The 124,228-nt window shown below is 38.0% G+C and overlaps 9 protein-coding genes, 1 long non-coding RNA gene and 2 other non-coding genes across 14 annotated transcripts; 4 read left to right on the forward strand and 8 right to left on the reverse strand.

Annotated features, from left to right (window-relative positions):
* The first annotated feature begins 1,114 nt into the window (after nt 1–1,114).
* On the forward strand, nt 1,115–13,764 carry LOC149019549 (AMSH-like ubiquitin thioesterase 3). 2 transcript variants are annotated; one of them, XM_089153541.1, is made up of 14 exons: nt 1,115–1,477; nt 3,661–3,725; nt 3,859–3,934; nt 4,031–4,222; nt 4,509–4,612; nt 5,371–5,476; nt 5,597–5,643; nt 5,835–6,162; nt 6,283–6,372; nt 6,459–6,521; nt 7,797–7,871; nt 8,336–8,398; nt 11,659–11,711; nt 12,864–13,764. In XM_089153541.1, exons 1-14 carry the CDS (start codon nt 1,364–1,366, stop codon nt 13,036–13,038), a joined length of 1,551 nt encoding a protein of 516 aa, XP_089009667.1. In that variant the 5' UTR covers nt 1,115–1,363; the 3' UTR covers nt 13,039–13,764. The 2 variants fall into 2 exon arrangements, with proteins under 2 accessions (XP_089009667.1, XP_089009666.1); XM_089153540.1 differs by having other exon boundaries at nt 4,497–4,612; nt 12,864–13,762.
* A 1,585-nt stretch (nt 13,765–15,349) lies between these two features.
* On the forward strand, nt 15,350–17,145 carry LOC149019550 (uncharacterized). The gene is made up of 3 exons (XM_089151053.1): nt 15,350–15,626; nt 15,744–15,873; nt 15,985–17,145. The coding sequence occupies exons 1-3, from the start codon at nt 15,494–15,496 to the stop codon at nt 16,907–16,909; spliced, it is 1,188 nt and encodes a 395-aa protein (XP_089007179.1). The 5' UTR covers nt 15,350–15,493; the 3' UTR covers nt 16,910–17,145.
* Nucleotides 17,146–17,594: 449 nt separating this feature from the next.
* Nucleotides 17,595–17,808, reverse strand: LOC149019551 (RNase MRP). Its single transcript, XR_016173310.1, has one exon.
* A 6,482-nt stretch (nt 17,809–24,290) lies between these two features.
* Nucleotides 24,291–32,953, forward strand: UNE5 (thioredoxin family protein). The gene is made up of 11 exons (XM_089153542.1): nt 24,291–24,537; nt 25,407–25,491; nt 25,670–25,767; nt 25,863–25,918; nt 26,716–26,833; nt 26,999–27,026; nt 27,186–27,277; nt 31,888–32,044; nt 32,133–32,257; nt 32,424–32,523; nt 32,875–32,953. Exons 1-11 carry the CDS (start codon nt 24,386–24,388, stop codon nt 32,938–32,940), a joined length of 1,077 nt encoding a protein of 358 aa, XP_089009668.1. The 5' UTR covers nt 24,291–24,385; the 3' UTR covers nt 32,941–32,953.
* A 3,093-nt stretch (nt 32,954–36,046) lies between these two features.
* On the reverse strand, nt 36,047–36,120 carry TRNAR-UCG (transfer RNA arginine (anticodon UCG)). The gene has a single exon. It is a non-coding gene; the product is annotated as a tRNA-Arg (tRNA).
* An 898-nt stretch (nt 36,121–37,018) lies between these two features.
* LOC149019554 (uncharacterized) lies at nt 37,019–39,373 on the reverse strand. Its single transcript, XM_089151054.1, has one exon. It carries the CDS (start codon nt 39,236–39,238, stop codon nt 38,087–38,089), a length of 1,152 nt encoding a protein of 383 aa, XP_089007180.1. The 5' UTR covers nt 39,239–39,373; the 3' UTR covers nt 37,019–38,086.
* Nucleotides 39,374–47,197: 7,824 nt separating this feature from the next.
* Nucleotides 47,198–56,707, reverse strand: LOC149019555 (uncharacterized). Its single transcript, XM_089154105.1, is given in 7 exon segments — nt 47,198–48,203; nt 48,468–48,655; nt 48,765–48,820; nt 54,049–55,836; nt 55,936–55,994; nt 56,142–56,416; nt 56,516–56,707. Coding segments are annotated over 6 exon segments (3,066 nt in total). The 5' UTR covers nt 56,263–56,416; nt 56,516–56,707; the 3' UTR covers nt 47,198–47,349.
* A 3,881-nt stretch (nt 56,708–60,588) lies between these two features.
* On the reverse strand, nt 60,589–61,131 carry LOC149019556 (uncharacterized). The gene has a single exon (XM_089154106.1). The coding sequence runs from the start codon at nt 61,129–61,131 to the stop codon at nt 60,589–60,591; it is 543 nt and encodes a 180-aa protein (XP_089010232.1).
* Nucleotides 61,132–72,753: 11,622 nt separating this feature from the next.
* Nucleotides 72,754–73,098, reverse strand: LOC149019557 (uncharacterized). Its single transcript, XM_089154107.1, has one exon. The coding sequence runs from the start codon at nt 73,096–73,098 to the stop codon at nt 72,754–72,756; it is 345 nt and encodes a 114-aa protein (XP_089010233.1).
* A 2,684-nt stretch (nt 73,099–75,782) lies between these two features.
* Nucleotides 75,783–78,394, reverse strand: LOC149019558 (zinc finger protein GIS3-like). Its single transcript, XM_089151055.1, has 2 exons — nt 77,608–78,394; nt 75,783–75,864 (listed from the first exon to the last, which is right to left on the reverse strand). Exon 1 carries the CDS (start codon nt 78,318–78,320, stop codon nt 77,667–77,669), a length of 654 nt encoding a protein of 217 aa, XP_089007181.1. The 5' UTR covers nt 78,321–78,394; the 3' UTR covers nt 75,783–75,864; nt 77,608–77,666.
* A 10,758-nt stretch (nt 78,395–89,152) lies between these two features.
* LOC149019559 (uncharacterized) lies at nt 89,153–93,657 on the forward strand. Its single transcript, XR_016173094.1, has 3 exons — nt 89,153–89,343; nt 89,445–89,552; nt 92,345–93,657. It is a non-coding gene; the product is annotated as an uncharacterized LOC149019559 (long non-coding RNA).
* Nucleotides 93,658–94,414: 757 nt separating this feature from the next.
* LOC149019560 (uncharacterized) lies at nt 94,415–119,845 on the reverse strand. Of its 2 annotated transcripts, XR_016173095.1 has the most exons (14): nt 119,462–119,845; nt 114,020–114,157; nt 112,111–112,192; nt 111,329–111,405; nt 108,973–109,079; nt 104,655–104,781; nt 103,058–103,174; nt 102,869–102,960; nt 101,521–101,587; nt 101,308–101,386; nt 101,112–101,203; nt 98,700–98,843; nt 95,150–95,364; nt 94,416–95,013 (listed from the first exon to the last, which is right to left on the reverse strand). XR_016173095.1 is itself a non-coding variant. In XM_089153543.1 (13 exons), the coding sequence occupies exons 1-13, from the start codon at nt 119,621–119,623 to the stop codon at nt 95,224–95,226; spliced, it is 1,425 nt and encodes a 474-aa protein (XP_089009669.1). In that variant the 5' UTR covers nt 119,624–119,845; the 3' UTR covers nt 94,415–95,223. The 2 variants fall into 2 exon arrangements, 1 of the variants encoding a protein (XP_089009669.1); XM_089153543.1 differs by having other exon boundaries at nt 94,415–95,364.
* Nucleotides 119,846–124,228: the final 4,383 nt, after the last annotated feature.

Raw genomic sequence — 124,228 nt, forward strand, 5'->3', positions numbered from 1 at the left:
GCCTAGACCCCCCCTCCCCAATGGTAATGTTATTAAAATTTTATTAGAATAAAGAAAATTGAGAACAAATGACACTTGCCATTTCATATTCTCACCTATATATTTTGATGATATTTTTTTAATTAATTAATTAATTTTTAAGTGACAACTTAATTTATACTATGGATTGGGGGTTATTACATATACTACTAGTGAAAACCCATGACTTTTTTTTTGTCTCCAAAATACCATTGCATATTAAATTCATTATATATTTAAGTCATTTAAGAAAGATGTCCAAGATTGTAATTATGGTTCATAAAGACAATATTAATAAATAAAATAATATAACAATTATCATCAATTAAGCATAAACCCAAAGAACATGATTATATTTCTCTTTTCCAAAATACCTTTGTATGTTCAATTCATTATATCTTTAAATTGTAAGTATAATTCATAAAAATGACGTCAGATCATTTGTTTTCTTTCACCTCACTTATTCTTCATTAATGATGATGTCGAATTGTTCATTATATATCACAACATATGATAGATCAAAGTTGCATCCTATTACATGCCCTATATCCAAAATAGAGAGTTTGATACAAGGTATTCTTAGGAAATGGATCATCAATTTCTTTGTTAGAAATGGACCATTCATTTCTATGACATGTGTTTCAACACTACATCAAATGGTTGAAATCCATTTATAAGTCACATCAAACAATTTGACGTCATTATTTCATTGTAGATGTATTACATATGTCACACATTTATTTGTTAGAAATGGACTGTCCATATTAGTCTGGTATTCTTACCTTTGTTTTCAGGTCAACTAAGTATGACAACATTGCATGTATATCATGTGGACATCTTCTAGAATTTCAATAATTATTTATCATCATGACCTATAAAATTTTTGTTTATATGAGTACCATTAGTGAATATTGTTACCAATTAGATGCAAAATAATAATAAGTCATAAATAATAAATAAATAAAAATTAGTATAATATATATTTTTTTAATCTTAAAAAATGAATTAAAAAAAAAAAAAGAAAGAAAAGAAAAGAAAAAACCAACCCACTGAATTAACCAACTGAGAACCAGAGCTTAAAGAGAAAAAACCCAATCCCAACTCAACCACGAGGTTACCTTAATGCCGAAGGCTTGAAAGTTTGAAACAGACGATTTTCTGCGTCCACCTGGCGAATCTTCTCCCTCGAGGCTTCAAATCAAATTTGTTTAACTGCACAGACACGCCTAGATAAGAGTCTTTTGGGTCGAGAATTGAATTTGCTTCGAGTTAGCCGGGGAAAAAAGAGGTTTATAATCGGATAAGCGCACGGATTTGTCAGAATTGTTGATCGTCGCCGGAAAGGATGAAGCCTCTAAACAGGCCGATCAACGTCAACGACATGGCTCGAAAAATCGATGTCGACAATCGGATCCCCCTTCGTCATTATTACCGAATTGCAGATAATCTTCTCAGACAGGTCAGTTTTTCATGTATTATCGCATACGGTATTCAAAATTCATACTCTTCGATTATCTTAAACGATGTAAATAGCTAACTTTCATGATTCCAGTTCGTTTCCGTGATGTTCAAGAACCATTAGTATTAGTAAACATAATCCAGTCAAAATACTGTTTGTGCTTCGTTTTGATCACAAGCTCAGTGGGAGAAGTTAAAATAAAATAAAAAAAAATCGTTGAATATCTAGGTTACTTTGATTGGGAATATATTCGAAATTTGAATTGTCGGGTCTTAGGATCACTGGAAGCTATTATGTACTTGAATGTCATAACTATCATTTGAAGTTCTGATTTTCAAATGTTTTTTTTCTTGCTCTTAGGTAATCCCATTTGATTTTCTTCTTGTTTTTAGCTTCCAACTGTCTTGTTTGAGAATTGAGTTCCGAATGTGGATGGTATTTATTTTTCCTCTAAGACTAGAAGTGATTTCTGATGCATGAATCGGCACAACTTTTATCAAGGAAATTCTTGTGATGATACTATGTTAACAATGCAATTATCTATCTGCTACCGTGAGTGGGATTATCATGTGAGAGCTGTTGATCATGACTGCCAAGTGGCAACTATATGTGAGTTCAGTTCCTACAGATGTCTGTAAGACCTATAGTAAACCCCCCCTCCCATACTCTTTATCTTTTTTTTTTTTTTTTTTTGGGGGGGGGGGGGGGTGTTGGGGGGTTGTTTCTTTTAGTGGAGTTGGATAGAAAAGTTCATCTCAAGTTTTCTATGGAGCTGCTGTGGAGATATTGTGAACCTGGCTTTGTCCTTTTAGGCACATTTGCAAGACGCTACAGAGAATCTAGTGTTGTTTGGACTTTTGAAGTTTCATACCTTCATTTCACTCATTTTGTCTTTCATGGTGTCAATAATTAGTGGTTGGGAAAAGTCTGATGGAACTAGACAATAAATGTGTCATAGCTGTTGGGATGTGTAAAAACTGTCATTTTTATCATGAAATTTGCATGGTCTATAATATCAATCAGGTCCTCATTATTGAGCAAGGAAGGTTTGAGGAAATGTCGAGCTTCTAGGAATATTGCCAGCTCTTCTGAGCTTTTATAATAAGTTTTTGTATCTCTTATTATTTAATATTAGAGTCTTTTACATGGACCTCCCTAGTATTGGACCGTGTTCCTTGGCAAAATTGGCTAAATAACATTTAGGTCCGGAAATCAACACAGTTAATTTAGTGTTAGTTTATTGGACGGAAAGACACTTTTAACCTGCTGTGTAATGACTAATATTAGTGGGTAAGTGAAATACTGCTAATGCCTTTATCATCTTCCTTCCACCGATTTTCCCCAAATCCAAGATTGCAGACCTAGGACTGCACCTGAGCCATCAGCAGTGTAATTGAATGTGCCCATATTGCATTATGGTAATTCATTTTCCTTTGATGCAGGAACTTTATTTTACTCCCTTCTCCCTTTTCTTTATGACCTAGGACTTGTTCTAAGTTGTTGGTGCTTCCATTACGCAATCTTTTTAGCAGGTTCTTTCTTACTTTCCTTTATAGCTTGAAAAGAGGAAGGAAGCATAGGGAAGGAAGGAAGGAAAGAGAGGGAGATGCAAGAGAATTATATAGCATAAGGGTTAAAGGGCAAACACACATTATGGTCTGGGTTTTGTAACACAAGGGTAAAAAGGTAAACTAAATCATAAAATGGCCATATTACCCAATTGAAGGTTAATATAGTCATTTTGAAGATCAAAACTTTAGTAGTCTGTTTTTTTTTTGGGCTGGGGAGCGGATGATGCACAGAAAGAACTCATAATATTATAGTTACCTTGTTATAGAAAAACAAAATGGTATAGAACTGTAGAAAATTGGTTGTTTCCCTCAATTTTTGGGTCATACCTGAGGCACACTTTAGTTAAGCCAAGAAGAATGCTAGAAATAGAATCTTTGTATCAGACACTCATTGCTCTCTCTGGGTAGCTTATTATTTGATTTTCAGAACATTTTTTTTTTTGGAATTTGGATTGTTTTATGTTTAAATCATTGTTTAACATTAAGTGATTCTAAAAGTACATTATAAAAAATAATATTCAAAAGGTCAGATTAATGGCCAACATGTGCATTAAAGAATTTGTTTCTTGGTATTCTTTCTGTTAGGTGCTAATTCATGTTTGCCATGTTCAGGCTAATATCTACCGAGACGAAAAGAATGTCATAGATTTGTATATTATACTTCTCAGATTTTGCAGGTATGCAAGCTCCAGTTCTGCTGTCCAAACCATCTTTTTTTGGTTGGGTTTGGGGGGGGGGGGGGTTCCTGAACAGATTCTGCTATTTGTGTATTTAGCAACTTGAATACCTAACCAATTCTTCATTTTCCAGTTTGCTTTCTGAAACGATACCGCGTCACCGTGATTACCAGTTATTGCTTCCAAAAGAAAGGGTCTATTATAGGCGGGTGAGTATAACTACACTTGATGTTTGATCTGTCCCATGTGCTTATCTTTCTATCAGTTTCCTGAAATCTTTCATTCTGTCTTTCTGTGCATTTAAGAAACTGCTGGATGTCATAGAGGAGCTGGAAGCGATGAAGGCAGATTTTAATCGCCGGTTGGATGAACTGAACAAAGCACGTACCAGAGCCCAATTTAATTTCCTAGAGAATAGTTCAAATGTCTCTACTGTCTCATCTACAGAATATCCTGCCATTAAAAAGTCAAGTTCATCAAGCTTGGATATAAAACAGGTACATTTCTCACCTGATGCTCCCTCCTTTGCAGTATGTGATTGAACTGATCAGATGCTGGACCAACTAAGAATTGGAAGCACCCTGGTTCTTAAAAATGACGACAGTTCATTTTATTTGACTGTTAAGCTATTTGCTATGGATACTTTGTTTTATCACTATATCATTCACTTCTGGTGTGCAACTTTTTTAGTTGCATGTTTATCTATAATTTGTTCTTCTATTTTTGTTTATGTTTATTTATTTATTTTTGCTTTCTGACGTTCTCTTTCAGGTGCTGCTGCAGCCAGCTAGCAGAAATGCATTGCACTCGTCATGGAAGCATCACAATATGGCTACTCAAGTTGCATCACCAAAAACCATGCAAATTGAGAAGCAATTCCAGAAGATGTAAGTACTTTGTTTAATTTTCACCAGCTGATTTGGTTTTACCATACTATAACTTTGTTTGCTTAACTTTATTGGAGCTGTAAGAAACTGCTAACTAGAAGCACAAACCATGTGCAAATATAAGAATTTGGCAAGCAAAGTTATTAATTTGGAACATCTAAAGTTGTTCTGTGTTGGGGTGGTTCATTTAGTGATGTAGAATTTAGATAATATAAGCTAGAAACACAATACAAAGTGGAGACATTGTGGCCTCAACCCTAAGGCTAATGATTTCACTTGTCACCATTTAGTAATGGCAGGGATCCTGTCCAGCTGTGGTTCTATTTGATTGCTTTTAGTCTACCACAAGGACATGGGGCTATTCTTGTGTGAGGGGGAGAGTTTCATGTGCAACCTCTCTCCCCTCTTCTTCTTCCTCACTTTTCCCTTCTCTTCTTCCTGTGATTCTGGATAATTGGATAAGAGCTCAATTGGTCTAAAATTCATGTATGTATCCAGCTTGATGGGACCCTATGGAAATCCAGAACCAAATTATATGTGACCCATTGACAGGCTGACAGCCCCAACAGGTTGCATGTTATGGTCATTGATGATTACACACTAAGCTTTGTTTTGTTTATTTTTCCATTGCTCCCTAAAATAATTCATTTGGGTTCCAGTTTTTTCCCCTTACCAGTTATGGGCCTAATGGCACTGGATTCTTATCTTCTGCAAGTCCCTTTTTTTAATACATAGTGTCATCCCTTTTGAATATGTAGGTCTCTTAGCCTGCCTCTTCCTAAGGAGGAAACATTGTCCAGACACTCGTTGTTAGGTCCAAATGGTCTCCATGGTCAGTGGCAAGGACCTATTGCAGGGACTAAGGTAACTATTCACATGATACATTCCTTTTGCTTATTCATGAGAAAAAAGGGGAAAATCAATTTCTGGTGGGGGCTCTAAAACTGCAGTGCTGTAAAGTACTCATTTTGTTATGTTGTACAGGTGCAGTATCCCAGCAGTGCTGACATACCTTCAACTGAAGATTTGGGGTTAGTATGTTAAATAGACCTATTGCTGCTTGCATAACTCGTTACCTTTTGAGCTTGTAAACTTAACCGTTTTTCATTTTTATTGCAATCTAATGACTTAAAGTGTTTTGGTTCATGCATTTAATATGTGTGCTTATTTCTTCTCAAAAGACTGCCTGTAACATTTTTTTTTTCTTGTGGTATTTTAATAGCTTGAATCAGAGTGGAAATGATGGTCCTACAGCAAAAATTGGTGATCTTGCAGAGGTTAGATCTACAATGGAATCAGTGCTTTCCTTAGATGATGGTAGATGGTCACAACCTGCTGAGGATTCGTGTTCCTTGTCAAATGCGGAGAAGAGGGAAGATCGTTTTGAGTTGAATAACATCTGGCAACCTTCGCCACCGCCTGTTCTTGCACAAGTACACCAGGAGTTGGTTCCGATTCATCCATCAAAAGTTGCTGATCCAAGACCTGGGCCAGCAAAATCTGTACCAGAAGGGATGTCTGACTCTAGCTCTTATCAGGATTTACACATTGTAAGAGCTTCCATTTCTTATTTGCTTTACCTAGATCTTGCACAACGATTCAGACCTGCTTAAGACTTTCTTCCTTGTGTTTTATGAGCATGATCCTAACTTCATTGATGTATATTGCAGCCAGTCAAAATGATGGAGGACTTTCTGAGATTGGCACAGGCTAATACAGTTAAAAATCTGGAAACTTGTGGAGTTCTTGCGGGCTCTCTTGTAAGTGTCACTAAATTTTTAGAAATGTTAAGAACTGAATGGAAGTTTATCCTGAGTTGTCATATTTCCCTTTTGACTTACTGCAGAAAAACAAGGTTTTTTATATTACTACACTTATAATTCCAAAGCAGGAGTCAACCTCAGATTCTGTAAGTACACTGCCAGACATACCAATCAATTTAGTCCTGTTTGCAGTTTTCCAAATCAGGTTCACTTGGTTTCTTTGTGTTTATGTAGTATTCTCATTAGTCAAACTTCCGATATGTTGGGTTCATGCAGGATGTAGGATTAGTTTTGCATAAACCATGATTCAAGATCTCGATCTCAAGGCCCATCTTGCCAACTCAAAAAGAAAGCTTGAGATCGTGGTGAGATCTAATTAAGTCAGTGGAATTTTTTACCCAACTCGAGGTGTATGGGGGGTGAAACTTGCTGTCCAGTGTATTCCAGCCTTTCTGAAAAATGACTGATCTTAGCTTTATGAAAAATATAGTGTCCATGTGAGTCCCACTTTGGACCTCAAGTGGGAAACTATAAAGATTTATGAAAAAAATAGTGTCAATGTGAGTCCCACTTTGGACCTCAAGTGGGAAACTATTAAAGAAGTGAAACCTTAAAATGCCCTATTGTACACATCTTATACTCATACATGAATGCCCAAATTTCAAACCTTAAAATGCCCTATTATACACATCTTATACTCATACATGAATGCCCAAATTTCAAAATTCGAATGACTCTAATACATTACACATGTTCATAGTTCAAAATACAAAGTTCAAATGATAATCCAATTATTGAAAGTAACAACTTGAGAGACCCTATGTACTATAAGCACGTGTTGGTTCGCTAATTGGAAAAAGCGAGATATTTTGCGAGATCTCAAGAGTTCTTTGACCATGGGGTTAACAAGGTTGTGACGTTCTGTTTGAACTGAACTTGATCCAAACTAGGAATGCAGCCCGAATCATGATTCAAATGTATATAGGAAAAAATATGCAGTGGTTGGATGCTCCAATGCCCCATTTGTGTGTAATATTGGTACTCCTTGACAACAGGAATCTATGCCTTTTTTCTAGCAGAAAAAGAATTTAACTCCCTCAACACTAAAGTTTAAGCCCATGTTTCCTTGTCCATGAGCAGTACCCATCTATTACCCAATATGGTTATTTTTTGGCCTTTCATCCTAAGTCCGGACAGTCATCCTTTTCCTTCTAGGATTTTAAATACCCATCAAGTGTGACTTAGTGCTTTTACTATAGCTTGTTATGCGGCTTATGCCTAATTTATGAATGGAGGCTCACTCCATAGTCCATACTGATTGTCACTGCTGTGCTTTCATAAGAGATTCTTTTTCCCTAATTGCTACCAATATGCATATGCAGTTGAAGTATTAACATTTTGAAGCTATCTTTTATTTTCAGTGCCAGACAATGAATGAGGAAGAAATTTTTGATGTTCAGGACAAACTTTCCCTTTTCCCTCTTGGGTGGATTCATGTAAGTTACTAACCCTTTTTCTACCTTATATTCACTTCTTTATTGCTTAATTTAATTATGGGGTAAAGCTTTATCAAGTTATGGCACAGTTGAGGGATAAAAGGGTTAAAAAAAAAAAAAAAAAAAAAAAAAAAAAGAAAAAAAAGGGAGAAGACTCGAACTACATCATCAACCAAAAGAATTTCTCTGTGCCAGTTATTGCTTGCATGCTTTTTGTTATGTTTTCCCCTCCTTACATTGGGTATAGGAAACCAACTAACATTGACAAGTGATAAAAATGTGAAAAGGGAAAAGCTTGAAGTTTTCTGACCTTCTGAGTTTGAAGAGGAGGGAAAAAAAAGAAACAGAGAACAAGTTTGTTTTATTTACTACATGTTTGATGGTAGTTATGCTTTCTTTAATTTCTCTTTGACCTATTGTAAAAGCTTAATGATGGTTCTGATTAAACTGTTTTGGTTTTTCAGACACACCCATCGCAGACTTGCTTCATGTCATCGGTTGATCTTCACACACATTATTCATATCAGGTGATTCTCATGTTATTTTATTTAGTGATTTCTACTTCTATTTATTGTGTTTCACTTCTTTTATTTGTGTTTTATCAATCAATCTATCTCTCTAATTAAGGGGACCCTGCAATTAGTTTGCCAATAGTTTTAAAGTTTTTCAACTGTCGATTCAGAAACTCAGTCTGTAGCAAGAAAACTGTATTAGGATTTTCGTCTTCCAAAAGAATTATCTGTTTTTTCCCACTTAGTTTAATTCTTGGATGATTGATGCTTTGATGTTGTCAGTCATTATTCTATTTTTTCGGTCTACTAGAAGACAAGGATAAAATTATTATAGCAAAGCACACCTTTGCAGATATCCTTATTGTAATTATTTCATTATTCATTGTGTTTAGGCTTTATTGAGTTTCTTATTTTATGAGTCATGTATTATTCTTGAGATTAGATTTCATGTGTAAGTGGGGCATTCATTCTTTACGTTCACAGGTTCCCTATTAGGGTCCTCTAGGATCTTCCTTCCTATAATTACTGTGTGCTACATCTATCACAGGCTAAGGGTCTTTTAGTCTCATATTTTCTGTTAATAGGCTTAAGTGTATTATACCCCCTTTAATTTGTTCTTTATTGTAATTGCAAAAATCTTCCCTTTTAGGATCCTCCAGTACCTCCCTTCTGCAATTAATTACTCTCTGTTTGCTACCTATGAGTAAGGTTCACCACAGGTTAATGGTGTTTTAGTCTCATACTTACTGTTAATAGGCTTATGTGTAGTTATGCCTAATTGGATTTGTCTTTAATTGTAATTGCACAAAAACTTGAAAGTGGGATTAGGGAGTCATGATGTTTATATTCCGATTCCTAACATGGATTCCTTTTTTCCCTTAATTTCTTTTCTTCCAATTTTTATCTCCTCCTTCACACGTGTAGGTGCTGATAACCTGTTCCTATACTATTATATTGCATCTTATTAGATCACCAAGTAGTTAATACTATGATCTTTGTCTATTTTTGAGACTCATCTAGGATTTCCCTCTTCTTGTGGTTCACGACAACCAATTATTGATGTATAAATTTGTGTTGCCCTTAACAGTTCAAGGTTTTAAGGCTAAGAGGTAGCACACTTTATATCAGAGAAGGAGGTTGACCTATGAAGTGCAACAGGGTATCCTGACTCTTCTTCCCTCTTGGTACTACGTGAGTATGTATCACGTGCAAGGACCATGAGATTATAGGCTTGCTCCTTTCCCCTCGGGGGGGAGGGGGAGGAGTTTGTTGGAAGAGGAGGTGTGTTGATGTATACAATTAAATTGCCTTCAACAAGTAGAGCTTTTAGGCTAAGTGGTAACAGAAACCATGCAACAATGCTGTCTGATGTAGTGCTGAAGACATATGTTTGAATGAAGTAGTCCATAGGATTTGGGCAATCTACAGCTTAGGATATTGATTCAAATCAACCCATGACTATTCAGGTAGGCTAGAATCAGCTCACATTTTATGGTTTCCATGGCTGTGCCTTAGCCCAAGTCTAGTCCATGTGTGGAAGGGAATTTGGGAAATGTCTCAATGACAATAAAAGGAGCTGTTGTGTGAAAATGGTGATTCCATTGTGAAAAGGAGCTTTTCTTTGTCAAGGGTTGGGAGGGAGTCACGTCAATGTTAGGTAAGAGTTTATACTTATGTTGGTGGCTGTTAGTTGATGTATTTAACTTCATATAAAGGAACTTATATGAGAGAGTTCGACTCAATTTTCTATATGGAGAAACCTTGTGTTTGATCGAAGAAACCCTTTTGTGTGATGTTAGATTGGCTTTTGGTTCAATCAATCCATCTTGCTGCGTGTAGCCTGGGTGTTATTTTTGGTTTGGTTTATTAGTCAAATCTGTCCAACTGGTTGATAGTTTTCAGCATATCTTCTTTCTAATTGGTGTACTCAGTTTCAGTTTGGGTAATTTTGAACTAGTGTCTTCATGCGTTTAACATTTTGTCCCATTTATTGTTTTTATGAGGTCACAGTCAACATATCAATTTCAGTCTAGTCCTATTTTATCATCTGATTTTGTTTTGTTGATACTCTTCCCAAATCTGAATTTATTTTTTGTGAAAAGATAGGCTATTGTTTCAATCACTTAAATAGCAGACTACCTTACTGTGAAATTTTGCTGTCATAGTTTATATCTTGTTGGAGTGCTTTAAATTTCACTCAGCAGCTATTGCTCATTGCAATTTCAAGGGAGATTCTTCTCTGTGGATTGACTGTTCGCATTGCTGTTTGCAATTTCTGTGTCTTGATATTCTGCTTTTTATTCATAAGGTAACGGTGCTGGTTTCACTGAAATTTCTGTCACCACTTCGATCTAATAATCTACTGTAGAGTCTGGTGCTTAATTTTCCCCTTTGATAGGTATGATCTGTATCTGGCCTACAGTTGTCAGCAACAAGCATCGTTTTGCTTTACCATCTTTGAGCCTTTTAATCTCATAGTTTTCATTACGGCCACCTTTTTCTTGGTCATCCAATACTACTAAGTTCATCTTTCGGTGTCTGCTGATGCTTGCAATTTCATATCTTTGCTTTGGATCTTATGCCGAAGGTTTAAGTGTTAGTCTTACTCTTTTCTTCTCCCACATTATGATTATAATTGTTTCAGGCTAGGTTTCCCCTTGGGCGAAAGCACCCTGTATTTTGCTTACTTTATGTTGTGGTCCAACCTTGTCAAACTTATTGTTCAGAAGTTTCCTTTATTCATTTTTTATCATCGTTGGAGGTTCAACATTTGTTGTTAAATCTCACACAAGTTGTAAATCCAATTACAATATTAATCTAATTCTGAAGTCCTAGGTAGATCTGGGGGCAACTATTTTAACTCTCATTCATGGATGTGTCTTGTTTTGGAGGGAAATTCAACATATTGGTTTTGTACTAACAATCTGGGGTCTACGGATTCCTTGAGATTGGCACTGGCAAAGGTCCTGCAGCAAGGATAACATCTTGTTCTGTTGGGGACCTCGGACAGCAATCTCCTTGGCTGGTTCTCTAGCCTAGAAGGGTATGTCAAGACTTTGTATATAGGCTGTTTCGAATTGTATGATTGCAGATAGGGTTTGTTTTCGATATCAGTACATTGCCCATCAAAAGAAAAGAGGAATACTGAAGCTGATTTCTTTCCAAGAAATATTTATTTTTGACTGTTTGTTTTTAGTATTATCTCTGTTTTTCTTTTCCTGATCATGTTAATGGACCCTTAAAGCATAGTCTGAACTTGTATATTTTATTATCAGGTCATGTTACCAGAAGCAATTGCAATTGTCATGGCCCCAAAAGATACATCCAGGTAAATCTAATTTTTCATCATCCATCTGCCTTGGACATATTTGGGCATGTGGCGAAAAATATGGCAATGAATGATTTTGACCTGGCTATAAGAGAAAAGGACTCGGATGTGTTTTTCTTGTGCATCATTGACCAATTAATTTTTGGGCGCTTACCTAAAAAATGGAAATTATAAACCCAGTAAACTAATGACTTTGAGTAAGGTTTTGGGTCCTGGTTTTGCGGCTGGTATTGCAAAGCCACGAAAACTGAGTTCAGTGATGATCTTGGCAAATCGATATATCTTTTCTCATCTTGATTTGGTGGTGGGTTTGGTGGCTAGTTTGGCCAAGATAGGTCCTGAAGCTAGACATCCACTCTATTTGAAGCCTTCCACCTCTTATGGAACATTAGCTTTTACAAATTCAAATAAAATATGGTGCTTGACTTTGGACCTAGGTTGGTGGTATACAGTGTGGATGAACTCTACCTAGATTAGTCTACACTATTGAGAACTCTTATAATTGAAGACATAAAACCACTTGATTTAGCATCGGAAATTAAAAAACATCTAGCATGAGCCTAAGTAGATATCATATTCACACATTATGATGGTCAGTTAATAATCATAAACTTGGCATAAGTCATGGACTAAACAAATACTATTTTTAGTGTCATAGACTCATAGGTTATTTTTATCTTTTTCCTAATACTGTCATATGTCCTACCATTTGAGGTCTGCTAGTCCTGAAATGGGCACCGTTCTGTATCACATTGTTGACTGGAGCTTTCACACACGCATCTTTCCCGAATCCTTTTATTCAGGGCTTCATGGAAAGGATTGTATAGCTGGAATCTTACATGTGGCAGCAGCACAGGGGTCAAAAGGGATTAAATTATTATTTCATTATTCATCCCAATCACGTGTTGCAAACTTTAGCCCAAAAGCTGCTGCCAATGGAGATTTGTCAGCACTTGGGTTGGGGTGATCTAACTGTATATAGCATATTGCTCCATCTAGAGGGCGGAGGGATCTTGATTAAGCATGAGTAACATGACAGTCTCTGAATCTTTTTCTGGAACATTTGATAAAATCCATTGTATTCATACCATCATATTCTTAATTGTGAATACTGAATACTAATGTATTGGCATCTTCTGAACACTATTGCAGGCAGCATGGTATCTTTCATCTTTCGGATCCAAGTGGCATATCCGTGATTCGAAACTGTCAAGAGCGTGGATTCCATCCTCATGAAGAGCCTGAAGATGGAAACCCAATCTATGAGCATTGCTCCCATGTTTATATGAACACTAAGATGAAGTGTGATATTGTTGATCTTCGGTAATATTGTGATTACTAGCTCTGAGCTGGGTGTAAAATATATTAGTGGCCAGAAACAAACAGTAAATATTTGTGGACTAACCCTGTAGCCCTGATGGTATCTCACATTGGTGTGATACCAGAAAGTATGTCTCCTTCTTCTCCCTTTTGTGGGATTGTTAGAATTATTCATTACAAATTCAGGTCTCAAAGAAGCCATACTTGATTACCAAAGAGGTGACACTGGCATCTGGTTCTACTCTCCTTGGTGGTCTGCAGATCATTTACTAGATGGTGAGGGAGGCAATAACTCCTTGTCAGTTGCCACATGATGGTTGCTAATGCTATATGGATTTCACATTTTAGAACCGGATCGCACAACCTATGTATGATGAAATTGTTTCATTCCTCCCAGATGGATGGAAACAGAGGTAAATAAATCTTAAACCCCCGTACTCATAAGGTTGGACCACTGGGTACACTGTCTCTCTCTCTGCCACTCTCTTCACACAGTAAAGACAAGTAGGCCTTTGCTGCATTAAAAATATTGGTGCTGCCCAGGAGTATTCCCATCACTCTTCCTTCTCAAATGATACAAGTCCTTCATGGTGACTTGACTTAACAAACCCTGCAGGCCTGCACCATTATTGATCCTGTGTAAGGTAGATTTATGGGAAAATTTGTTACCTGTAATAAGAAACAAAAAAAAATCTTGGATTCCATTAAATTTCCACCTAACCATAACAAGGGATTAATTTTTCTTGGACCACCACAGTTGTCATCGCTTAGGTATGGTTGAAAATTTTGAAGTGGGGTGAGAAAAAATAGATGAAAAAGAGTAAATTTGTTTCATAAAAATTTTAATTTTAGATTGTTTGGTTCCAAGAGGTGGAAAAGTGAGCAAATAAACTTCGTCACTTGTTTTTAGAAAAATCATCTGTTGATTGGATATTCTACTTTTCTCACTTCATTTCTTTAATTTTAGAAATCTTATATTTTCCTTTTTTTTTTTTTGTTTACCCCCAATGGAAACCTCATCAAATAACCTCTAGTTTGCTTTTGTCATGAATATGGAAGTGGAACTCCATCGTCATGGGGAGAGAGAGAAAAGGGAAGTGTCACTAGATTTCCTTACAAATCGAAGGACAACGCTTACCAAAAAATGAAAAAAAACAAGTGAGGACAGTGTTTCATTTTTGTGCCATTAATTCAGGATAGCCCACATTTGTTTTCACATTAGAAGCACAAGCCATTTATGGGGACTTTTATTTGCTACAGCGATTGCAATCAATAGCAAGCCAGCAAGCCATTATGATCTTGTCGGTGTACGAAATTTGTGAACGAAAAAAGGGAAAATTACGTGATTATCTACTTTTAGGTTTTCTTTTACAAAAACAACTACTCAATATTTCACTTAGTAAAATGAACTAAAACTAAGTTTGCATTTACAAAACTAACAAAAATAGTGATTTTTCATCTCTTTGAACATTTTAATTAAAAAAATTTCTTAGTAAATCAATTAGATCTAATTACTAGATAATTGATTCTTTCTAAATGCTTCTTAATGAGGTGGATATTCTACTGATTAAACAGATCGCTTATGCCACAATGTCTATGATAAGAGAATTGTTTTTGGAATCTCTCTAGTTTGTCCTTTTTGAAATGTTTTCTTAATTAATATGTCAATTTCTTGTCACTTTTTAGCTTTTAATTGATGGGTTTGGCCTCTTTACTTCATTAGAAATGTAAGGATCTGGTATACAATCATACCCAAGTTTTGAATTACAACGAAATATCAGTTGATAGTACTAATTGATGAGAATTTGAGAGATTCGAACTTGAAACACAGGGCTATCAAACCAATTGGGAGTAAGCTTGAGATGAATAGACCACCAACCTCTAGTGGTACCCAACGTATTTTCTATTTAGCTCTTTATACCTCTCTTTCATATAAGACTATAATCTCGCAGGGGACCCCATGCACTGTCTTTTTTCAGTTCCCGTTGGCAACGGCGCAACCTAGCCTTGCAGCAAATGGTTAATTTTTCGTACCGAGAAGTGGAGTAGATGAAACAATAAAGACAGTGATTGGAGTGGGAAATTAATGTTTGAAGAATTGCCACAGAGAGGGAGGGACATAGCGTTCGTTGGGTGGGCTAGCGATGGTTTGTTTCTGTATTCACACGCCTTCAACGTAGGTCAGCAACTTCTACGGCGTCCTTCCTTTGGTTGTCGTGGCTACTCTCACCACCGTGAGTCCTGCATCACCAGCCCCACCCTTCTCTCTACACTGTGTGTGTGTAGAGGGACACAGAGAGATCTTGTGCATATGTATGTGCACCTACGTAGCATTTTCAAGCCCACAATTTTACTCTTCTCAAGTGCTGAACAGGCACACTTTTAGAGGCCTGATCACCCATCTATATGTATGCATCTCTCTGTTTCTCCGCTCTAACTGTTTGTGGGTGGGTTTCTTAGAAATGGGAAGAGCTCCGTGTTGCGATAAAGTAGGTTTGAAGAAAGGGAGATGGACAGCCCAAGAGGATAAGATTCTGATGAAGTACATTGAAACCCATGGTGAAGGTTCGTGGAGATCATTACCCAAGAATGCAGGTGAGATAACAAATCCAAAATGAGGAATGTGTTCGTTTTTCTGTAGTTTTGACTTACGAGTTCTTTCTTAGGTTTTTGATGGGATATAAGAAGTACTCTTTCATTGTTTTCTTGAAGGTTTATTGAGATGTGGAAAGAGTTGCAGACTGAGATGGATTAACTACTTGAGAGCTGACCTGAAGAGAGGGAATTTCACAGCTGAAGAAGAAGATACCATCATTAAGTTACATAGCTCCTTGGGAAACAGGTAGTATAAACTGTGCATGTACTATTCATTATTCAATACAGGGGGGAAATAATACTATTTAACGAGTGAATTATGAAAATGCGAATCTCATTTGGGAATTTTGTCGAACAGGTGGGCGCTGATCGCTGGACGCTTGCCGGGAAGAACAGACAATGAGATAAAGAACTACTGGAACTCTCACTTGAGTAAGAGAATCGACAGCTTCAGGAGACCCAGCAATGAAGCCCTACCATTAATCCTTGTTGACACAACCAAGCTGAGGAACGGAAGCAAACGAAAAGGTCGAACGGCCAGAGCCGCCATGAAGAAGAACAGAATCAATACCATAAGCGCCAAGGCCTCAAATGCAGCAGCAGTGGCTTCTGCAGTGAAGGGAGCTGGGAATTCAGTTACTGACCATGGAAGTAACAGTGGAATGCTCATTGCATCTAACCCATATCAGCAGCAAAACATGGGTATGTACAACCCATCATATGAATCTGTTGGTGGTGGTCAAGAGCTAGACACTGCAGCTGTGAATGTGAGCACCAGTGGTGACCCAATGAGCGAGATTAAGGTACTGGAAACAGATGACATCTTGATCACTTTTGATGAGATGATTGATGAAATGGATCAAGAAAAAGAAGGTTGGACTGAATCATTTGCCTGGGCTTGGGACAAAGAGATCAACCCTGTTGCCACCACCACCATGAGAGAGGATACAGAGAGTGGGGTTGCGAACTCAAACGGGGAGAGTGAGGACTTCAACTCTTCCTCTTCCAATAATATGAGCTTCAATCTCGACTATCCTGACTGGGATTGGAGCAATGCAATTGTTAGCAGTGCAGTTGGTGTAGATGATATTGATATTCACAGTAGCAACTTTACTGCTATTTCAGCTGTTGATGTGAGTAGCGGAATGTGGGCTGATGAGGGAGAGGAGATCCTCTCTTGGCTCATGGAGGATGTTGATGGTCATGAAAGGTCAGGACCAGGGTTTACTAGTATGGAGTGTGAGCAGCAGCAAGAGGCTTTGGCTGCTTGGCTTCTTTCTTGACTGGAATCTTTGGGAGGGAGAAATATCTCTTTGTAACTAATTCATGCTATGTGGTTACCAAAAATAGAAATAAAAAATGATTCATGCTACGTCAGTAAATTCTGAGTCTTGATTTCATCCGCAACACTGAACTGCCTATGGTCTAGATGTAAAATGGTGATCGAGATTCAATTTGACCACCCATTTTGTTCTCTTTTTGTTTTTTTTTTTTTGGGATTTACTGTTGTAGTTCAAAAGTTCAACAAAGAAAAAAACCAAAGGGTGTCGACCATCCGGGTTGATCTGGACCACAGGCAGCTCAGTGTTGCCTATTTACCTGAAGCTCCAACTCCTTGAATCCTTAACATCTTTTAACCAAAAAAGATTCCTTAACATCTTCTATCACCCATCCTAAATTTTAATTCGTAGCACCTTAAGTGCTGCGCATTTACTCAAGCTCAACTCCTTGATTCCTTAACATCTTTTTACCCAAAAAAATTCCTTAACATATTCTACCACCCACTTGAGTTTTTATTGGTAAAAGAAAACTTAAAAGCAACTAATCATATAATTTCCCCTTTTTTCTTTCACAATTTTTGCACACGGGGCACGTGACAAGATCATAATGGCTTGCTACCATTTTAACATTTTTCAACTATTGTTAGGCTACCTCTTTGTTGGATGGGCCCCTGCTAAAAATGGAAGGCACTGGTTTGTAAGCCCCGTTCAGTTGATCCAAGGGATCGAGTGAATAACTGTATAACAATCGGCCAACTACTTCGCAGTATAGTTTCAGGCTCAACCACTAGCCAACCGTCGAAGTTCCTCGTTTCGAGGCCACATCTCTGTGCAAATGGCCCGGGGACTTTCCTGGGCCATGGTTTGATATAAGCCGAAACCCACTCACTCCAAACCAGTGCTTGAGGTAGTAACGTAATGGGTGAACTCCGATAATAAAGTTTACAAAACCTTCTGCCCTTACCAATGTGGGACTAAAGAGCTGGAAGCAAGGATACCTGATCAATTATCAATGTATGCAAAGGTATTCGCTGCATCTTACTCTATAACATGGCTTGAAAAACCCGAGAAAAAACAGAAAGGTCTTTGACTGTTTTTCTATCTACAACAGAATTATACTCCCTTAAGCTTTGAGTTACAGTTGATAAGATTGTGCTGTGCTGTAGAGAGAAACTTGGGTTCCTTCAGGTCAGAATCTGTGTGAATTTGTGGATGATGCATGGAAGGAACTGATAACAACTTTTTAAGGTACGATCCTCAATCACCTTGATGAATTTAATCATTACTTCACAAGAAACTAGAAGATTATTGAGTATTTCATATAATTTATATATGAACTGTTTATCTTAATGAAACTTACAGTAGCCATGACCCTTTAATCTGAGGGTTCAGATAAGCAAGCCTGCGAGTCATAAAACGTATTAAAATGGGTACATGCGTGTAGTAGTTTCTCCAGCAGTGAGTCCTAATGATCTCATAGCTTTTCTGCTAATCAAGGGAGACAATATGGCACAGATCATAGCAAGAGAAAGGAACCCTTATTGGCTAATATTTGGAATTTCAAAGCCTTCCCCTTCCTTAAACTAAACTTGGTTTTCAGAAGGAGAATGTAACGCCTACAGTAGTTTAGCACGGGAGTAAGAGGCATGCTTATTAGGTTATGTTTAGCTTCCAACAGTGTTTATATAAAATTAATCCATTTTTGGTCCTTCTCCTGGGTATCTCTTACTTCAAAGCAAAGCATGCTTTCGACTGCCCCTGAGAAAATTGGGGTCTCGTTCATAATTTAATACGTTTAATTTTCCTTTTTTTTTCTTTTTTTTTTTTTTTTTTTTCTGGTAGGAGATCGAAACCATCCTGTTCATATACATAATTCATTGGGCGGAGCAGGAATAGAAGAAGAACCTCAAACAATTATTTATATAATAACCTTCGCTACGTGCTCCTGGTTTGTTCATATGATCCAATCAAGTCATTGTCCCAACTTGATTGTGCATTCTATATTGCAGACGGACGTTCAGACCGTATGACCAGATGAATATCCTTCTGTTTCCCAACTTAGCCTAATGGCTAAATTTGAGACGAACATCCATCTGGACTAATAAATTTTCTATCCATTGGGAGGTTGGGCTAAACAATTGAATGTCTTTTTATAAGTCCAACCACCCCTATTTGAGAGACTCTACTTTGTCTATTGAACATTTACTACTTCACAACTTTCAAAGCTCTCAAATTGGTGAACAAATATTGATCACTTGATATCCAACTTCACTCAACTTACTTTGATGGACATTTCAAAGTTGTCAAGCAAGCTCATTAGATTCAAGTTTGGAGTTATTGAAGGCTATTGGAACTTCATTAATGATGCATCTCATCTCTTGAACTTTCTTTTCTGATTGCATCACATTTACACAAGGGATAAAATGTCACACTCCTTATTAGGTAATATCTTCAAATTCTTCAAATTGTATTGATTGTTCAATTCAAGTCTAGGTTGATTAGAATTGGTAAATGATGCTCTTGCCATATTTAGAACAAAAATTGTAAAATGTGCTCTTGCCCTACTTAGAACAAAGATTGTAAATGGTGCTCTTGCTCTATTAAACATAGATTGTAAATTGTTTGATCTTTACCTATTGTCAGGGGCGGAACCAGGATTGAATATTGGGGGTGAATATACCTGAGCCAATGCGGGACCCACCGTTGGGTCCCATCTCATAAAATTATATTATATTTTGACATGTGGGGCCTACATTAAAAATGTAGGTAAATTAAGTTGAAATTCTAAGCGAGATTTGAATTTCCATTAATAGGAATGAAATTTTAGAAAAAAGTTTAAGGATTAAAAAAAAATATCAATGATTATGATTAGATCTGATAAAATCTACGGTTGAATTCTAACGAGATCCAAATTGCTATTAGTAGAACCAACTTTTAGGAGAAAGAAAGAACAACTAAATAAAAAAAATAAAATTATACTTTATTAAATGAATATTAGAAAAATCGTTGTGAATGTGAGAGAGAGAGATGAATAATTTGAGAAAGAGAGTGAATATTGATAACTATGGAGAAGATTTGAAAAAATTCCAATGTCTGCTAACTACTCCAACATTTTGTGAGACGTGTGAGAAAAAAAAGAGAGAAGAAATAGGAATAAAATAGCAGATTCATTAGAGAATAAATAGGAATGAAAATATGAGAGAGAACATAGCGAGAAATTTATGGATCGTGAGTTAGTTTTTAATTAGAATTTAACCCTTTATTCCTTAAAACTAGGGGTTTAATGATAACCATTTAATTATGATTAAGAATGACATTTGTACCTATCATCTATATCTTAGATTTTTATTTTTTAATTTTTGGAGGGGGCTAAATAGTGATATTTCACACGTAAAGTGAGAAAAATTAGGAAAATATGTAAGTATTTTTAAAATTTCAAAAAATCCGGGGGCCATGGCCCCCTCTGGTTCCTATGTGGCTCCGCCACTGCCTATTGTATTGAATACTCTTTTAAAGCCAAGATAGGAGTTGATATAGACTTGTAAAGTCGAACCACTATAAAATAATTGTCTTGTGGATTGATTGCATTACTTAATTATCATTGAAATCTATAATTTACTTTGTATTTGCAATTAAACAAAAAAATTAGGTAAATCGATTAGTTGCAACCTATTCACCCTCTTCTAGGTTGTATTAACAATTTGCGATTAGAACTTAGTTTTTAGTTTGGGATAATTACTATTGCCCCCTTGTACTTTGGTTTTATTACTAATCAAACCTCTTTCTTTATGAAATTACTATTGCCCCCCTCACTTCTAACGGTGTTAAGTGGTTGTTAATATCAAATATGTAATATCTATTTTGCCCTTCATTAAAATTAAGAATTTAAAAAATATGACATTACCCTCATTTTTAGAAACTATATTGAATGTTAATTATATCCTTAAAATCTTATATTTTACAATAAATTCTGGCTTTGGTGGGACGACACACTTTGTACAATGGTTAGCATATATTAAGAGATTTTCAATTTCCAACTTTGAATTGCATTTGATATTTCCTAATATTTTAGTTTCTATTTTAAGTTTTATTTAATCACATATTTCCTTTATTTGGCAATTTCTTTTTAAAGAAGAAAAATCAAGTAATTTCTTTATTCAGTAGTTTTTTTTAGGAAATAAGGAAAAAAAAAGAATATTTACAATTTAAAAAATCCGGGGAGGCCATGGCCCCCCGGTCCCACGTGGCTCCGCCCGTTCGACCACAACATCCACCAATGGGCTCTTTTGTTTTGCATCCTTGGTGTGTGTCCGGCCCGTCGTGCATCTCCGGTGGTAATACCTTGTGGTAGCTTTGTTTCTTTTCTTCCTCAACTCTCGGTCGGTTGGCTGTTTTTTTGGGGTTGTTCTCGGCCGACCCTCATCTGTTCTAGATGTCCGTGTATGAATGTGTATAGTAGGCGCCCACTGGTGGTTATCTCTTCGAGCGAATTGGAAGGTTAGACCTTTTTCTCCATAGTTGATAGTTGCCCAAGGATACATATTATAACTTCCAAAAGAGTAAATAAGTAAATGGATAATTGTAGGGTTATTTTTGGGTTTTTGAAAAAAATATATAGATGCCCCATCATCAGTAAACTAACTGAACTTAACGGAAGGGGGCATTAGTAATTTTAGACAAAGTTAAAGGTTGAATTAGCAATTTTAAAAAGTAGAGGAAATAAAGTAATAATAAAATCAGAGTACAAGAAGGCAACAGTAATTATCCCTTTTAGTTTTCATGTTTTTCACTATTTATTTTGAGGTATTCCAAAAAAGCCATTGCATGGTGAGTATACCTATGAAATAATTCCTTATCCATCAAGGTGTCAGTATCATGCATGGCTTGGATTAAAGATGTACCATGAATTTTTTGTTCAAATTATTTTGGAAAAGGGAGGAAGAGACATATTGGCTTGATGCGCAGGGGAGAAGAGAAGTATAACATGTTAGAATTTAGGGTGCAAGTTTGCCTTTGTGGCCTTCAACCACTCTAATATGTCTTAAGTCTAAGATTTTGACCTTTATGATGGATCAGGATAAAAATATTTTGACCTTGAATCAGAGCCAAGGGTCGGTGGGCCTAGGATTAATGTTTGTCACCCACAACCTCGCCTGATTTTTGGCCTAATTTATCCCTGATCTTAGCCTTAGATTTAATCTTGATCTCGACTTAAATTTTGCCCATAAATTCAATCCTATCTTAAACCTAATGTTAGCCCTAATCCTAACTTCACTTTTAACCTTAGATGTAACCTAGGCTCTCATATTAATCTTGGTTCAAGTCCAATTGTTTCAACCGCAAAACTCTACTTATTCTTTTTCTTCTAAATATCAGATGATTCAAATGAATGTGGAATATTTTTTTTTGTTAATTAATTTTGCATCTTATTAAGATGTTTTTAATATAATATATTGGAAGTTATGTTGTTATTTTTAATGTAGGGTTGATAGAGATCCATGCTTCTCAGTGGAGAGATCGTGAATCAGGATGAACCTCAATTCAAAAAAAAAAAGAAAAGAAATCATGTTGTTATTTTTTTTAGAATACTTTTCTATCACTTTCATGTATTTACTCACAATTTATCATTACTCATTTTTCAAAAGTTTTACTTCTGTTATTTCTCAAAAATAACTCTTATCACTCGTTTTTTGGTATTTTAAAATAATTAAATTATTTTAAGGGTTTGGTTGATAAATTAAATAAGGGTAAATATCACTTGACTCCCCTCTTAGCTGGACAAATAGCACTTACACCCTCTCTTAGCTGGATAATATTACTTACCTCCCCTCGTACCTAGCAAATATATCAAACACTTCCCATCTGTTAACTTTTTCAGTTAAATTTAACTTTTACCGTTAAATTTTTTTTAAATCTCAAACTACCATTGGCTATAATATTTAAATTTTTTTTAAAAAAAAAAAAAAGGTATGTTGGGCTTTAAATAATTAAAGATAATTTGAGTTTTTACATGGAGTCTGACTCTTCACAAACAATCGATTGTTTGAAAATGAGTGCTCAACATCAAGGAAGGATGACAAGGATTATTGTGACGATTCGAAAGTTGGTAGATTTGCATGGAAATATCATCATTACTCATACTAATAGAAAAGCAAATCTGGTTGCCGATTGGATGGCACAAAATGGTATTTTTATAAAATTAAACACATATTACTATTTTGGGTTTTTTTTAATTGTTTGATAATTATTATTTAAAAAAAAAAAGGCATGTTGGGCTTTTAATAACTAAAGATAATTTGGAAACAACATGCCCTCTTTTTTTTCTTTAATTTTTATCAAACAATTAAAAAAACACGTATTACTATCAAATAAAATTAAAAATGTAAATTAAAAAGAAATGGTATTTTTATAAAATTAAACACGTATTACTATTTTGGGTTTTTTTAATTGTTTGATAATTATTATTTAAAAAAAAAAGGTATGTTGGGCTTTTAATAACTAAAGGGTATTTCCCTTTTTTTTCTTTAATTTTTCAATAACAATTAAAAACATGTATTACGGTATAAAAAAAAAAAAAAATGAAAAAAAAAAAAGGGTTTTATAAAATAACAGGGCCATTTTGGTTTTAATTGTTTGATAATTATTATAAAAAAAAGGTATGTTGGCCTTTTAATAACTAAAGATAATTTGGATTTTAGTTTTGATTTTTAATAATTATTTTAATTGAGGGTAATTTAGTATTTTAATTGTTAGGGTGATTATGACAATTTAGGGTTTAAAATAAAAAAAATATTTTAGCCAAGAATAGTTTGGGGTTTTAGAAAAATATTAATGATCAAAATTAAATTTAACTAAAAAAGTTAACAGAGGGAGGGAAGGTGTTTGATATATTTACTAGGTAGGAAGGGGAGGTAAGTGATATTATCCAACTAAGAGGGGATATAAATGCCATTTGTTCAGCTAAGAGGGGAGGTAAGTGATATTTACCCATTAATTTTTTAAGAAAACTCATTAACTCAAGAGGTGGAATTACAAATTTTCCCCAAATACAAAGAAAGGAAAAGGAATTAACTTGAATTTTGACGGCCTTACCAATAAACTAAGAATGAGAATGAGAAGGAAAAGACGTGAAAACTCGTCTTGATTAGTTTTATAAAGTAAAATATTGAATGGTTATTTTTTGTTGAAAAATTTAAAAGCAATTAATCACATAATTTTCTTCCAATAGAGGGAATTATAGATTTTTTTAGTTTGGTGAAAAAAAAAATAATAATAAAAGTGAAACGCGACCGGTAAATTTTATTTTTTTTCGAAGCAGAAACCCGTGACGAGTAAATGGTGCGAGTATCCCAACGAATCACGTTGAAGCATGTACGTGGCTTCTACTCCGAGACCCAATAAAAAGTTCGCTGTTGTTCGTCAAACAGAGGGTTTTCTTATGTTTGTCTTCGTGGAATAGAACCAGTAAAGAAGAAAAAAATGGCGATCTCTCAGATCTGGTTTGCTGTTGGAACACTTGCTTTTCTTTTGGTATCAGCTCTTGCAGACGATGTAGTTGTTCTCACTGAAGAGAACTTCGAGAAGGAAGTCGGCCAGGATCGAAGCGCTCTCGTCGAATTCTACGCTCCATGGTATGGATTTTAGTTCCTGAGCTCACTCAATTGGTTTTTCCCTTGTTTGGTTTTGCTGATGTAATTGTAGAATTATTTAGCTACGAGCTGTTGATTTGATTAGTTGAAGCAATGGATTTCCGATCACGCACATTCCAGATCTGTAATTGTTAGGGCTTTGTGCTATTATGTAGATCATGATTGTCCGTCTATTGATTTAGGATTGGATCAGTAAAGTTTGATCGAACTAGATGTTCAGAGCAATTCCTGGCGAATTTGTTTTACAACTTAAAATGCTCTGTGAGTCAATTGATGGGAACACTTAGTTCTGAAGAGTTTGAAATATTGTATGGAATGTAGAATTATATCCACCCATTTCTTTTCAATTTACTATCCTACCTCTTTATTTGTATGTTTGGATCTCTCATAGCTGTTTCAGGTTTTGAATCTGAGTATATGTCAATTATTCCCCTGCCGATCATATCAACATGTTAGGTTGGCTTTTTCGTTTCTTTTTTCTTTATTATTTTGTCACATTGCTTTGATGTACATAGATTTATTGTGGTGAAGCTTAAGTGTCTTCATCCGTATCAATCTATCTTGCTTTCTGGGATTTGTTTGAACTCTTAAATGTTCTCTATGTTGATTCAGTCCGATGATGGCCGCTGTCTTTGTCTTAATAAATGATAGGTTTTGACCACAGCATAATTGTAATATTATATAATCCTAATCCCCAAGATGTTGAATGTGTTTTTCTGTTTTTATTCCATGTCATTGTGAGCAGATCAGCTGAAGATTGTACAAAGAAATGACGATTGAAACCTATGATAGTGCCTTTCTTATATTTCTCTGGTTTATTCATTGGCATTGATAGCCTTCAATTGTGACAGGTGTGGGCACTGTAAAAAGCTTGCTCCAGAGTATGAAAAACTAGGTTCAAGCTTTAAGAAGGCCAAAACCATCCTGATTGGGAAGGTCAGCATTAGTGCATATCCTTACTGTTCGAATTTTCATCCATCATGTTGTATTCACTAAGTTCTGTGAGAGCATTAATAACCAGTACTACCATCTAGGTTTGATGATGTTTGCGTTCTTTTATTGAAAAAAATTGTGTGCTTGTTCTAAAAATTGATTTTTTTTTCTCTTGGTGCAGGTGGACTGTGATGAGCACAAGAGTGTTTGCAGCAAATATGGAGTTACTGGATACCCTACAATTCAGTGGTTTCCCAAAGGGTCCTTGGAGCCAAAAAAGTGAGGAAAATACTTTTGGAATTTATTCTGACTTTTAAACCTGAGACTTAGTTATGACTCTGGATACATTATAGTTGAGTGTGTGACTTGTGTAGGTATGAAGGACCACGCACTTCTGAATCTCTTGCTGAGTTCGTGAATAATGAGGGAGGTAATATATCAATCTTGAATTCTGACTCAATATGCATGCAGTAAGGATCCTCTAATTATTGAGGCATGATTTTGTGGTTGGTAATTTTTATCTAAGCATCCCACAAATTACCCCCTTTTTTCGGTTGAGGATGTAATGGTAATTTTGGATACAACCAGGATGTTGAATGCCAAATTCTGACGTCTTTTGATTCAATTTTGATGTTTTCAGGATGCTTATATTTTGATAGATTCAAGCCTCATAGATTCTCCATTGTGTTGATGATGAAAGTAGAAACTTTTTCTAGCATTCAGTTTTAGTTTTGATTATACACAAACTTAGGCTAATAACTAATGCAGAATGTTTATTCTAAAGGTTATACTTATTTAGGATGACAATTTTAGCAATTAATAATGTTACTCTTAGTGTACTTTTGCTAGTGCTAGTGGTTGAATCTACAGCTTGCAGCATGGTTTCTGAGATGTAAAACTACCTTTCAGTTCTCCTTATGTACTTCATGTGACATCTCTGTTATTCTGTTTCATTCTTTCAAATTCATATTGCGGAGCCTTGAGAGAAAATTTAACATTTGATGTATAATTTGTGAGTTTTTGTAGACTCGTAACCACTTGTCCCGTTTCTTGTGTCCACAGATGAACCTTTTTGTGTAATTTGTATCTTGTCATACATTTTTCTTGTCATAGTACAGACTATCTTCCGGCTTTATGGCCAGCATAGTTTGAACTGGTGGTCAAATCCTTGTGAGTTCACAGATTATAATATTGCAAAACTGTTGATAAGCTTCCATTTTTTGGCAGGAACCAACGTGAAGATAGCTGCAGCCCCATCACATGTATTGGTGCTAACAGAAGATAATTTTAATGAGATTGTCTTGGACCAAAGCAGGGATGTATTGGTTGAGTTTTATGCTCCATGGTAAGAGTTTTCATGCTCCATGATAATTCATGTTCGTATCTCTATTTTTATTTTTCATTGACTTAAATTTTCAGGTAAGACTTTTTTCAATTACCATATCCTGGAGCTAGAATAATTTATGTTTGTATGCTGTGGTGTAATGTTCCATCTTTTTTGGTTTTGCAGGTGTGGCCACTGCAAAAGTCTTGCTCCTGTAAGTCCAGAACATCAACACTTCTTCAAATATTCTCTAGAAGCTGTTTTACTGTAACCAGAGTTTTTAATTAGCAATCCCTTTCCCTCCAAACCTGAAAAAATGAGTATACTAACATTTTTGGGATTCTTCTTCTTTTTTTTTGGAAAATGTTTATAGGTATATGAAAAGGTGGCCGCGGCATTTAAACTAGAAGATGACGTAGTAATTGCAAATTTGGATGCTGATAAATACAAAGATCTAGGTGAAAAGTGAGTCCACCAATACTTGGGTTTTCCTTTTTTTGAGTAGAAAGATTTCATGATGATGATTCAAGTTAGGAAGAAAATATTTTGAGAAAGTTGAGAAACTGCATAGAGAAAAACAAGTAAATTAGCTATGTAAATTTTATGTATATAAAAATATGCAATAATGTGATATTTGGAGTAGATCTTATTTCTTTATCTATTTTAGATGTAATATTAGGGATCATAAGGTTATTACATAAAGCTGGGAGTCGTTATTTTGCCCTGATGGTCCGAAATGCTCTTTAAGGCCGAATACGGTCTCGGCCCAAAATTTTAGCCTGAAGGTGGGTAAGTGTCGGAAAGTTCTGGTCCTAAATTAGGGTCAGGGTCAAGGGTTTGAAGGGCCTAGTCTTTCTAGCCTATAGGATATTTTTGGTAATCCACTCTAACCCTGAACAAGGTTTGGGCCTAGTATTTTGGTCTTGAAGGTGGGTTAGGGTTGGAATTTGTTGGCCCTAAATTAGGATTAGGCTCGAGTATTTAATGGCCTAGATGATGAAGACATCAGTTGACAAGTCCGAGTCTACCAACAACACTGGCGTAGATATCATCCCACGACAACATCTGTGTGGATGGACAATGAGTTTGAAGGCTCTCCGATTGCAAGGGTCCCTATGGTTCGATGAGAAGCACTACCCACAGGCAATTTGTTATTTTATTTCTTAAGTCTTGGTGGGTTGGGTATTAGTTTTCTATTGATTTTTTTTATTTTGTTATGTTTGAGTCCTTGTGGGCTGGGCCTAGAGTATTTTTAGCCCAATTTTGGATTATTTTGGGTTTGGGTTAGAATTTGCTATTTTATTTGGGGTTCAAATGTTTTGTCCTTTAAACTTTGGTATACTGGGGCTAAAACAAAAAAATGGAGTAGGTATAATAGTGGATAAAGATTTTAAGAATAATGTGGTGGATGTTAGAAGAGTGAGTGATAGGATTATTTTGCTATCAAGCTTGTAATGGAGAAAGAGATTGTAAATATAATTTGTGCATATGCACTTCAGGTAGGATTGGATGAAGTCTAAAGATAGAATTTTGGGAAAATATGGATGGATTAATGCGAAGAAATCGTTAAGGAGAAAAGATTATCATAAGAGGTGATCTAAATGAACATGTTGGAAAAGATCAAAGAGGCTATGAGAGTGCACATGGAGGATATGGTTTTGGAGAGAGGAATGAGGAAGGGATTTTAATTTTAGCTTTTGCTTTTGTTTTTAATCTATCTATTGTAAGTACTTACTTTAAAAAGAGAGATGAGCATTTAATTACCTTCAAAAGTGGATATCATAGAAGCCAAATAGATTTCTTCCTAACTAGAAGGACTGATAGATTGTTGTGCAAGGATTGTAAGGTGATACCAGGGGAAAGCTTAACTACACAACATAGACTTGTGGTATTAGATATGTGCCTAACCCGAAAAACTCTTAAAAGTTGCAAGGTTAACCATCCCAAGATAAGATGGTGGACTTGAAAGGAGAGTTCTTGAAATCCTTTGCTAATGAAGTAGTCAAACAAGGAAAGAATGCGATGTGGAATTAGATGGTTACGTGTATCAAGAAGGTGACTAAAGATGTCCTAGGTGAATCAAAAGGAAAACTCCATTCTTATGGAAAGACTTGGTGCTTAGATTACCTACTGGGAGATGGTTTCCTTTTTAATGGAACTAAACTTTGCATACTAAGGACCTCACTTTGAGATTTCCTGATCTGGGAATTGCATGTTGAGGGAGTTGATGATTGCTTTGGTTGAAATAAGACTATTAGCCTTGTAGAGGACCGATTTTACTGGCCAAGGCTCAAAAGAGATGTTGCTAGGGTAGTGAGTCAGTATAAGACGTGTCAGACCGCTAAGCAACAAAAATAGAATGCCTGTGCCACATGCTTCATGACAAGACCTTAGTATGTACTTTGTGCTTGCCCTTCCTAGGACATCCAGAGGACATGATTCTGTATTTGTGGTAGTAGACTACTTCTCGAAGATGGCTCATTTCATTCCCTATTTAAAGACCTATGATGCGTTAGTTGTTGCTAAACTCTTCTTCCACGAGGTTGTCAAGTACCATGGGTGCGTAATACCATAGTGTCCAATAAGGATGTTAAGTTCACTAGTCACTTTTGGCTCACTTTATGGAGGATGATGGGAACCAAACTCCGTTTCTCTTCTGCATTTCACCCCCAGACTGATAGTTAGACCGAGGTTGTTAATAGGAGTCTGGGGAATTTGTTGTGTTGCCTTATAAGAGAGTACCTCACCAGTTGGGACTGGGTCCTTACCTTAGCTGAGTTTGCCTATAATAGTTCCATGCAACGAAGCACTGGTTTGTCACCTTTTGAGGTTTGACTAGGATACCAGCCCATGGCTCCCATAGACCTTATTCCAGTTGTGTCCAGCTCTAGGACTTCCCCATCAGCCAAGTCTTTTGCGCAGCACATATCTAATTTACATGCAAGTGTAAAATAACAAATAACACTGAGTAATAATCAATGCAAGTCCAAAGCTGATGTGCATCAACAACTACAAGAGTTTCAAGAAGGAAATATAGCGATGGTTAGGATCAGACCGAAGCGTTTCAATAAAGGGAAAGTGAGCAAGCTACATGCTTTGAGTCCTCAAGGGCTGGGCCAAGTGTATTTTTGGCCCAATTTTTGGATTATTTTGGGTTTGGGTTAGAATTTGCTATTTTATTTTGGGGTTCCAGTTTTGTCCTTAAATGTTATTGTTGGGTTGAGGGTTATTTGGGGTTATTTTGGGAATTCAGCATGTAGGGTTGGGAGGGACTAGTTTCTATTATTTAAGCTTGTATGAGAATCGATTTACACAACTGAATAGAATAAAAAAAAACCAGAAACTACTTCTCTTCTGGCACAAAGTTCTCTTGTGTGTGAACTCCTCTCTCACCTGGTAAGTTTCTCTTTCTCTTCTCTCTCTTGTGGAACGAGCTCTTTCTCCCTTCTTCTGTCCTTTCTTCTTTCTTTCTACCGCCTCTCAGTTCTTTATTTCTTTTTCTTTCTTCCTCTTCAATTCTGTCCAGCAGATATTTCTGCTGTTCTGTCTTTGTTTCTTTTATTGTTTTTTTCTTCTTCTTCTCTTCACACTTACGGCTGAGCATAGGCAGTAAACCGGGATCCCGGATCCACTAACTCAGCGCGGAGAAGCCGAGACCTAACAAAAGAAGTAAACCTGAAGTGTCACGGAAGAGGCGTTGTCTTGAGGAAGGCCCCCCCCGGGGCGCCCTCGCTCTCTTGGCCGCTTCGAAGAAGAACGTCTCGCCATTTCGAGGAACGCCCGCCCCCTTTCTTTGCCCGCCGGCCGCCTAGCCTTGCTGTACTTCTCCTCTTTTAGTCCTGCTGTCCATTCTTGTGTTTCATCGCTACCCAGAAATTCCTTCTTTTTTCCGGTTCCTTGGTCTTTCTAACCCTGTATTGCAGCCAGAGCCAGCAGGTAAATTTATTGAAACTCTCATTAAGTAGTTCTTAGTTTATATTTCATGCTTTTGCAGTAGTTTCGCTAAAACAAAAATCCCAAGGTTTTCTTTGCATTTTTTTTGGGCTGATCTTATTGTTAGAAGTCTGATATTGACTGGGCCAGCACTACTTTCTTTAGGTTTCTTGGTATTCTTGCATTCAATTTAGTTAAGTGTCTTTAGTGAGGGCATATTGTTCTTCCTTTGCATTAATTGTTTTATCTGCATGTTAATCAGATTTCAGTTGCTGCCAGTACTTTTTTTTTTTAACTAGTTGCCAAGAATCAGTCTCTCCTAAGAGTCTAGTAACCAACCTTGTAGGTTCCCTAGTCTCAAGGGTTTCCCCTGCATCACTAGGCCTACCACCTTACATGATATTTTTGGTAAAGTTAGGGCAACAGTATGTAAGTATGGAATGTTATATTATTTTGTGGTTGGGGTGGTCAGGGTGAGGGTCAATTGAGTGTTTGACGTGGACGGCTTTTAGGGTCAGGGTCAACCTAGGGTATTCATGGTCAAGGTTAGAATCGTGAAAAGCCCAGGCCAACCTGACCCTGTTACAGCCCTACTTAGAGCAATAATAAATGGCTACTAGGGCAAATGCTCAGCTCAAATCTTGAGGGTGCCACCGTGCATATTGTAAGACTTAGGACTGACTCCAAACTCTCCCCTCCCGAGAGAACTACATCAGCAGGACCAACACATGATTTCGTAGTATTCCTGCATTTTATTCCCCTCGTTCTTAAGTTGTGCGTGTACTGTTATACCAGTATCCTCACTTATTTCAAAAAGCTACTCTTTATGGATGGGTAGTTTGCTATGACTTACAATGACATAATGATGACTGAATAGAATGGTGTTGGTTATATGGCATCGTCCCATTCTCCAATACTCTCATCAGGGAACCTTTTGCTGTTTTGAACAGTGAATTTAAAATTGGAAGATCTCGCAGCATTCTGAGTACAGTTGACTTCCCCTTCTAGCTATTTGTATTTTTTGTCAATTGGATGATTATCTTGGGTAGTATACTGTGGATGCGTTGTAAGTTACATTCTCAACTATTTTTATATGGCCGAGCATCATGAGATATTAATGTACAATTACTATCCTCCTTCAGGTATGGTGTTAGTGGCTTTCCTACATTGAAGTTCTTCCCTAAGAGCAACAAAGCTGGCGAGGACTATGATGGTGGGCGAGATTTAGATGACTTTGTGACTTTCATCAATGAGAAGTGTGGCACAAGCCGAGATGGGAAAGGACAGCTTACTTCCAAAGTTAGTAACTAGTGGATCCAGAAGCTGAATAATGTTAAATGTTGATTTTATTATACCTAAAGGTTTGAAACCTTTCTTGTTCTTTCAGGCTGGCATTGTCACACATCTTGATGCCTTGGTGAAGGATTTTTTGAGTGCCAGCAATGATGAGAAGAAAGCAGTCTTCTCTAAGATAGAAGAAGAGGTTGGGCAGCTCAAGGGTTCCACTGCGAGGTAATAAAAATTCAAGAGTATGTAATATATGAACAGGTTTTATGTTGGAAACTGGGTATAATTGATGGAACAAACTTTGTTGGTACTAAAGTGAATTAAAATTTCTGTCTTGGGTTTATGAAGTACATGTGGATTTCAAGGGTACTAATCAGCTGTGTTTTCACAGGTATGGAAAGATTTACTTGAAAGCAGCCAAGAGCTGTATGGAAAAAGGATCTGATTACGCAAAAAATGAGATGGATCGGCTACATCGTATTCTTGAAAAGGTGAAGTTTTTATGTCACCATATTTCCCCAGTTGGTTGGTTTGGATGGGGAGTGTGCGTTGGTTTGAATGTTTGGAAGTTTCAACTTTAAAGTAGGAATTTAATGGAGCTGGGTAAACTTGGGCCACCCAGCCTGTCTTTTGACGGTTGGGATTTGGTACTAGCTTAACATATATGGGTTGGGGTTTTGATATGCAAATAGAGTGAGAGAGAGGCAATTGCTTGGATATGATCTGTCACAACCATAGTTGCTTTCCTACTTAATTTGATGGTATAGAGGCAATTGCTTGGATATTGCACTACTTTCAGGATTTTTGTAGCTTAAATAATCTTTTGGTTTTTGGGTGTGCAGTCTATCAGCCCAGCCAAGGCAGACGAGTTCACGCTAAAGAAGAACATCTTATCTACATTTATTTAGACAAGCTCCACGGTGGCCTGTGAGCCTCACCTCGTTGGGTGTTCTCCGTTTCTCTGAGGTTGCTTCTTTAGGGTTTTTTTTTTTAATGTATCGCTGATGCCATGCTGATGTTCACAAGCTCTTTGCTGCATGAAGCCTGGATTCAAAAGACTAGCTCCTCCGAGATGTTGAAAAGAGAACAGTTTTGGGGAACATCTCTATAATTTTTCTGATTTACAATTGTGCGAGATGGGTCCAAGATTTTGAATTATACTTTAGTTAATGCTTCTGATTCTTCCTTCCTTTCATGACTCAAGGTTAAGGAGTAAACAGGATATTGCATTTTGCCTATCATAGTACTCTGGAATTTGGGGGGGGGGGGGTGTTGACTACTGTCCTTCCCTGATGTACTTCACAGTTCTTCCCAAGTTAGATCTGTGGGTGACAAATTGCAAGTAAAACTAAGGTGCTGATTTTTAACTCTCTTGTCTCTTTAGATTACTCATATGGTGAAGGCAATACCAGGTGCATGAGGCTTTTGCTACTGTAGTCCTTGCGGGCATACCAGGGTATTAGCCTTAAATCCATGTTTCTGCATATGGCTTGTTTTCTAATTTGAATCTGTGATCACTTGGTCACAAATCACAATGGAAGAAATTTACAGTTGACTTTGGCCGATTCTTAGGTTACCCATGGACTGTTTCCAACAGATGATGAGAGAGTTTACCTGTAGCATACTCAGTTGTTGCCGAATATTTACTAGTAGATGCAGAGTTTATGTTTGAATCTGAGTTATCATCGGATAGTGATTGCTGAGTGGAGAAAATTTAGTGTTCGATGGAGAAAACACTGTTGAACATGCAAACCGAGTTCATGATTACACCAATATTTTGCCCCGTGCATTGGTTTTAGCAAAAGTGAATACCCTTCGGATTCTTCCATTCTACATTTTACTACATCACTCGTCCTTACCTTGACACTGACCTTGGCTTTGACCCTATCGGCTAGGCTGCACCAAGCTGAACTGAGCCAATTGCGCACTTATCCTTGAGTGTCCAAGAGTGCTGAGAAATTGTGAAGGTATTACATGAAAGTTTTCTCAATGGAGAGGTCATGGGTTTGACTCTTGTGGACGACAAAGCTCCCTCTGTGAATGTAATAAAAAAAAAAATTGAAAATGAAGAAATTGTGACCATGTAAATATTTTAATCCAAAGTATTCACTGAATGTTTTGATTAAAGTATTTTATATAGTTAAATTCTATAACTCATTGGATGCACTAGGAGAGTCCTTACAACGAGAGGAGCTGAACCCTGGTCCTAATCAGTGAAGATAACCACAAAATGATGATACAATGCATAATTTCATGTTATTGTCCTATTTTTACCAAAATAACCAAAGGGTTACCCTAATCAAAGATTCAACCCTAATTCCACCTTGACACTAATCAAGGCCACCAGGGCCTAAATTTGGCCCACTCATCAGGGAAGGAATTTTGAGCCGTATTCAGGCTCAGGACTAGTTTTGGCCTTCGGGGTCAAATGTGTACCTTCAATCAGCATTAATGTATCCTATCCAACATAATACAATGTATCAGGTAACCACAAAATAGCAATTTATCAAAAAGGATCAACTATGCCAAGTTAGATGATGTCACACAAGTTTAACTATGTCAAATGGTATGATGTCACTAATTTAGTACAATACCAAAAATTAATGTCCAAAATAGCAATCCAAGAGCCACACAACTACAATATTTGGGCTCGGAATGCAACAATTACACAATTCAAAAGCTCAAATCAACTAAGGGAGTATTCTCTTACCCACAATCAACCTCACCTCATCTTCTTTATATCTCTCCACCTTAAATCAAGAAATGACTCCTGGCTTTCTCTCTTCTCCTGTAATGGGTACTTTTCTACCATATTGACAGTAAAGGAGCTAACAAAACAATGAATCTCTAGACATAATGGCCCTCTTTGTCCCTGGTTGAAATTCTTTTGGAAATTGTCCTTGCACCCTAAATTTAAATGCTTCTTTTGGAGGGTACTATATGAAGGTCTTACAACCAGGTCGGTCCTCGCCCAATGGACCTCATCCCAACCAAATTGTGTTCTCTGTGAAAAAGAGGCAGAGACACCTTGGCACCTTTTCATTTCCTGTGAATAGATTAAACGAATTTGGATTGCTTGGATTACATTTAGATGAATTCTCACAGCGACCTTTTTTACAATTATGGATCACATTCCTCTCTATCCCTACCCTTGAGAAATGCTCCCAAAAGTAGTTTTTATCGGGGTTTATAATCACTTTCTATTTTGTAGGGAAGGAAATGAACTAAAAATCTTTAAAAATCAATCCCCCAAACCCACAAAAAATCATTAATAATATCTCTTCTTGGACTGCAACCCTTCAATTGCCTTTAAGAACCCCTGCTCTACCCTTAGATTCTCAATTGCCTCTTGTACTATGTGCAGAGGTACTTAACCCACAGCTGAACTCAGCTGGATGGAGCATAGATATTTTGTGGGAAAGACAGCTCATATATGTTAGCACAAAAAATACAGACAGAGGTGACATTCTTGAGGCTACAACCATTGGACTTCATATAGGAATTGATTGAGCCCACTCTTCATTTGTAAAGATTGCAAACATCTTGTGCAACTTACAACAAACAATGGACCTTTTCTACCTAAGAAGTACAAACAATGACTGATTGCTTTTGTCCCTATTTTGGCACGTTAACTTCTTGTACAAAAAATATAAATAGGCATAAATATGGTTGAATGGCTGTTTAAATAAATCCTACCATTAAATTTGATGGAATTAAATCTGAACCGTTTATGATAGACGATTAAGATTTAATCCCATCAAATTTAATGGTAGGATTTCTAGAACTGTTCAACCAAACAATTTACATGGCCATTCAACCACCACCTTCCCATATAAATACTAGTACATTTCAGAACCCCACCCTTGAGATATGGTTTACTACCTTAGCCTATAGGTCATCAATAGCCTTAAAAAACACTTGGACTACCATGGATGTAACTAAACTCTGTAATTGTCATTCTAAGTAATTTATTATCTTTATTTCTATAAAGAAAAAAAAAATGTAAAAAAATTTCGACCACAGTGGGAGTCGAACCCACGACCTTTTGATCCGAAGTCAAACGCGCTAATCCACTGCGCTATGCGGTCTTTGGATGTTTATTTGTAATTTTTTTAATATATAAAGAAAGTGGATAGAAAATCTATTGTGTTAAATGCTAACTCCAACCCTGACTAGGACGTCCGGATCCTCACCCCGACAGCTTCCCAACCACACAAATACATGGGGCCCACAGGTAAAAAATACTATTTGAAAAAAGTTAAAAAAATTTAAAATTTTCACCTGTGGGACCCACGTGTTTGTGTGGTTGGGAAGCTCCCCCGACCGGACTCCTAGGACACAACTATACCATAACGCAATAGAGACTGTTTTTGGAAAGGCTCAAGACAATATGATTTCACATAAGCAGTTTCAATACCAAATTTGACACCCTTCCACACGTTTTTCAGCTTATCTTGTTCTAAAATTATATTAAACCGAAGAAGGCATAAATCATAATCTGATGTGTATTGGTCATCTTTATAATCATGTAGCACATACGATCCAACAATCTGACACTGATATAAAAATACTGATAGAGATTTGAACAATGGCCGGAACCCACCAATAGAAGCAAACGCAAAATGAGGATAACACAGTAAGGCATCAGTCCTAGTATCACAGGAGATGAAATGACTACATTATTCAAGAATTTTTGGATATGACATCTTGGTTTCAAACCAGAGTTCAGACATTGCAGAAGCCAAGAATGAGACAGACAAACCTTGGTTCCTTTGCTGTAGAAAAATCAGACGGTTATTTACTGTATACCCTTCTGAGGTAGGCTCTCCTCGTCTTAAATATTTGATGTGAACAACTGATGTGAGAAGTAATATATTTTTTCGTTCAACTCTTACATCCAACCAATAGAGGGTTAATGAAATGGTTGAGAACTCACATCTCTGTGTTAAATATACTTTTATGGAAGTGCTTCTCTAATGATATGGAACTAGTTCAATCTATCAATGGATTAAAAATTGGGATGTAATTTTTTTTTAATGACAAAAAAATTTGCAGCTGCCACTTTCATTATCTGGTATATTTGGAGGGTGAGAAATGAGTTGGTCTTTAATAATACTACTATGTGGTGCCTGAAGAAGTTCTGAGATTAGCAAACCAGGCTTTTGAGGAATTTATGGTCGAGACTATTTTTTCAGAATAGTATTCTTCTTCTATCCATACCAAAGGGATTCAGAAAGCAACAGAAGTGTTTGGTGCGCGCCTCAGAGAGATTTTGTGAAGCTAAACTGCAGCGGGGCTTGGGTGCAAGATGGCAAGAGTGGTGGTTAGAAATGAAGTAGGCAGGGGGTCAGAAGCCCTTTCAAGTAGAATCCTTTGCAATTCACCATTAATGGCTGAAGCTCTAGCTCTTAGAAAGGTTTGCATAATTTGGAAGTAGAGACGAACTGTTTGGAGTTGTTGAAGATGCACTTTCCCCTTTATTTTTCTGGAAGATATTGAAGCTCAATGCGCTTTTTTCTTTGTTTCAAGATTTGCTAATTCAGTGGCAGATGTTATGGCTGGCCCTCTCGGTTCTGTCTGAATGGCCATTGTCCAATCCATTGCTTATACAATTGTGTAATGCAGACCCCAATGCTGTATAAGAAAAAAAAAATGAAGAAGAAAGCCTTTTCACAACTTTTTCTTTCATAGCACATTAAAAATGAGACCAATGGGATATCTGCTGATTCTGCAAATAAGTATTAATTAACTCACAAAACAATATCTGGGAAGAAAATGGAGATCACGCAAAAACGAACGGACAGAATCTCTCAGTTGCATCGAGAACGTACTCCCGAGTCCCAACAGAAGAAGAAAAGCTTCCAGCCGTTTCACTGGGGAGATACTAGTAGTAGTAGTAGTGTTCTCTTCAAAAAATCCAATACCGATTCTGAGCCCCTCTCTCTTTCAAGCAGGTGGGAAATCTGCCAAGAATTTAAATCCAATTGAACAAACAAAAAAACGAGATGAAAACTATACAGATTTCTCATCGTCCCTTCCAATATTTTCAATGAATCATCTGGAAGATACTGGGGTTCGAGCAAAACCGTTCACGGCTCCATAACTCTTAGAATTAAACCCCAGGAATCCCAGTAGTCCTTGCCTGTATGGCAAGAATGTTTTCCTCTTCAGTTCCTCCGTCTGCGCTCTGTTTGTTGTGTAATGAAGCTCGTGAGCTGACGGAGGGATTCTCCGCTTACTAACGCCGTTTGCTGGTGTTCGTTTTGGTTTCTGGGTTTCCGTCGTCGGTACAGATGGAAGAGGAGGTTTCCTCTCTTTCGAGTTCGAGGAAGAGAGAGGGAGAGACGTCGATGGAGGTTTCTTATCTTTGATTGCAGGAGAGAAGGAAAGGGAATACCTGAATTTCCCCTTAACGGTTCCTCTGCCTTCGCTTTTGCTTCGATAGAGCAAATCCTTCAAGAAGATCCATCTCTTAGGGTTCTTCCCTGAAGATGAAGCAGACATTGAAGGCGTCGTCGTTCCCATCGATGGGGTTTCATCTTGCTTGCCATCCGGATCTTCCAAATGCAGAACACAATCGCTAGTTTCTCGCTCTTCTTCATCCTCGCGCCATTCAAACAGGAGATTTCTCATGGGAGAGACAGATCTTACCCTCCTATGCGGAGATTTGTTTGGTAGCCTCGATTCTCTCTCTCTCGTCTGCGAATCCTCGCAATTTTCGTCACTTTCTAGATCCAGCAATGGAGCTGGGATTTGAGGTCTACGCGAGTGAGACGACAGTTTCATCGGAAGGATTTGGCCGTTATGAAACAATTCGTCGGCAGAAATCATGGAAGCAGTAGAAGCCGAGGAGTTGGAGGGAAACCTTGCGGAAAATTCAAACTCTAAGGAACCAGAAACAGAAGGATCGTCAGAAGAAGAGGCGAAATCCGAAGCAGACGCAGAAGAAGAAGAAGAAGAAGTTGATGCAGAGACCATGAAGTGTAACGGACTCGTAGGAGCACTGAAATAATAGCCATTGGGAACGCGACCCGGACTAGAAGGAGCACTAACATAAGGAGTAGAAGAAGAACTGTCGATCTCTTCGCTTCGACGAAGGTGAGTTTGGCCGGAACCGAAGGTTTCGCCACCATTAGGGCTTCCAGTGTCTGGTTTCGCGGCGTCGCTTTGGCTTTGCTTGCCACCGCTAGAGATTCCGACCACCATTTTGATTTTCTCTCTCGTGCTCCTCTGGTTCTGAAAGATGACAACTGCGTAAGCTAGGAAGACAAGAAGGATAAATTAGGAGGAGACTTCTATAGTATTGCCCTTAAATGACGCTACATATTTCATGAATGCCACTCTAATATTTTCTTTAACTCGTGTCTCGATAAATTGCTTCTACCAAAAACAAGTGTCTCGATAAATTGTATGTCTCTTTTTGTCTGACATGGAACTTTTTTTTTTTTTTTTTAAAGAAATTACATGGAATTTACTTTTTATTATAATACCCTTTGACATTTTAAGTTTTACCCATTCGCTAAACTACAGAAGGAATACAGAAAGTGAGAATTCTGTGTCATTCACTACAAAATTTTCGGACTTTTGAGTTCGATTTATGCAAGCATTATCCTTTATGGACTATAATGTAACCAAGGTCCGACATGTCACTTGGTGTCATCGTGTCGATGCCTGGCGACACCGGCGACATTTCGGGCGACTTTAAACGAGACTCCTCTATGGTTTTGGTGATACCGATGTTCCACCTTCTCAGTTCTCACACCAATTATACCGCCTTTCACATCGTTGGCGACCTAATCACACTCTTGGATCTTCTCGGCCAAAATCAGGTAACGTCGGAGAGGCAGAGCATGCGGGTGTGGGTGTGCTGGGGTTTAAAACTGAAAGCCAATTTAGAGATTTGATCGTGAAACCAGAAGAAACAAGTTCCTTTTAGATTTTTTGGGTCTATAGGAGATCTGCATCGCTCGCCATTTGGAGTTATGAATTAGTCGCTTAGGGTTTAAGTCTGTGTTATATGCTTTTCTATCTCAATCGAAATTTCATTTTTTTTCATTTCTTGATCGATTTCATCTCTTAACAAGAGGAACTGTTTGTCGTCGCCGGTGGTGGTGGTGGTTTCAGGTGTTTCATAAAACCCTAAAAGTGTAGCGAGTCTCCGATTCGAAGTGCTTGGAATCGATTAACTAGTCACGATGACGCCATCAACTCCGTCGTTGTAGGTTTTGACGGTTTGGTCTTCACAAGCTCCGCGGACGGCACCGTCAAAGTGTGGCGGAGAGAACTACATGGCAAAGGAACAATTAGGACACCTCAGTAGCCATGGGAGCTTTATTCCTCGACTGTTCGATCGTGGCGATATATCGTCGATAAAGTGTATATGTCGTGTCGCTGGGGGTTTCGTGTCACCCCTCAACGACACCTCGATTTATCGCCGTGTGTCGGCGATTTATCGCTAACACGGTACAGTGAGTGTAACATTGATCCTGTCATCATACCTCCATTGAGGTCTAATATAGTCCACAAAAGTCGATAGTGGTCTCATGCCTGAGTGTAACATTAATCCTATCATCATAGCTCCATTGAGGTCTAGTATAGTCCACAAAAGTCGATAGTGGTCTCATGCCTAGGTCAAAGAGCACACAACCATACAATACCAAAAAACATAGCCTTTTATTTTGAAACTATCTTTTCATTGCATAAAAGTTTTTTCTTTTGTGTATTCATGCATGATTATTAGCACCGAAAAATTATGAGAAATAATGAAAATGCTTAGAAACAAGAAAAATGTGAAGCAAATAGAAACATTGCCATACAACCCTTTATTCTTCTTTGTATCTTAATAAACCGAAAACGTGTGAGAAACAATGAAAATGCATAGAAACAACAAAAAAAAAATTTTACCTAAAAATGTTAAAGCAAATAGAAACATTTTTTTTTTTTTTTAAGACAAAGGGACTTTATTAAGCCAGGGATTGAATATTAATATGCCTCGAGCAAGAGTCAAACCCACAACCTGTTAATAAAGAGGTGTTGATTTCACCACTAGAACAGCTCTGCGTTGACAGCAAATAGAAACATTACCATACAACCACTTACTCTTTGTATTTTAATAGATAAATTTTTCATTAAAAATTTTTTTTTTATTTATTATTGTTTTTTTGGTAATCAAAAACTGAAAAGAAAGTCAAGGAGTTCCATAAGTAGTTGTAAAATCTCAATTATTTGGTCATTCTGTCTAACTCTAATGGGAGAATCGGAAAGAAAGTCAAGATGTTTCACAAAAGCATAGGCGCCTTTTGACATTCGAGGGACGGCAACACTGACAGGTCTTCCTTGCGCATTCTAATTCCTAACGGTAAGTTTTTATGTATTCAAAATGGTTCAACATAAGTTCTCTAATAAATTTATTAAAAATAAAAAAAAATTCTACAATGGAAATATGGATCTAATTATTTGTTGAAAGAAGAAAACTAATACAGATATGGTGTAGTCAAGGAGAGGTTTCCGGGGTGGTCCACCATCTACTACTCTAATAGCCAACTAATAATATAAATCATCAGCTAAAGAAGTTTTGAAAAAAAAAAATCTAAAATTATTCATTAAGAAAAAATGATCATACTCTATGGGGTTAGAAGTTTGAATATTCTTAACGTCAGATCAAAATCCAACCTTGTATTTAAATTATATATGGAATTATATCCTAATGATCTAGTCGAGGTGCACATAAATTGATCTAGTATGTCAATTCTTGAATATGCTAAAGAATGTATATGGATAACCGAGATTTGTTTTCGAATGGGCATCAACGTTTTTATCAGTTATGTCAATTCTTGAATATGCTAAGGAATGTAAATGGATAACCGATATTCGTTTTCGAATGTGCATCAACGTTCTTATTAATTTAGGAGAATCCAAGCCCTTCATGTCCCAAGTGATGTTGATACCTAATAGAAACCTAATAGAATGTAGATATGGTGATGCCTCTTATGGCGATTATTATATGACCAATTATTATGTCAAGTTATCTCTTAGGACCACCGGGGGCGGTGTCTACTGGTCCTAAGCTCACTCCCCTCATGTCCCAAGTTCCAATCCCCTCTATTCCTTTGTTTATTGCATTGGGCAGTTGCCTTTGGCCTGGTCATGAGATCATTATCGACTTTTGTGGACTATAGTAGGTCTCTAGTAGGGTTACAACGACGGAGCCAGTGTTTGCCTATAAGGTTAATACTCTCGAAATTATGAACATTACATAGCGGCGAATGCAAGATCGCCACTACTGCATCCCTCTTTGTTTACAAAAAAAAATCCCTTTTAGATATTGATTGAGTACTTTAGTGTAGCATATGTGCGATTTTCATTCCGAAATAGGAAAAACAACATTTTCCTTGGAAAATTAATAATTTGTTACTAAAAGGCCTAAGTCCACTTGGGCTATATAAAACTTTTTTTTTTTTTGTTTGGAGGGGGAAGTGAAATTGCTCAAGTAATGCGTATTATCGTTAAATCGAGATTTTGGACCGTCAGATCTCAAATTTTGAGCCAAATTGAATATCTATCGTTGAACTTTAATGGTTGAGATTGAAACTTTGATCCGACGGCTCATAAATGTGCATGACCAACCAAAGTGGGGTGAGGGAGCGAGGCTCATGTAGACCAGCTTGTAGTATCGATTATAATTTATTAATTTTGTATAATTATTTAAACGAGACAAGACGAGATATCCGAGACTAAACGAGATGCAACGAGACGAGATGATCCGAGACGAAACAAGTTGAAAAAGGACCAAATGAGAAGAGATCGTTCGATATGAGAAACATGACAAAACGAGACGAGATAATTCGAGACGAAACGAGACTAGACGAGATGAGTCGAAACGACATGAGATAAGGGCAAAAAATGCAGAGTTTCAGATATTTGAGAGGAAGATCAAAGATGATGTCATTTCTCTGAAAACACACGTCAGCAAAATTCATAATTTAGACCTTTCAGACGATGAAGACGTGACGGCACGTGTCTCTACCCTTGCGCTCTGGACTTTCCCATTTAAATTATATAAGGGATTTTTTTTTAATTTTTTTTTTTTTTTAACAAATAAGAACTTATAAAGGATTAACTAACTCCGCCGCTACCCCTTACTTAATTAAGACATGAAAAGATCAAATTACCATTAATGTATGGTTTGTTTTTCTTTTCGGTAGCTAAAATGTGTGATTCACTAGTTTGTTACATATCTAGGGAAGATTTTTTTTTACCCAAAAAAATAATAAAGAAGATTTTTTTCTTATTCTTTTCTAAATAAGCAATTTTATTTAGAACAAATGATTTTTTTTTCCATTTTATATATTGGGATTAAGATATTATATAACATAAGGAGAGTTTCGCCTTAGCCTCAAGGAAATTCAAACTTTGACTTCTTACTTGAAGGTGTTGATATTTTATCAACTGAGCCATCTCTTGAAATTATTCAAAAAATGTTATTAGTTTTATTCCTAAAGAGTTTATTGAAAACACAACTCTGTGGAAATGTCAATTACGCAAGCATAGGGATGCAATGAAATTAATTTGAAAGATAAATTTTCAAAGCCACCTTCTGAGTTACCCCTTCAAATTATCTAATTCACCAATTAGGAAGAGGAAAACAAAGAGGAGTCAAGTATGGCTGTATAGGGTTTTGTTCAAGGATATTCTTGTGTTTTTAAAAAATTTAACTTGTTTGCATTAGTACTTAACTTTGATTTTCTAACGGTAGAGGGGTGATTGATATATTTTTTATATAAAAAATTCAACTAATAAATTAAATAACTCAGGGGGTGGCATTAATTTTTTGGGTAATGCAGTGGGTGGCGCTGAAAATTTCCCAATTTGAAAGGTGTAACCGTGTAATTAAGCATAATTGATTCAACATCTACTTGCCACCAACCTGACACCAGCCCACCCCAGCCCATACAGCCCAGCTCAATCACGTAATTATGTTTTTCACTGGGTTTGTTTGTCAGAATTTTATCAAGTTCATTTCGACAAGGAAATGAACCATCCATTTTCCTCGAGATGAGTGACAAGTGTCTTTGAGTTACATCAAAAGATTAAGGTTAAATTAAAAAAAAAAATCTCTATTTAAATCTAAGCTCAACCTTTTAATGTTAGTGATAGACATATATCCTTCCTCCACAATAAAATAGATGGTCCACAATAAATGGATTTGACAAAATTGATTCGTTTGACTACTATAGGGAATTTTAATGGAAATGAAATTTCAGTGCAACATGATGGAAAAATAATAAAAATAAAAAAATCCAACCAAATTAGTAATTATTTAGATTTTTTTTAATTATAGATTAACAAAACCAAAACATTTCAACAAATTCGAAGGCACCACTAGAACGTGGAAGCATGATGAATGTTGTTTGAATTCAAAGCTTCTTTATAGATTTTTTTTTTTGAGCAAATTATATAACACCCACTATATTTGGGGTGAAACTAATGATGACTCACTGTTGTCTCACAAATTACATGATACCCACATGCATAATTTCTAGTAACCCACAGTTAAAATTGGTTATGAAATTACCCAATCTTCTCCGACCACCCCTCCGCTACTCTCCACCGCACAACCCGTCTTCCCCGGCAAGTCGGCAACAACGCTACTCACGAAAGTCGAAGTGATTCCAGCGACTCCATTAACGCAGCCTCTACAACTCACCTCAACCTCAACTCTATTAACGTCTTTGCAACTCGCCTCAACAACTCATCTCAGTGAAGGAATCGTGTTCACCGATTAGGTTTTTTTTTTCTTCTTACACTCACCTCAACTTTGCAACACTCACCACCACCACTACATCGAAGTGTAAGGTAAGATTAGAGTTTTGTTCTTCTTACACCAAATCACGCACACATATGATTCTCAGTGTTCACCACACCTGATGTGAGCTTCTGCGACCACGACTGTTGGTTACATTGGGTCATTATCAGGTAACCTAGCGCCCCACACCTGGTGCATGTATGGTGCTCGACAAATGCTTTGTGAGCACCATGCGATGCACCCACCCAACGCACTTACGCAGGCCATAGCCACCACTGCCCCTATTTATCTACCTCAATTAGTCAACTGTTAGTGATCAACAATATTATAAAGATATGAAGGCAACAAAATCCATGCTCAACCAACATTCTTCAAAAGTGTAGGATCATATTGCAATGCTTCTTAAAAAATATCAAGATCTTCAAGCATATCTTTTAATACCACTCATGTTTACCAACACTTTTATAATAACATTTCTTTCTCAATATATCACCACAACATTTGAACACACTAACTATAGTCCCCACATTAAACTTATATAATGTTGACTCAGTCAGTTTGTCACAAAATATTATAATACATCAGTGTTATATATAAAGATTTATATTTATTCAAACAGAACGACCATCACATAACCAACAAATACCACACCAATTATCATTCCTCATAATATCAGTTACATTCATCATCTAATAAGTCAAATTATCAAGACAACAATTCATCCATCAAGCACAGGTACTACAGTGAGGGATTTGTCGTTCCAAATAGGAAAATCAACTAATGGCGAAGTCTGTATTTCAATAGGAAACTCAATCAAAAGTATACATCATTGAAGTAAGGTGAGAGATATACATTCACAATGGGGTGGGGGCGGGGGTGATGGTGGCGGCTGTGGCCCTGAGTCTATGCATTGGGTGGGTGCATTGCATGGTGCTCATAGAGGCATTTCTTCGAGCACCATGCATGCACCAGGTGTGGGCACTAGGTTGCTTGATAATGGCCCAACGTGACCAACAACGGTGGTTGCAAAAGCTCACGTTAAGCGTGGAGAACATTGTGAATTTATGTGCGTGTGATTTGGTGTAAGAAGAAAAATCATAATCTTACCTTGCACTTTGGTGGTGAGTGTTGCAAAGTTGAGGTGAGGTGTAAGAAGAAAATAATACTTATTGGTGGATGTGATTCCTTCACTGAGTTGCTTTAATGGAGTCGACGGAATCAAGGTCAGAGCGAGTTGTAGAGGCTGCATTAATGGAGTCAATGAGTTGCAGAGGCTGCGTTGATGGAGTCGATGAGTTGCAAAGGCTGCGTTAATGGAATCGATGGAATCACCCCGACTAAGGTGACTCTTGTGAGACTTGCAGTGCTCAGTGTGTGTGTGTGAAAGAGAGAGAACAATATGAGGGCCATGTTGAGTTAGCTTGGGGTATTTTGGTAATTTCGCTTAAGGGAGGGCATTTACGTAATTCGACTTCAGATTCTGAATCAGTATTTGGTGGATCAAAATGGAGGCATTATTGTCATTTCCTTGCCCAGAGGACAGTTAGGTAATTTGAAATTCAAATTTTAAATGCTTTCAATAAAATAAGGGCATTTGGGTAATTTCATAACTATTTTAACAACAAAATTAACTGTGGGTAACTTGTAATTTTGCATGTGGGTGCTATATAATTTGTGCAACAATAGTGGGTGGTCATTTAGTTTCATCCCAAATATAGTGGGTGCCGTATAATTTGCTCTTTTAGTTTTATTTTGGACTCAAATTGCAACCTTACATCTTGTTCCTAAGTCTTTGGAAATAGATATAAAAGAAATCCCTAAAATAGACCACTAAAATGGAAAGTATTCCTGAAATTGCAAGTCCTAGTGCTCCAGGTAAAACTGAGAAGGCTGAAACATGTAAATCAAGCAACACTTTTTATAGAAAAAACTGAAAAAGCGAAGAAATATGAAGTCCATTGCTGCTGTTTTGTCTCTCAATCCCCAGAGTAAATTTGGGGAAATTACCAACTACTGATACAGCAAATTGTATGTGTATGATGTATTACCTCATCAACGCAATTGCGAGGTCAGTATCCGTGTGAATAGCAAGGTCAAAAGCCTGAAAAAACCCTTGTTAACAGAGAAAAACAGTACATATGTATTACTACAGAGCAGATGTATTAGTCTAAGGGAAAGAAACCAGATGCTCAATCGCTTTTCATTGGTTCACTCTCCTACAATATCTGCAAACCACTCCAGATACGGGTTAGAATTTTCAACAGGACCTTGTATGTTAACATCACCCTGTATCTATCTCTCCCCCTCACAACACTAAAAAGCAATTGGACATGGAACATCAAACCCTCAAGGCCTCAAGTACATAGAAAAGGCTGCAGGTATAGGAAGAGACCTTCCAAATCATGATAGTTTTCCTCATTGGGCACATTGAAGAAACCTGATGTAGAGGATACAGGAAAGTATGTACCAAAAAAAGAGACAGGAAAGTGTAACAAAGCAAAAGCCATCACCACTAAAGCTTTCTGGATCTTGATTTAAAATAAGCCCATTTAAAGGCATTGTTGCCCTTGTGAATCCAAAACATTACAAAATTAACACAGGAAACTGTGATCGAAGAATCAATGAGTGGTAAACTGGGCATTGCATGAAGAACAAACTTACGTTGTTGGAGTTGAAGGATAATGGACTTCTTAAATAGCTATCCCAATATTATGTCTCTAACAATTTCATCAACCAATGAACTTAACAACTCCCTCTCTAGCTCTTTTCCCACTTCAAATATCTCAATTTCAAAGTCAAGCCATTTTCCATACTGACTGCTCATGTCCTTATCTACAAGTTCATCGACCATCCAATCTCCCATGCTTCTCCACCCTGAAATCTCCTTGCATACTTGCTCTGCTAACCAACCCTTCCTCTGCATCATTGCCAGCCCCTTCCCCCATGTTTTGCAGCCAGCACCTGCATACCGCCTACATCTTAAATCTAAGCATTCACTAACACAATCAAATACCATCTTCCGCTTCGCTGCACAACCTTTCTCTCCCTCACTTGTCAGCCCATGATTCCGATTCTCCAACTGGTAAAATAGATGCGGATTTATGATCTCACGAGTCCGTCCTAATGTGAAATCTCTGAACATTAACTCTACATTGCATAATATCTCCCTTGCATATTCCAATTCCCAATTCTCTGGTTGGGCACTCCCTGAAGCACTGAATGGGGCTTCAAGTTTCACACCTCTCATCCCAGTAGAAGTGGAACAAGCAGAATCAGATAACTCTGTTTCAGCTTCCACTGGTTGAAATTTTACTGGATGATCACAAATAATAACTTCATGAACTTGAACAGAAGACTGCTTGCTGACTGCAAAAGGAAGAAAGATGTTTGTGTTACTTGGCAGTATAAATATTGAGTTGATTGCAAGCAGGTAACTAAAATTAATACTAAGAGTAACAATAACAGCTGAGGAGTGATCCAAAACGCACGTCTACCAATGAGTAGAAACCAACCTCACACCAGTATACTCCTAGGACTCATTTACATGGTTATTAGAAATACATTGTTCAGACTCAAACATATGCATTCTGAAAATCAATTTCCAAAATGATTTTTTTCTTTCTTTCTTACCGGTGCTACTTTCACTCTCCCCGCTATCTGAGTAACTGTAACATTCATTTGAGAAAGATGGTTCAAGAACAGAAGCTGGGCTGGGATGTAGACCATCACTTTCTGTCGCAGGTTCACTGTTGCCACTGCTGCATTTGTTAATGGCTTTCTCTCCTGAAAAAAAGCAACAATTTGACCAGAATGCACCAAGTTATGCTCCTGCTTATGTACATTTTCAGGAGGATAGGGAATACAGTACAACAAAATAAACATGTAAGCACTGAGCTCATTAGCCATTAGATTGATGGTTGAAATTACAGCACACCACCATTGAGCTCAGTATCCATAAGATTTAATATTCCAACATCACCAAGCTATCAGATGAAAGAACTGGATTAGCACTTGGCCTCTTCAATCCATGGTGTGGATCATCAATACATAAGTTGGGGAGGCGGAGGGGGGGAGGGATGAACAAACAGCAGATTTTTCCTAATGATCCTAGCTGCTACACACTATCCAGGAGTAGTCATTGAAAGTCAATTTACCACCGGTCTTCTCGTATTTGTGCAGCTAAGTGGGGCCCATGTTACCATGAAAGCTGGGCTCTGAAGGCTCTTATTAAAAAAGCTGGGGTAGATACGAATTGGGCCAATAGGTCATAGTATTAAGGGTGACTTGTTACCTTTGTTTGAGTCTGCTATTTTGTCCTCCTCTTAAATTTATGGTGTGGATCTTCAACATGTAAGGTGGGGGTTGGGGGGTGGGAGGGAAAAAAACAGCAGAATTTTCCTAATGACCCTTGTTAAAATCCCATGGGAACAATAAGAGCAAAATTGTCCTTACTGTCATAGGTTACAGTAGTGGTATTTAGGTCTGGTTTCCTACTTGTAGTTCTGCTGCCAGATTGCTAGGGGCAGTAGTGTCCTAATTTGAGTTGGAGTGTAACAATAGTTCTATTAAGGTTTTAATTCCCTAATTATAAATAAAAGGGACTGCAATTAGATAAAATAGCCTATGAATCCTCGGTTTCTGGAAAAACCTGTGACACTTCTTTCCTTCTTCTTCTTCTTCTCTCCTTGCTCTCTCTTCTTCGATCTTCCTGCTGTTGGCTGATTGTAGTGTCCTGGATTGCAACAATCCTGGCTAATACGCTATCCAGGAGAAATCATTGAAAGTCGATTTACCACTGCTCTTGTAGTATTTGGGCAGCTAAGTGGGGCTATGAAGGCTTTTATTAAAGAAGCTACGGCAGATAGGGATTGGGTCGATTGGCATGGCATCAAGTAATAATTCAGAGTGAATTGAATTCATCCCCCCCCCATCCCCCAAAAAAAAAAATCATAGTGAGTTGTTACCTGGGGTATGAGTCTGTCTGTTTTGTCCTCTTAGACCTTCTGGCGCCTCCCCCACCCAACACCCCCCTCCTTTTTTCCGTTGTTATTGGATTGTTTATTCACAAAAAAATTCAGAGTGAGTTAGCCAAGCACACACTACTGATTGAAGAAGGTGGCTCTAAAGTTTTGACAAACTTTTCAACTGAAAATATCTATTAATGATCACTAGAAGTGGAAGCTAATATTATTTTGCAAGATACGTTTGAATATACACATACACACTGTGGGACCTAGAAGGTTCCAATTATACTTCCAAGTATTTTGGATATGAAAACCAGTCCAAGATATGTGTATGGGTGTACTAATAAGAGTGCTAATGTGCTAAGAGATTGATAGTTTTCTATTACTTGAAAAGTCAAGGATCTAAAGCAACCTCAAGTTGAAAGAGTCCTTCAAGGATAAAATTCAGATTTTATTATTGGTGTATATTTGAAACCTTAATGTACTTGATAAATAAGATGTAAAAACCCTAAGATAGTGATACAGAAAAGGAAATAAAAGGAAAAGACAAATAACTAGGTGAACTGACTATTGAGATTTGTCTTAAGTCTGCTGCATGCTGCTCATTGTCTTCCTTGAAAAAAGCTTAAATGGCAGACCAAACTATTAGTCATAACACTTGGACAACTGATGTTTAAAGCTCTGTATCAGCAATAAAATAATAGTGCTCAAGTTGGGACCCAAACCAGCTAAAAATTTGGACACAAGAAACTCATGCTGCTGAGCCTTGAGTTTCTCAATAGTTATAGCAAGTGGCTGGAAAACATTCAACTCTTGAACCATACTTTATTTTAATAATTCTGTAAGGACTTGTTAGACTACTGAAACTGAAAAAGCTTCTCATATAAATCGTAAGTCAATTTTTTTTTCTTCATGGGAATACACGTCTTGTTCAAGTCATCTCAAACAAACCCAAGCAGTTGTTAGGATCCATGCTGTATCACTTGTAGCTGAAGGACCAAAAAAGTAATATTGAGCTTGAGACCCAAACAAGGTTCAAGATCTCATTTTTTAGGCCTCAGCCAACCAGAAACCGAGATCTAGCTGAAATCTCACCAAGATGGCCAAAACCAGGGAAGTTTTCTTGGAAGTTTCGACACCTGGTTTCGACCCTAATTTGAGTGTTTCTTCAGCTGATTTTTGGCTTACATTGTATTCAAAGGGTTCTAAACACAATGAGTGAACTATTTTCCATAAAAATCATTGAAAAGATAGAAATCATATCCTACTAATTTAGAGACATATAATCACTTACCGACAAACACAAAGAGTTTAATTTTACGTACTTTAAATGCTTGATACAGCCAACACCCATGAGGCCATGACAAATAAAATAATGTTAACTATAAACTCAAGAAGCAAAAGAAATGATTGCCAAGATCTCCACTTCATTCCATGAGCCTTAATTCCATGATGACTTCCTTGTGGATCTATCCCACAAGCTGCATGCTATTGCATGTGTCTCCTCCTCTAAGTGTGCAACATACACATCCCATGACATGGTGTGGGCCCATCTGTTTTGATAGTCCATAACTTCCCATCTTTAGGTCCCATAATCTACATGAGATATCTCAAACTAGGTAATGGGTCGCTGAAACTGTATAGAGGATGATGGATGAACTGAGTGTGATGGATACCCAAAGATAAAGATGATCTTGATCCATCTTCATACCTTTCTTGTTTGGATCTTCAAATCATCTTCAGTCCACCATCAACCAGCAAATGGGAGGATGTATGATGAACGGATCCAAAGATTTGAAAGAAAAAAAATCAGATTTTTAGGCAAAAAATGGGGCAGGGAGTCGAAGCTTCGAAACAGAGGAGATGAGTTCTGCAAAACATCTCGCTGAAACATGGAATAAAAGGTATTGGGGTGGGTCAGTTCAACTATGGTTGGTTTCGGTCCAACTGAAACCTGAGCATTTTATTTTTCCACCCGAATTTCGTCCCGGATTTGTGAGATACCGTAGGTATCGGCAAAACTTGAGCCATGGCCCCAAATGTGATCTAGATATTCACAGTGTTAGCTGTAGGGGTAATAGAGCCAAAATGAGAACTGAACTTAGGTCAATAACACTAACCTTAGAAACAAAGGCAAGAGAAAGAAGAGGCCACCAAAAAATAAAAAGATTTTATGAGATGAGGGCGAACGGTAAAAGACCAACAGAGACCTAATATGGAGTGGATTTAAGGATCAATAGTAGCAGTCTTTCCATAACAAAAAGACTACAGCAGTCCTTGTAAGCAAGAATTGATGAATCATGGCTTTGGAGCCAGAAATATTAGATATCTAAAAAAAGCAAAAGAAGGGATGAGGATTTTATAATGGATGTGTAAAAAATGAGGGTAAAGTACGAAATGATCATATTAGAGTGGACTCAGAAGTCACCCCGATCGCTGACAAGCTTCGAGAGAGTCATTTTAGGTGGTATGGTCATATTCATCAGAGGTATATGTACGCTTGAGTAAGGAAGGGTGATATAATCTAATTGAAGGAGCAAAAAAGAGTGATGGGCACACCTCAAATGACCACAAGAGAAGTGGTGAGGAAAAGCATTTATAGTCTGGGTCATGTGCCCAAGTATGAATTCAAATAGAGCCTATTGAAGGGCAAGGATCCATGTAGCAGACACTATTTAGCTGAGATTCTCCTGACATACCAGGTTGTGCCTCTTTCCTCTACTATTCTTTCATATTTCATTTGGCCTTTTGCATTCTCCATTACCCTTCTCTTTCCCTTTTTTGAACAGAATTCAGTCCTCCTACGCAACCCCTCCCCCCCTCCATTAAGTTGGAACAAGGATGAGTTTGTTGCTGTAATAAATAACAGCAGCAACTATGCACGAATTTCCCATAAGCCAAGCAATTAATAACCAGAACAAGAAACTGATTCTTGCTCCAAAAGTCTTTAGATTAGCAATCATAGGTCACCTTAATAAAAGTCACTCCATTGATTAGAGGAGTGTTTATGTTATAGTGGATGCAGCAGTAGGTAACTCCTCACCATAGGGCAGACGTTGTAGTAGATACAACAATAGGGCTCAGCGAAGGGTTTGGAGACACAAAGAAACCAGCAAAAACTAGATGAAGAAACCATTAGAAGAGCTCTGATGCAATGTTTGAAACACAAGGATCCTACGAACAGATCAAGGAATTTTACACAACAGGTATATGGTGGACCAAATTCATTGCTAATGATTATTGGGTGCAGCCATCAGGTGAGCGCAATGGTGAGGTTGCCCCATTCTAACCAAGTAGTCACAGGTTCGCATCCGAGAACGTCTTCCAGAAAGCAGGGGTAAGGCTCTGCACATGTGACCCTCCTCAAATGCCACAGTGGCGGGAGTCTTGCACACAGGATACACAGCTTTTACACCATTCAGTGGGTGTATACAGTATTGTATGTCATACACTACTGTGCACGTTGCTGCTATTGTCATTGTTTTAGTCCAAAAATCACTTTTGAAGGTTCTAAGTGTAATACCAAGAAGGAAAAAATATATACAAGTTAGAACATTACCTACAAAAATATGAGTTAATCACTAGCAATGAACGCTCCAAGAAAAGATCAATTGCTAATTAGGCCCACATTGTGTAGATTGCATTTGGCCAACATAATTTTGATTTCATAGAAATTTTCTTTGGCATCTTGTTGCGAAATTACTACTGTCTAAAGGTAGTTTCTTCGCTGTCCCTAACTGCATGTATCTATGTAAATGCAGGTAGAATTCTAAAATTTTCAGATCAGATTGTAAGTAATTTTATGGTTGTAAACAACACTTAATTAGTTAGCCATTAGTTGATTAAAATAATCAGCTCAAGGCAGCTACATGGATTACAAATGGGAATACAAAAGGCAGAGCTGTTACAGATCCAACTCAATCAAATCTGGAGACAACAAATCCTAGATTTTTTACCATCATCCAAAAAGTGAGCGTGGCCTATACATCTTGCACCCTAAACTTCTTAGTCTATTTGAGAAATTGGGAGACACAGCTATAGCACTGTTGCAGAACCAAACACTACTAGAATTGTTCTTGAACCTAGCATTACAATATGTACTTGCAATCTTAATCTCTAATTTATACATCTCTTAATCATATAAAAGTAAAATAAAATAATAACTAGCTCAAAACAGGTAAATCAAATTTAGAAAGGAAAGTACAAAAAGGAAACTAAGGCCAGTAGCAAAATATAACAAGTCATACCAGCACTTTATGGTTCATTTTAAGCTCTGGTTTGTCTGTTGAAGAGCAGGTGGTATCACGACTGCTGCCAAATTTGGTGGTGCATGACCCAATTTGAGAACAATTGTAAGATTCCCTCGGGGATGTGCTTACTGCATTGAGAGCCGGCACCAAATCTTCCAGAATTGATGCAGAAGTAGCAGCTTTCCCTCTTTTGACCGAGTTATGGTAAGAAGAGCCAATTTCGTATGTGAGTTCTTTCAGCTTTTGTTTTAAAAGAACACTCAAAGCATCACCCCCTATCATGTTTAGTCCAAAGGAAGATAGTTTTGCATTTTCTACGTCAGCAGGAGTTTTATCACCAGAGGAATCCAAAGAAAATACACTACTACTCTCCACTGTACTAGAAGACTGTGAGACAGGAAGACCTTTTATCATTGGAGAAGAGAATGTAAAAGAAACAACATCCATTCCATTTCTTTTGCTATCATCTGCCCATGTTGACTGCCCAAGCTTATCAGTATTCAACAAGATAGGCTGATGATCCTTAGTAGCAGAAACAGTATCAACAATCCCAGGTTTCTCAAAGTGGAAATCTCTATCAATTGATCGTTTCTTTCGAGGGGCATTATTGGTTGAAGATGATGGGATCTTTTCAACACTTGTAGCCTCTAGGCTACTCCTTCTGGTTCCAACTTTGGAGTTCCCTGCAGCTTTCTTTAAAGTTCTATTCCGTCCAATGGCTGTATCCCCAGACAGAGGTTTTCTTCCTTGTTGGCGAGAAACTGAAGGCTTTGATGATGTCTTGTCTTTGTTCGCTAGACAATTCTGTTTTAGGTTATTCTGCCTGAGCACACTTGAAGGACCCTGAATGGAAGCCTTTTTCTGCATATTCTTTTGGGCATTCGGCTGGTTCTTGAATGGTTGCTTTCCCTTAACATCAGACTTCTGGCTGACCAGATCCCCCTCACCAGTTAACTCCATTCCACCTCTTCTCTGAACATTGACCTTTGCTTGGATTGCAAGAGAAATGGATTTAGCATTATTTTTTGAACCAACTGAGCTGCGGTCTTCTGAATCTGGAGAAACCCTTAACTGGGATGTACCTTCTGAACCATTCCAACTTTTGGTTAATGATTGTCCCTTTATATACTTAGCAGAACTGGACTCGCCTAGCCTTCGGGATGCTTCAGGAAGCCTGGGTGGTCTCTGTGCAGATTCAATCTTCTCTTTAAAATCCCTAACTTTCAAAGGGATTGAAGGAGAACTGACTGATGGCAGTTTCCCCTTGGTTGTAGTTTGGGGTCCTGGTTCAATTATCTTTGCAGCTGCCTCCATAATGTGAGCTGCATCCTTGGATGGGATGAACCCGGAGCTCTTAATTGGAGACAAAAGTTTATGATGAGCGAATGGGATGGATTTAGCTGATTTAGGAGGCAATGCTTCAGTCTGGAACCTATCGATTGGTCGGTTCTGCATCTTCTGAGGTCTAAATTCTGCATGATTTCTAGAGAAACCCTCAAATTTAGGGAGATGGTTGCTAGAATGCACAATTTTCTGTTCATTGTGAAGCTCAGGGATTCTACTGTGGTAGTTTGCATCTCGAAGGGAGCAGGAATCCCATAAGGGGGTAGAATAGGACTCTACATTGCCGGAAGTTGGCAAAGAATCTAACCCCATAAGCCTTGCTACCACCCCAGGAGCCTTACTTACCCTGTTTCCATATCCGTCTTCATCAGTAACTGATGATGCGCAGCTGTAATCACTGCTTCCTTTTATACTGAAGGTCCCATTGTCATCCTCCTCCATCTGTGAACATTTTACAGTAGAAAGGGGAAAACATACAAATGAGTGATCAACGTATGATATAAATAAATCAAAATCCACAACAGTAAACCAAATATCCACCGGTTGAAGTCGTGTCATTGGCAATTTCCCATCACTTTTCTTCCGTTGTTTAGATCCCTCTACATGAAAACGCAGGACGGAAATCAGGAACCAAAAGAGGAGAAATAAAACCAATATAAAGAGAATTTATGTACACTTTTAACCTTTTTCTTCGGGAAAAAGGGTGATCTTTATAGTCAAACAGTAGAGATTGGAGAAAAAGATACCTAGAAAATCAGATTTGTTGGAGAATAGTTTCTTACGCGACTTGCCATTCCAGTCGAACAGTTGGAGGAAGCCACCAACGTAACCTCCCCCACTCTTTGAACTTTGTTTATCAATCCCCATTTGTCCTGCACAGAAATCCTCAGCTTGTATACAGCATTAAACCAACGACAAAGAGAACTTCCTCAACGATCAGTCACTACAAAATGCCAACCTAAGCATTGAATAAATCCCAAAAACTAAGGATATATGTTATTCTTGAATGATCTCATTCCACCTGACAGAAGAACATTACCATAAGCCCTAATTTGGAAGCGAAGACATACTGGTTAAAGAAAAAAGAGAAGAGAGATGCAGAAGATCTCCAAAATCTCACCTGATCAACGAAGCAAACCACTTGAAATGCCGCGAAGTCTTTCAATAAAAACTTGGAACTTCAGAGAGAAAGAAAAGCACAAGCAGGAGAAAGAGAGATGATTAAAGAGGAAGTAAGAGGAAGAGTTGCAGAGATTTAGATGAGAGGAGAGGAGAGAGAGGTGCGTGGTTCGAGCAATAAATGTAGCCAGTAAGAGAGACAGCACTTGCCACAAAAAGTTAAAATTAGGAAAATATGAACTAAATAATTTTGAATTGCATAAAAGGTGGTAACGTCTCTTTGGCGAGGAACGAGAACGACTCCGAGAGTCCGAGGTTCAGATTTCAAATTACAAACTCACGCACCAAGCCACCGAGGCGAGGGCTCCAATGAGAAAGAGAAGAGAGAGAGAGGGGTCAACCGGTAATAAGTCCAAGTTCGCAACTAACCAATGCATTGTCGAGTTAGAGCATCTGGTTTCCTCAAGAGTCCGGATCCTCATCCCGTCGAGGGAGCACAGACTGCTCCCTGACTCTGTGCTCCCCCGGCTTTCCAACCACACAAACACGTGGGGCCCACAGGTGAAAATTTGAAGTTTTTTTAATTAAAGTATTTTTCACCTGTGGGCCCCACCCACGTGTTTGTGTGGTTGGGAAGTCGTCGGGGAGCCGTCTATGCTCCCCCGACGGGATGAGGATCCGGATTCTTTCCTCAAGCCTTCTATTTTGGAAATAGGTTGGTCGGGTTTACACGTATTTTGATTACATCCTTAAGAAAGTAGTTTTCAGATGTATAATTTAAATATAAAGCGAGTTTTCAGGATTTGAAATCTTGACCCTCATGGTTATGAGGTGTTGGTTCCACCAGTTGAGCAACTCTTTCGAGTTGAAAGCCCGATGATATCTCCTATGTGGCTTTTGGACGATGATATGTGTACATATATAGATTCAGTGGTTGTAACGGTTGGATCAACATGAATCTATATATCACCTTTCAAGGGTCGCACAAGTCTCTCTCCTTGATAGCAAACAAAAACTCAGACAAACTAACAATGGTGAGATCTCCCAACAAAGGTCATGGCAATAATTATGCACGAGGCTTTTCCCGTTGAGTATAGATCCTCTACCCCTACACGTTAGGATAGAAGTTTATACTCCTCTCACGCCTTTTCTGCTACACATTAAGGATGGGGCTCACCTTGCAGGTAAAATAAATCGGAGGTAGAATCCCAATGGAATCCATGTGAAAGCCCCATCTATATATAGTGGAAAGGTGTGAAAGAAGAATAGACTTATACCTTGATGGGTAGATGATTTCGAATTTTTTTTGTTACTCTTAAGAAAAAAAAAAACCTAAATAATCCTTAATTTAAATCTAAATTTTCAATTACCTTTTACGTTCATTACTTAGGTGATCACGTGATACCTAAAAAGAAAAATTCTAAATCAAAGTTGAACATTTGAACATCTATTTAAATTTAATCTATGGTTCCATTGCTAAAGGAAGGATGGTTTTGAATAGGGGTGTCAACGATGTGGTTTGGGGCGGTTTTGGACTGAAAAACACCTAGTCTAAACACAGCCCATTAGCAAAATAACAATTTCGGGCCGGTTTCAATTTGGGTACGGGCTAACTAACGGTTTGGCCTAATTGTTTAGACTCGGGCTAATTAAAGGTTTATGGTGTGCAATAAAAAGAACTATAAGAAATAATTGAGCATCCTACAACAAAAGCCAAAATTCTATGAAAAGCAAAATTGCTATTGGTCAATTCCCATTAAAAAAAATCCATCAATCCTATAGAAATCAAGAACCTAGATATTAAGTAATAGAATAACTATTTGATCCTTTAATTTTTTTAGTAGTTTATACCATAGTACCTCGTGTCGGCGAGGCAAAATGTCGAGGTGTCACCAAGGGGCGACACAACACCCCCTAGCAATACCGACTTTACAATATGTCAGCGATATATCACCGACGGTCGAAAAAGTCAACATTCCTACTTCTGTTTGCTCTGCTCCTTCAACTAGTGACAACCAGCAGCAAGCAAGATTGATCTGAGGAGAAACGAAGCTTGTCTCGTAGTCTCTCTTCTATCTCTACTTGCGTTCCTTAACTCCACGGCGGAGATCTGAGGAGTTGGGAAACCCTAACCCTAACAAAACCTCCTACTTTGTCTCTTTATTGTCTCGCTCGTCTCTTCTTCAGTTCTATCTCCAACAATCAACCACCGCTCTCATCGATTCCAGGTACTTTCTTCTTCTTTCTCTCCTGTTACCTTTCCCTTTTTTGTATTGATCATTGTGATTTGTGATCTATATTTCTTAAACCTGCTGTAATTGTTTTTATAATCGTTTATACAAGTCGAATCGGGTCTCAGTTGCAGATTGATCATCATCAGAGTCACCAACCGGATTTGTTCACAGAGCCTCTAGACTACACCTAGGCCATAGCTTCTGCTACGTTCCTTCGTCCTCTGCTCGGTTTCTCTCTTCTCGGTCACTGAGACTTTCTGTCACCTTCTCTCCAACTATCTCCTTCTCACGATCCCAAAACCACATTTTTCAAATCCATCTTTGGCGCTTCCATGAGGAGAAGAAAGTCGGGCGACATGTCGCTGGTATCACCAAGCGTCGACACGGCGACACCAGGTGACATGTCGGACAATGGTTTATACCAACTACCTAGTGGTAATATAATGATTCAAATACTATTTAATGTAAAATCACAAAATGGGTTGTAAAGCCGACTATAACGGGTTGTGATTCGGTTTTGGGTTGGTGTGGGCTCTGCCACCTCAGCCCAAACACAACCCATTAAGGTTTGGTTCGGGCTATAATGGGCCAGTGCGGTTCAATTTTAATGGTTTGGACTACAAATTAACACCCTTAGTTTTGAATACCAATTTGACAGTAAAACAATGTTTTTATTTTTCAATGATTGAACTGTTAATAAACTAATAAGTGGAGCCATCAAAACATGGTTTAAGATGTGTGATTAATTTTAATCCTATTTGATGATACAATAAATAAATAAATAAATAATTTGTATGCTTAGGATTTCATGTTCAATTATTTGTATGTTTCTATCTAAATGTCAAAAAGTTGTTCCTATACACGCGTCAGATTTTGAAACCCCTAAACAGAGATTAGAGAAAGTTATAGGATAAAAAGAACAACTTTTCCCAAACCCAAGGAACCTTTCTCATCTTCAAAGAATCCTTTTTCAGGCCTTAAAAAAGCCTTTCCTAGGCCCAAAGAATTCTTCCAAGCCCAAAAAGGAAACCCCTAGAACATGGTTTCTCACACTTTTTTTTATCCTTCTCTGGCCCTCTCTCTAAGACACCAATCCCCATTTAGTTCAAGGCCCATAAGCCCATTTCATTGTCACATTAGCATATATCCAGGCGCATCTTAATATTTGTATAAGCCCAAAACTTTTTTCCTATTAGTCCAGGCCCATATTACCATCCACATGAACCCAAGCCCACCTTGCCATAGTGACCTGAAGGGGAAAGTTACCTATTCTCTGCAAGTATTTCACCCTTCCTCCCCATTTTTATGTACTTTGGTTATTGAAAATTGTTAGCAGAAGCGTTAATTCACCATTTCTGCTGTGCTTAGATAAATTGATGATCTCAGAATTACTTAGACCACAATGCACCTTATCATCCTACATTTATGATAGCAACCCCAAGAAATTCATTCAATTCCAGGCTAATTTTCAATCCTTCACCAATGGGTTCTTTTATTTTGGATGAATTTTTCCATTGGACTGTAAAGATCAAAATGGAGATAATCTGAAGTTAAAAGTAACAATTGATTGTTATTCACAACAATGAATGCGATGTGAACTTTGATTCTGGCAATGTACATTAACTCTGGAAACTCTGCAAGTGGAACTAGTAGCCCAGTAAGAAGCCTCAAAAGTCCAGTTTTATTCTACTTACTCCTCTTTCTTTTACAAAAAGAATGAATGAATGAATCGATGGAATGGGAAAAATAAATCCTTAAAAAGTAAAAATGAACAATCATGAAACAGGGAAAGAATGTGTATGATTTTCTGTATATAGATCGAGTAAATCTCGCGCACAGATCAACTTGCTCCTCTATTAATCATGTCTTGGTATTGGAGATAGGAAATCTGGCGCTGCAGCTTAATTTGCTGGTAGAACTGGGCAATAAACTCCTCCGCTTTCACATCAATCGCTCCTCCTTGTTGGTTGTCCTCTTCCCGGTACGATACCATTGCAGAGCTACATCGCCCATGATCGAACTGTTCTTCTACTTCTTCTCTTGGGCTGCCAAGAATACAATCATCTGGGTTCGTGTTGTTCAGGAGATCCTCTTCGAAATCGTAGTCAAAATCGACAGAAGGGGTGTTGAGACAGGGCATGAGGAATCTCATCGAAGCTGGGCGATTCATCTTGAGGTGGAAGATCGGTGTGTCATCGAACGACAATTCACGCTCTCTGCAACGGATTGAATCGCGTCTATGTGTCGAGTTGTGGCAGAGGCTCTTGATGTAGCTCGGGAAGGGGCGGAGATCCTTGAAGACTCCACCCTTTCTTGTCCACAGAAAAGCTAATCGCAGTAAGTTCCATGCTTTACGATTTAATGGCATTTTCTTCTTATCCATCTCTTCTCACTTGCAGAAACCGAAACTGTCGCTTACAGTTGCAGTCCCCAAGTGCCAACAATAGTAACTAGAAGTAGTAGCAGATGTGAGAATTCGTGAAGGTGGAGAAATGGAACAGAGAAATGAAGATGGCGATGGGTTAGAGAAGATTTGTTGCAGACGAGAAAGGAATTTGGAATTTTTCTGATCTGCAGATCTGCTGGGGGCGAGGCTTTGATGAATGCTGTCTGTGGCCGTTGCTTGTTATAAATAAATGAACTCCGAATCCAAAGAAGTCAAGACAGAAGTTGCATGTCGAGTGGTGAAGTTGGAAACGCGTTAGAGGTGCAAGCTAGAGACAGACACACTAACGCTGGAAGGACACGGTTTTACGCGCTGGAATCAATCAAGAATCAACCTGCGCCGCCTAATTTCCAGATCTGCCCAAAGTATTGGCAGATACACGCCGTCTCTAGCACTCCAGGAAAAATTTAAAAAAAAAACTACTTGGGAAGTGTTCCTATACAGACGGCGGCTGTCCCCATGAACTAATGATTGCCTTTTCTTTTGGTTTTATCTCGGAGGATAAGATGGTCATTTTGTTTACGCGATAGGGGTATGAACTGTACAATGAAATATGTCAATGTGACATTCTGGAAACGATATAGAATCTTAAAAAAATATCACATATTCCTAGGCTTTTTTTTATAACAATTCTCATTGCCTATTTAAAAGAGATAAAAATTCATAATCGGTCAAGAATGAAAAATAATTTAGCGAATTTTGTTGAAAATAAATTATAAAATAAAAAATAAATTTGTTGTTTAAATAAAAAATTATTAGAAAATGATACTGAACAAGTAAGAAAAAAAGGGAAAAAATATAATTTTTTTATAAAAGAATGTGTATTGACTATTCTACCACCATTTTAATAATAAAATTTTAAGTAAATCTGCACATAAATGAAGAGAATGAAAATCTCACCATAATCCGTAGACAAAGTCTATTATGGATTTTGATAGTTTTTCTATTATTTTAAATAAAAATAAAATTGATAATAGATGCAAAACAATTTAAAATAATAAAAAAATAAAAAAATTAAGAATGATAATTGATGTGAAAAAGAGCCTTTTCAGGTTTCATTCTTAGAGTCCGGATCAGCTACCTGTCGGGCTGTGCTCCCCGATAGCTTTACCACCATAAATACAGGGGAACCAGGGGTTGGGTGATGGATTCTTTTTTTCTTTACTTTTTTAATTATTTTTTATCCCTAGGCCCCACAGGATTTGTGTTGGTAAACCATCGGGAGCAGAGAGTGCTTCCCTGATGGGGTGATGATCCGGATTCTCATTCTTATTGGAAAGAAAAAAATCTTAGCTTTCATGATTGATTTCATATGATTGGCTCTTAAGGTGCCAGGTACTCATATTCTAATGTCATCAGATTAATATGCTAATCATCCACAAAAAGGGTAAAGGTTAATTTAATATTAGTATATAAAAATAGGAATGAAACATTATAAATTATGTTATGTAAAAGCCGCGGTGCATAAAATTTTATACTAATAATTATGTTTAATCATACTTGTGGGAGAAATTTTCAGTTGGACTCCTTTAGATTTGACTTAAGTCAGGTTTAAAATTTTATATTTTGCATTTGGACCCTCTCTACTATACGAAAACACTCAAAAAATACTCATGTTAAATCTTAACAGACTCTGTTAGTTTAAAATATTTTGTGACAAAAGTACACTTTTATAGGGTAAATGACAATAATACCCTTTCATTCATTTCCCTCTTCTTCCTCTCTTCAAGTCTCCCCTTTGTTCGCCTTTGAAGCCACCACTGTTCAATCATTCACCCCTCTTGACTCCTCTTCAACTCAATCTCCAAATTCTTCTCGTACAAAATGGGATTTCTCATTCAGATCATTGTATGCATAGCAATGGAGAGTCAATGTCTTGTTGACTCCCAAACTCTTTATCACATGCACTACTACTTCCTTACAATAGACACCTGAAAGATGACCCCAAGCAAAGGGCTGAGACTTGAATGTTGCACATTAAATGCGTATCATGCACCTGCTACCAACGGTCTAGATCGAAATCACAGCACAGTGTTGCACATTTAATACGCAACACTGAAGTTAAACCAAAGAGAGTAGAACCAGTAAGGCAGCAATAACAACCACTTTTGCCCTTCATGACGCTATTTTTGAAGTTTATGATTTATATTTGCTAGAATTTGCAAATTCTTGGTCTTGATGTCGGCATCTCCGTCTTCATCTTTGCTATACTCATTTAGTATCTCCAAATTAGCAGGAAAAGAACATGGAGGCTGAGTTGGAGAGAAGTCAAGAGGGTGAGTAGTGGGTGGATGATTGGATGGTGGTTAGAGTTGACCCTACGGTATGGGTTTAGGTTTTCAAGCCCATGGTTAGCATAGTCAAGTCATAGGCTAAGGTCTCAGATTAGAGCTAGGGGTGTAAATGGATAACCGAAATCCGCTTTCAAATTTGCATCCGCATCCGCATCCATTTAGGGGTATCCGAATCCGTCCGATTATTAATAGGATGCAAATATGGTATACCCATTTCTTACCGATTATTATCCGTCCAATAAAATTATCCGATTAAGTTACTTATTTAGATTTATCATTCTTATTTTTATAATTTTACTTATGATATGTGATTATTTTTGTAGATTTGCTACTAAAATAGCTACCAAAGTTTCTAAATTCTTAAATTTCAAACCTAGTCCTCACAAATAAAAAGGTAATGATGTAATCAGGTAGTTGAAAACTTGATCTATACTCATGCCCATTTAGAAAAATCTACTTAAGAAAATAATTATCCGATTATCATCCGAATCCGACAAAATCCGTCCGAGAACCGATAGGATATTATCCAAATCCGTCCGAATATAATAGGATGCGGATATGGATATACCACTATCCGATCTGAATCTGGTCCGTTTACAACCCTAGTTAGAGCTTGGGTTTAGATGTTCAAACAATATTGTATATACTGTACATATATACATTTATGGGAAGGAGGAGAAAAAACGACGTTAAAATGGTGTTCGTATAGGAGGATTGGATTGGTATCAAGATTGATACTAACCTGATCCTATCCGAAATTAAGAACATTGGTTTAGCCTTGTGCCTACAACATTTTAAAGTATTGATATTGAGTATAATATCAATCCGGTGATTTTAAAAGACATATCATCTCATATATATCTAAGTATTTTAGTGTAATTAAGAAATGTATAATATGTATTGTATTGATTGTATCCAAGATATATAGGTATCACCTAGTATTGTATCATATCTAAGATTCTTTAAATCTTGACTGCAAGGTTGTACCAGTGAGTGAGGTTGAGGGGATTCTTTTGTTGGAAGGAAAAGGTACTATAGCAAAGTGGAAGAAACCGAGACGACCCGTTTTTACCTGTTTCCGGTAACTCCAGTTTTGCGCGGGAGCCGTCGACAACCACAGCTTCTCCTCGCCAACTCCGAGTCTCCCGATTTATCTGCTCTAAACATTGCTCCCACCTTTTGTTCGCTCCGAACTCCAACTGATTTAACTTCTCCTTTCTTGACCTTTTTATTAACATTTATGCCATCCGCAAAGCAGCGCTGCCACGATTCACTTCTCTTTCCCATTATGCCCCGCATGCCCCTCTTTCTCTCTCTCGTATTGAATTTCCTCTCCTGGTCTCCAACGAGGGTGGCAACGTCATTTCAACATAACTAAATGGGAATATTCTCAACGTCATTTGGGCTGTGTAGATGCTGGATGGCAATTTCCGTAATTTTCTCAGAACATTCTGTAGTATATATACAGTCATGGCATCTAGTGTGTCTCTGTGGCTCTCTCTCTCTACAATATCCTTCTTGCTCAGACTACCGTAGAGAGAGAGAGAGAGAGAGAGAGAGAAAAGAAGGGGAGAGGAGTAATGGAAGGAAACGACACAGCACCAATTCAGGCTATCTCCCAGAAAAATGAAGTACAAAACCCGCCACCGCCACCTCCACCTCCACCTCCACCACCGCCGGTTCAAACCAACGGAACAAATGAAGTTCAGGTCGTCTTCCACGAAAATAACAAAGAAAGTCCACAACCACCACCGCCGCCGCCTCCGCCGCAGGTCGTCTTCCACGAAAATAACAAAGAAAGTCCACAACCACCACAGCCGCCTCCGCCGCAGGCTGAGAATGACGAAACAAAAATAGATGGAAGGGTGGTACTCGTAAAGGAAGAGACGAAACAAGAAATCGACCATAACTGAAGATAAGAACCAACAAGTAACGAAGAGCAATGTAGCTAAGAAGCGCGGCTTGCTTCACGCTATTCGGGTTGCACTGTTTATGCTCCATCGCCGGTCCGGCAAATCCTCAAAATCTGTTCAGGCAGGGGTTGGTTCGAAAGGCCTGTGGAGAAGGATCGTGAGTTCAATGCGCTCTTTACATCTACATGACAACCACAACCAACAGCCACAAGCTGTACCGGATCAGATACAATCACTGACACCGGCACCGGAACAGAATTTTCAAGAAATGAATTGTTCACACATTACTCCAGATGGGACCTATATTTCACCTCTCTCGTCTCCTTTCTCTTCGGGCGAAAGCTCTGCCGACGGTGGTAGTTGTTACGCTTCAGCCCATGACCTCCAAGAACTGGGTCGAAAAGCTGGGTCAAACTGCGATGATGACGAGATGATCGAACAGGAGATTCTCGAATACGAGGATGAGATGATCGACGCCAAGGCTGAAGCGTTTATCGCCAATTTCTATCTGCAATTACAGCTTCAGCGATTGCAATCGTGGAGGGACAGGTCTCTCGGTTAAAAGCTACGCTTCAAAATTCCCGTTTGATATTAATTGCACTACGTGCACGGTGTGTTGGTTTGGCCTTCTGTGTTTTCTCGTCATGTTCTGATATTTTCTGGGATTGGATATTTAATTTAATTGGGTTTTTTGTTTTTTTGGTAGAAAATTTAATTGGTTTTGGTAGAAAAAGAAGAGGTCATGTATTTTTGGTTCTGTTTATATCTGATGTAGCGTTTGTATATTAGGTTTCGTCCTTGTGTGAAGATCGTAGTGTAGTTCTCTGCACGAGAACAAGAAGGTTTTCGTTTCCTTTTCCCTTTTTCCTGCAACGTAGTGTCATAACTTATTCTTTTATTAGTTTATATTATCTGATAGAGTTTTTTTCATACAAGTTGGGCTTAACTCTTGGCTAGCATTTTAAGTGGTAAAAATTGCATACTGTATCCATGTAACTTTTTTATTTTACCAAACGTCCCTTTTAAATATACAAAAAAACTCCCTAACCTGAGAATATCCACCACCGCGTGTTTGAAGCGGCATTTGGTTTCCATTGGATCTATTGTTTTTATCAAGGTTGGTGAAATGAGCCCTAGCTCTAGCGATTGGTTTACGAGGATGAGGAAGCTCTAATGCTGGTTCAGCCTGCGCAACTGCAGCTTCTGAATTTTAAAGCAACAGGATGGGAGATTTTTTTGACCTCAACAGTGCTTTTGGTGTCATTTACTTCCTTAAAACTTCATCTTTCTCTTCTTGTGTTACAGGCAACTAATGACCCAAAATGGAAGAACGAGCCCCTGTTTCAGATTCCAACTCTAACAGCTTGAAAATGATCTTCAATGGTATCTAAGCAAACCAAACCACTTGTTAACTCAAACTCGTTTGCGATGGAAACCTCTGAGCTGGCCATTAAGATTGATAAACAGAAACACCAACAGATAAGGAGAAAATTTTTCAAGAAATTCTCAAGATCTTCCAAAATCAGAAGTCTTAAGAGTTGCAAAGGTCCATGATTCAATTGAATCACAGAAGAAAATAGAAGAGAAAAATTGAAGAATTAGCAAAGAAGAAATGAAGGAAGAAGCTAGGGATTGGAAGTGCAGAGCACCAGTGAGGACAGGAAGGCAAGGGGGGGCGATGGTCACGGGTTTTCAAAGAAGAAGATGAGATATGAGAGAAAAATTATGGTTAATGGATTAGAATTATGGACCGTTAGATTAGAATTATACACTTGTCATTGTTCTTAGGGTTATATAAAAAATAAAAAAAAAACTTATATTTTTCTTTACTTTATGGGCAAAATGGTCATTTAAATTTTAAAATTAACAGAAAAGTAACTATGGGTAACCTGTATATTCTAAAAAAGACCAATGTGAACATCATATAATTTTTGCCACTTAAGTGGGCAATCAAGAGTTATGGTCCAATGGGCAGCATGAAATTAACTCTATAAGATAAGTCTCTCTTTCTCTAAAAGATATTACAATAGAAGTTAAAAATCTCAAATTTCAGTCGAATTTATTAGAAGAGGGAGCACAATGTGTATATATGCTTCTCCAAATGAGTTGACTTATCAAGTAAGATCATTTAGATCGCTACTAAAATACGTTGGAAGAGTCATTTTCAATACGGGATAGGAGAATTTAAGACACGCATAACAACAGGTGTAAACATTTACCACTAGCTATGAGAGTATGAGGTCTTCATCAATGGTGCTCAATCCCCGATGTTTACTGTAAATTGGGGTTAGAAACAAGGGTGCCCGATGTCTCCTTTGCCTTTTAATTTGGTCATCCAGCTGCTTTTTGATTATCTCACCAAAGCTGCATCTACCATAAGTGGGTTTTTTGAGTATCATTAGGATTATGAGGGACCTTAGCTTATATCAGTTTGTTTTGCAAATGACATCATTAATATTCTTGGTAAAGGTACTGAGGGTAGTGTAATTTCTACTAATCAAATAGAGTAATCAAACTTTAGTTAATATTGAAACTCAAGAACTTAATTAATCATGCTATTGATTCAATCATGTGGAAAGATAGGATAATGTACTTACCTCCTGCCATGGAAACTTGTTTCTGAAAGTCGTTTGCAAGTTCCTCTCCAAGAAGATCATCGTCTGCTACGTTGAAAAAATCCAGTTCTTCCAATTTTCTTTAGCAAACCCAATGATGGAGAGACGAGAATAATCTTGCTAATAAAACTGGGGACCAAAAGATCACAGCAAACCTTTGACAATTTACTTCTCACAATGCAGATTCCGTAATGAGCCTCACTAGAATTGGTGTTCCCATCAAACACCTCCAAGTAACTGCCAATGCGGATACTTTGAATTAAGTTGCAATTAACAAGAATGTTTGGGCCACATCATAATTAGAAGAAATTAAAAGCTTTAATATTTATTTATATAATTAAATGAAATCCAACGGGTAATGCTTCATGCTTGCGAGACATTTTGAGGTATTTGTGGGAAGTCTTCCATTTTTAATGGCAATTGCACCAGTGCGCGCGCGATCATAAAGGCCTTTGCTCATTTTTTTTTTTGGGGGGGTTTTTTTTTTTTTTTTTTTTGGGTGTTTTTTTTTGGGTTTAAATTTTTTTGGGGGGGGGGTTAATTTGTTGGTAGTGGGTGGGGGCCCTTTTCCTTTGGAATTCAAAATATCTCTCTTTTGTTCGGCGGCTTGACTTTGATGAAGTCGGTTCTTATGGGCATCATTCCCTATTGGCTCCATATTCTTTTTGTTCCAGGAAGTGTTTTGGATAAGTTGGAGATGATGTTGGGTCACTTTCCCTGGAATGGCTCGGCCACCGCGAAGAGGTTTAGAATTGCTTGGTCTAGTGTTCGTTTTCCCTTTGACGAGGGCGGTTAATTTGGGTCTTTGGCGACTGAGGGAGTTGAACAAGGCAGCTCTTATGAGGCACTTGTGGAAGTTGGTCAGTGGGCAGCACTCCTATTGGGTGGAGTTTACCTTATCACCACTCCTAGCTCAAGTAGGGTGTTCACTCTTCGTTTAGCTTTGGAAACTATTCGTAGGGTTGCTTATAAGGTGCCGAGCTCTACTTGGATTTTGTGCAACATAGTGCTGCGGTTGTGGTTGAGATTGAAATTTGCTTGTTTTGCTGTTAAACTTTTTTAAAGAAAAAAATCATTTATGCAAAAACTGCGCAGTACTGAAGCAATTTCATAAAATGCCTTGATGGTCTTTACTTATTTTTAAGCATCATTCGCCTCTGTTTTCTTTAATTTCTTGGCTAACGTGCAAGTGAAGATTGACTACAAAAGTCCTAATGATTAGTTGGGGGTATTGTGGTGGAGGGAGGTTGCTCTTTATGTGAATGATGTGGAGGACTTGGATCATTTGTTCTTTTCTTGTCCTTTTCTCTGCTTTAGTTTGGCGAAGGTGCTTCATCTCAATGGTTCTTTTGTGAAACCCTAGTGCCTTGTTGGGATGAACCAAAGTGTTCATTAGTGAGGTTCATAGGTTCTTCGCTCCACATTTTAGTTTAGTAGCTTTCTTTCATTGCTACAGTTTATAGATTGTGGAGGAGTGGAATAATTGCATTTTCAAGGAGGTTCAAATGTGAGGTTGGGGATGTCTTTGTGAAGGTTGTATCTCATATGCGGTTGAGGTTTACTTCCATGGAGGATTAGGTGTTGGATTCCCAATTTGAGCTGGAATTTCTTCGAGCAATGGAGTATCTCGATGAGGTACCATCGGCAGCACCTTATTTGTTGCAGTGGAGTTGCCTTCTTTAGGCTGGATAGTCATCAATTGTGATGGTTCTGTCCAAGGGGGTCTAGGAGGTTATGGAGTGGTGGCGAGAGATCACCTTGTGGGAGGCCGGTGTTATGCCTTCGTAGGGGTGATCTAACTACAAGAAAAGGGTCTTATGGCGGCGTTTATAAAATGCCGCAAAAAGCCTACAAATGCCGCCGTAGACTATTACCGGTATTTACTAAATGCTGCAAATAATGCCGGCAAAAGCACTGTCGTATTTCAACCGTGTCACCAAAGACAAATGCCGGTGATGGAGTCTTATGGCATCGATTTTCCCGGCGTTCGTTATATGTCTTCACATTGCCGGTGTTTTTAAAAAATGCCATTATATGTTTTCTCATTGCCAGCTTTTTTTTCAAAACGCCACCTGCTTAGAGTCCTTTAATTGTCACCGCCATATAACGTGGTTAATGTTCTTTTTTCGTGGCGTTGTAAAAGTTCGAATATATATTATTCAACGGGGCTTGTTAAATACTGTTATACATGACTTATGCTGGCATTACAAAAACGCCTGGATTGTTTTTATTTTTATTTTTATTTTATTGATTCTCCTAAACACCTGTTATACTGCCAAACCCGAATCATCTCCCATTGTGGGCAGGTTCATCAAGCCTTTCGCTGGATGAAAGCACGCACAAGAAGTTGTCATAGTTTATGATTGCATTTGAATACATTGTGGGCACTTTCAGGTAAATTAAATTAAAGTTGTACACAGGTCTCCATCCAAGAATCCATTACAATTATTTCATCATGTAGATTTAATGACAAAAGACTACAGCAATGCAGTCCCACAAGATCCCATGGCAAAGCAAATGCATCAAATAAGTTTGAGACCCCCTCCAAATGAGAGGAGTAAAATCAATGTGGAAGGTTTCAGTAACAAGCAAGGTTTGGAGGCACAGGAGGGATAGCGCAGATAAAATGGTGTTACTGTTCTGCTGAATGATGTGGACAACAAGAAGCTTCAATGGCTGAGGTTCTGGCACTATTGAAGGCTCTTTCGTTGGCAGCAATTTTACATCTTTCCATGTTATAGTTGGAGATAACTTTAATATAATTCAACTGAAGCAACATCATAAGCTACCATCAAAGAGAATTCGACAAGGATTACGGAGGCAGAAGGAAGCTAGAAGCTAACTTAATTTTCTATTCTCAGATCAATCCCCTCTATTTCAAGGTAATTTCTATCCTCCTTGTGAAATGAAGAAAAAAACAAAGAGGCTCAAAGTAACTCGGCTGAATCACCAAGTTTTTAGAGAAGGAAGAGTCCACAATTGGAAAATCTGGTTTTCCAACTCTGCTAAAGAGTCGGGAGTGCAAAGGGATGCCTCTTCTGCTTAAGCTGCTCTACTTTTATATCTAATAAGGCCTTCAAAAAAGAAACTGCAATCTCTAAGTGCTCTGTAATAATATCATTCTATTTAATTTAATTTTCTCATTTTCTCATTTTCTCACCAAAGAAAAAGCTTGCCAAACAAATCATTGGTGAAAATTGAGTTTTAATAACATTGCAACAAAGTGCATCGACTGAGTCAGCCCTTGTTGGCAGGGAGGTATTTCCTTCATTCATCCTTCAAAACACTGAAATCCCTATGTCCCTAGTTTCAATCCAAACACTAAAGCCTGTAAATTCCAGCCATTCGAATGGTCACAATTCCTTTATATGTTGAGCACAAAATCCCCACCCCCAATCGACCCCATCAGCCCCACTTCCCGGCATCCTTGATTCCCTGTTGATCGGATCTCGCCCGCCCTTCCCTGTCTCGACTTGCAAATTCGGCTCCCCTTGTGTGGTCAGCTCTCCGAGCAAGTCAGTCCAATGATATGATTTCAACTACTCAATAGCGAATTCAAATAATTGATCACACAAAATATGAATACCTACTCCATGTGTTTCGGGTGTTTATATAGTGTATGTAATAGGTTATATTCGGAATGTGACTCTATATGGTTGTTCTAGGAAGTAACTCAATAAAGAGTTCTTTTACCTGTGACTCTCTTCTCCAGTTGTTGGATGGTAGGAGTCTACCTTTGTGAGGTTTTCTCATCCTGCTAGGTGGATGTGTTTGTCATTATGGTCGGTCCTACCATGAACCGCCTGGTCAAACCTTGCTAGATAGCGAACCTGGTCGGATCGTGCAACTGCCGGTTCAACCGGAAGATATAGAATGACCATTTTAGTCATTAACACCAACGGCCCGGAATTTACCTCAAAACCTCTGATGATGAGATTATTCGTACTTATCGATACAATGTTAATCTAGATCGAATGAACTAAGAAGCAAGGGGCAAACTGAAGAAACCCTAAAAGTGGCTGGAAAGCATATGCCTAGCTTAAGCTTTGTATCTAGATGGTGCAGATCGATAGAACTGTTGGATGGTAAGGATCCATGAAACTGATCCCATTTAGTTGGGAAAAGACTTCTTTCTGGTATTATTCTTGTGTTATTGCATATTAAATTTAAGATCTTACAAGGAGACGATCATAGTGCTTTCATATTCTCATCTTCTTTGTTCATTTGCATAATGATAAGAACTCTCATAGGTAATAAAAATACATAAACTTTCTTCAAGAAAAATTAAATGTTGAACTAATAAGAGAGGGAACTACATTTCATCCTCACAAAGATTTCATCATCATCAAAACAAAAGAGAAATGTGGCTAGAGTTTCTTGTCAATCAGTGTTAAAATTTTTCCCTCAAACTTCCTGAGAATTTGTTCTTATCTACTGTAGATCACAAATTTACTCATTAGGGTTAGAATGAGAATCATAACAGGAAATGAGAAACAGCACCAACACGCAAACGGTAGGACAACAACCCTTACCAATAATCTCCCGTCCTTTCACGAATTATTGAGAAATATAAAAAATATATATATTTTATAATAATCAGAGATATCAGGCTTCGCTTTAGCATCGTTGCCGTTCAATATTATCACCGTTGTGGTCAGTCGTCGTTGTTAATTACAAGTGGCTTCTCCCTCTTCTAGTTCTACATTTCCTTCTGTTTCTCTCTCTCTCTCACCTTCTCTAGAAACCATGAACGATCTGGGAGCACTTGTTCTTGATCCAACTAAAGCTTTTTCTGAAGGAATCTTTAACCTTACCTTCCACAGAGTAAATTTTGTATCTAGCCACTCGTTTCCTCCTCTTCATCTCAGGATCATTAAACCTCCACGACTTGATTGACGACGACGACGACGAAGAACTCTTCTTGGCTCTGCAGCTGCGAGGTGGGGGAACTGGTGCCGGTGGCGGATCTGGCGAACGTTGCCGTGGCATGTAGATCTGGTTGGCGCTGAATTCCTTTCCATTTACGATCTCGAACTTCCGGTCTCCATTGTGAGTTCGGTAAGTTGACCGGAAGTTGGCCATCACCACCTTCGTTCCAAGGGAACTCGAGCAGTGGCAGCCAGAGCCTCAAAGAAAGATTAGCTTTGCCTTTCTCTCTCTCTCTCTCTTTCTTTCTTTCTTTTTTTTTTTTTTTGTTTTCCCCTTTCCAATGTTGCAGAGGGGTCTTTAACGTCTTCTTATTATTAGAAGAAGAAGGAGGAAGAAAGACGTTGGAACGTGGACCTGTTCTTTCATCTTCATCTTCTTGTTGACCTGCTGGTGGACGAGGGAGGATTTTTTTTTGGAGCTGTTATTGTTAATCTTTAAAAAAATAATTTCCCATTTTAGCTGTGTTTGGCATGGGTGGTTCGGCATGGTTCTAGGGATCAGTATGGATTTATATTAATACCTAATCATAATGAGTTGGAGATTTGGTGACAACCAACATCTCTTGCGTTTGTTTGCTGGAATAAAAGTGGGGTGGAAAAATTCTTGAAAATAGCGCAGATTTTTTACTTTTCTCTAAAATCCCAAAATGATAGATTGTTTGGTTGTTTGGGGTGGGAAAGTGAGAGACAAATTTCCTGTCTGATGATGTAGCAGTTCAACTTTCCCACCCCAAACCATTTTAAAACCCCACATATTTGATGGGACTTTGTGGGAAAATTGGAAAAAGTAAAAAGTGGGACCCATCATTATCACTTTTCCACAAAATCATTTCCTTTTCTTCTCCCTCACCCCACTATACATGGGACCCACATATTTTTTTTCCCACCCGTTTTTTCCCACCTCACCCTTGCAACCAAACGCAGCATATTAGTGAAGATGTTAGGGTATATCTCCCAGATGGTATATGTAATAACTCTAAAGATTGATATTCTCTGTTTTTAGTGTGTCACGCCGTTCATTCAGCTCTTGGATGGACTGGACGCACAAAAAGCCGAGCTGGGTCATGGTCTGTAGGATGGTGAATAATGTCTATGAAATCTAAGCAAAAATATATTAACCACCATGGAATTAGACTATGAATTTGAATTATTCATTATTTGATTTGATTGATGAACTAAAGTAATTAGGCTAGTTCAAAAGTATCATACTTCAAGGGTTAGAAATAGATAGGGACACGTAACATTCATTGAGAGTTGGCTGGTGGATGGCCACTCAGTTGGGCGCTGCAAAGGATTTGAATCCCTCATCAACTATTAATAGCGTGGGAGATTGTGTTTTTTATTTTTAGAATTTTACAAAAATACTAATTTTAGATTTCAAAATTAGGGTGTCAACGGGTTGGGTTGGGTTGGGTCGTGACAGCATTGAACCCTAACCCTATCCTAAGGACTAAAATTAAAGCCCAAGCCCAACCCAACCCTGTTAAGGTTTTAAAAAAGCCCAACCCAAGTTGACCCTGATTAACTCTGATAGGGTCAGATAGATAGGGGTTGGGTTGGCCCTGAATAACCTTGAACAGTTGGGTTGCCCTATTTGATCCTGACCCTAACCAAAATATCTTATTGGGAATTTTTATACAGATAAATTAACTTGACACGATACTTGTATTCTTCAGCTGGATAAATAATATTGCCAAATACTTGATCAACTACATTGACACCTTCAAGTTTTTTTGTATTTGCAGTCATGGTTTTTTCCACCAATTTGGAGTTTTTTGAGATGGAGAAGGTAATGTTGGTAATTTTACCATTGAGTGATTGGTCAATCGATAATGACAAACACTTATTAGTGAAGAGGTCACAAGTTCCACTCTTCTTGGGTATGTAATACCCCACATCCCCTAATATAAAGCTACCAATTCAACAAATTATATATATTCAGATGGAATTCAGGGTCCAGATGCATTACTTGCATTCACTTTTTTTTATGAGAAACATTACATGCATTCACATATGCTTGATGATTCACCGAAAATAAATATAGATGTGAACCCGTTTGATAAATATCGAAAAATAATTTCTAGTGTTTCTTGGTTCAAGAATGAAAAATTGGCTGAAAACTGTTTGATAAAATTATTTGTTTTTAGTGATTCTGCAACATAAGTTGAAATTTATGAAAAGTTTTGCTTCAAGAAACAATTTGTTGTTGCGTCTATTTTTCGAAGTAAAAGTTGGGCACACTAGGTTTAAATGAAACAAGTTTAGCCAGGGGATGTTCATAGAATTTGACATCCTAAAGATAAAAACCCTGCTAAAATCTTCTCATACTACAATAAAACCTTTCCGTTCATTGCTTCTTCAGCCCTACTGATACGGATCATTCGATTTTTCATATTCTCTAACTACAGTAACCAAAGTTACTCTTCATCTTTTTATTTTCAGTGAAATCATAACTCCAATCTTTGTAAAAAAATTCCATATTATCCATCCTATCTAACTTCGATTATTCTGATAAAACTCCTTTACTAGAAGTAAATTTAATCCAATCCCTAATAAAATTATTTCTGGTTCTAAAAACCATCTATATAACTGCTTTTGATGTTTGTGGTCATTAGTTTGAATCTAAAACATGATATGATACGCCACATGCAGTGGTTTCATATTAGTGCTAGCCAGTTGTTTTTCTCATATCCCTTCTCCAACTTTATCTTGGAAAATAAATTATAGCTTCACAATTGTCCATTAAGTCAAAAATGTAGAATGGTGGTCGGCAGTATAAACAATTACTTTGAACGGTTGAAGTGTTGAACCTTAAAATTCTTCTCTGATTCCGGATCTACAGCCTTTGATAAGGGCAATTAGTATATGATGATGAGGGTCAACCATGGAGCTCTCTCTTTCATCCAGTGGGAATCATCACCTGCAAGCGATGATAGATAAAGACAGGATGGAAGCAGAAGGACTTTCTCTCACGTTTATAAAGTAAATTAAAAGTAGTGATAGATGTGATATCAGATGATAGAACTCAGAACAGCCTAGAACACCTCGTACTTGACCTCCCAACCACGACTAGCTTCACCTTACAGGGTACAGCAACTCATCATCATCATCATGCAACACAAGCAAGCAACGCCCATCCCTGGTTCCCTGCCATTTCCTACCTGCTTTCTTTTCTCTCTTTTGGTTTTTTTTCCGTCCAAAAGTAAGCTTATATAAAACTCTCCGGATGAAAATCCCTAGAGGCAGTGAAAGAGTTCTTTAACATAAAATATGCGGAGAAGGAGGCAGTTTCACCAAATTCTAGAGATATTGAAAGTTCTAGTCCCATGAGCAATGAAATCTATACATAAGTGTTGTTTGACCTACTAGTAAAAGAAAAAGAGCATAGACTCAAAAGACATCCTAAAATTCAAAATCTCATCAACAATACAACAACATATCCAGTCTAAGGAATGACTCCGACCATTGAGGGCCTCAATTGCACCTTCACAGTCTGAAAAGATAACCAGCTTTTTTTTCTTCATGTCTACTTCAGTTTTTCACTCCATGAAGCTTCTTCAACCAAGGTTTAACACACAAAGAGTGACAATTAAGTTTCCTTAATCAAGTCGCTGCCTATGAGTTATCGGCTCATTGTTCAATAAGCACCCAAACAGAACCCTGATCTGATCAAATTATTCAAAATGTTCGATCTATAATGATATGATATCAAAAATAGATACCGGGGGTCCAAATAATGAAACCACATAGAATTAAAGAAGGTCAAGTGCTGATATTTCATACATCGAAAAAGGGCTAGAAAGGTCTCTCTAAAGTAGGGGGCGAGTATTGATATTTGACACATGGAAAGAGAGTCAGAGAAGTCTGTGCAAGCAAATTTCAAATTATCCGTCGTATTATACATATCAATCCAATACAATACCAATACTTAGAACCATAAATTCAGGGGTTCAGTTATGATGCCATTACCCTTTTTTAGGTAACACGCTTGGTGTGTAAGCCATGAGTGGTGATCAGTCATGAATGAACTCAGGAGGCTCCACACACGGGACAAGCCTGAATTTCAAAACAATTAGTATGGTTTTGATTGTTCCTGGGGGTTGGGGGGAAAGGGGGGGCCTGATTCATGAAGAAGAGGGGAGTATAACATAAAATCATAATTGCAGAGGGGGTGTTCCTGTAGATTTTACGTAATAAAGGGACACATTAAGAAAATAAAAACCTTATAATCTTGTCGTTTAGTGAGTTACAAAGCACTAAGCAACCAGCACTAATAATTCTCCCTTTCTAAGTTAATATGAGATAAAGCAATTGACTTGTCGTCTTTTGTCTCAGCGTTCCCGTCAACCTTTAATTCTTCTCCTCCAACCAAAGTCCGTTAACTCATTAAGCAAGCCAAAATGCACCGTTGGAAGATTTGTATTAGTCATTGGTTTAACCATTAATCTATATTAATTAAATCTCAACAAGCTAGAACAAGATGGGCTATGGCCGTTTGATCTTCCAAGAGACAGAATATCTTGGCTGTTGCATGGAATGGATTTGGATGCCCAGAAGAATAAGACTGTAAGAGACTCGATTTTTTCTTTTTTTTATTTAGAAAGATAATAAATAAGAACAACTAATTAAGAAGATTTTAACAAAAGAAGATTTTTTTAATTACCAATTTAGAAGAGATGTGATCTCCATGAACGAACTAAGAAGCTATCATCACTCATCAGATCATGATCTCCAAGAGGGTGCAAGGCTTAGATGCAGATCAACTCCAGAGTGATCTGGGTCTGATACAACTCTTCCAGAAAATCGAGTTAGAGATGGAGAACTAGTTGTAGCCACGGAAGAACCCACTTCTGCAGAGACGCCGTAGTTTGCTGGACGTGTGACGTAAAACCAAGAAGGAAACCGTGGAGGTGGTGAAGACAACATTACTGCTGCCGCCGGTGGCGGTGGTGGTGGTGGTGGCAGCGACGATGGGTAGTACTCAACGTGGGAGTGGAAACGAGCAGCTACACTATTACTAACATTAGTTGGTCCTCCTCCGCCGGAGTATATGAAGCCACCTGGTCGGACCGCGTGGTGGGTTAAGATCGGTTGGTTTCCATGGAACCGGCGGTTACTCTGGAACTGTGCTCGTTTTGCTCTTTGTCTTTCTTTCTTGTGTGCGTTTTGATGACCACCAAGAGCCTGAGAATTAGCAAACTCACGACGACAGTATTGACACTCAAATTTCCTGTTTTCTGTTGTCACCGGAATTTCGCCAGATTCCGTTACTGGATACCCAAAAAGCTTCAGGATTGAACCGTTTCTGAGGTCGGACGGTTCGTCCGATGATGCATCGTCGGAGGACGACTTCACCGGTGCTGAATCCTCTGCCATGGTAATCAGAGAAAAACCCAGAGACTTGAAGAGAGAGAAAAAAAAATGTGAAATGTTCTTTTTAGGGCATTTGGAACGGGACACACAGAAGTTAAAAAGGAGCCTTTGGTTGCAGATCTTATATTAGATAGAATAAATCAGTGATTTTCCTTACTTATTATTTACGCAAATGACTATACTACCCCTTAAAGCGACCAATTTACTAGGGAAACGACAAAATTCTCTTTAAGTAGGGGTCGCTACAATGCTACATTTTCAGCATCAACCATTCAAGGTTCATGAAAAGAACCGGTTCAACCAAAACAACACTTTTGGGTCAACTTTTATTATTTGGGTGTTCTGTCAGAATTAGTGAACAATCACACACAGTGGAATAGAAAATAAAGAAGGAGACACGGATTTTACCCGATTCACATCAATGTGAGTCTACATCCAACATTACATTTTTTGTCATATTCTTTTCGAAAACAACTATATCAGGTACCCTAAGTTGCAGTTATTCATGAGCCCAAACCTAAATTGTAAAGAAACTCCAAAGCTTAAAGAAACATGGACCCTCTACAGGCTATGGGGGCGCTGCCCTCATACCCCTCCAAGGTGGCCTCCCCAGAACTTTGCCCGCTCACCCCGTGTCCGTCAAACAATACAATATGAAACATGAACTATACTCAATATGACTAAAAAACCAGTAGAAATCGAAACAGTAAACAAATGAGTCTAGATCACCTTCCAATCAAATAAGAGATATGTGTATGTACGTTGCTTTTTTATTTAAAAAAAAAAAGGAAGAGGTATATGCTTCTTTTATATTTCAGAAGGATATGTGTATGTACATTGCTTTTTTATTAAAAAAAAAAAAGAAGAAGAAGAAGAAGAGGTATATGCTTCTTCTATATTTCTCTACCACAAAATAAGGATAGAGTCCACTTCTTAGTATTGAAAAATTAAATATTAATTTTATTCTTATTTTGTAGTGGAAAAGCGTCAGGAAATAAACCAAATCCTTTCCATCCAACGCCTTCGTGCATTCAATGCATCCAATACTAAAAGGACGACATATAAATAGATTTATTCACATACCTCTCCCCTGACCGGAAAATGTTCTGAACTCGTAAACAAAACAGAGACAGACCAACCAAAACCAGTAGAAACCCAAAAAATGAAATATTTAAACTCGATTAGAACCAGACCAAATAGACCGATTAATATTCCGGCCCAAGGAGCGGAATCAAAGAGTATTAGATAAGATCTTGTGGATATTTTAGTAATTTAAGGCTAAAATGGCATCTCTGGCATGCGAGGATCTGCAATCCGCACTATCCGATGGTGATGATGGAGGATGATGGGCTTCCAACTACGAACTTCAAAACTTCCAAGTTGGAACTTCAGAACCTGGAAAGAGCCCGAGAAAGGCGGAGAAAATCCGTCACCGTCTATGCGCACGTGTTAATTTTAAGGTTGTCTCTCTCATTCTCACTCTATCTTTCAGTTTATATATATGCTCCACCTCCACATAATCTGTATGGAATTTTTCCACTTTTGTTTGCCTATTTATGGAAATTTATATATGAATTCAATGTTTACTACTGTTCTTTCTTTTCCCTTTCTATACACCCTTTACATCAAATTACAAATTTACCACCTTTGCAAACATGGTAAATTTCAGCTAGAAACACTAGTTAATTGAAAGAAAGAAAGAAAAATGAATCTTCCAATAATTCCATACTTTTGAGGATTGGTCTTTTATCAACTTAACCTGTAAACTGATCCTATAAGATTGTCAATAGCTTATGCATGCCTGATTACATACTCAAGGGAGGTGTCAGTGCAGGGTTGGCAAAGTGATAAGATCCATACTTCTCAGTAGAGAGGTCAAGGATTTAACCCTTGCAGACGACAAAGCTCCATTTGAAGATGTAATCGAGGTGCACCGAATGAACCTCAGACACAAAAAAATATATATAGTCAAGTGAGGTAGCTATTACATATAATCTAAATACAATTTATTTAAGAATTGAGATTCGCCTGGGCCAGCTTATCCGTACCTGACTACATAATCAAGGAGGTAGCTATTACATATAATTTAAATACAAGGCAGGACTTCGCCCTTGGTCCTAAAGATGTTTGAACCCTGACCTCCTACTTAGAGGTAATGGTTCTTTACCAACTCAGCCGCCCTTCGGGTTCTTCAACATTAGAAGGGCTCTTCAACATTAATTTGATATGGGTTCTTGAAATCTCGCTCCATCTAGGATTGGAATCTTTTCTTTTTTTGTCTAAGCTTTGAGGATTTATGATAAATATATTAATCAACCATAATTGTAGTCCATTAAGGAGAAGATATTGAGTCTAATAGAATGATTAAATGAGTGGTCAACAATCCACTACAAGCATTCTAGTCTATATCAAAGATCTTTATTCGATGGTTACAATCCTCTCAAATCTCAAGTTTGACCTTATTACGTAGTTGATACCATTCAAGTGGTCCTTATTCTTGTTATCTTTTTCTCATACATACATTTATGAAGTAAGATTCTATTCTCTCTTTCCAAAATTCAAATTTCATTTGAGTGAGAGAGAGAGATGACTGATATCAATCTCTCAACTTCACGAGATCTGTGGTACTACAGCAAGTATGATTAATATTTGCTAGAGATGGAATCATGGGAATGAGGAACTCTAAAAGGGTTCTGTTGTTACGTCAAAGGGTTGATGATTTGATCCAAATTTACTCCAATTCAACCATGTAATTCTTGTCGATGATGAGCATATATTCCTTTCACTCCTCCTTATAATATCTTCTGGTCTACAATCATCTTCTCTACAGAGCTAGTATTCTTTCTGCTACTGCCACATGAAGTGATGCTGTCTGTCCATTCAAGATTTCAGTTGAAGGCATCGGTGCCTCTATCAGTCAATTTTGATATTGATCATATGGATTAATTGTATAGATTCACACGCGATCACACTTAATGGAACAAGAAAAAATGTTCAGTTTTTATGTTGCTTTAATATTCGCATATGTCATTAGATACTATGATCAATATGAAAATACCTAACAAACCAATATAGGATTCATCTAGCTATAAGGGCCTGTTTGGTTGCATGAATTCACATATATCAAATCTTTGGATTCATGGATATAAAATTTATACTCGTTTGATTGTGAAAATTCTTAAATTTATGAAATCTAGATATTCATCTTTTTACACTAAAAATATTTATCTGTAGATTTATGGGTATGAGGTGAAATCTAGATATTTCACAATTACTATAAAAGCACTAAACATTTGCGCATTTTCAAAAATCATAGATGAATCCATAGATTTCATTCTAGAGATTCAGGTTAACCAAACAGTTAATTTTATGAATTATGACTCTATAGATTTGAAATTTCTAGATATTTGAAATCTCTAGACTCATGTAACTAGACAAGCCCTAATATAGTCTTAAAAACCTATTTGTTTTGATGGAAAATTTACACATCAAAAAGATTTTCAATCTATAAATTATCTTCCATTCTTTTTAAATATGCAATCTTTTTCTCTTCATATATTGGGGATAGTAGTATCATATAATATAGCATTAAGAGGCACTGGTCTTACCAACTGAACAACCCTACGATGGTCTATATTCTTTTTCAATTGTTGAGGTATTGAGATATTTGAGCTACACCCAATGTATGTTCGAATATAGACCATCAAATTAATTATAATCTAACGGTCTAATGGACTTTTGTAGGAGAGTTAAAGTAACCATTTATAAATACTAGCTGGAAGCAATGGTCTGAGTATTCCAAACTAGCTACAAGGTTTTAAGCAACCTTGTGTTTAAATCCTAAACCCTAACATCAATGATATTTAACTATCAAAGTCAATCTCTCACCATCCATAAGTATGGTGATCATGTAACTTGGAGTGGGAACACCTTTTCCCTCCCCCACTCCCCCCTAAAAAAATTCTTCTAAACTTCCTTTTAGCCTTCTTTCTTTTTAAAATTGATTTTTTTCATATGTAAAATTAATATCAGCACTTGTTCTCACTTCTCCTCAACAGGAGAATTTTTTTATAAGTAAATTAATTATCTTGACGTTGCCCGTGATTACAACACAAAGCTTAAGTGCATAATGTCATCAGCTTATGCGATGAGAATGGACTTTAGGCAAGTTACTAACTTACGCCCATATGGCCGGGTCTCTATAACCCTTATCAAGCTAAGTAGCCATGGATTGATGGTTGTCTCCCACAACCCAAGCGTGATTGACGTTTCACTCCCCAGCAATCCGACCTAAACTACAAACTTCAAAAGAAAGAAAGAGAGAGAGAGAGGCATGAAAAAAAATTTCATTTGTTGTTGTTGTGGATGGAGTTTTCATTCATTCTCTCTTAGACAAGGAGACAATCTATATCCAAAACAGATCCATTATCCAAAATTCAATCCCAGAAAGGCCGCCAGAAAACTCCACAGAAAAGCTATTATTATTAATCTGGTCTTTTCGCTTATCAACATGTCCCCTCCGAGAAGAGTATTAAGCTAGCCTAGGTCTTCCTCTCTATCTTCTCACCGTATCACATGTTCTTTTTAAGGATTTCAAAGCACCCACACCACCCAGCCCCACCACCCCCACCACCAGCAGCAGCACCAACCGCACCTGAAGAGTGCTAATGGGAGCAGGTCACATCCACCGTCGTCACGCCATGGCCATGGACGGCTCTGTTGAGTATTTCATGATCTGGGTTCTGTTCATCACCAGCAAACACACACTTTGCAAACATGTGACTTTGAGTACGCTTACCATCCGACACAGTGTTGCCCCTTTGTTCTTGGCTTTAGGGAGGTACAACGCACACAGGCCATCACACCATAACACAAAACTACAAACTATGAACAGTGCTTTTGACCTTTTGAGACTCTCTCTCTCTCTCTTTCTCCTGTCTTGTTGATAGGGGACGCCACTGGCTAAGAGAATTGCACCCTTCCTGTAAGACACTCATTGGTATTTAGTAAAGTTGCAGGGTTTGGTGATGTTCAACTATGATGTTCACCATTGACGTTGAGTTGAAGTGGGTACAACAGACACACAGTTGAGGTCATTGCTGTGATTCTCATATTATCTTTTTTCTTACAGTCGTACTCAATCACTGTACTCTACTGCTGCATGCACATCAAGTGCTGCTTTTTATCTTTATTTCAAGCCAAATTCCAGGTACAAGTACATGTAGTGGTCCACCCATCCAACAGTACTTCCTCCCCTTCTTCATCCTATGATCACTTTTTCCTTCCTAGCTAGCTTCAACACCTGATTGATTACCTGAATAAAGCTTGTTTGCATGTTTGTGGAGTCATTAGACACTAGAAGACCAGTGAAGAATAAAAGAGACGTTTTTCCTCTTCTTGCTTTAACATGCAATACGCAAGAGAGAGAGAGAGCAAATCAGATGGTGAATGAAACCTTTGAGGAAAGAGACCTTAAAGCCCCTTTGTGGAGGATAATGCGTGGGTATTGGCTAGCCTTTTGACCCTATAGTACAAAGGGATCGAACCCTATAATCATGCTGAGTCAAACCAACTTTCAGTCATTTGAGACTTTCGATTGGAAGTGTAAGAATAAGTTTCTTGAAGATAATTGCTACCTTTTACATCAAAACATTTGACACAATATCCTAGGGTTGTATGAATTTTTCAATAAAATTTATGTATAGGGTTTTACTATAAGTTTGAATATATTGAAGATTCTTTCTAATAAAGATGTGAGGATGAGATTGCATGGCCCCAAGCCCTGATTCCGTTGATGTATAGGGTTTGAATAACCTTTTAGGGGAGAGAATGGGAAAGACGTGAGGATGAGAGTTGTAACCCTGATCCCCATTTATATGGACAAACCAGGTTCACCCCCCCTCCCCCAACTCCAATATTATTATAAGTTTTTTTTCTTTCTTCTAGAGCTTGGATCCTCTATCATATTTGTTACCACGTCTCTTAAGAGTCTATGTTCCGTTCATACATTTCTAACACGCATTAAGAGAAGGATTAACCTCTAAATTCTAACAAGAAAAATTAAAGGTGGGCTCCCATCCTAATGTTTGACAAAAAGTACGAGAGGAGCAGACATTACCCGTTAGGGTAGAAGAGCCAGATAAACAAAAAATGAACAACAAAATCAACTTCAACTGAGTCTAAATCGACTAGATTAGATTATTAAACGCTACTTTCTTGAATTGATCAATCTAACGACTCAATCTACTTTAGCCCAACTAGATCAATTCGATTCTAACTTCAAAGACTTGGAATCGAACTAGAATCAAAGTCTCATGGGGGTAGGCATTGATTGTTAGACAAGTAGATTAAGAAGCACTTATATATATGATAGTTATGTGCTTCATTACCTAATCAGAGATTCATATATACATACACTATAAGAAGCACTTATATGATAGTTTGTGCTTAATTACCTAATCAAGGATTCATATATACACTTAAATTAAGAGCCATGAAGTACATAACAAGAACATAGGCCAAAAAGCATGCATGCAACAACCTCATTGGTTGGCTACCTATGTTTTATCTATGGGCAGCAGCTTGGAACAACAACAAGTGCCAACCATGGGGGCAGATCTAAATGAATAATCCAAGCCTAGTATGTTTTCTAAAGCAAGAAGCAATCAAATGGAGGTGAATATGTATGGGCTAATCTAGATCATAGAAGAAAAAGAAAAGTGTTGGTGGTGGAGGTGGTGGTGGTGGGGTTTGAAGTTTCACCTGTTGAAAAGGAAAGGTAACGTAGAAGCTAAAGAATCTCCTTTTCTAATGAAACCATATAATGAAAAGTAGCTTCTCCTTTTATGATATAAATCATCCAATGCCATGAGAGCTTCCCTACTAGTTGTTAAGCTTATAAATAACTCTACCAAGATATGTTAGATATCCTTGTCTCCCTACACACTAAAGATACTATATATTGTTGTCTTTATCATGACACATTAAAAACGACCCAATGTTCGAATAACATAGATACATAATGTAACATCACAGGATTGCTAGAATCCTTACAAGGGCCCCACAAAACACCCATCTGTTTTAAGTCTAATTAAACATCCTATCACATCTAATCCTACCCAACCTCTCTAATTAATCCAATAAATTAGTCCAAAATTGATTAATGCTTATATAGCTAGCTAGGGTAGTAGTTAAAAAGACTTAAAAGTGCATGGCTTTGGATTTGTTTCTTTATGAACTACTAGACTAGACCAGCCAATGGCTTTTGCAAACAGCTATTTTTACGTACTCATTAGAATATTTTCTAATCCTACTCATTAACTTGTAAGACGGCACTCACCTGCTTTAAGAAAATGCCAGAGAATTAAAGTATGGTTATTTTATTCAAAAGATGTGGTTGATGAGTTGATTTAGATTTAAAGTTATATTTTTCAAAAAAAGATTAAGGTTTGACTAAATGTCATTTTCCATTGGTGACCCAAATTTAGAGAACATTCATTGGTGGGAAGACTACCCCATTCCTTATTTTCATGATCAAGAGGGATTTATAATCATGGTTCTAAGTATCAATATCTTATACGTAGTATATATTAGGATTCTAACTTCATATTTAAAAATGAGAGAATACAGGTACTTGTAAAGAGAAATACAATCATTTTCCTAAAGTACCCTATAGTGATTATCCTAGTCACTAATAGCCTCCTGCAAAGTCAACGGTCCTTCTAGGAGCTTGAGTTTGGACCGAAGAAAACAAAAATGAGACAAAGATAGACCCTTGGTCAATATATCAGTTGGCCGATCAACAGTAGAGAGATAACAAACACATAGATCCTTAGCCACTTTGTCACATACAAAGTGAAAGTCAACTTCAATGTGTTTTGTGCATGCATGAAACACTGGGTTGGCAAAGAGATATGTGCACCAATGTTATCACACCATACAGTGGGAGGGCCAGATTGAGAAACACCCAACTCACAAAGAAGAGACTGAATCCAAGAAACCACAGCGATGGCAATTGCAAGAGCATGATACTCACTCTCGGTACTATAACGAGAGAAAGTGGATGCTTTCGAGACTGCCAAGAGACCAAATTGTCTCCAACAAATATTAGAAAACCTCCTTGAGATTTTCGATCATCAGGGTAACCAACCCAATCTACTTCTGTATAAGCTTGGATAGAACAAGTAGATGAAGGCGTGATATGCAAACCATATAAAAGAGTACCCTTGAGATACCGCAAAAGGCGCTTTAGGGCAATCCAATGCAAATCAGTAGGACAAGCCATAAACTGACAAAGCTTGTTTACCGCAAAGGAAAGATTATGGCGTGTCAATGTGGCATACTGTAAGGCACCCACCAAACTACGATAAAGAAATGCATCGGATAAAGGTGTATCAAGGTCCTTGGACAAGGAGGCAGTGGTAGCAATCGGAGTGGAAATGGGCTTCACATCAGATAATCCAGCTCACTCATGTAAACTGCTGACATATCGTTGTTGAGACAAGAGAGAGAGAACCCCATTAGCTAAGGGAATCAATTCAATGCCAAGAAAAAAGCAAGCAGGACCAAGATCCTTTAGAGCAAACTCCGATGATAAGGTCAAAAGCAATGCATCAATTGCCTGAGGAGAAGGACCCATAACCAAAATGTCATCAACATAGATCAAAATATACAACGGAATGGAAGACTCTGGCTGAAAAAATAAGAAAGAATCCATCTTAGAGCTCAAAAAACCAATACTAATCAAGAAAGAACTAAGACGTTGAAACCAAGCTCTTGATGTACTTGTTTGAGACCATAAAGAGATCTCTGAAGCTTGCAAACATAAGAAGGATGTTGCAAGTCCAAGTAACCAGGTGGTTAATGCATATACACCTCCTCTAAGGAAATCTGGGATGCTCTTGCAGCGACATATGCCTCGCCGTCTCAAGCGCTTATTATGCAGCTTCGCATGCAACTTCATTCCATCAGAAAATGTTCAGATCCAATGCAGTCCTATTTACTCAAATTCAAGCAATTAGCAGATGCTTTGGCGTTAGCTTCTTCACTAAACTCTTATACCATATTAGGATTCTAACTTCATATTTAGAAATGAGAGAATACATGTATTTATAAAGAAAAATACAATCATTTACCTAAAGTACCTTATAGTGATTATTCTAATCACTAATAATATATATATCAATCGATATAACTGTTGATATTCCTAGGATTCAATACCAATAAGTGAATTAGGATAGTCAAATCAACCCTTCAAAGACGCCCCCCACAAATACTTTTTGGGGTTTCTAACGATCTTTAGACACCGGTGCATGATCATAGAATCTATACTCGTGAAAAATGTGAAGCTAGTCAACATCATGGTTCTTAGTATTTCGTATAATATGAATTAACATGTCTATTAACATATAATAACTTCATTAAAACTTGATATCAATATCGAATATGCCAAGCAAATCGATTTTACATTAATCATGGTCTATACTCTATACCTCTAGTAGTTAGCAATAGTTTTGGTAGCAAGCTCATTAAGGGTGAGGAGCACCATAAATCATTTAATCTGCATAGAAGACCCCAATTAGATTATGTATATCTGATTACAAAATTATGGCATTCTGTGGTGAGGTAGTCTTAGTTTATGAATTTGAAATTTTATATGCTTACATAGCCTATAGTAGATGGAGCCATTGGCTCTGGAGAGAGAGTTGAGTCTGCATGAAGATGAATGCATGCATCTTCATAGTAAATATATAATTTTTTTTCTTATACAACTTTAATATTTTAATTCCCATGAATGGATACAGTGTCAAATCCTGCTTCCCTTACTCCCTCACCCAAAATTATAAATAGAAGGGACCCAATTATGCATCACTAAAGGTTCTAGTATTGAAACCTTGTGGATGCAAAAAATTCTCGTTGGAAGACTCACCCACCATAGCCAGGTGGGCGACTCGGGTCGAACACCGGATTAGTAGATCAAAGCCTTGGAAACCAAAAGGCACCATTAGGTTGAAATTAAAGAAAATCAAAGGAAGTGGAACTAGTTAAAATAACAAATTAATATAAAATTTTATTATCAACAATGACTAATTAAGGGGAAAAGTTCTTTGTCTAAGAGTAAGGTTGAGTGCTAAAGTAGGGATTAGTCATATTGTACGCTAAAACATCAACAAGATAACATTTTCGATTTTCATGAAAGCAATAACAACATTATCTTATAAGAACCTACTTTTTAATGGAAGAGTCACGTCTGCAGACAAGTTTCTTTCGTACTTAATTTAAATTCTTTTAAAAAAATATAAATCCCTACACTATGGACATCTGGATAGTTTTCATGCCTTCTCACTCACCTCTTTTTTTTCTAACCAAAAAAAAAATATATTCTTCTTTATTTCAATATTGTGTTCAAGAATTTCAACTAAATAACTAAAAATGATACTTACTAGAGAAGTGTTTGAGTTTGACTAGTCATATAATAATTGTATAATTTTTATTTTATTTTATTTTATTTTTATCTCCAAGTAGAGGGGAGCAAGAGGAATGAACAAAATGGATTGCTCTTTGGTAGCCAACCTAATAAAAAGGCCGATTTAACCATTTTGATGGGCTTGGCCTTTTTGGGCCTTTATTGGACAACAGAAACCCATCAATTGGTTTGGCAAGAAGCCCATCACTATTTTACTCGTGTAGTAGTCCTATGGCGTATGATAGCTTTCCCTTCTTGTAACGTTGCTATCCTTCTCCACGTATGCGTGATACCCCTCCTCCCAAATCTCCCCGCCTGTTTATATTTTAATCTTGTGTTCGGTATTGGTCGTTAGGGTTTCAAGCTACAGTTGGTTACCCACCATCACCTCACCTCTGCCATCACTGGATCGGTTTGTAGATTTTTTTTTTTCATTCTGGATTTATTGGTTTTGTGTTTAATCTGTTGAACGAAATCGTATCGATACTTAGGTTTTTGTCATGCTTTCTGATGAACCATTGCTCTGTGGTGGAGATTATGTTGCATCTCTCAGGGTTAGCAGTAATATTTCTATCTTGTCAATCTGGAATTGAAAGTTTGGAATCTTGAGCTGTGAGTGGATCACGCTTGGATCAATTTTTAATGATCATATTTTGGAACAGAAAATCCTCTCGGCCTGCTATTTGTAGAGAAGCGTATGAGGTGCTGGGAGTTTCTAGGGTTTCGACTGTTTTGGAAATCAGAACTACATTCAGGAAGCTAATCCTCAGGTTTGTTCCTTCTCTCAGTTGTGTATTTGGTTTTTTTGGTCTTTAATCAAACTTGGAGACATGCCTAAGATAAATTGATATCCTAGGAATTTTGTTTTACTTGTTAGAAATTGACATTGTAGGACTGAGGACGCACTCCTAAACCATTTAATCTTAGAAATATTTACTTTATAATCTTTTGATGGAAACCATGTACATTTTGTCTACTCCATTCTATTTGAAATAAGCAAGATCAGTCTCCCACTCAATGGTAGGATGGGGAATGATATCAGTAATGGCCAGAGAAGCGAGAGAATTTGAATAAATAAAAGGCCCTGGAAGAGAGGCATATCTTAGTAGACACTGTAGACTAACATTCTGAAGGTGTGGCTACATGTGTAAAGAAATAGTGAGTTACAAGAGCAATCATTTTTAAATCACTTTAAACCATACGAGGCTAAGACTTCATTTTTCGTATTGAAGCATCTGGCTGACGGCACAAAAATGATGAATACGAGGAGAGCATGCATGACTTGTTATGACATGATATTTGCATCAAATTGCGAGTGAGGACAGGTACCAACTATTCAATAATGATATGAGGATTTGAATAAAAGTCTACGGAAGCAGAGTTTCACTCCTATTTCAATGAGATGGAGTTGGAACAGGCTTGCAATTCTCCATCGTGCTTTGAAGAGGATTTTCAAAAAGAGGCCATCTGTGGATAAGAAATGAAGCACCTTGAGTATTCTCTTGCTATCCATGGAATGCATTAGCATGCCATGTTTGTGAGATTTTACCCTGTTGAGGGACAATATGAGTGAGATGGGTAGTAGGTAGCGGAAGTTTCATCCAAACTTATTGAGAGTCAAAAGGATTGTGAGGTAAAACAGGACAGATGATGAATTGAGAGAGATGGAGAAAGGAGTTTCTGAATTCAAAATTGAAGGGAAGCGTGAGGACTATCATGTGGAAAATGTGGAGGCCGATTTTATGGCTGGATGGCACTTAATGGGGGCACCTCCTTACTTCCCGTTAGTTTTGGACTGCATCAGTCAACACCAGTTTGAAAAGATGACATTAAAAGAGTGGACAAGCTGGTGGAGGGACAACTATAAACTATCAAACTTTAAAAGTGTGTGGAGGAAACTCTTCATAATAGTTCTTCATCAAATCTAGCTAGAACTCAATGTTCAAACTTCAACGTCATGAAGAGATTAACGATGAGGATAGTACAATCTCTAAAGCTTGAAGTAGGGGGGAATGAAGTTTATATCACAAGAAGATTTGCTGGTTTCTAGATGCCTTCGGTTGAGGATGAAGTCAATGAGATGCCATTAACCTCTAGCTGCTTATTCAAACCCACCACTTGTGAGTTGGTGGAAAACTGAATATAGATGGCTGTTCTCTAGGAAACCTCGTCTGTGGAGGAGCTGGAGGTGTATCTAGAAACTCAAAACCCTATGTCTATGGAAGTCTTCAGAATACACTTAGATTTTGCATAAATTTTGTTGCAAAAGTGGAGGCAATAATGAGAGGGCTGAAAAGAGCAAGGGAGTTGAAGCTGCACAAGCTTTGGGTGGAAGCAGACTTTTTAGCAGTAGTGATGTTATTACAATAACGCATGATCCCCTGAATCATGTTACAAAGGTGGACGAATATCCAGAGTTATTTGAACACAACGGAAGATATCATGCTATTATCATGAGGCTAACCTAGTAGCTGATTGGTTAGCAAAGCTGGCAGCAAAATCTCATAGTAATCAGGTTAGGGGATGCTCAAGAATGCAACTCATGGAGATAAAAAAGGATGCAACTAGGCTGCCAAGATATAGGATGAGTTTCTAAAATGTGGGGATGTTATCTTATTTTCTTTTTTAAATAACTGTATCATCCTTTTTCCCTTTCTTTCTAATAAAACCAATCTTCACGAAAAGGGGTACCTCCTTATTCTGATACCATGTAAGATTGAATGGTCTAATACCTAAATCCTCATATGTGTAGATGCATAAAGCTACATGCAAAATACGCAACACGGTTTTCACAATCAAACTATTTACAGGGTTTTCCCCAACAGCCACCACCAGTAATTAATGCTAGCAAAGGTAAGTAGCCAAGTGAAAGGCCAACCTCTTCCTCTTTCCTGTTCCAGTTCTGCTGATAACCTTTTGCATATTCTGTGCCCATTCAGAGGAAGACATCCAACAGCTCTCTTTTTTTCCTGCCCTTTTAAGCAAACCTATTTGATCCATTGCCCTTGCTTCTATTTTGCCTCATTGCAGACGCCCTCTCGCTTTTGTTAGGGAATGTCATTGGCTCTTGGACAACTTGGATGGCGATGCCATCTAGACACTATTGTTTGTTTGGTGTTTGGTGCTATTATTTTCCATTTTTTGAGTATACCACCCGTAGATGGTCTCCCAAATCTAGCTCCATCAATCAAATGTGAAAGCCATCTGCTGAGATGTTAAAGCTGAAATTTCCCTCATTCCTCCCAAACCTCTTGTAGGCTCCCCAAGAACAGATTCTTTGTTGTTCCCTGGGGCTGATAGTGACATTTTGTTTTCTTCTACAGCCCCTTGAGTTGCTGTTGCTCCCCCCCCCCCCCCCCAACTAAAAATAAAACCCAACTCCCAAACACTCCCTTTGTACATTCTTCTTTGTTCTTTCATATATTATTCATTCATAAAACGCCTGTTGGAGCCTCAACTTTGCAATGGATAAGATTCCATGCTGTGATTCACTTTCTGGTTGTTTAGTTATTATTTCTGTTTATTCAAGTTTATTCCTATGACAATCTACATCAACGTGTAGGTTCCAGGAAAGGAGTTGAGAATCAAACTTGTTAACTATGCAGTTAAGGTGCCATTGGTTGAATGTAGCTACCTAATTAACCGGTTTGGCTGAACTGTCGGTGCAACCCCTCGACCCTTCATTTGGGATCCGGTTCCTCTCCAATAACATCCCACCCGATAAGTGCTGGTAAGCATACCTAATGGCTGGTTACAAGGTGAAAAGTTTACTCTTTGAGTTTCAATTGTTTGCTTTAGAATAGCTTAAAAGGGAAGTTCTGATATGTCCACATTACTTGCACGGCAAAACTTGTTGGACACCTCAAGCATACTTCTGTGGAAGGATGAAGGCCATCTGTGCTTTTAAGAATGTCCAATACTTAATTCATTCTAGAGTACAGAACAGACATGCCTGCAACATGGGAATATCAGAACAAGACAATAAAATGGGAACTCAATCTAAAAGCTATTACCTAGCATGTTTAGACAGATTTAACATGACGTCTAAACATGACATCTCGTTAGAACAGAATTCTTTCCTTAGTTTTTAGGTTCATCAGCTAAAGAAACTTTGCTCAGCCTGCTTGGCAATGTCTTGGCATCATTGCTCCGTGTCCTCCCTCCAATGCGACGACGGTTGCGACCAAGAATCGCTCTTTGTGCCACTGATCTTCCGGAGCAAAGAAGGGCTGAAGCTTGGTTGTTTGAGGAGTTCTCTGTCTCTGGAGCTTGACTGCTGCATCCCTGGGTGTCTGGGTCGTTCAAATTTGTCTTGGGGGCAGACATTTCTGTTGTGTCAGAGTGGGTTAGAGAGAAGGTGAAGTAGAAGATAATGCAAAGCACGTAAATGGCGTCTTGCAAGTTTCAAGTAGTCTTTATAGAGGTGAAAAGGACGAACAGAAGGACAAAAGGGCATATGAGACCACGCAAGGAATTAGTGATGGAATCGAGAGAGGAAAGGTGGGAACTGGGATGAGGAGGGGTGGATTTTGAGAGAGGTCTGAGACAGTTGGAGTGACCGAAAGGACACTTCCATCCTTTTGTGTTTACCATAGAAGAAGCTTTGCATCTTAGATGGTGTTGGAAAACCAATAAAATAAAGCAGAGGTTCTTTTGTTTCCATGGCAAGCTTCGAGATTCTTTGAACTCCCAAGTCTGATAAGGTTCTTTCATGAGTTTTGAACGAAAAGTAGAGGATATCTTTATAGCTTTCTTCGTTAGGCTTCCATCAGGCTGATGTGAGAGAATCACTTTGAGTAAGCATTGTGTCTGTTTTCAGTGCCCGTCCTCTTGGATTCTCCACCTTTCTTCTTTGGCCCATTGTTCTTCTTTCACCGGTTTCGTTGCTTTATAGGTTTTTGAATTTTGGAAGACTTGGCGATTCAATTGCATTCTCAACTGACTGGATTAGCCTCGAAATTGGAGGTTCAAGTCTCTAACCTAACCTTTGGAAGGATCAAACCAGCTATGAGTCGATTTGGGATTCTCGAATCCCAGTTCCAATGTGAACACTTAATAAGGATCATAACTTTTGCCAATTGAGGAATCCGCCGCAAAGAGAAAAGCCAGAAAAGTGTGGCTGTAAACCATACAATCTGAAAGCCTTTTGACCTGAGAATTGCTTCGATCTCACTCAGCTCGATCCATGGAGCAGATTATTTGGATCACTGTTAATTTTCATATGAAGTACCTACACCTTTGGTTAAAAAAAGAGTTTTTTTACGTGGAAGTCTCTTTATTAGGTCATAAACTAATGTTGGGTTTTCTTAATATAATATATTACGTGTGGATCCTAAGTATAATGCAACACACAATTTATTTATAAGGGGCATTTTAAGGCCCCTCCATATTTAAAATTTGAATACAATTAACGACGACTAATAGTGTTAGTCTGATTAAGACTCACGCATAATATATTACACTAATTTTTTCCTATTTTAAAACCCCACATATGTTTTGCTTGACCTTTATTTTGTGGTCCACTAAAAGGAGACCCCACTATGGCCCACATGTTTTTTTCCCACCCCTTTACCCACCCCACCTGCAACAAACGCTGTAAGGAGAGGGCGTGGACACACATAAGAAGAAGAAGAAAAAGCAGAATACCACGGAAGGTAAGTGGGGAAACAAAATTCCACTTGAAAACAACATTTAATTGATTTGTATTCGTCAGCTAAACAGCAAAGCTCCATTTAGCGGTTGAAGCCGATCCACGAGTAACACAGAGATTTGGGGATGGGACATCAAGAACTGCTATCTTGTAAACACCATCCCTTTCACACACTACTTCAATTAAAAGGTAATCTTAAACAAACACAAAAGTTTAACTACATGTGATGGTGAAAAACAACCAGCGAAGACCTGAGGGTAGCTGAGAAAGCTGATGTGACAATCACAGAGGACCCATATCCCATGGGATCTGGTTCCACCATGGTAAGTAGCCACCTTCATCACTCCGCCAGTTTCACATTAGAGAGGTCAGACATATTTTCTTTAATTTTTGGACTGCAAAGAAGGGATTCAATATACAGAAAAACACCCGTGGGAGGCAAGCAATGGATACTATAGATGAAAGCCAGAACTCGTTAGGATATGCTCACTGTGTCTTTACGGTGAACCAAAATAAACTGACTTGACTGGGGAACCAGTAAGTGTCAATAAAAGCAACATATTCCGCTAGCCCAGGGTAGCCTGCAATACAAGTTATGAATTGTAGGCCAGATCCAGACAAGGTGCTTTCTCCCTATTCCAGGTAATCCTCATTTAAAGCTGAGTAAAAGAAAGTGAGATGAAACATAATTTTGAAGCAATAACTGGAAAGAATTACCAAGGACATGAGCAGATATACATGACAGAGCAGCAGCTATTTTGTAGATATGCTTTGCATGTGAAACAAGTCGGCTAAAGTTTTATATATATCCTTTTCATGTGAAGGAAGCCTGCAAAAAGGCACCAAAATATAATCTCAAGCAATACAAATGCCAGGGTACCCCACTTCATTGATTGAAGCATGTTCTGCAGTAATGCCTCAGTGCCATCAACCTGCAAGTCAAATTTGAATAAAACCAGCTTAGAGTTTGGTCTGGAAAGATGAAAAGAAGGGCAAAATACATGCACTATGAAACAACTACATAATTCTAGAAACAAAATGAGTTCCTTCATACCCTGTCCTTCACTACAAAATCTGACTCTTTGAGGGTTCTGGTAGATGGTTGTTCCGAATTTCAGCTTTATCATTTGCTTTCACAAATTCAGAGTTGACTCATGTAGATGACTGCAACCACAGTACGATATGGAAGTTCCTTACTGCTACATCAGAGCTAAATTCCATGAGAACGAAGGCCAGCCGGCCAAAGTCCATGGCATGCTCTTTTCTTTTTTTTCGGAAGAGGGTGGAGGGTTGGGGGGAGGGGAGGCAGCTTATAGTGAGGGGGTTTTTACTTTGAATAAGAAATTAGTGAATTTCTTATTTTCATTAGTTAACAGAGACACAGATGAATACTCAATCTCATCTCTTAACTCATTTCATATCTAACCCCAAAAACACATTCAGGACTCAGGCAGCAACTCTTGTGGATAAAATATCCCTTACTTCCATGACAGAACTGCGCAAAACTTTCCACAATCCAATATAATTCATGTTTAAAAATTGGATCTTTATAGACATAGAAGTTCCAATCATGTCACTGGTTCCTGGCCGAAAGAGGGCTTAATACACTTCACTTGTAGTGGAGGAAGAGCTGTTTAACTTCCTACTGTTTAACTTCCTAACCCAGTGATATTAATTATGTTAGCTTCCTACTGGTTCCGTTAGTTTTGACATCAAACGGACAGAATTAAAAGGACAGTAAAAACTATATTATGAGGTTTGTTTCATCCTAAACGAAAATAAGGTGCGTGAAGTTTCTTTAGTAGTGCCTCTATTTTATGAAGTCAGGGAAGAAGAATGTTTTCACCAATTTATGCTTTGACATTAACCAAATGGAGTGACAAGAGAAAACTGTAGCCAGTAGCAATCCTAGCTCTATTTGCAAATATTAATGATTTTCCCCCATCCAAATGAATGTTTACTGGCATTTCTCCCAAACTGGATGAGAGGTGAAGATAAAGGTCTATTGTGACCTTGGCTCACATCTACAACTCAGATATCCTGATGGTCAGCCATCACTTTTTCGTCTTGTATAATTGCATATGGTTGCCTATAAATAAGATCTCCTCTAGCTTCTTGGGCGGGCTAGTCCTCTAGAGAAAGTCTAGATTCTTGGATGGCTTGAGTAGAAAGAGTTACTGAGGGATTCACTTGTGTCATCTGCCCAAACTGTTCCTTCAGAGGTTGGAGCTTTGGTTTCGACCGTGTTAATTAAAATGGATCCAAATTTTAAGTCCGTAGGGAGTAGATGAGATTCATGTCTGGTGCTTGGGATGGATTAGGATATTATTCACATAGCAAAGTTCTATTTGTCTACTCAATTCAGTGAAAAAGAGAGACTAGGAATTGTTTTATGAGTCAGTGCTGATGTTTAAGTCCAACTATTAATTGGTTACTTGACTCTATCACGGGCTGTGTTTGAAGGAATTGTTTTATGAGTCAGTGCTGATGTTTAAGTCCTAATATTTATTGGTTACTTAATTCTACCACAGGCTGTGTTTGAAGTAAATTCACACTGCAATAACTCCCGTCTTCTTTTGAGTTCTGTTCATCGCATCATTCATAGACCAAAGCAAATCTCCTATTTCGTCCCTTTCATTTCCCATCACAGGATGTTGGAATATCAAAACCAACAAACATTTTGCCCCTGGTTTGTCAGGAAGATAGCCTAGACCTTGGCCTGTGTTCTAACCAATCAAATTGTTAACTCCCAATCTAGGATCAGGATTTGATGGCTGCATCAAAAGGTCCATATGAAGGCCCCCTGCAGGTACAAGAAAGAAAGTTGGGAAGAGTTGATCCACACTCTAATGAGAGATGGCATTAACAAGTACTTGGAAGCACCACGAGAGCTGACCTTCCTTGTTAGCTCATGAGCCTTACCCTTTTGCATGGGCTATCTATTGATGGTAAGCCCTCCTTGATTATTGGGAGTTTTAGGGTGTCGGGATCCAGTTGTGTGCACAATGGCTTTTAAAAATTTGAAGCGGACTATCAGTGGGTCTGGCACTCCTTAATGTGTAATGTAATGCAAAAATATTAATCTTCTCAACATATCATGAACTACCTCTTAAGGAATCTGCGCATCTGGTATTGGATGCTTGATTACTTCGAAACAGCTTCCAACAATTTAAAATCTCCAACCAATATAAGGAAGGAAATGCTAAATTCTTGTGAGATGACCTGAATCAAGGATAATGTTTTCAATTGTGAATATTAGCATCTCCAAAAGTAGACCAGCTTGGTTTAGAGTTTAAGTTGCATCATTCCATCTTATCAGTTGCGGGTTTGAATTTGGGAAATGCCCTCCCCTGCGAAGCAGGGTAAGGCTGCCGACATTTGCCCTTCCCAGACCCTGCAGCAGTGGAGTCTTGTGCACTAAGTTGCTCTATTTGAAAGTCCCGAAAACTGTGTTTCCCTTGACAAAGAACTAGATGGGAGCAGAACTACCCTAGAATGACACCTTTTATTTAATGGATTGACTTTTGATTGTCACAAAAAGTTGTTTCCTTGAGAGAATAATTTTCTATAGGGAACCTTTTGGTTAGACTATTTAAATAGCTTGGGAAGTTGAAGATAAGGACAGTTCTGGTATGAGATAAAAAATTATCCAACTATTTATTAGCTTTTTTTAAACATACTTCTGTAAGATGGTCATCAATATCAGTTGTCTTCGATCAACAAAATAATTTGGGTTGGTATTCTAAAAGTGAATTCAGGTATCAAAATAGATGATAATACTGAACTACAACCTGCAGAAAAAGAATGACATTAATCACCTTCTACTATTCACCAAAACACCAACATTCTCTCCCCCCCCCCCCCCCCCAAAAAAAAAATCATAATTCAGAAATATAACTATCATCCTGGACTCAACAATCTCAACAAAAGTTTGCTTCATAGTTGTCAAGGCATCCAGACACCCTTCACTAGAAGGGCACCTTGCTTGTTGGTTTTGCCTTGCCTTTTTACCTCCAACACTTAGTATTTGCCTATATGCCATAACAATAATAGTGTTGATTCTTTATTTCCTTATCCAACAAAGCCCTCACCCAAAATAAATAAATAAAGATCTTCAACTTTCATTCAATGACTCACCCTCCCCTGCCCCCCCCCCCCCCCCCCAAAAAAAAAAAAAAAAGGAAGAAACTTTCAATGACATTTTGAAAATAAGGAAAGCAATTTATGTTTAACATTCCGAAATAAAAAATTTATCGAGAAGTGTTACCAGGTTGTTCTCAGGTGAGTGCCAATAAAAGCCTTGTACTGCTGCCGGAAACAACTCACAGGCAGCCAAAGCATAGACAATGAATGCATTCATCCCCATCCATTCAAAAAAAATGATTGGCTTCCTAAACTTTTGGGCATCAACCTGCACCACAATTATTCCCTGATAAGAAACCTAGTACATTAATATCACAATACAAAGGCATCTTTCAACAGGGCATTTAGCATTCACGGATATCTCTTCCTCAAATAAGTTTGGGTATCAAAAGTATAACCAACCAATAACCTTGTATCAGAAGTTTCACAATTTGATAAAGGAAAATCCAAATACACTATTTCATTGTGTTCAATCTCCAGTAGCTTGTAATAAACAAATGAAAGAGGAAGATAGTTCATTTTGGGGATGCCTGGGAAGCGTGCATTCACCCGCGGAGGAGGGTTTGGAGATGTTTCATTGTGGGAGAGGAGGGGTAGAGGTGTTTTGTTGTGGGAGAAATTTACTTCACCTGTATATACACAAATTTTTTCTCTATTGCCTAAAAGATGAGGAACTCTCAACACTTAAGGGGAGGCAGACAGATTCTGGCCTGCAAGTCTTAATCATGGACTTGATACTGATCTTCAGGATTGGATTGCCCACCCAATCTAGTTCCAACTAGGCTGATACTTGTCTGGTTAATTGAAGTGGGAATGCCAAAAACGACATATATTATTTGGCTTGGCATTTTTAAAATGGCTCAAATTTTGGTGGGGTGGTCAAAAATAACGTCAAACATTTTGAGAACAGAAAAAAATTCCAAAATGGAGAGTCCAGGTTTTAAATATGTTTACATTTGAAAAGTACTAGACCAAACAAGTAACAATATACACAAGTAAATTGTTGAACCAATGCATGTTTTTCATATTGCTGTTATTTTCCCGTCTGTCATGTGTCATTCCCCCCCCCCCCCTTCCAAAATATACTCCCAGTCCATTCTTTCCCATCTTTTCATCCCCCACCCACCTTTCCTTATAGACCTTAGTTTTCCCTACTATGTTTTGTTGCATCCATGTAGCTGTTGTTATAAGAAATACTCTTTTTCCCTCAAAAGGCAAAAAAAAAAAACACATGTTAAGCTTTTATATATTTTGGGGTATTTTTTCCAGTATCATGGAGATTGTTTTAGAATACAGCAAAAACAAGAACAAAAAGGCATAAAAAAAAGTGCATTCTATTAACTATGGTCTGGATCAGCCAAGTTTGAAAGAATAGGAGGGTCACCAGGCCTGGCAACTGAGGCTTTCTTCTTTGGCCTTCCTTTTCTTTTGGGTTTGGGCTCCAGTCAAAGGAGATGAGTTAGTAATGCGAAAAACAAAAATACTACCACCCAAATATGGAAGGCCCTGACTAACTCAAAACCCAAATCCTTAAGATGCGCATACTCAGCCCCCCAGCAGGATTGGTGGTCAACTGCCTTACTGCCCCCCCACCCCCACAACTAAACAAGCAAAAATAATTTGAGATTTTTCACCAAACAATGCCACATCTCAAATAAGTGAAGCATTCCTGCTTTGGTTAATAAAACTGACCAACCCTAGTTCCTTCAATAAAGATTAGATTCATAACTGTGTCCCCATTCTAATCTCCTCCTTGTAGCCCCTGAGTAACTTGACTCTTAAGTATTCCCAATCTCTCATCTTTTAAGGAGTTGAACTACCCTTTGGCTCATAGGCCACAAAGATCAATGCTGACAATTATCTTCTTTCCAAATTCAAATCCTCAAATTTGCGATCATTAACGAACTCACTTCCCCAACAGGAAAAATCTCAAAATTTTTAATTACAAAATTCTTCACATTGGTGGTACTATTTAATTATTCAAAAATTCTTGATATCGGTGGTACTATTTTAATGTTCAGCCACCATTGGGTGGCTCTGTACCAACAAAAAGGTCACATTAGGTCGACTTAGGAGCTCAGCTCCTCCCAAGCCTCCACCCTCCCCCAACTTTGAATATCTCATCAATTTGTTGAAATGCGTGCCATGAACAAGGTAATATGGGAGGACAAGCTGCAGATAGTCCAGCACCTCTAGATTTTTTATATTTTTGAACCTGGGTTCTATTCTTCATCCATCAAAAAAATGAGTAACTAATTTATGACAGAACCGATCTGACCTTGAAATTTTTTTTAGAGGGAATTAAGTAGTGATATTGTGATAATAGTTTGAGAATATTTCACTCATCTTTATTATTCAGGTGCTTGCAATATGCCTTCCCACCGTAATAGAAAGATAGACACCAAACCTCTATTTACCCCAACAGAGACAAACCAGGACGAATTTAAAAGTGGAAGTATATAATCATAATAAATGGATTTCAAAGGCTACCAATTTTCTAAAACCAAAATGACATGATATACTAATTTGAACTCACGATGTAATAAACTATCATTAAGAGGACGCCTGATGCTCCTGTTGTGATGCATAGATAGCTCAATGTGTACAGTGGTTTACTTAAAGGAATACCTAAACAGAAACGAACACAAGCAGTCATTACTCGTTAGTCAGAATACAGATGAGCCTTGCTATAATATATCATGCAAAAAGCCCACACAAAATAACAACAGTACCTAAGACCTCCATAACACATCCAGAGAGTAGTAGCATCACGGATGACATTGACCACAAGAAGACTCTTGGTGTGTGCCCCTATTGCAAACAAGCATACACATGAGCTAAAGAAATAAAGGAACGTAAGTAAAATAAAATGCCCAGTGACTTTTAACATTTCATATATCAACAATTAATTTTAAAAGCATAACCACCAATTAGCTGGATCATACTCTAAAATCCACAATTATGTGCCCATAGTGCAGTCCAATAAAACAAGTAACTGCAGCCATCAGTGAGCTGAAAATTAGATTCATCAAGAAAAGTCAGCACTTAAATAACATAATATAGCAAGAAGGGAAAAAATGAAAAAGACATCATACAACCAGAGGCAAAAGACAAACTAAAAGACACCATATATATCAGCACTAGTATAAATGGCATCAACTCCATAACAAAATTATGACTGATTGTCATTATCTCATAAAGTTAATAAGCACAACAGCTTTGAAACAATTTGAAAAAGCATTCTAGTTGACTTGAAAATGTTTTTTGATGAATTTCCTATTAGTGGGGTAGTAATTCAAATGAAGATAATGATGTCTCACCCCTACATCCATGGTTTAAGAATTCTTGATTCATTAGAAGCAGAGAAAGTAAAACAATCCTCAAGCTGGATGAGATAGGGTGGAAGCTTGACAATGAAGGTTACCATCTTTTTAAAGGTTAAAGATCTTGAAGTGATGCAAACCTGAAGCATCAGAAATGGTTTAGGACGAGGGGCCTAACTCTGGAAGGTTGCTCTGGTTACTTGGAAGGTGAAAGCTCAGGGTGGCTAGAAGTGAAGTCGGATAGCGAAGAGAAAACTTTTGCACTTTCTATGCTTCAAGGCAAGGGAATCGAAGAAAAAGCACTTCTCATCGGAATAGGAAACCGCACGGATGCTGTAACTCAATCTTTTCGTCTTTGGAGACCTTTCTTTATTTTAATAAAGCCCTTCCTTTTCTTAAGCGCGCAGGTTGATAAAGGGTGTTCTGCGCTTTGGTGACCGCTCTTCATGGGTTTACCTGTTTTTCTTCTTCTTATTAACTACTTAGGGCTGCTACACTTAAGGCATTGTGGCAGTGTACCATGTGTGATGTAAACCCAGATTTAGAGTTAAGGGTAGTATTGGAATTTCCCTAAATCTAAGGGCTGCCCAAGAATTCCAGCAAAGGGAAGTAAGTTTATAGGGTTTGTAGGGTGAATTCTAGCACTCTAAACTTTGCTATAAGTCAATTTCCAGTATCTTAATTTCAAAAAGAAAGGACCAAAACATAAGGTTTTAGAGTTTCAGTTGGGTGGGAGGATGGGCTGCCCCTGCTGTTCTCTAATTTCAGAACTTGTCTCAAAAAACTAAAATAAACAACTGTGTTGCGGAAACCTTGTGCCATGTTTCCTATCCTTTGAAAAAAAAAAGAGAGAAAGGAATACATGTGAAATTCCATTGCCCAACAGCTTGAATAGTTTTCTAGACAAACAACCAAATGATATTCCTGCAAAAGAAAATGCAGGTCCTAGCCAAGAAGGATGTCGGCTAACCTTAAGATGCCCTCTGGATCAAATGGAGCCAGGCACCATCCAGGTGAATTTGGTGGAAGAGGTCCATAATCGGGAGACTTAATGCTACATTCCTGGTTATAGGACAAATATATAACTCCAGAAAGATAGTCTTGCAAAAATATTTATGTATGTGAGGCAAAATAGTAATCAATCATAAGAATACACAACCTTTGTCCTTCTATAGACAGGATGTTGGTACAGATGCTTTTCACCAAGAAAAAACCGGTCAATTAGTCCAGCTGCATTGCAAGGAGGTCCAAGACTGCCCCTCACTCCACAATGGACCTATTAACAAAAGAAGAAAAAAATATTTTAAGGCAAGATGATGAATATATATTGACATTGTTAGTACAAACTGAAAAAATCTCGAGATGAAGAACAATCCTTCCCAACACCTTTTATTTTAGGAGGGCAGCGTCTTAGTTATTGGAATCTGTATCCATATCGGTCGCAGTCAATGCTGAGACAGGTCAGCAGTATCTCGCGTCTAGACAGGATCATTTTACCCTCAAAATAATGACACCTTTCTTTTTTTCATAATCTATCCTCACCTGTATGAATACCATAGCTAAAGTATTGGTATCAGGTACCAGCAATATCGGATATATATTGGATACAGTGACACTGGTACCTCAAACCATGGTTTTGGTTTTTTTTTTTTTTTTTTTTTTGGGGGGGGGGGGAGTGGATAACCGGATTTCAGTGAGATGGGAAGACAACATGCGCGTGTGGATTTGGATACCAGTCATATGGAGACGGATGACAGTAATAGTGCACCTGAATCAGTAGACCACATTGTGAAATTGACAGAAAGAACACTGGCAAGACCACAAGAGCGACAGAACAAAACCATCTCAAATAGTTTGTTCCATTGAATCTAACAAAGTTCATCTGCAAAGAGAAAAGATCATGTTCACAAATAACTAGAGCCTCCTCCAAGGTAGACGAACTAGTAGAGGTGGTGGTAGGAGTTCAGTATACATAGTGCTGATCCGGAAAAAACAGTATCTCAAACAAATCACAGATCATTCATACAGAAGAAATCACAACATCAATGAGTATAAAAAACTACTAATGGGAGAAGGAGTGCTCACCACTAAGAGAATAATATCAGGGAGAGAGAGAGACACAGAAAAAAGGAGGAGGTTAGGGAAGGGCCCTACAAAGGTGGTGACAGGGTGGCGGAGGGACGTGAGGCCCCAGGGATTGTCACCAGGGGAGGCCTAGGGACTCACAAGTCACAGCAAGGTGGTGGAAGGGTCGATGGGGGGTGGTGAGGCCCTAGGTGTGTCACTACAATAGAGCGTTTTGATCGTCCTTCCAATGGAAGATGAGACTACCTCGTATCAAACCTAGTACCCAACCTCAATCATGTAATGGACTCTTTGCCTACTATTTTAGCAGTCCACAACTTTCAACATGGACTTTTCAACTACTTACTAGACCTTTGCCCTCTAAATTGTCATCAATTCCAACAGGGCTGAAACTTGACACAAGATCTAAACAAAGCATTACTATGGTCAAAATGACTAATTGGTCAATAGAAAAAATGTGTGATGAGATTTATTATCATCAAAGAATTGGATAAAAGATGGTGGGATTTATTATTTTACACATAGTTAACTAAATTCCCAAACCAAAGACAAAGCACGAACATCTCGAGTTGAGAAGGAAGAAATTTAAATATGCAGTTTCCAACATAGGCGCCACATCAGCTACAATCTTATCAAGAAATATGTGAAAATTTTGTGGTATTTCAACTTACAATTTGATTACCAGACCCATGATTTGGCACTGAGGAATTTATGCTTGGGAGTTCAAATTCCCAGTCAGGAACATAAAGACCATATAGCAAGCTCATGTAAAGAACGCAGAGTGAGAGAGCAACCATACTTCAAAAAAAAAAAAAAAAAGAAGTCAGTACATCGTAAGAAAAATGAAGCAAATTGATAGAAACGTTATTCCCTAAAATCAAACACAATTAGTAAATGGAATGTTAAGTCCCTTCAAAGTATTTAAGCAGTTGGTTAGACAGCAGCTTTGGTTGAACATATAGAGGAAAAGAATTGCACACACACACACACACACATATGAAGATAGGTTCTATCATAGAGTATTATTTTCCCCTTTTTCCTGATAAGTTTAAATATTGAACTAAAAATAAGCAGACAAAAAACGATGAGTTGGAGTTCCAGTAGAGCACAATAAAAAATGACGACAGTTCTTTCCTTTGCATTACAGAAGCTAAGCTCAATCAAACCTTAAGTAAGGATGGGAATCATCCCAAAATATAACTGAGAAAAGGCAATGGTATAAAGTTTCAGAGCTGTTCTCACACAAGAAAATTTTGTCAATATTTACCCTCCCTAGAGAACATGATCTCCCCAACCCAAACCATACAATCAGCAATGAGCAATATAGCTTGGATGGTAGTCCATACCCCACATAGAGAAAGGAGCATCCTGGAAGCCTTAACAATTCAACATACATTTAGCCATAGTCATCAAGGCAATGGAGGACCGGATGTGTCTCAAAGTGCTTAGGCAATAAGGCACCTGTCTAGGCGACCAAGTGTTACTTTTTATTTCCCATCTATTCTAATATTATTTAGTATGCTACAATATATACCTAATGTAAGACCAATTGCACTTGTGGCACCAGAGAATCGAAGAAGAGATGGGATAGAAAGGGAACTACCTAGGTAAAGAATTTGGAACCTTGCAGTTCTGCCCCCCCCCCCCCGGGGTGAGCCACACATGCTAGCAACACTATCAAGTCACAATGGCTCAGGGCCTGGTTCTTCAGACAACCTATACCCTAGGACAGGTCACTACCAGTATGTATATGAGGCCATTCACAGTGCAGCTGCAGAGGACTACATCAATTTCTTCTCACACACTATGATATGACATGCTCTGTTATGCAGTCAGAAGAAATGCATGTTGGCTCCATTAGACCAAGAGTTGGACTTGATCCAGCATATCATATCTCATATTAGCAGACACGACTGTATTGTTGGGACTTGGGAGACGTAGCAGTCAAATGTCTATTGTTACCTGTACTTTGTGGTTTGTACTACTTTGTACTCATAAATAGTTGATCAATTTATGTTTCTTCATTCATGGTACATAACTAACTTGTTTTTCTTGCCCATACTATCTTCTAGCACCCACACAAGAAAAAATAGTACAATGAGAAATGTTACGCAAGGTATATTAAATGGATTTTATTTTTACGCTCACCCGAGTGTGCAAATACAGAAGAACAATTTCTTGTGACCAATCTTACAATATGAAAGTTTGCATATGTTTATATAAGCAAAAACAAAGGTTCCCATGAAGTATCGGACAAGGTTGTCACAACACCTTCGCGAACAAAGGTGACAGTAGCAAGACACCTAAGCAACCAAGGCACCAGTCTGGAAAAAGCCATGTGGATGTCTAAGAAGTGCCTTTACAAGTATGGAGCCTTGATGCAGCCCTAAATTGAAGAGACTCAAATATGGCCAACTTTCCAAAAAACTTAATTCAAAAGGCAAGGATTTAGAGTTATAAGATTTTGGGAATTTTAATTGGTATACATAAAGAACATAGGTTATAGTGGTTGGATAGTTTTGGAAAGATTTACAGTAATGAGGTGTATGGATGGACGTGGTAGGTTACTAAGAAATGGGATGAAAAGTTATTACAATGGGGTGAAACATGGAGAAAACTTAAGGTAATGAATATAGGGAAGATCCCTAAAGTTTAGGACCATTCTAATGGTTAGATTGGTATAGACCTGAGTTCGAAGTTTGGATTTCTTGGGGAGGTACAAAAATTCAAGAGAGAGGGTTATCACTTTGGATTTTGGATGGTTTTGACGTATACTCTTGATTGGGAGAAGGGGATAATAGGTATAAGCTATAGGATGGATTTCTAATCGATTCTAATGGTTTGGGCCGGAGGTAGTAGGTTTTAATGGCTAGGGTTTAAGGAAAACGAAAATAGAAAAGAAAAAAGAAACTCAAGGTTGGGGAATTTAGAAGTTTAGAAGATTAGATAAAAGAAGAATTGGGGTTTGGGAAAATTCAGCTTACTTCTATTGAAGATAAGGTTGATGAGAAAATATATTCTTGAAGAAGGGGAAGAAAAAAGAGAGAAGAACAAAAAAAATTAAAAATCATATAAGAAAGGGAAGAAATTGCATGAGTGTGTGTGTGTGTGAGAGAGAGAGAGAGAGAGAGAAGAAAGGAAGGGAGACACTATATCACTGTTCTTAATTTGTACCTCACCAGCAGCAATAAACTAAACTCAAAAGTCAATTCATCAAATCATCCTCTAATAGGTGGGGAATACATTGCATAATATATCGACTTTCTCAAATGCCTAATTTGACTCCTAAAAGCACTCCTAATCACTCTTGAAGACTCAATAAGGTAAATAAAATAAAGCAAATTTTTATATAAGAACCAAGTATCATAATCTAACTCAAACACTAAACCAACATTAAATTTAACACCTAATCCGTGTACCATCATTACCCCCACTTTATGAGCTTACAAATTAGGCCATTATATCAATAAACCCAAAAATAAAAAGCTTAGTCTCTATAAAACCCACCCATGGGCCAAAGTTAAATATTTCAAAGCCCAATTGACCATTTTGGACATTCTTAACTGCATCAACCCAAATATGCCATTTTGCCAGCAAAATTTCTAACTAAAAGAGTCTTCCAAAAAAACAGCTTAAATGAAACTTCAGTATTTGTCTCATCCAATCTTTACCAAAATAGGTCTACTAAAATGAGAACTAGAACTATGTTCCTAGCCTTCCACAACAGAATTTTTACAGTGCAGCTGTTATATGCTAATCTGAGTAAACCAGCCAGAGGTTCTCCTATCTATAAGATTAGTAATTGGTAATTCCCAACTAAACTGGTTCCGTAAGAGTGATTAAGGGTTAAGGATTCTACTTTATTCAGTTTCATACTTTAAAATCATTAAAATCATAGAAGCATGCAATAAAAGCTGAAATTTCAACTGAAGTTGGGATTGAGGGTTTAGAAATCCTTTAACATAGTAGAGATACACTACAACAACAACAACAATAAGCCTTGTCCCAACTAAATGGGGTCGGCTACATGGATTATTGCTTTCCAATCAGTTCTGTTTGAGGCCATGCTAGATACAAGGCCTAAGCTATGCATATCCTTTCTCACCACTTCTCTTAAGGTTATCTTAGGTCTACCCCTAGCTCTTCTAGTTCCTTCAATCTGGATTATATCACTTCTCTGTACAAGGGCATTTATAGGTCTCCGTTGAACATGGTCATGCCACCTCAAACAACTTTCCCAAAGCTTATCACTTATGGGAGCAACTCCCAGACCAACTCTAATATGATCATTCCTTATCTTATCCTTCCTAATTTTGTCACTCATCCATCTTAGCATCCTCATTTCTGCTACACTGAATTTATCTATATGATTTCTTTTTTCCCTTAACATCCCAAAGGCGGGGGCTCTACACTCTGCACCATACATCAAACGTTTTGGTCGAACAATGGTCCTATGGAACTTTCCTCCTTTAAGCTTCCCCCCTAATGGAATCCCACGTTTTTCCAATCACACAAGACCTTAAGCTTTAATGGAAACGCAACACACCTGCCCATTTCCACTTCATCCACCCTATTTTAATTCTTTGGAAAACGTCATGCTCAAATCAAAAAAATGAAATGAATGGAAAAGAAAAACTCAGTTGAAAACCAAGTTTTGGCTTGTCTTTCAGTAGGGTGTACAACTCCAGAATTGGCAAGAAATAATCTTGATTAATCATTCATAACTACAATCACATACAGAGAAAATGCCAAAGCATTTTATGCTTCCATTCTCAAAAGGATTTCCCTATGTATTCATCAGGAAATAAGTTACATAATATTTCTAACATTTACTATTAGAATTAAACTTCTACCAGCAGCATTTATCTGCATAATTTCTATGAATTCATTACTCACTCAACAGAAGGATGTAATATCTAAAGAAAACACTATACAAGGAACAAACCAGTGACAAACAGTGGAAGTCAAATGCCAAACATCAGTACCAACCCCTGAACGTAGTACTTCTTCACGAAAGCAATTGTAGTGTCAACCACAGTATCAGTGACAAGCCAGATTTCTGAAATCGCGGCTAACAAGTATCCAATTGAGATCCTCTGTTCAAGAACAAAGCAGTTAGCAGATGCATAGAATCTTTTCTTGGTGAAATTCCATGCATTTTCCAATGTTCCTGAAAATCGCCTAAAAAAATATAACTAACTTAAATACCCCTCTCAAAGATTTGAATTGCTAGGAATTTTGTGGAGAAATGGCTTTTAGCTTTCAAATTGTCTATATCAAACATGTAAGGTATCCACAAATTAGTGACACAGAACTCGGTAAGCAAACAGCAGAAATGGTGTTAAATAGAGTGTGGAGGCAAAACAAGATTTGGGTAGTGATGCAGATTCCCACCAAATTAGGCTTCTCTCTTAGGAATAAGTCCAGGGTATACATGTTGTGTCTTTGATCCCATGGGTTTTCTATAAGATAGGCCACCCTTATGGCCTAAATTAGGTTGCATACAAAATTAATCCCCTCCCCCCAACACACCCAAAAAAAATCAGTTGATTTTTATGTAATAAATCAAATTGGTTTTGCTGTTGGGGCAAGGCTTGTTGTTGTAGAATCAGTTTTGCTGGTTTGAAACATTGGTTCAATTTAAGTAGTTTCCCTGTTTGGTTTTAGAGAATATTCCCTTTTTTTAGCTGCTTTATTTCTTGTCAATGCAATTTGACCAAGGGGAGACCGCTTCATTGATAGGCCAATTAGGGGTTTGGGCATTAGGCCATATCGTGAATAAAGAGATCTATGGGTTTTTTCACATGCACACATGAAGGGTGGTATCCTACAGAATTTTCAAATTGAAAACTTTGCAGGCTGCTCTGCAAATCTGTTTCCTTCATTGGAGTTCTTGTGTTTGATCAAGATTGGTGGGCTTGGTGTTTGATCCAGCAGACACCTCATGGTTTAAAGCCCCCTTGTTGAAGCACTCTCATTCAAATTCTGTGAAGATCTCCTTCAAGTTCTTAACCTAGATCTGGTATTATTGAAGTTTCTTTATTAAACAAGTGGCAGCCCAGGTTCTTCAGCAACAACAGTGAGCTGACAACATAACAGCCCATACCTCTCTAATTTTCTACAGCTTTAATTTCCCTGTGAATCTTGTCAAGAGAAAAGACCTATCCAACCAGACATGAAAACTCCAAAGTTGGATTGAATACTCTCCTACACCCATCTGAGAAGTCAATCCAACGCTCAGCCCATTCTTTCCATTAAGACCTTTGCAAACCCCATCTCAACTTATTTCCAAAACCCTAATCTCACTCAGACTTAAACCAACTGTCAGAATTATCCACAATTCTAACTGGTTACCCCCCATAGACTCCTAACAAAAACATTCAAATTTGGTTGAGTTCTGATCAGACAAACCTAGAATTTCCACATCATTCTCTTTCAAGAAATCTAAAACTCTACCTGTAAATTGCTGTCAAATCAATTCCATATACTTCACCCCCATTAAAACATTGTGAGACCTTCACTGTTATCCACTACACCATCATTTGACATAAACCTTTCACTAAACCCCAGTCCAATAAAATCCTAACCCTAATATGACCCAATACTATTTTTTGGCCTAGTCAAGCCCACCTGTTCATAGCAGATTCTGGTCATTTACTTCTACTGGTCTCCTACCAATCTAGAACTACATCAGGTAGCCACCCTCTCTACCTGGTATAAGGCTTTCTTAAGGTTGAGTACTCAATTAGGAGACAGCAAATGATAGTAAAAGTTTTAGGTCACCTTGGCACTTTAATGTGCTGTATTGGACATACTAGATTGTGTGGCATTGTAGATGTTTACCATGAGTGCAAATCATTACACTTAGGACTGTAGCCCATACATTGTATCTAGTTTGTGTGCTAATATAAGCTTAGACTCATCTAAAGTCTCCTACATATTCCATTTCAAAGTTATGGACAATGTGAGATCTATTTAAGCTATTACTATAAATAGATTATCAAAGGACAAGTTTTTATTAGCAGTTATCATACTTACAGTCTCGTACCAATAAAATCATATTTACAGGCAGATGAATGACAACACTAATGTCTGAACCTATGAAATGAATTGCAAAATGGATGAACATTGTACTAGTGATTAAGTCAATATCACAATGTTTCAACATCATGACAATAAGATCATAACCCCCCCCCCCCCAAAAAAAATTAATAAAAAAATAAAAGGCCAACAACTTAGAAAACCATTCAAATGAGATGAGGAAAAGTATTTTGTCCATGAAACCACATAATAACAGAGGAAGAGAGGAAAATATTCGAACCGATGTTCTATTCAAAACTATTACCTGCAGTACACCTAACCACCGTATATGATCTATGTCAACTCCATAATCTAAATGATTACGCCCATGGAAGTACCCACCTAGAAGTACACAACTCATTAGTAGCAGTAACAGTGCCAAGCTCATGGTTACCAGGCAACTGAAAACTTGAAATGAAGCACTATCATTCTCATTTAGTAATGAGTCATCATAGGTGACATTTTGAATCAGAAATATCAAACAAATCAGGAAAGCAAGTCTTCGTTGAAGCACCAACTTCCAACATTTATGGGTCAACCAGAAGAAAATGAACCTATGAACTGGTGTATATAGCTGGACTGATCATGACATTCTCCAAATATGGTGCTCAACTTGGTGTCACCTAGTTGTCAAGGCACCTGACCACCGCCATGACTTCCCTTCACACTGCTAAGTATGTTCAACAGCATGGTTCTATTTGCTTTATGGAGCAAATGTAAGTAATTTGGACTTATTGAAATATTATCATGAATATGTAGATGAATAAGGGCCATTATTGAGTGCTGGTCCCACCTATGTGGGGTCCTGGGGCATGATTTTGAGATCAGACCTAACCTTTGGTATTTTTATACAAAGTGGCGCCCTGAAGACTCAAACCAGGCATTTGCCTTGGCAGGCCCAAACTTTAGTAAGGCAGAACACTGCAACGAACAGAATAATTAGACCAAGAGAAATCACCTGATTAGATAATAAAGGTCTTTTGAGTCACTGTTCTCTGTACCTATAATGTGCAGTGTGCAAGAATTTAGAGGTGGGAATAGACAAACCTTGCAGCAGCACACCCAAGACAAAGAGCTTAGCCGACCTCAGTATAACTTTCTTCGTTGCAGTTGATTTATTATTGTGTTTCTACATGGTATTATAAATCAAGATGGTAGCTAATGAAAAAGATATACCAAGAACAATGAGTAAACGGAGTAAAATTCTAAAAATAGAATAAACATCAAGAATCAAAACATTGTCTACACATATTATGCTTCTTTCCATTCTAATAAAGTGAAGAGAAAATTATCAGAATAATGGAAGGGAAATTTTAAAACCATGAATGACCTAAAATAAGAATTTAAAAATATGATTATTAATAAACTGGTCAAAAAGAAGGCTCGTCAAATTCATAATAAAGATTGAGGTACTGATTTCACAAAAATGCTACAGTTAATATTACTCTAAAGCTTTTGTGGGTTGATATGGTGCAGGAATTAGACACTCATGTTGCAGGCAGAGTAAGAAATCTAGAAAAAGCTGTCCTAGGCAGAAACTAGTAACAGACACATGATTAAGAAAAAGTCGACAAGTTAGCAGCAGAAAGAGATCCAACAACTACAAGTAGGGGGAAGTCAATATTGAATAGACCCAATTGACCTTTTCATCACCTGCCCCTTCCCCAAACACATTTGGACTCAGCCCCTTGCTTCCATCTGGCCCTGGTGTAGACATCCCCAGCCCTTTGAGATGGAGTGCTGCAGGCTCACCTCTTCTTTTGGTGTTTCCTCCATTGCAGACACAGCAGGGAGGTTGTTATTTGGCGCTTGAGTTTCCCACATTTGGTTGGAGCGGAACCTTTGCAGATGGACCCCCAAATCTCATTCCCTTGAGCAGATTTGGAAAGCCATCCGCAAGATGTCAGCTCCAAACCTTCTTTCCTTAATCCCAAACCCACATTAGACTCCCCAAGGGACATATTGTTGTTACCTGATGCCTAGATCCTTCTTTATTCTTTCTGAGGCTTTAATAGCCTTTGTGTCCCCCCCCCCCTCCCTCCTTGTATCTTTCTATCTTCCCCTTTTTGGCTGTTTATATTATATTTTTATTCACCCAAAAAACTATCAATTTTTTTTCAACACATGGGCACTGTAAAGCTCAACAATACAACATGCACATAATCACGTAATACATACATAACAGTGGCAACACATATTACATGGATAAATATATGAGATTTGGTCCCTTTTTTCTATCACAAGAAATATTGAGTATCCAATTTAGGGCAAGTCCATTAACATTTCTGCTAACTCTATATGGTCCCCAACAGAGGGACAATGGAATTTGTGTGAAGACTCCTACCAAAACACCTCTGGTTTCAACTAATTTTAGCCATAAAAAATAAAAAATGAAAAAGGAACATCACATTTCTGATGGATGACTGAATACAAGAGATGTAACAAGAAATTCACACACAATAAAAGATCAAGTTGAATATAATATTATAAAAGAAACTGAATAATTGACAAAAGACCCAAAGAACTGAAAAAAAGGTAAAAATACCATTATCTAAAGTATGTAGCCTTGCTTTCTACGAATAATATATATGTATGAAGAATCAACAAAATAAGTGCATTGCATAGAATTTCTTTTTCCTATGGAAGCAGAGGATGAGCTTACTCTTTTCCAATATCCCGCAGAAAGTAAACTTCCATTGGTGTTAGGAAATCAAAATTTTCATTACCATGAGAAAATAAAGTTAAAGGTCAACCTCAATTCAGATGAATCTTATAAAATAATACAAATGAAAAATATCACTGAATGATACTTCAATTTAAATGTAAGAACAAATAAAGAGGATTGTATCTGGCATTGCCCCAGTGCATCATGTATCATTAAGGTTCTTCACCAATCTTCATGAAATTGAATCAAATATATGTACCTGTAAATTCAAGTTAGAGTTCTAGAATTTACCTTGAATACCAAACTAATTGAAACACCAACACTGAAAAGGAAAAATGGCACTGCAAAGTCTGCAAGGGTAACACCGAACCATGGGGAGTGATTAATAGATGGAAATGCTCCACCAGCATCATCAACTAGAATCATTAACTGGATGAATCAGAAAACAAAGAAGAAAGATAAGGCAAGGTATTAAAAGCTAGTCAAGCTAAGTAAACAGAAATTAAGCACAAAGCCATTAATCAAAACAATCCAAGAATGAGCTTGATGAGAAAATATATCAAAATAATCCAATTCTAACAGTTAAACACTAACATCGAGGTTGACTATTAAGTAGCTCTAAATTTAGCACTATCTTTTAGTACTCATTGTAATGATCACCACATGCTGGCTAGTTATAATTTGTACGCATGCCAAACTCATGTAGAATCAGAATGTATAGCACAGGAAAAGAAAATGAAACATTACATTTTATGGTATCACATACAGGACTCTATGGTTCCAAGGAAACACTACAAAAATAAATTGACTTGAGCTTGGCTCTCAAAACCTAGTACGTGGTTCTTGATGGAAACTTGACTTAAAATTAAAGAAAATGAGTTTAAATGAGACAAGCAAAAAGCTTCAGAGGCTACATATTTGATGAAATTAGAATATGAGTTACTGGTCTGAATTTCAGCAGGAAAACCTTAAGTGTTTTGATATAAGGATGCTAGGGTTTCAGAAAATTGCTGGGGTTTTGACGAGAGAAAACCTGATTCAAAGCTCAAGCTAGAACTTCAGTCAAGGGAATTGCAATGTAATAAAATTACAAACAAAAAGAAAAGGATGTAGTGACGGAACTTATCACACCTAGGGTTTCTAGAATCAGTGAGGTCTTTGGGTTGTCATATTCAAGACCTGGAACAGAGTCTCATCTTCACCACCAATTAGTACTGTATTTGATGATCACGTAGCCAATGGACCTTTCTGGGTCTCTTCGTTTGTGACTTGTGTATTCGATTTGGGGCTGACTGTGTGCGGTTTGGTTTGCGGACTAACTGGTCTTCCGCGTTGCTTGTGGATGGTTGGATTGGTTGGCACAAGTCCCGCTTCCCTGTCGTTGTCCCCCCTCCTTGTCCCGGGTTCTCGGGGGTGCTGCGCGTTGTTTCTTCTGTTGTTTTTTCACCTCTTCTGTCTCTTTATATTCTTCTGGCTCACTTGTCATCCCCACTGCTACCCACCTACCTTTTCTCCTCCCCCACTGTCCTTGGACATCCCCTACTCCCCCCTCTGCTCCTTTTATTGCTTTTCGCTGACTTGGGCTTGTTCTTGTGGGCTGGTCTTCTCCCCTGTTCCGCCCTGCCTGGGCTCATTTTACCCCTCTGTCTAGCCCTGCGCCTGGGCTGTTTTGGATCTATCCTTGGCTTTGTGGGCTTGCCTTGGGCTTTTCTCTTCCTTGTTTGCTGCCTTCTGCATCCTCTCCCGCTTGCTTCGTCTCCGCTGGTTGTTTCGCTCCCCTCGGTCGTTTCTCGGTTGCCTGTCCGTGCTCTCTTCGTGGCTTCTTCCTTTGCGGGGCTGGTTTCTCCCGCGGTGGTTCTGGTCTCCCCTCTTCTGTGTTGTTTGGTGGCTTGGTTGGGGCGCCTCCTTTGTTCGTGTCTCCCTCTCGTGTGGTGTCGCCTGCCTCCTTCTTTGGGTGGTTGCGGTCCCTGGCTTGCTCTCTTGTGCTCCTTTTGTGGCCTCTCCCCTGTCGTTTGGTCTTGTGCTCTCTGGGTGTGGTCGGGGTTTTGTCCCCCTCGTCCTGTGCTGCTTCGTCTGGTGCTCTTGGCACTCTCGGCCACCTTGGCTCGGTTGTTTGTGTGGGTGTCCCTTGGTTGGGGTCTTCTCTTGTCGGCCTCCGCCCTTTTTGGCTGTGTGTGCTCCGTGTTCGCTTTCCTTTTGGTCCCCTGCTCTTGTTTGGTACCCTTTGTGGGTGGGGGTGTGGCTGGTGGGTCCTCTGCCTCCTTCGGCGCCTCTCTTCCTCGTGCTTGTGCTTGCTGGTTGGTTCTCTTGTTGCCTCCCCTCTTTGTGCCTGGTCGTTCCTCCGGTTCTCTCGTCTGGCTCGTCCTTGTGTCCGTTTTGGTCCTGCCTGCCTTTTCCGGGGACTTGCTTTGTAGACTTGATGTTTCGTTTGGGGCTGCTGTGTGCGGTTTGGTTTGCGGACTCTGGTCTTCCGTGCTTGGTGGTGCTTGTTGATTGCCGTCCCCTTCCCCCGGTGGTCGTTGTCGCCCCCTACCTTGTCCCGGGTTCTCGGGGAATGCTAGCAGCGTTGATTTCAATTCATAGTTGTTTTTCACCTCTACATAAGTCTCTTTATATATCATTCTAAAGAGACATAAACACTAATAGTAACATCCAACCACTAGCTAACACCACCTACCTATTAATAACTCAACTACACAACACCACTAGTCAAAACAATAATGGAAACATCCACCTACTACACCCCACTACTAGCTCCTTTTATTGACTTTTCAAAGCTAGACTTGGGCTTAGTTCAAAATATGTGGGCTGGTCTTCTCCCACTAAAGTAATCCAAGCCCATGAAACCATGGGCTCATTTTAACCCACTACAATAGTCATAGCCCATGCAAGCCATGGGCTGTTTTGGATCATATCCTTAGGCTTTGATGGGCTTGACCATTGGGCTTTTCTCTTCCTTGTATATGCTGCCAATTCTGCATCAAAAACCTTAAGTGTTTTGATATAAGGATGCTAGGGTTTCAGAAAATTGCTGGGGTTTTGACGAGAGAAAACCTGATTCAAAGCTCAAGCTAGAACTTCAGTCAAGGGAATTGCAATGTAATAAAATTACAAACAAAAAGAAAAGGATGTAGTGACGGAACTTATCACACCTAGGGTTTCTAGAATCAGTGAGGTCTTTGGGTTGTCATATTCAAGACCTGGAACAGAGTCTCATCTTCACCACCAATTATGAAAGAAGAGGAAAAAACCAAAATTGAGAATAATTCTCCAAAACAAGAGTAAAATATGGTGGGGAGTTGCATTCCATAAGAAATGAGGTCAGGGCCAAAGCTTTATTTATTGAGCTCATCCAATTAGACATCTCATTTATCATCTTGGGTAAAGAACATAGAAGTATATGGAGACACTTGACATCATATTCTGCTAGAATCCCAAAATTGAAATCCTGTCACATTTCTACACATAGTAGATATCTAGTCAACACTGTGTGTGCAGATTATAAAATCAACTTGAATTTACAAGATTTTGGCTTCGTTACTTAGAAAATCAAAAAAAGACCAAAATCAAGCAGAACGATGCAGTTCTAGATCATCATATCCTACCCAAAGAAAATGTCTGACAATAACATCGAGATTTTAATATATATTTAAATAAAAAATAAAAAAATAAAAAAATAAAAAAAATAAAAAAATAGAAGAAGAGAAGAAGAAGAAGAAGAAGATATTTCTGATGTTTGAAAAGTAAATGGATAGGCACAGCTGGAACCTGTCATAAAATACATTGAGTCTCATCAATAAGTGAACATAAATTAATCTAAAAAAATGCCATCTAGATTTGAACTGAAAAACAAGCACAAAGTTCTAAGGACCCTTGGTCCACTGAAAGAAGCAGATTGCCACAAATGAGTAGCCATCTTTCAAAAATTATGAGGTTAAATGTAAAAGGTTGAGTAATTAATTATAGGCATTAAGGAAATGCCTTTTAGACATGCACATCTGCTCTTTGAGGTTAGGGTGAAAGTTCTCAATAGTGAGTTTCATTTTGTTCTTCTTTACCTATTTCTTTTAACAGGTGAAGTTTAGTTGCTAAACTACTCTAAAGGAGAGTACAGCTATAAACTTTGGTTACAATCAGCAGATGGATAAGGAAGATTAATGGTTGAGGTTAAAACATGATGCCATTCTACAAAGAGATTTTCTTATGATGATATTTTGCTCCCAACCCTAATCAACAGAAAAGAAGCCAATTCAAAGGTCAGAGGTTGTTGATGATGTCTTGAACAAAACCCGCAGTTTCAGGTGACAAGCCGGGTAAAAGAAAGGAAGGCAATCAATATTTCCACCAGAATCTGTCGTGGCCCAAGCCACAAGAATACCATTTCTGCAGGTCTCTGTAGCTACATAAAGAATCACGAATGGCGACTCCCGTCCAATTTTTTTAAGTTTGATGTTCTTGTTTCCTATATTATTGTTACTCTGCAGTACTTGAACAAAAAGCGCTTGCACTGCACTACACAGAAAAGGTTTAAAATCTGTTGGGGTAATTGTATTACAAATTCTTCAAACATACAAAGATGAAATCGCAATACAATTGAGAGATGAAGATCGTCTTTAGCAAATTTGAAGAGCTTGAAGTAGCAACCGAACGAACCACTGATTGATGAGGTTGAGTCACACCTTGATGCTGTCTTTAAGGTAATTGATGCACCCTACTACCAAGGGTTCTTCGTACCACCACCTCCAAGATAAAGCAACCTCCAACTAGAAGATGAGGTAGTTCTTCAGTCCCTAAAGGAGCCAAAAGCTGGAGCCAACCTTAGACAACTCGAAAGGAATGAACTTTGTAAAACAAATAATGTGAGTGAGGAGAGTCCGATAGCACACAATATGCAAGGAAGGGTTGAGTTTATATAGGCCCAAACCACCCTCCCCACAGGGGAGAATCAATTCTCCACTAATGGAGAATCAATGGTTTGTCCCTCCTCCACTAATGTGATAAACCCCCTTGACCTAACCTCCCCACTACTTGGGAAGTAACTCTCATATTCACTTCTTTGGAATGAATAGGCTTTAACCCATTCAAAGACCTTAACCCCACTCTGGTATGGCCATGAATGGTCGTGGTTGAAATGAGAAATAAAGGTCGAGAGTTAGAATTTGAGTAATTCCACCATTCAGTTAGCCCACCTCATCACCATGATCAAGACCTTTAAGACCCATGACCAATGTCATGAAGAGCCTCATAACCAAAGTCATGAAGGGCCTCCTTTAACCAAGGTCATGAAGGGCCTCCTTTACTCATGGTGCCTCATTACCACCCTTACCTTATGGTGCCTCATTACCACCCTTACCTCAAGGTCCCACACACAAACAAAACAATTAAATAAAAGAAATGCAAAAACTAATTTTGAAACTTAATATATAGATAATATAGATTTTAATAAAAAACCTAACAAAATCGCTGCCAACAAGAAGTCAACAAGCGACTCTAAGGAAATCCTCATTTCAGTGATAACTAAAATTTTTCAGTAGCTAAGTTTTCCGTGTTACAGATACACTAGGACGATCACAAATAAGGCAACAAAATTATATAGAACTCTGAGTCTGTAACCAACAAAATTTTTGGGGGTCAACGAAGCGTCCGAACTCCGAATAAAAAGTAATTTCAGTCGGAGTGAAGAAAATAAACTTCTCAAAGAATTGTAGCTTGTAGGGAGATTGAGGCGTATACCGCAACAGTAAGACCTCGAAAGACATCGAGGGAGACAAGTCGTTGATTATGATCGGCAGTAGCAGGACTTGCTCGGTCTTGCTCGTTAGACGATGAAGTAGGAACTGAAGAAGACTGTAAAAGGGGAATTCGTTCTTCTGCAACTGCGACGATTGAAGACATCTCTCTCAGCTTTCAGGCCTTCAGCACGTAGCAAGAAGATTACAACTGCCGGCGGCAGCAGTTAGTTGGTTGTCGTGGTGCGGTCCGGAAGATCTTCCCAGTGCCCTTTTTTGGTTCAGGTGCTCTATCTATTGCTTAATGCCTTAATCACAGTTACACATTTTTATGATTTTACCCTCAGAAAGATAAAATAACACAGTATAACACATTCACACCCAGAGGCCAAAGCCGAAAATAGGAAAATTGGTTCAGTAATGCACACAGACTCTCGTGCGAAACTTGGACCCTCATATCTAAACCAAAATCTCGATCGACATTTCGATCCGGCGGCTAAAAATGTTTTATTTAACAGCGTTTTGTATTTAATGTGCATGACTGAAACAAGGTCTCGAAAATATAACGAACGTAGATGAAGTGCAGCAGTACAAGGAACGCCAAGCTCAAGTGGCCTAAATTACCTTTAACTCACGTAATTATGCCTAGCCCACAACTTAACAATCTCCAGTCAAAGTGCGACATCTTAATTAGATATCACGTTTCTTTGATTGCCGAAACCAACGAATTGGCGCAATTTCAGTGAGATTTCACCAACTCATACGATAAATTTCGTCCAAAAATCGTAATAAAAAAATGAAGATAATTGAAAAGAACCTCGTTAATTGCTCTATAGTTCCACGTAAGGCAAGTAGCCTGCCTCAAGTCTCAACATCATATCAACATTTATTGCTCAACCACGTCATTAACAAGGCCCAACCACATGGAACCCAAGTTTTGATTTCTGAGCCACTATAGAGAGGAAAATTTTGAAGCTCCAATCACTAACAAGTGCAGACTGCAGAGATGAAGCTCATCGGTGACAGTGTAGCTAGGTAAGAAAAGTTCATCGATCGGTTGACGGTGAACTAGTTTAATTCCATAAATTATTAGTGAAACGAAGCAAGACAAGGGAGGAGGAGAAGAAGAAAACGGAAAACCGGTGATCAAAAAGCAGCGATTTAGGGCTTTGGTGCAAGCAGAGCCATTATTTTCTTCTTCTTCTTCTTGATCAAAAAAATTAAGAAATGAAAAGGGGTTTCTTCTTGTAATCTACTTCGATCTTCTCAATTTTTTTTAGGGCTTTGGTGCGACTAGAGCCATTTTCTTCTTATTCTTCTTGATCAAAAAGTTGAGAAACAAAAAGTTCTTCTGTAATCTGTTAGGTAACAGATATTACGGGTTTTTTCTTGTAGATTTCAAAGATTGAGATGGTTCAAATGAAAGAAAGAGATATCCGACGAAATTTCAGCAATTTTCGCCTGTATTTCGCCAGTTCACCGGAAAATCGCCCCGGCGAGCGATATTTGGTAAATATCGTTTTCACCCCCAATTTTGGTTCGCTACCTTCCGAATTTGAACGAAATTCGCCGATACTTCCCACCTTGTCTCCAATTAACTCTAGTGTGAAATGACCTATTACCCTTCTAATATTAAATTATTATAATATCCTTGATTTTTATATTATACTCAACACTTAGGTGGGTAAAGGGATTTCCTCTTCACTTATATTCTTCATACACCTTGCTAGAACTTCATATCATCAAAAACCGCCACACCCCCTCCCCTTTGGCCACAATCGCCCCCACCTTTTCCCTTGCACTTGAACATCTGAATCGTTTCTTGGAATTTTTGGTAGGATTTCGTTTTAAACCTCTATTAGACCTAGATCCCCAAACTCAACTCTTCAGATTCATGTCAGAATCACCTTCGCATCATGGATCTGTTACCGCTAGAAATCTTTGGAAAAGCTCTAATCAGAAAAGAAGACTTTATTGCTTTTTGAATGTGTTCATGATTAGAGATTTGAATTCATAGTAAGAAGAATCTGCCTAAAACAAAATTTAAATCAGACTAAATTTTGAGAAATAATAGAACTCAACAACCCATGACTCCAACCTAACTCATGACTCCCACAAATCTTTATTTACCCCAACTCTACTTACCGATCACTCAGGGCCAACTCTCCCCCTCAAGTGGGTGAGAAGATGTCTTTGATACCCAGCTTGCAAAAAGAGTCATAAAATGCTTTACTTGATACAAATTTGTAAGCATGTCTACTACTTGGTCTTTAGATCTGACAAAGGGAAATGTGATTACCTTAGATTCCAATTTCTCCTTGACGAAATATTCATCCACTTCAATATGCTTTGTTTGATCATTCTGAACTGGATTTTGTGAGATATCAATTGCAGCTTTGTCATCAAAAAACAATTTCATCTCTAACTAGGGTGGAAAGCCGAGCTCCACCGTCAATCTTCAAAGCCATAATAGTTCGCACATGCCCTTGGCTAACCCTCGAAATTCGGCCTTTGCACTAGACAAAGCCACGACCTTTTGTTTCTTGCTTTTCTAAATAACCAAGTTTCCTCCAACAAATGTAAAATATCCGACAGGAGATCTTCTATCTGAGATAGCACCAGCCCAATTTGCATCAATGTACCCTTTTACTTCAAGATGATCATTTTTTACAAATAATAAGCCTCTTCCTGGAGCTGGTTTCAAATATCTCAAAATTCGGACCACAACATTCATATGTTCCTCATTGGGAACATGCATAAATTGGCTTATCACACTCACAGCATAAGAAATGTCAAGAGGTGTGTGTGACAAGTAGGTTAGACGTCCCACCAACCGTTGATACTTCTCTTTATTTACTAGCATCTGGTCAAAGTACTCACCAAGCTTATGGTTTTGAACTATAGGAGTATCTGTTGGCTTGCAGTCCAACATCCCAACTTCAGCAAGTAGGTCGAGAACGTACTTTTGCTGCTAGGACAAGAAAATACCTTTCTTAGATATAGCCACTTCAATTCCTATAAAATAGTATAGTCCTCCAAGATTATTCATCTCAAATCCCTTTGCTAACCTCCCCTCTAGATCTGAGATTTATTCAAGATCATCTCCCGTGATTATCATATCATCAATGTACATTATTAAGGCAGTTATTTTGCTCCCCCTTCAACTAACAATCAAAGTGTGGTCATAATTGCTTTGAGTGTAACCATACTTTTTCATTGCATAACTAAATCTCCCAAACCAAGCTCATGGTGATTGCTTCAGACCATACAATGATCAATCAAGTCTACACACCACATTTGGGTGGTCTTTGCATCCATACCCAGGTGGAACCTCCATGTAAATCTCTTCTTCTAAGTCACCATGAAGAAATGCATTCTTCACGTCAAATTGATATAAAGGCCAGTCTAAGTTGGTTGCTAGTGACAATAAAATCCTCATTGTGTTTAATTTGACAACTGGTGAGAAAGTTTCCTAGTAGTCCACTCCATATGTCTGAGTGTACCCTTTTGCCACTAATCGTGCCTTATACCTTTCAATGGACCCACCAACTTTTTATTTGATTTTGAAGACCCATCTGCATCCTATAGCTTGCTTCCCCTTTGGGAGTTCTACTTTTCTCAATGTTTTATTGCTTTGTAATGCCTCCATCTCTTATTGCATAGCTTGAGCCCACTTAAGATCCTTCAATGCATCTTGTACTCCCTTAGGAATTTGATTTGTAGAGACACTTAACACAAATGCCTTTAGTGTGCTTGAGAATATTTATGTGGAAACGTAATTAGAGATTGAATATGCTAACCTTTGTTCCTCCACATTTGGTAAACATCTATTATAAGGCTTGCCTCTGTTATGTCTGTTAGGTAATTTATAAACACTAATCTTATTTGCATTTAAATCAAAGGGGATAGGTGAGCTTACCTCATGTGTATTGGCAGGTATTGGAGAGTGAAAGCTTTGAGGGGGCAACTTCTACTGTTGTTCTTCTTCCTATGAGACATTGGTTCTAGGAACACCTGAATCTTCACTAACAATATCCTCCAATTGATTAGAAAGTTGAACACTTGAATCCTCACTAACCATATTCTCCAATTGGTTTGAATGTAATTTTGTACGACCTATAAAATATTGGGGTGCATACTCAATTTTGTCATTTTCCCACCAATTTTTCCTTTCAATGTTTGTTTCCCCCTGAAAGGGATAATTGGGGCTAGAAAAGAACAACTCAGATTCCACAAATGCAACATCCATAGTAACATGGATCTTCTTTGTACTTTGGTCATAACATCGATACCATTTCTGATGAATACCATATCCAATGAACACGCACCGAGTGGCACATGGATCTAGTTTAGTTTGTTGATTTCGATGTGTATGTACATAAGCAACACACTAAAATATTTTTAGAGGTAAAGTCATGATTGAAGGTAGAGTAAGATATTTTGAGAAAGCGTGCAAAGATGTCTGAAAATCGAGAACTCGGGATGGTATGCGATTCATGAGATGAAGAGCATTAATAATAGTAATATCCCAAAACCGATTATAGACATTAACACCAAATAGAAGTGCCCTAGAAGTTTCAAGGATATGTCAATTTTTCCTTTTTGCCACACCATTTGTTGTGGGGTTTAGGTACATGAAGTTTCATGAACAAGTCCACATGTTATAAAAAACTCGAAAGACGTTAATTGATATATTCCCCCCCCCCCCCGGCGTTCTTAGATTAAATAATATGGGGAGAAACACCAAATTGGGTTTGCACCATCATATGAA

This window comes from Hakea prostrata, chromosome 4 (assembly GCF_041222555.1).
Source record: "Hakea prostrata isolate BN-2017 chromosome 4, UWA_Hpros_2, whole genome shotgun sequence".
Taxonomy (NCBI): Eukaryota; Viridiplantae; Streptophyta; class Magnoliopsida; order Proteales; family Proteaceae; genus Hakea; species Hakea prostrata.

Coding starts and splice junctions, on each gene's coding strand:
- LOC149019549 (XM_089153540.1), top strand. CDS start 1,364: ATGAAGCCTCTAAACAGGCCGATCAACGTCAACGACATGGCTCGAAAA. Junction 3,935..4,030: donor AAAGGGTCTATTATAGGCGG/GTGAGTATAACT, acceptor TGTGCATTTAAG/AAACTGCTGGATGTCATAGA. Junction 8,399..11,658: donor ACACACATTATTCATATCAG/GTGATTCTCATG, acceptor TTTTATTATCAG/GTCATGTTACCAGAAGCAAT.
- LOC149019550 (XM_089151053.1), top strand. CDS start 15,494: ATGGGAAGAGCTCCGTGTTGCGATAAAGTAGGTTTGAAGAAAGGGAGA. Junction 15,627..15,743: donor ATCATTACCCAAGAATGCAG/GTGAGATAACAA, acceptor GTTTTCTTGAAG/GTTTATTGAGATGTGGAAAG. Junction 15,874..15,984: donor CATAGCTCCTTGGGAAACAG/GTAGTATAAACT, acceptor TTTGTCGAACAG/GTGGGCGCTGATCGCTGGAC.
- UNE5 (XM_089153542.1), top strand. CDS start 24,386: ATGGCGATCTCTCAGATCTGGTTTGCTGTTGGAACACTTGCTTTTCTT. Junction 25,492..25,669: donor AAACCATCCTGATTGGGAAG/GTCAGCATTAGT, acceptor CTCTTGGTGCAG/GTGGACTGTGATGAGCACAA. Junction 27,278..31,887: donor TACAAAGATCTAGGTGAAAA/GTGAGTCCACCA, acceptor ATCCTCCTTCAG/GTATGGTGTTAGTGGCTTTC.
- LOC149019554 (XM_089151054.1), bottom strand. CDS start 39,238: ATGGTGGTCGGAATCTCTAGCGGTGGCAAGCAAAGCCAAAGCGACGCC.
- LOC149019556 (XM_089154106.1), bottom strand. CDS start 61,131: ATGGATAAGAAGAAAATGCCATTAAATCGTAAAGCATGGAACTTACTG.
- LOC149019557 (XM_089154107.1), bottom strand. CDS start 73,098: ATGGCCAACTTCCGGTCAACTTACCGAACTCACAATGGAGACCGGAAG.
- LOC149019558 (XM_089151055.1), bottom strand. CDS start 78,320: ATGGCAGAGGATTCAGCACCGGTGAAGTCGTCCTCCGACGATGCATCA.
- LOC149019560 (XM_089153543.1), bottom strand. CDS start 119,623: ATGTCTTCAATCGTCGCAGTTGCAGAAGAACGAATTCCCCTTTTACAG. Junction 112,193..114,019: donor CAATTAGTTTGGTATTCAAG/GTAAATTCTAGA, acceptor AATACCATGTAG/AAACACAATAATAAATCAAC. Junction 101,204..101,307: donor ATGTGTTATGGAGGTCTTAG/GTACTGTTGTTA, acceptor GTTTCTGTTTAG/GTATTCCTTTAAGTAAACCA.